General features: G+C 45.5%; 1 protein-coding gene across 1 annotated transcript; it reads right to left on the bottom strand.

Moving 5' to 3' along the window:
• Positions 1 to 28,555: 28,555 nt before the first annotated feature.
• On the bottom strand, positions 28,556 to 117,501 carry LOC139367802 (nerve growth factor-like). Its single transcript, XM_071106140.1, has 2 exons — positions 117,371 to 117,501; positions 28,556 to 29,535 (listed from the first exon to the last, which is right to left on the bottom strand). Exon 2 carries the CDS (start codon positions 29,522 to 29,524, stop codon positions 28,601 to 28,603), a length of 924 nt encoding a protein of 307 aa, XP_070962241.1. The 5' UTR covers positions 29,525 to 29,535; positions 117,371 to 117,501; the 3' UTR covers positions 28,556 to 28,600.
• Between the last annotated feature and the right edge of the window lie 26,678 nt (positions 117,502 to 144,179).

Genomic DNA, 144,179 nt, shown 5'->3' with positions numbered 1-144,179 from the left:
AATCAAAATGTCGGTATAGAGACAAAGTAGAGTTGCAATTCAACGGCTCAGACATGAGACCCTCTACAGACAATCTGTAGACCCTCTACAGACAATCATGGACTATAAAAATAAAACCAGCCACGTCACGGACAACGACGTCTTGCTTCCAGAAAAACTAAACACCTTCTTTGCTTTGAGGATAATACAGTGCCACTGACGTGGCCCGCTATCAAGGACTGTGGGCTCTCCTTCTCTGTGCAATACTTGAGTAAGACATTTAAAGTGGTGCTCTAATGTCTGTTACCGGTGGTGATCTAATGTCTGTTACTAGTGGTGATCTAATGTCTGTTACTAGTGGTGATCTAATGTCTGTTACTAGTGGTGATCTAATGTCTGTTACTAGTGGTGATCTAATATCTGTTACCAGTGGTGATCTAATGTCTGTTACTAGTGGTGATCTAATGTCTGTTACTAGTGGTGATCTAATGTATGTTACTAGTGGTGATCTAATGTCTGTTACTAGTGGTGATCTAATGTCTGTTACTAGTGGTGATCTAATGCCTGTTACTAGTGGTGATCTAATGTCTGTTACTAGTGGTGATCTAATGTCTGTTACTAGTGGTGATCTAATGTCTGTTACTAGTGGTGATCTAATGTCTGTTACTAGTGGTGATCTAATGTCTGTTACTAGTGGTGATCTAATGTCTGTTACTAGTGGTGATCTAATGTCTGTTACTAGTGGTGATCTAATGCCTGTTACTAGTGGTGATCTAATGTCTGTTACTAGTGGTGATCTAATGTCTGTTACTAGTGGTGATCTAATGTCTGTTACTAGTGGTGATCTAATGTCTGTTACTAGTGGTGATCTAATGTCTGTTACTAGTGGTGATCTAATGTCTGTTACTAGTGGTGATCTAATGTCTGTTACTAGTGGTGATCTAATGTCTGTTACTAGTGGTGATCTAATGTCTGTTACTAGTGGTGATCTAATGTCTGTTACTAGTGGTGATCTAATGTCTGGTACCATTGGTGCTCTAAAGCCTATTGTGTGTTTAAAACAATGTGTACATCCACGTGACATTTCTCCTAGTAGATAATTCCCAGTCCTAGTGGGTGGCCTGGGGCCTCAAATGGCACCCTATTTACCCTCTGGTTCCAGTTCAACAGTAGTATAAAGGGAATCGAATACCATTTGGTACGCAGGCTGGCGTCACCTTTGGTGTGAATAATTCACCATCAATCTCATGACTATGGAGAAGAGAGGAGACACACAACGTCCATCTAGCTGTTATTAGAAACTTAACTGTCTGGCCTAAAACACTGAAACCCACACGAGAGAGAGAGAGACAGAGATAATTCAGGCTTGATCCCTTTTTGGCTTCCCATTGGTTCTGGGAACAAAGCCATATGTTTCTGGGAACATTCATTTTACTATGGTTCTCTGAACATTTTTCTGTGGTTTCAGGGAGATTCTGAGAACATTTTACTATGGTTTCAGGGAGGTTCTGAGAACATTTTACTATGGTTTCAGGGAGGTTCTGAGAACATTTTACTGTTGTTTCAGGGAGGTTCTGAGAACATTTTACTATGGTTTCAGGGAGGTTCTGAGAACATTTTACTGTGGTTTCAGGGAGGTTCTGAGAACATTTTACTATGGTTTCAGGGAGGTTCTGAGAACATTTTACTATGGTTTCAGGGAGGTTCTGAGAACATTTTACTATGGTTTCAGGAAGGTTCTGAGAACATTATACTGTGGTTTCAGGGAGGTTCTGAGAACATTTTACTGTGGTTTCAGGGAGGTTCTGAGAACATTTTACTATGGTTTCAGGGAGGTTCTGAGAACATTTTACTATGGTTTCATGGAGGTTCTGAGAACATTTTGCTGTGGTTTCAGGGAGGTTCTGAGAACATTTTACTATGCTTCCCTGAACATTTTACTGTGGTTTCAGGGAGGTTCTGAGAACATTTTACTATGGTTTCAGGGAGGTTCTGAGGACATTTTACTATGGTTTCAGGGAGGTTCTGAGAACATTTTACTGTGGTTTCAGGGAGGTTCTGAGAACATTTTACTATGGTTCCCTGAACATTTTACTATGGTTTCAGGAAGGTTCTGAGAACATTTTACTATGGTTTCAGGGAGGTTCTGAGAACATTTTACTATGGTTTCAGGGAGGTTCTGAGAACATTTTACTATGGTTTCAGGGAGGTTCTGAGAACATTTTACTATGGTTTCAGGGAGGTTCTGAGAACATTTTACTGTGGTTTCAGGGAGGTTCTGAGAACATTTTACTATGGTTTCAGGGAGGTTCTGAGAACATTTTACTGTGGTTTCAGGGAGGTTCTGAGAACATTTTACTATGGTTTCAGGGAGGTTCTGAGAACATTTTACTATGGTTTCAGGGAGGTTCTGAGAACATTTTACTATGGTTTCAGGAAGGTTCTGAGAACATTTTACTGTGGTTTCAGTTAGGTTTTGAGAACATTTTACTGTGGTTTCAGGGAGGTTCTGAGAACATTTTACTGTGGTTTCAGGGAGGTTCTGAGAACATTTTACTATGGTTTCAGGGAGGTTCTGAGAACATTTTGCTGTGGTTTCAGGGAGGTTCTGAGAACATTTTACTATGGCTCCCTGAACATTTTACTGTGGTTTCAGGGAGGTTCTGAGAACATTTTACTATGGTTTCAGGGAGGTTCTGAGAACATTTTACTATGGTTCAGGGAGGTTCTGAGAACATTTTACTGTGGTTTCAGGGAGGTTCTGAGAACATTTTACTATGGTTCCCTGAACATTTTACTATGGTTTCAGGGAGGTTCTGAGAACATTTTACTATGGTTTCAAGGAGGTTCTGAGAACATTTTACTATGGTTTCAGGGAGGTTCTGAGAACATTTTACTATGGTTCCCTGAACATTTTACTATGGTTTCAGGGAGGTTCTGAGAACATTTTACTATGGTTCCCTGAACATTTTACTATGGTTTCAGGGAGGTTCTGAGAACATTTTACTGTGGTTTCAGGGAGGTTCTGAGAACATTTTACTATGGTTCCCTGAACATTTTACTATGGTTTCAGGGAGGTTCTGAGAACATTTTACTATGGTTTCAAGGAGGTTCTGAGAACATTTTACTATGGTTTCAGGGAGGTTCTGAGAACATTTTACTATGGTTCCCTGAACATTTTACTATGGTTTCAGGGAGGTTCTGAGAACATTTTACTATGGTTCCCTGAACATTTTACTATGGTTTCAGGGAGGTTCTGAGAACATTTTACTGTGGTTTCAGGGAGGTTCTGAGAACATTTTACTATGGTTCCCTGAACATTTTACTGTGGTTTAAGGGAGGTTCTGAGAACATTTTACTATGGTTCCCTGAACATTTTACTAAGGTTTCAGGGAGGTTCTGCGAAGCATTTTATTGTGGTTTCAGGGAGGTTCTGGGAACATTTTACTATGGTTCCCTGAACATTTTACAATAGTTTCAGGGAGGTTCTGAGAACATTTTACTATGGTTCCCTGAACATTTTACTGTGGTTTCAGGGAGGTTCTGAGAACATTTTACTATGATTTCAGGGAGGTTCTGAGAACATTTTACTATGGTTCCCTGAACATTTTACTATGGTTTCAGGGAGGTTCTGAGAACATTTTACTATGGTTTCCGGGAGGTTCTGAGAACATTTTACTGTGGTTTCAGGGAGGTTCTGAGAACATTTTACTGTGGTTTCAGGGAGGTTCTGAGAACATTTTACTATGGTTTCAGGGAGGTTCTGAGAACATTTTACTATGGTTTCAGGGAGGTTCTGAGAACATTTTACTGTGGTTTCAGGGAGGTTGTGAGAACATTTTACTGTGGTTTCAGGTAGGTTCTGAGAACATTTTACTATGGTTTCAGGGAGGTTCTGAGAATGTTAAACTATGGTTCCTTGAATGTTTTCCTGTGAGGTTTCATTAATGGAAATTATAGGTTATTTAGAGTTAATTCTGAGACAATGTTTCAATAACACTGCTAGCTTAGTTGAACCGTTTTGAACTCCTAGCAGACAGAACACATGGAACTGAATTTGCTTAGGCATTAATCATGAAAACATGTTTACTTTTTATTGTGGCATAGCATTACTGAGATTTGAACCTGCTCTGGTCTATCCATTTAGTCCACTGCGCCACCAGGATGGAGCTAGCATGACATGTTTAAAAAACAAGTCATTGCTGTTCATTTTAGTGTTCCTGTTGCGCAACATTTCCAAAGGCTATGATATGCAAATTGTGTGAGAAAACAGAGTTTTGATGGCTCCTAAATCCTGTTAGTTTAAGCTATAACATATGTTTTTGCATTGAAGAAGCTAGTACTGATATTCCCACCTCAGACACATATGGTTCCCTGTACTTCGTGTGTTAGCTGGGCAGGTTGTGTATTTTGCATTATTTTGACACCAACCTCCACACTTGTGAAATCTATGTTGAATGTATTGGAATGTTTACAAAAAATGTATATCTGCCTTAATTTCACTGGACCCCAGGAAGAGCGTGGGAAACCATAATTGATAATAATAAATACAAATAAAAAAATACCAATTTATAATTTCTCATGAGACGTCAAATAAAGAACACCAGATATCTGTAGTTACATGTAAACGGAACCATCTAATGGCTAAATGAAGCAGTGAACACATGTAGTACAGCCACCAGAGGGCAGTGGTGTAGTGTGGTTGAGGTTATGTTTGTGGTCGAAGTGGTCTGAAGCCTGATGAGAGACTGGCATAGCCCTAACCTTAACCACTCTGAATTAATACCTAACCTTAACCACTCTGAATTAATACCTAACCTTAAACTTTGAGTTTAACCATGTGACCACGTGGAATTTACCTTGTTCCATTTCCTGTCTATCCTCCCCCTCTTCCCCTTTCTCCAGTTTACAGGAAAATTCCACTCAAAACCGATCTTTTGGTATTTCTTTCATTAATCCCAAAACTTATCATACTGTATTTTTTAAGTTGTATATCTTGAAAAACTCTCATACTCTCCTCCCTCTCTCTCTCTCTCTCTCTCTCTCTCTCTCTCTCTCTCTCTCTCTCTCTCTCTCTGTCTCTCTCTCTCACTCTCTGTCTCTCTCTCTCACTCTCTGTCTCTCTCTCTCTCTCTCTCTCTCTCTCTCTCTCTCTCTCTCTCTCTCTCTCTATCTATACCTACCCCTCATACTCTCCTCTCTTTCTCTCTCACTCTCTCTCTCTCTCTCTCTCGCTCTCTCTCTCTCTCTCTCTCTCTCTCTCTCTCTCTCTCCATACCTACCCCTCATACTCTCCTCTCTTTCTCTCTCACTCTCTCTCTCTGTCTCTCTCTCTCTCTCTCTCTCTCCATACCTACCCCTCATACTCTCCTCTCTCTCTCCATCTCTCTCTCTCTCTCTCTCTCTCTCTCTCTCTCTGTCTCTCTCTCTCACTCTCTGTCTCTCACTCTCTCCCTCTGTCTCTCTCTCTCTCTCTCTCTCTCCATACCTACCCCTCATACTCTCCTCTCTCTCTCTCTTTCATGGTTTGGAGCCCATCCCATTCCCTGAAGTCGACGCAGCCTGCTACGGGAAGTCTTCCTGTGGGCTCAGAAGTAGCCTCAGACCTCTCCGCTGTTCCCACGGAGTACCAGGACCTCCGGGGGCTTTTCAGCAAGGCCCGGGCCGCTTCGCTTCCTCCACATCAACCTTATGACTGTGGGATCGTACTTCTCCCAAGCACCATTCCACCCACAGGACGACTGTATTCACTGTCGGGTCTGGAGACCAAGGCTATGGGGACCTACATCAAGGACTCCCTGGCTGCTGGGTGTATCCGTCCTTCTGCCTCCCCCGCCGGCGCAGGGTTTTTCCAGTGCATCGACTACCGGTGCCTCAATGACATCTCGGTTACGAACCGCTACACGATACCACTCATCGCCTCAACCTTCGAGCCACTCCAGGGGGCCACCATTTTCTCCAAGTTGGACCTGCGGAACACCTACCATCTGGTGTGGATATGGGAAGGGGAGTGGAAGACTGCCATCAACATGGCCAGCGGACACAACAAATATCTGGTTATGCCATTTAGTCTGACCAACGCTCCAGCTGTATTCCAGACGCTGGTTAACGACGTTCTCCGAAACATGTTGAATCGGTTCGTGTTCGTCTACCTCGACGACATCCTTGTTTTCTCCCGCTCACCCCAAGAACACATCCGACGGGTCCTTCAGCGTCTCCTAGAGAACCAGCTTTTTGTGAAAGCTGGAAAAAGTGCGAATTCCATTTCTCCACCATCTCCTTCCTTAGTTACGTCATCGCTGCGGGAAATGTGCAGATGGATCCCGAAAAGGTGAGAGCGGTGGTGGATTGGCCCCAACCTATGTCCAGAATGCAGCTGCAACGCTTCCTGGGATTTTCCCATTTCTATCGCCGCTTTATCCAAGGTTACAGCACCCTGGCTTCCCCCCTTTCTGCGCTCACCTCTCCCAAGGTTCTGTTCATCCCCAGCTGCTGACCGGGCGTTCCTGGACCTCAAGCATCGCTTCACCACAGCTCCCATATTAGTCCATTACGCACACCTGGCACCATTATTTACGCGCATCTGCGCAATATTGGACTCACCTAGACTCCATTACTATGTTAATTGCCCCTCTATATCTGTCTGCTCCTCAGTTTTTTCACCGTGTTGATGTTGTTACGTTTCAAACATTGTCATTGTTTGTCTCTTATCCATTAAATGTTCACTCCCTGTACTTGCTTCTCATCTCCCAGCGTCGGTCCTTACATTGTTCACTCCCTGTACTTGCTTCTCATCTCCCAGCGTCGGTCCTTACATTGTTCACTCCCTGTACTTGCTTCTCATCTCCCAGCGTCGGTCCTTACATTGTTCACTCCCTGTACTTGCTTCTCATCTCCCGTGGTGTATTTCTGTATTGTTTCAGTGATTCACCATAGTGAAGGCGTAGACTCAGGTTTTTTGGGTCTCTATGTTTTTGGTTGGACAGGTTTCTCCATTTATTTCTTAGGTAGTTGCATTCTTCATCAAACCATTTGTCATAGATGTTCTCTTTCTACAGTTTTCTGTTTGAAATGTTTAGATTAGATAGGGAAGCTGAGAGGTCAAATATACTGTTTAGGTTTTCTACTGCCAAAAGGCACCTAAAGGGCAACCAGTTGGTCCATATACTGTACGTGTGGCCACCTCTCTAGTGGGCTGTTCTGCTGGCTTCTCTGTGGGTGTGGCCACCTCTCTAGTGGGCTGTTCTGCTGGCTTCTCTGTGGGTGTGGCCACCTCTCTAGTGGGCTGTTCTGCTGGCTTCTCTGTGGGGGTAGCCACCTCTCTAGTGGGCTGTTCTGCTGGCTTCTCTGTGGGGGTAGCCACCTCTCTAGTGGGCTGTTCTGCTGGCTTCTCTGTGGGTGTGGCCACCTCTCTAGTGGGCTGTTCTGCTGGCTTCTCTGTGGGGGTAGCCACCTCTCTAGTGGGCTGTTCTGCTGGCTTCTCTGTGGGGGTAGCCACCTCTCTAGTGGGCTGTTCTGCTGGCTTCTCTGTGGGGGTAGCCACCTCTCTAGTGGGCTGTTCTGCTGGCTTCTCTGTGGGGGTGGCCACCTCTCTAGTGGGCTGTTCTGCTGGCTTCTCTGTGGGGGTGGCCACCTCTCTAGTGGGCTGTTCTGCTGGCTTCTCTGTGGGGGTGGCCAAATCTCTAGTGGGCTGTTCTGCTGGCTTCTCTGTGGGGGTGGCCACCTCTCTAGTGGGCTGTTCTGCTGGCTTCTCTGCGGGGTAGCCACCTCTCCAGTGGGCTGTTCTGTTGGCTTCTCTGTACGTGTGGCTACCTCTCTAGTGGGCTGTTCTGCTGGCTTCTCTGTGGGGGTGGCCACCTCTCTAGTGGGCTGTTCTGCTGGCTTCTCTGTGGGGGTAGCCACCTCTCTAGTGGGCTGTTCTGCTGGCTTCTCTGTGGGGGTGGCCACCTCTCTAGTGGGCTGTTCTGCTGGCTTCTCTGCGGGGGTAGCCACCTCTCTAGTGGGCTGTTCTGTTGGCCTCTCTGTGTGTGTGGCTACCTCTCTAGTGGGCTGTTCTGCTGGCTTCTCTGTGGGGGTGGCCACCTCTCTAGTGGGCTGTTCTGCTGGCTTCTCTGTGGGGGTGGCCACCTCTCTAGTGGGCTGTTCTGCTGGCTTCTCTGTGGGGGTGGCCACCTCTCTAGTGGGCTGTTCTGCTGGCTTCTCTGCGGGGTAGCCACCTCTCCAGTGGGCTGTTCTGTTGGCTTCTCTGTACGTGTGGCTACCTCTCTAGTGGGCTGTTCTGCTGGCTTCTCTGTGGGGGTGGCCACCTCTCTAGTGGGCTGTTCTGCTGGCTTCTCTGTGGGGGTAGCCACCTCTCTAGTGGGCTGTTCTGCTGGCTTCTCTGTGGGGGTGGCCACCTCTCTAGTGGGCTGTTCTGCTGGCTTCTCTGCGGGGGTAGCCACCTCTCTAGTGGGCTGTTCTGTTGGCCTCTCTGTGTGTGTGGCTACCTCTCTAGTGGGCTGTTCTGCTGGCTTCTCTGTGGGGGTGGCCACCTCTCTAGTGGGCTGTTCTGCTGGCTTCTCTGTGGGGGTGGCCACCTCTCTAGTGGGCTGTTCTGCTGGCTTCTCTGTGGGGGTGGCCACCTCTCTAGTGGGCTGTTCTGCTGGCTTCTCTGTGGGGGTGGCCACCTCTCTAGTGGGCTGTTCTGCTGGCTTCTCTGCGGGGGTAGCCACCCCTCTAGTGGGCTGTTCTGTTGACTTCTCTGTGCGTGTGGCTACCTCTCTAGTGGGCTGACTGCTGGCTTCTCTGCGGGGGTAGCCACCTCTCTAGTGGGCTGTTCTGTTGGCTTCTCTGTGCGTGTGGCTACCTCTCTAGTGGGTTGTTCTCTGTCACACGCCATCCCCCTCAACCTTTCCTCCAGCAGTCTGATCCTCTCCTCTCGTGCTCTGTTCTTCTACTGGTCCTGCTCTTTCTCCTGTTGAAGTTGTCTCACTACATTCGAGTGCAGATATGTCTCTCTCCACCTCCAGCTCTCCCGGTCTAGTTAAGTTGTTGTGCTGGACTGTTGTCTGGGTCTGTGCTGACTGGAGTGTAATCACCTGCTGTTCCAGCTCTACTTGCCTTACCTCCAGCTGGGTGAATGTATCCTTCATTTCAATGAGGGAGTAGTAATCTGTGCTGGGAGGTTGACTTTCCGCTTGGGGTTGCTTGTTTGTGGGGTTATATAATTAAGAGGTTTGGTCTGACCCGCTCGGGGTGGGGGTATCTTTCTCAAGGGAGAGCTTCTCCAGCTGGGCTAATTCTTTGATTAGGTGAAAGTCCATCTGAAACTGTTTGGGGGTTGCCCTGTACCAATACTGTTTGACTTATAGAGATTTATTTTAGCTGACTCATGCTGAGTTTCCACCCCTCGTTAACATCCCCCCCTCTTAACATAGTGGCAGTGCGTTAAAATAGCACTGTGCCATGCCAGGGGATGGTCTGTGTGGAAAAGGAAGTTGCTTATGTTCCCATTTTTTACAACAGTCAGCAGAAAGTGTCTCTTGATTTTCCATAACGAGCTTCATTTTGTACTCTTTTCTTGCCTTATCATTCTTTACATACACAGGGTTCTGTATTTGAATAACCTCTGAACCGAGAAGACGATCAAACTTGACTATCTAGTGGAAGTAAAAGTCGTAACAAGGTTTCCGTAGGTGAACCTGCGTAGGTGAACCTGCGTAGGTGAACCTGCGGAAGGATCATTTATATCATTATCTGAATATGCTCTCTCTAATTCTCTCTTTCTTTCTCTCTCTCGGAGGACCTGAGCCCTAGGACCATGCCCCAGGACTACCTGACATGATGACTCCTTGCTGTCCCCAGTCCACCTGACCGTGCTGTTGCTCCAGTTTCAACTGTTCTGCCTTATTATTATTCGACCATGCTGGTCATTTATGAACATTTGAACATCTTGGCCACCCGGCACAGCCAGAACAATCTCCACCCGGCACAGCCAGAAGAGGACTGGCCACCCCACATAGCCTGGTTCCTCTCTAGGTTTCTTCCTAGGTTTTGGCCTTTCTAGGGAGTTTTTCCTAGCCACCGTGCTTCTACACCTGCATTGCTTGCTGTTTGGGGTTTTAGGCTGGGTTTCTGTACAGCACTTTGAGATATCAGCTGATGTACGAAGGGCTATATAAATACATTTGATTTTGATTTGAACAGCGGGGGGCAGCTTCAATGCCTTCTGCATTTGGTTTGGGGTAGCCGGTTGGATTCTCCTGCCATTGTTGGGCTAAAGGGCTCTGACACCTCTCATCTGACACATTAGTGCTAGTTGAAGTTGTATCTCTTTGTCCTAGCAGGCTTGGTAGCCTGACTTAGCATTCAGTCCTTATAAAGTAAAATATATCATTGTAATGTACTCTTCTTCTTGGGTTTTGAATATAAAATATAGCTTCAGACTAAACATTACTCACTCAGTTCCAGGTTGGATGGTGTTTTCAGTTTGTTTGCCAGAGCATTTGCTCTATAGCTTGGGCCTTCCAGGTAGTTCCGTAATTCCGTCCAAAATCAGGTTGTAGGTTTTGAGTTTTTGGAGTGACTGTTATGTTGTGGAAGGTAGTATCCTGTATATGTACCTGCCAAAAACATCAAAGTTGATCTAACTCTAAATCTATCTTTTATTAAGAACATGCTTAAAAATTCAGGAGCTCATCTGCTCATGACCTCTCTCTCTGTGTCTGTCCTTTCTCTATATATGTACCTACCTACCTCTCTCTCTACCTCTCTATCTGTCTCTGTATCTCTCTCTCTCTCTCTATCTCTCTCTCTCTCTCTCTCTCTCTCTCTCGCTCTCTACCTCTATCGCTACCTCTACCTCTACCTCTCACAATTTCAATTCAATTCAAGGGGCTTTAATGCATGAGAAACATGTTAACATTGCCAAAGCAAGTGAGTTGATAATATACAAAAGTTAAATAAACAATAAAAATGAACAGTAAACATTACACATACAGAAGTTCCCAAAGAATAAAGACATTACAAATGTCATATTATATTATTATAAAAAATCATAAACACAATTTCTGTTGAAATGCGGTGATTAAAAAATGCTGTGATGCTGGGGTAAGGTCCAAAAGATGACCAGGGGATAATAAAGATACAGTGTTGTAACGATGTACAAATGGTTAAAGTACAAAAGGGAAAATAAATAAGCATAAATATGGGTCGTATTTACAATGGTGTTTGTTCTTCACTGGTTGCCCTTTTCTCGTGGCAACAGGTCACAAATCTTGCAGCTGTGATGCACATTGGTATTTCACCCAGTAGATATGGGAGTTTCTCAAAATTGCTTTGTTTTCGAATTCTTTGTAGATCTGTGTAATCTGAAGGAAATATGTGTCTCTAATATGGTCATACATTGGGCAGGAGGTTAGGAAGTGCAGCTCAGTTTCCACCTCATTATGTGGGCAGTGAGCATAAAGCCTGTCTTCTCTTGAGAGCCATGTCTGCCTACGGCGGCCTTTCTCAATAGCAAAGCTATGCTCACTGAGTCTGTACATAATCAAAACTTTCCTGAATTTTGGGTCAGTCAGAGTGGTCAGGTATTCTGCTACTGTGTACTCTCTGTTTAGGGCCAAATAGCATTCTAGTTTCCTCTGTTTTTTGTTAATTCTTTCCAATGTGTCAAGTAATTATCTTTTTGTTTTCTCATGATTTGGTTGGGTCTAATTGTGTTGCTGTCCTGGGGCTCTGTGGGGTCTGTTTGTGTTTGTGAACAGAGCCTCAGGACCAGCTTGCTTAGCATACCCTTAGGTTCATCTCTTTGTAGGTGATGGCTATGTTATGGAAGGTTTGGGAATCGTTTCCTTTTAGGTGGTTGTAGAATTTAATGGCTCTTTTCTGGATTTTGATAATTAGTGGGTTTCGGCCTAATTCTGCTCTGCATGCATTATTTGGTGTTCTACGTTGTACACGGAGAATATTTTTGCAGAATTCTGCATGCAGTCTTAATTTGGTGTTTGTCCCATACTGTGAATTCTTGTTTGGTGAGCGGACCCCAGACCTCACAACCATAAAGGGCAATGGGTTCTATAACTGATTCAAGTATTTTTAGCCAGATCCTAATTGGTATATCGAATTTTATGTTCCTTTTGATGGCATATAATTCCCTTCTTGTCTCTCAGATCGTTCACAGCTTTGTGGAAGTTACCTGTGGTGCTGATGTTTAGGCCGAGGTATGTATCGTTTTTTGTGTGCTCTAGGGCAACAGTGTCTAGATGGAATGTGTATTTGTGGTCCTGGCAACTGGACCTTTTTTGGAACACCATTATTTTGATCTTACTGAGATTTACTGTCAGGGCCCAGGTCTGACAGAATCTGTGCGGAAGATCTAGGTGCTGCTGTAGGCGCTCCTTGGTTGGGGACAGAAGCACCAGAAGATCTAGGTGCTGCTGTATGCTCTCCTTGGTTGGGGACAGAAGCACCAGAAGATCTAAGTGCTGCTGTATGCTCTCCTTGGTTGGGGACAGAAGCACCAGAAGATCTAGGTGCTGCTGTAGGCTCTCCTTGGTTGGGGACAGAAGCACCAGAAGATCTAGGTGCTGCTGTAGGCTCTCCTTGGTTGGGGACAGAAGCACCAGAAGATCTAGGTGCTGCTGTAGACACTGGTTGGTGCTTTGCCTTTATTTTTGTTTGTTTGTCAATTAGGGTGAGCAGGGTGAATATGTGGTCTGTCGTAAGATGATTTAGTAAAACAAATATTTGACATTTATTTATTTGTTATAGAGCCAAAAGGATTGGAGAAGTGGTTTACCCACACATCTCCATTTTGGATAGATATGTCTTCATGTTGTTGTTTGTTTAGTATTTTCCAATTTTCCCAGAAGTGGTTAGTCTTCAATTACATTGAGCTGATTTCTGACGTGCTGTTCCTTCTTTTCCCGTAGTGCATTTCTGTGATTCACCATAGTGATTCACCATAGTGAAGGGGAAGACTCCGGTTTTCTGGGTCTCTATGTTTTTGGTTGGACAGGTTTCTCAATTTCTTTCTTAGATTTTTGCATTCTTCATCAAACCATTTGTCATTATTGTTAATTTTCTTCGGTTTTCTATTTGAGATTTTTAGATTTGATAGGGAAGCTGAGAGGTCAATTTAAGATTTTCTACTGCCAAGTTTACACAAGTTTTCGCAACTAAGCATCCTTCACTCATGCTGCCAAACATACCCTCGTAAAACTGACTATCTTACCGATCCTCGACTTTGGGATGTCATTTACAAAATAGCCTCCAACACTCTACTCAACAAATTGGATGCAGTCTATCACAGTGCCATCCGTTTAGCCACCAAAGCCCCATATACTACCCTCCACTGCGACCTGTATGCTCTCGTTGGCTGGCCCTCGCTTCATACTCGTCGCCAAACCCACTGGCTCCAGGTCATCTACAAGTCTCTGCAAGGTAAAGCCCCGCCTCATCTCAGTTCACTGTTCACCATAGCAGCACCCACCCGTAGCACGCACTCCAGCAGGTATATCTCACTGGTCATCCCCAAAGCCAATTTTTCCTTTGGTCACCTCTCCTTCCAGTTCTCTGCAGCCAATGGACTGGAATGAACTGCAAAAATCATTGAAGCTGGAGGTTCTTACCTCCTTCACTAGCTTTAAGCACCAGCTGTCAGAGCAGCTCACAGATCACTGCACCTGTACATAGCCCATCTGTATGTAGCCCATCCAACTACTTCTCCCCTTACTGTATTGATTTATTTATCTTGCTCCTTTGCACCCCAGTATCTCTACTTGCACATTTATCTTCTGCACATTCTACCATTCCAGTGTTTAATTGCTATATTGTAATTACTTTGTCACCATAGCCTATTTAGTGTCATCTGATGAAGATCATCAAAGGTTAGTGATTTAATTTTATCTCTATTTGTGCTTTTTGTGACTCTGGCTGGAAAATCTTTGGCTGGAAAAATGTGTGTTTTTCTGTGGCTTGGTGGTTACCTAACATAATAGTTTGTGGTTATTTTGCTGTAAAGCATATTTGAAATCAGACACTGTGGTGGGATTAACAACAAGATTACCTTTAAAACGGTATAAGATACATGTATATTTGAGGAATTTTAATTATGAGATTTCTGTTGTTTTGAATTTGGCACCCTGCACTTTCACTGGCTGTTAACGGGATTTCAGCCCTAAGAAGCTACCCTTCATTCTCTCCCTCTCTCTCAATTCAATTTAAGGGTTTTATGGGCATGGGAAACATATGTTAACATTTCGAAAGCAAGTGAAGTAGATAAATAACAAAAGTGAAAATAACACAAAAAATGTACAGTAAACATTACACAGAAGTAAAAAAAAAATAAAAAAAAATAAAATGTCATATCAGTACAAAACATACAAAAAATAAATAAACATAAATATGGAATGTATTTACACATTTTCTCTCTCTCTCTCTCTCTCTCTCTCTCTCTCTCTCTCTCTCTCTCTCTCTCTCTCTCTCTCTCTCCATACCAACCCCTCATACTCTCTCTCTACCTCCTCTCTATCCTCCCCCTTTACTTACCCCCTCCTCCCAAAACTTCTTAACTCCACACTCCCCTTGTGTTCCCACTTTCCCTCTCTCATTCTATTCTCCTCCCAAAGTCACAACTCTTCTCCCTTTATCCTCCCTTATACTCCCAAAGTATCCAGTTTCTTTATCCTCCCTTATACTCCCCAAGTATCCAGTTGATTTTTCCTCCCTTATACTCCCCAAGTATCCAGTTTCTTTTTTCTCCCTTATACTCCCCAAGTATCCAGTTGATTTTTCCTCCCTTATACTCCCCAAGTATCCAGTTTCTTTTTTCTCCCTTATACTCCCCAAGTATCCAGTTTCTTTTTCCTCCCTTATACTCCCCAAGTATCCAGTTTCTTTTTCCTCCCTTATACTCCCCAAGTATCCAGTTTCCTTTTTCCTCCCTTATACTCCCCAAGTATCCAGTTTCCTTTTTCCTCCCTTATACTCCCCAAGTATCCAGTTTCTTTTTCCTCCCTTATACTCCCCAAGTATCCAGTTTCTTTTTCCTCCCTTATACTCCCCAAGTATCCAGTTTCTTTTTCCTCCCTTATACTCCCCAAGTATCCAGTTTCTTTTTCCTCCCTTATACTCCCCAAGTATCCAGTTTATTTTTCCTCCCTTATACTCCCCAAGTATCCAGTTTCTTTTTCCTCCCTTATACTCCCCAAGTATCCAGTTTCTTTTTCCTCCCTTATACTCCCCAAGTATCCAGTTTCTTTATCCTCCCTTATACTCCCCAAGTATCCAGTTTATTTTTCCTCCCTTATACTCCCCAAGTATCCAGTTTCTTTTTCCTCCCTTATACTCCCCAAGTATCCAGTTTCTTTTTCCTCCCTTATACTCCCCAAGTATCCAGTTTCTTTTTCCTCCCTTATACTCCCCAAGTATCCAGTTTCCTTTTTCCTCCCTTATACTCCCCAAGTATCCAGTTTCCTTTTTCCTCCCTTATACTCCCCAAGTATCCAGTTTCCTTTTTCCTCCCTTATACTCCCCAAGTATCCAGTTTCCAGATGTAAGTTGTGACTTCATACCTCCAGTGGTGGTTTGTGCCGCTCAAGATTAGGGTGGACACATTTTTATTAACGAACATGGCCATATTTCTATTAAGTCATATTGGATCACTGTCATTCATATTCCACTCACCCAGCTCAATGTACCATCGATAGATTTAGGAACTACATGATAGGTTTAGATACTACATGATAGGTTTAGATACTACATGATCGATTTAGATACTACATGATAGGTTTAGGTACTACATGATAGGTTTAGATACTACATGATAGGTTTAGATACTACATGATATGTTTAGGTACTACATGATAGGTTTAGATACTACATGATAGGTTTAGATACTGCATGATAGGTTTAGGTACTACATGATAGATTTAGGTACTACATGATAGATTTAGATACTACATGATAGATTTAGGTACTACATGATAGGTTTAGATACTACATGATAGGTTTAGGTACTACATGATAGGTTTAGATACTACATGATAGGTTTAGGTACTACATGATAGGTTTAGATACTACATGATAGGTTTAGATACTACATGATAGATTTAGGTACTACATGATAGGTTTAGATACTACATGATAGGTTTAGGTACTACATGATAGGTTTAGATACTACATGATAGGTTTAGATAAATGATAGGTTTAGATACTACATCATTGGTTTAGATACTAAATGACAGGTTTGGATACTACATGATAGGTTAGATACATGACAGGCTTAGATACTTCATGATAGGTTTAGATACTACATGATAGGTTTAGATACTACATTAAAGGTTAAGATACTGCATGATGGGTTTAGATACATGATAGGTTTAGATACTACATGATAGGTTTAGATACTACATGATAGATTTTGATACTACATGATAGGATTAGATACTACATGATATGTTTAGGTACTACATGATAGGTTTAGGTACTACATGATAGATTTAGGTACTACATGATAGGTTTAGATACTATATGCTAGGTTTAGATACATGATAGTTTTAGATACTACATGCTAGGTTTAGATACACGATAGGTTTAGATAGTACTTGATAGGTTTAGATTCTAAATCCTAGGTTTAGATAAATGATAGGTTTAGATACGACATGATAGGTTTAGATACTACATGATATGTTTAGATACTAAATGCTAGGTTTAGATACGTGATAGGTTTAAAAACTACATGATAGGATTAGATACATGATATGATTTGATACTACATGGTAGGTTTAGAAACTACATGATAGGTTTAGAATCATGATAGGTTTAAATACGAAAAAGTAGGTTTGGATACTACATGATAGGTTTAGATACATGATAGGTTTAGATACGACATGATAGGTTTAGATACTACATGATAGGTTTAGATACTACATGATATGTTTAGATACTAAATGCTAGGTTTAGATACGTGATAGGTTTAAAAACTACATGATAGGATTAGATACATGATATGATTTGATACTACATGGTAGGTTTAGAAACTACATGATAGGTTTAGAATCATGATAGGTTTAGATACGAAAAGGTAGGTTTGGATACTACATGATAGGTTTAGATACATGATAGGTTTAGATACGACATGATAGGTTTAGATACTACATGATAGGTTTAGATACTACATGATAGGTTTAGATACTACATGATAGGTTTAGATACTACATGATAGGTTTAGGTACTACATGATAGATTTAGGTACTACATGATAGGTTTAGATACTACATGATAGATTTAGGTACTAAATGATAGGTTTAGATACTACATGATAGGTTTAGATACTACATGATAGGTTTAGATACTACATGATAGGTTTAGGTACTACATGATAGATTTAGGTACTACATGATAGGTTTAGATACTACATAATAGGTTTAGATGCTACATTAAAGGTTAAGATACTGCATGATGGGTTTAGATACATGATAGGTTTAGATACTACATGATAGATCTAGCTACTACATAATAGCTTTAGATGCTACACTAAAGGTTAAGATACTACATGCTAGGTTTAGATACATGATAGTTTTAGATACTACATGCTAGGTTTAGATACACGATAGGTTTAGAAAGTACTTGATAGGTTTAGATTCTAAATCCTAGGTTTAGATAAATGATAGGTTTAGATACTACATCATTGGTTTAGATACTAAATGAAAGGTTTAGATACTACATGATAGATTTAGATACTACATGATATGTTTAGATACTAAATGATAGGTTTAGATACGTGATAGGTTTAAAAACTACATGATAGGTTAGATTATACATGATATTTTTAGATACATGATAGGTTTAGGTACTACATGATTTGTTTAGATACTAAATGATAGGTTTGGATACTTCATGATGGGATAAGACAATTCATGATAGGTTTAATTACTAAATAATAGGTTTATAAACTACTTAATAGGTTTAGATACTACATGATTGGTTTAGATACATGATATGAATAGATACTAAATGCTAGATTTAGATACATGATAGGTTTAGATACTACATGATAGGTTTAGATACATGATCAGTTTAGATACTACATGATTGGTTTAGCTACATGATAGGTTTAGATACATGATAGGTTTAGATACTACATGATAGGTTTAGATACATGATAGGTTTAGATACGAAAAGATAGGTTTGGATACTACATGATAGGTTTAGATACAGGATAGGTTTAGATATGACATGATAGGTTTAGATACCACATGATAGGTTTAGATACAACATGATAGGTTTAGATACATGACAGGTTTAGATACTACAGGTTAGGTTTAGATACATGATAGGTTTAGATACGAAAAGATAGGTTTGGATACTACATGATAGGTTTAGATACGACATGATAGGTTTAGATACAACATGATAGGTTTAGATACATGATAGGTTTAGATACATGATAGGTTTAGGTACTACATGCTAGGTTTAGATACATGATAGGTTTAGATACTACATGATTGGTTTAGATACATGATAGGTTTAGATACTACATGATAGATCTAGCTACTACATAATAGGTTTAGATGCTACACTAAAGGTTAAGATACTACATGCTAGGTTTAGATAAATTATAGATTTAGATACTACATGCTAGGTTTAGATAAATTATAGATTTAGATACTACATGCTAGGTTTAGATACATGATAGGTTTAGATACTAAATTATATGTTTGGATACTACATGATAGGTTAGATTATACATGATATTTTTAGATACATGATAGGTTTAGGTACTACATGATTTGTTTAGATACTAAATGATAGGTTTGGATACTTCATGATGGGATAAGACAATTCATGATAGGTTTAATTACTAAATAATAGGATTATAAACTACTTAATAGGTTTAGATACTACATGATTGGTTTATATACATGATATGAATAGATACTAAATGCTAGATTTAGATACATGATAGGTTTAGATACTACATGATAGGTTTAGATACATGATCAGTTTAGATACTACATGATAGGTTTAGCTACATGATAGGTTTAGATACATGATAGGTTTAGATACTACATGATAGGTTTAGATACATGATAGGTTTAGATATGAAAATATAGGTTTGGATACTACATGATAGGTTTAGATACATGATAGGTTTAGATACTACATGATAGGTTTAGATACATGATAGGTTTAGATACGAAAAGGTAGGTTTGGATACTACATGACAGGTTTAGAAACATGATAGGTTTAGATACGACATGATATGTTTAGATACTACATGATAGGTTTAGATACATGATCAGTTTAGATACTACATGATAGGTTTAGCTACATGATAGGTTTAGATACATGATAGGTTTAGATACTACATGATAGGTTTAGATACATGATAGGTTTAGATACGAAAAGATAGGTTTGGATCCTACATGATAGGTTTAGATACATTATAGGTTTAGATACATGATAGGTTTAGGTACTACATGCTAGGTTTAGATACATGATAGGTTTAGATACTACATGATAGGTTTAGATACATGATAGGTTTAGATACGAAAAGGTAGGTTTGGATACTACATGATAGGTTTAGATACATGATAGGTTTAGATACGACATGATAGGTTTAGATACTACATGATAGGTTTAGATACTACATGATAGGTTTAGATACTACATGATAGGTTTAGGTACTACATGATAGGTTTAGGTACTACATGATAGATTTAGGTACTACATGATAGGTTTAGATACTACATGATAGATTTAGGTACTACATGATAGGTTTAGATACTACATGATAGGTTTAGGTACTACACGATAGGTTTAGGTACTACATGATAGGTTTAGATACTACATGATAGGTTTAGATACTACATTATAGGTTTAGATACTACATGATAGGTTTAGGTACTACATGATAGGTTTAGGTACTACATGATAGGTTTAGGTACTACATGATAGGTTAAGGTACTACATGATAGGTTTATGTACTACACGATAGGTTTAGGTACTACATGATAGGTTTAGATACTACATGATAGGTTTAGATACTACATGATATGTTTAGGTACTACATGATAGGTTAGATTATACATGATAGATCTAGTTACTACATGATAGGTTTAGATGCTACATTAAAGGTTAAGATACTACATGATAGGTTTGGATACTACATGATAGGTTAGATACACGACAGGCTTAGATACTTCATGATAGGTTTAGGTACTACATGATAGATCTAGCTACTACATAATAGGTTTAGATGCTACACTAAAGGTTAAGATACTGCATGATGGGTTTAGATACATGATAGGTTTAGATACTACATGATAGATCTAGCTACTACATAATAGGTTTAGATGCTACACTAAAGGTTAAGATACTACATGATAGGTTTAGATACATGATAGATTTAGATACTACATGCTAGGTTTAGATACATGATAGTTTTAGATACTACATGCTAGGTTTAGATACAAGATAGGTTTAGATTCTAAATGCTAAGTTTAGATAAATGATAGGTTTAGGTACTACATGATAGGTTTAGATACTACATCATTGGTTTAGATACTAAATGAAAGGTTTAGATACTACATGATAGATTTAGATACTACATGATATGTTTAGATACTAAATGCTAGGTTTAGATATGTGATAGGTTTAAAAACTACATGATAGGATTAGATACATGATATGATTTGATACTACATGGTAGGTTTAGAAACTACATGATAGGTTTAGAATCATGATAGGTTTAGATACCACATGATATTTTTAGATACATGATAGGTTTGGATACTTCATGATAGGTTAGATTATACATGATATTTTAGATACATGGTAGGTGTAGGTACTATATGATAGGTTTAGATGCTACATGATAGGTTTAGGTACTACATGATTTGTTTAGATACTACATGATAGGTTTAGATACATGATATGAAAAGATACTAAATGCTAGATTTAGATACATGATAGGTTTAGATACTACATGATAGGTTTAGATACATGATAGGTTTAGATACGACATGATAGGTTTAGATACAACATGATAGGTTTAGATACATGATAGGTTTAGATACATGATAGGTTTAAGTACTACATGCTAGGTTTAGATACATGATAGGTTTAGATACTACATGATAGGTTTAGATACATGATAAGTTTAGATACGAAAAGATAGATTTGGATACTACATGATAGGTTTAGATACATGATAGGTTTAGATACGACATGATAGGTTTAGATACTACATGATAGGTTTAGATACCACATGATAGGTTTAGATACAATATGATAGGTTTAGATACATGATAGGTTTAGATACATGATAGGATTAGGTACTACATGATAGATTTAGAATATTCACGGTTGGTTTAAATACATGATATGTTTAGAAACAACATGATAGGTTTAGATACATGATAGATTTAGATACTACATGATAGGTTTAGATACTACATGATAGGTTTAGATACATGATAGGATTAGGTACTACATGATAGATTTAGATACTACATGATAGGTTTAGATACTACATGATAGGTTTAGATACATGATAGGATTAGGTACTACATGATAGATTTAGATACTACATGATAGGTTTAGATACAATATGATAGGTTTAGATACATGATAGGATTAGGTACTACATGATAGATTTAGATACCACATGATAGGTTTAGATACAATATGATAGGTTTAGATACATGATAGGATTAGGTACTACATGATAGATTTAGATACCACATGATAGGTTTAGATACAATATGATAGGTTTAGATACATGATAGGATTAGGTACTACATGATAGATTTAGATACTACACGGTTGGTTTAAATACATGATATGTTTAGAAACAACATGATAGGTTTAGATACATGATAGGTTTAGGTACTACATGAAAAATGTACATACTACCTGATAGGTTTAGATACATGATAGATTTATATACATGATAGATTTAGATACATGATAGGTTTAGATACATGATAGGTTTAGATACTACATGATAGGTTTAGATACTACAGGATAGGTTTAGATACATGATAGATTTATATACATGATAGATTTAGATACATGATAGGTTTAGATACATGATAGGTTTAGATACAACATGACAGGTTTAGATACAACATGTTAGGTTTAGATAAATGATATATTTATATACATGATAGGTTTAGAGACGACATGGTAGGTTTAGAAACATGATAGGTTTAGATACTTGATATGTTTAGATACTACATGATAGGTTTAGGTACTAGATGCTAGGTTTAGATCCTACATTATGGTTTAGATACTACATGATAGGTTAGACTATACATGATATGTTTAGATACTACATGATAGGTTTAGGTACTAGATGCTAGGTTTAGATCCTACATGATAGGTTTAGGTACTAGATGCTAGGTTTAGATCCTACATTATAGGTTTAGATACTACGTGATAGGTTAGATTATACATGATATGTTTAGATACTACATTATGGTTTAGATACTACGTGATAGGTTAGATTATACATGATATGTTTAGATACTACATGATAGGTTTAGGTACTAGATGCTAGGTTTAGATCCTACATTATAGGTTTAGATACTACGTGATAGGTTAGATTATACATGATATGTTTAGATACTACATGATAGGTTTAGGTACTAGATGCTAGGTTTAGATACTACATTATAGGTTTAGATCCTACATTATAGGTTTAGGTACTACATGATAGGTTTAGATACTACATGATAGGTTTAGGTACTACATGATATATTTAGGTATTAGATGCTAGGTTTAGATACTACATGATAGGTTTAGATACTACATGATAGGTTAGATTATACATGATAGGTTTAGGTACTACATGATAGGTTTAGATACTACATGATAGGTTTAGGTACTACATGATAGGTTTAGATACTACATGATAGGTTTAGATACAACATGATAGGTTTAGGTACTACATGATAGGTTTAGATACAACATGATAGGTTTAGATACTACATGATATGTTTAGATACTACATGATAGATTTAGGTATTAGATGCTAGGTTTAGATCCTACATTATAGGTTTAGATCCTACATTTTAGGCTTAGATACTACATGATAGGTTAGATTGTACGTGATAGGTTTAGGTACTACATGATAGGTTTAGATACAACATGATAGGTTTAGATACATGATAGGCTTACATACTACATGATAGGCTTAGATACTACACTTAATACTTAAACTTAATACTTAAACTAGTCCTATACCCATCATGAGGTTGTTACAACCTCGACTACAAATTAAATGTTTTTTTACATATATTTTTTAAATTGAACCTTTATTTAACTAGGCAAGTCAGTTTAAGAACAAATTCTGATTTACAATGACGGCCTACACCGGCCAAACACAGACGACGCTGGGCCAATTGTGCGCCGCCGTATGGGACTCCCAGTCATTGCCTGTTGTGATCCAGCCTGGAGAACATTACCAACCAGGTCGATCCTCCCTGATTTGATTTGCCTGTTGTGATCCAGCCTGGAGAACATTACCAACCAGGTCGATCCTCCCTGATTTGATTTGCCTGTTGTGATCCAGCCTGGAGAACATTACCAACCAGGTCGATCCTCCCTGATTTGATTTGCCTATTGTGATCCAGCCTGGAGAACATTACCAACCAGGTCAATCCCTCACTGATTTGATTTGCCTGTTGTGATCCAGCCTGGAGAACATTACCAACCAGGTCGATCCTCCCTGATTTGATTTGCCTGTTGTGATCCAGCCTGGAGAACATTACCAACCAGGTCGATCCTCCCTGATTTGATTTGCCTGTTGTGATCCAGCCTGGAGAACATTACCAACCAGGTCGATCCTCCCTGATTTGATTTGCCTGTTGTGATCCAGCCTGGAGAACATTACCAACCAGGTCGATCCTTCCTGATTTGATTTGCCTGTTGTGATCCAGCCTGGAGAACATTACCAACCAGGTCGATCCTCCCTGATTTGATTTGCCTGTTGTGATCCAGCCTGGAGAACATTACCAACCAGGTCGATCCTCCCTGATTTGATTTGCCTGTTGTGATCCAGCCTGGAGAACATTACCAACCAGGTCGATCCTCCCTGATTTGATTTGCCTGTTGTGATCCAGCCTGGAGAACAATACCAACCAGGTCGATCCTCCCTGATTTCTGTTCTGTTAGCTTACGTTTAAAACCTCTTACATATCTCTACAGATTGGTGTCCCACCCGCAAGACAGTTGAGCTAATGTGAACTAATGTGATTAGCATGAGGTTGTAAGTAACAAGAACATTTCCCAGGACATAGACATATCTAATATTGGCAGAATGTTTAAACTCTTGTTAATCTAACTACACTGTCAAATTTACAGTAGCTATGACAGTGAAATAATACCATGCTATTGTTTGAGGAGAGTGCACAGTTATGAACTTGAAAAATTATTAATTAACCAATTAGGCACATTTGGGCAGTCTTGATACAACCTTTTGAACAGAAATGCAATGGTTCATTGGATCAGTCTAAAATTTTGCGCAAATGCTGCTGCCATCTAGTGGCCGAAATCTAAATTGCACCTGGGCTGGAATAATACATTATGGTCTTTCTCTTGCATTTCAAAGATGATGGTACAAAATTCAAAAGGCACTCGCACATCTGAGCAATCTTATTTGCAGGTGCATGGCAACAGTATCGGCCTCACGGCCATCGTCAGGAGCTCTGGAGAAGGCTGTGAGGCCGAGACGGTAGCTTATTAAAGATTAGTGATACTATCAAGAGCAGTGTGCGGTTTTCCTTTTTCCTACAAAGATAATGGTACAAAAAAAACAGTTTTTTTCCCATGTATTATCTTTTACCAGATCTAATGTGTTAAATTCTCCTACATTAATTTCACATTTCCACAAACTTCAAAGTGTTTATTTTCAGATGGTATCAATAATATACATATCCTTGCTTCAGGTCCTGAGCTACAGGCAGTTAGATTTGGGAATGTAATTTTTGTTGAAAATTGGAAAAAATGGTCTGTAACAGAATCGGCGGAATGAAAATACCCCTGATTAGTACTAGACTCAAAATCTGATCCTTTGATTGGGTGAACAACATATATATATATTCATGCTGCAAAAACTCTGATAGGTTGGAGTTTATGAAGTTGTCACAATTACTGTGTAAGTCAATGGAAGGGGGTGAGAACTAAGAGCCTCCTAGGTTTGTTATTGAAGTCAATGTACCCAGAGGAGGATGGAAGCTAGCTGTCCTCCGGCTACACCATGGTGCTTCCCTACAGAGTGCTGTTGAGACTACTGTAGACCTTCATTACAAAACAGTCTGTTTTAATCAATTATCTGCTGACGTGAATATATTCAGTATTGTTTTATCTAAAAAGGATATATTTTTTAATGTTTCACTATTTAAATTTTTATGAAATTCAATGAGGCTGATGCTCCTCCCCTTCTTCCTCTGTGAAGCCTCGCTGACCATCAGTGACAGCTCTGACATTACGTCATTCCCAACACCATTCCGGAAGGCTCCGTACACCCCCAGTGCTCCAAGGTCTCCAAGGTGACAGGTATACCGGTGTTCTAGGAGCAACTTGGTGATCCCATCTCTCCTGGAAGTTGTGTGTATTATGCCGGGTCAACACGGCCAGGGTGAGATTCCACCTCTCTGACACACACGCATGCACACACATTCACACCACACATGGTATTAATAGAGATCATCCGTATCCCGTAATCCATGTGACAGAAGACAGGAGTCAGGAGACAGGAGGCAGGAGACAGGAGACAGGAGGCAGGAGGCAGGAGGCAGGAGACAGGAGACAGGAGACAGGAGACAGGAGACAGGAGACAGGAGGCAGGAGGCAGGAGGCAGGAGACAGGAGACAGGAGGCAGGAGGCAGGAGACAGGAGGCAGGAGACAGGAGACAGGAGGCAGGAGGCAGGAGGCAGGAGACAGGAGACAGGAGGCAGGAGACAGGAGACAGGAGACAGGAGACAGGAGGCAGGAGACAGGAGACAGGAGACAGGAGGCAGGAGACAGGAGGCAGGAGGCAGGAGGCAGGAGACAGGAGACAGGAGGCAGGAGGCAGGAGACAGGAGACAGGAGACAGGAGGCAGGAGACAGGAGGCAGGAGACAGGAGGCAGGAGACAGGAGACAGGAGGCAGGAGGCAGGAGACAGGAGACAGGAGGCAGGAGACAGGAGACAGGAGGCAGGAGACAGGAGGCAGGAGACAGGAGACAGGAGGCAGGAGGCAGGAGACAGGAGGCAGGAGACAGGAGGCAGGAGACAGGAGGCAGGAGACAGGAGACAGGAGGCAGGAGACAGGAGGCAGGAGACAGGAGACAGGAGGCAGGAGACAGGAGGCAGGAGACAGGAGGCAGGAGACAGGAGACAGGAGGCAGGAGACAGGAGACAGGAGGCAGGAGGCAGGAGACAGGAGGCAGGAGACAGGCATGTACTGAAGTGTTTAATAAATAACAGCATCATCATCAACAGCAACAAAAAGTTGAATTCATGATGTACAGGGCCTTCGGATGGTATTCAGACCCCTTGACTTTTTCCACATGTTGTTACCTTACAGCCTTACACTAAAATGTATTAAATCGTTTTCCCCCTCATCAATCTACACACAATACCCCGTAATGACAAAGAGAAAATCGGTTTTTAGAAATTGTTGCTAATTTATATTAAAAAAATTAAATAAAAATAAATCACATTTAAGTAAGTTTTCAGACCCTTTACTTGTGCTTAGGGTCGTAATCCTGTTGGAAGGTGAACCTTCGCCCCAGTCTGAGGTCCTCAGCGCTCCGGAGCTTCATCTAGGATCTCTCTTTACTTTGCTCTGTTCATCTTTCCCTTGATCCTGACTAGTCTCCCAGTCCCTGCTGCTGAAAAACATCCCCACAGCATGATGATGCCACCACGTTTCACCTTAGGGATGGTGCCAGGTTTCCTCAAGACATGACGCTTGACATTCAGGGCAAAGAGTTGAATCTTGGTTTCATCAGACCAGAGAATCTTGTTTCTTATGGTCTGAGAGTCTTTAGGTGCCTCTTGGCAAACTCTAAGCGGGATGTCATGTGCCTTTTACTGAGTAGTGGCTTCCGTCTGACCACTCTACCATAAAGGCCTGGTTGGTGGAGTGCTGCAGAGATGGGTGTCCTTCTGGAAGGTTCTCCCATCTCCACATGTGGAACTCTAGAGCTCTGTCAGAGTGACCATCGGGTTGTTGGTCACCTCCCTGACCAAGGCCCTTCTCCCCTGATTGCTTAGTTAGGCCAGGCGACCAGCTCTAGGAAGAGTCTTGGTGGTCTCATAACAAAGGGTATGAATACTTATGTAAATAAGGTATTTCTGTTGTGAATTTTAATACATTTGCAAAAAATGTCTACAAACCTGTTTTCACTTTGTCATTATGGGTTGTTGTGTGTAGTTAGATGAGCAATTTATTTTTATTTTATTAATTTTCGAATAAGGCTGTAACGTAAGAAAATGTTGAAAAGTCATGGGGTCTGAATAGTTACCGAAGGCCCTGTATATATACACTTATTTAATATATATTCGACTGTATAAACTATAAATAAGACATGCAGTCCTCATAAGTTAGAAGAACCAGAAATCTGACTGAGGTAGGGTAAGGAGAGGGGAAGGGGCTGGTCGGATACAGGGGAGTGTGTCTGTGTGTGGGAGTGTCTGTGTGTGGGAGTGTGTCTGTGTGTGGGAGTGTGTCTGTGTGTGGGAGTGTGTCTGTTTGTGTGGGAGTGTGTCTGTGTGTGTGGGAGTGTGTCTGTGTGTGGGAGTGTGTCTGTGTGTGGGAGTGTGTCTGTGTGTGGGAGTGTGTCTGTGTGTGTGGGAGTGTGTCTTGTGTGTGGGAGTGTGTCTGTGTGTGGGAGTGTGTCTGTGTGTGTGGGAGTGTGTCTTGTGTGTGGGAGTGTGTCTGTGTGTGGGAGTGTGTCTGTGTGTGTGGGAGTGTGTCTTGTGTGTGGGAGTGTGTCTGTGTGTGGGAGTGTGTCTGTGTGTGTGGGAGTGTGTCTGTGTGTGGGAGTGTGTCTGTGTGTGTGGGAGTGTGTCTGTGTGTGTGGGAGTGTGTCTGTGTGTGGGAGTGTGTCTGTGTGTGGGAGTGTGTCTGTGTGTGGGAGTGTGTCTGTGTGTGTGGGAGTGTGTCTTGTGTGTGGGAGTGTGTCTGTGTGTGGGAGTGTGTCTGTGTGTGTGGGAGTGTGTCTTGTGTGTGGGAGTGTGTCTGTGTGTGGGAGTGTGTCTGTGTGTGGGAGTGTGTCTGTGTGTGTGGGAGTGTGTCTGTGTGTGGGAGTGTGTCTGTGTGTGTGGGAGTGTGTCTGTGTGTGGGAGTGTGTCTGTGTGTGGGAGTGTGTCTGTGTGTGTGGGAGTGTGTCTTGTGTGTGGGAGTGTGTCTGTGTGTGGGAGTGTGTCTGTGTGTGTGGGAGTGTGTCTTGTGTGTGGGAGTGTGTCTGTGTGTGGGAGTGTGTCTGTGTGTGGGAGTGTGTCTGTGTGTGGGAGGGGAGTCTAACACTACAATACATCTGTAGTGGCTGTTTCAAGGTTGTTTACGTGTCTGACTGTGCAATCGGTGTTTGTTTGTGTGTGTGTGTGTATATATGGGTCCATAGTCCTAGGGGTGAGAGGTCAGTGCCTCCAGGACTTGCGGCTGAGGACACACACACACGCTGCGTTGATGCGTATCAGCCTCCACGCCGTCTGCTCCTTGAACTTGGTGAGCGCGCGCACGTACGTGTGTGTGTTGGTGCAGTACGAGTTCCAGTGACGGCTGTCGATGCCGCGGCACCCTGCTTTAGAAATGCCTCCACTGGCCCCTCCCCCAGCCCCAGCTCCGCCCCCCGGGGGTGTGGCCACGCGGCAGGTGGTCTCGTAGAAGAACTGTCTCTTGCGGACGTTGTCTATCTTCACCTCTGGCAGAACCTCCACCTCGTTGCCGGCGATGTCTGTGGCCTTGGTCAGGTTCCCCAACCACACGCTGATGCTGTCGCACACGGAGTACTCCCCCCTGTGCATGGGCTGCCCCCCCGCTCTCCGCCTCACCCTCACTCCCCCACCCATCACCCCTTCCTCCTCATCCCCTGTCTCCCCCCCCAGGGTGTGGTGAGAGGGGGGTACGTCGCTGAAGACGACGCGTGATGAGGTGCGGTACTTCCGCTTGCTGAACAGTTTGGGGTCCACCTCAGGGATGGAGGGGGAAGAGGAGGAGTCTGTCTCAGAATGGCCCAGGGAAGAACTCCTGTCCTGGGGTAGAGAGGCTGGTCTGTGGGCCTGTCTGGTCCGGCTGGGTCTCTGCTGAGTATCCCTGTCTGCTGCTGGCTGCTCCTGCTGAGGTGACACTGACAGTCGGGCCGTCCTCTGTAGTTCTGCTCTGCCATTGGCTGCTGTGTGGTGTTCTGTTCTGCCATTGGCTGCTGTGTGCTGTTCTGCTCTGCCATTGGCTGCTGTGTGGTGTTCTGTACTGTGGTTGGCAGCCACCGGGCCCAGGGCCCCTTCCATGTTCAGTACAGCCTGGATGCCAATGAGCAGGAGCACCAACAGCAACGACCTCATGGGCACACGTCCTGTCAACAACAAACACACGTCATGTCAACAACAACACACGTCATGTCAACAACAACACTCGTCATGTCAACAACAACACACGTCCTGTCAACAACAACACACGTCATGTAAACAACAACACACGTCCTGTCAACAACAACACACGTCCTGTCAACAACAACACACGTCCTGTCAACAACAACACACGTCATGTCAACAACAACACACGTCATGTCAACAACAACACACGTCATGTCAACAAAAACACACGTCATGTCAACAACAACACACGTCATGTCAACAACAACACACGTCATGTCAACAACAACACACGTCATGTCAACAACAACACACGACATGTCAACAACAATACACGTCATGTCAACAACAAAACTCGTCCTGTCAACAACAACACATGTCCTGTCAACAACAACACACGTCATGTCAACAACAACACTCGTCATGTCAACAACAACACACGTCCTGTCAACAACAACACACGTCATGTAAACAACAACACACGTCCTGTCAACAACAACACACGTCCTGTCAACAACAACACACGTCCTGTCAACAACAACACACGTCATGTCAACAACAACACACGTCATGTCAACAACAACACACGTCATGTCAACAACAACACACGTCATGTCAACAACAACACACGTCCTGTCAACAACAACACACGTCATGTCAACAACAACACACGTCATGTCAACAACAACACACGACATGTCAACAACAATACACGTCATGTCAACAACAAAACTCGTCCTGTCAACAACAACACATGTCCTGTCAACAACACACATCCTGTAAACAATAGCAACGCAAGACCTGTCAACAACAACATACCCTGTCAACAACAACACACCCTGTCAACCCCAACACACCCTGTCAACAACAACACACGTCCTGTCAACAACAATACACGTTCTGTAAACAATTACAACACAAGACCTGTCAACAACAACACACAGCCTGTAAACAACAACACACGTCCTGTCAACAACAACACACCCTGTCAACAACAAAGCAACCTGTCAACAACAACACACGTCCTGTCAACAACAATACACATCCTGTCAACAACAACACATGTCCTGTCAACAACACAAATCCTGTCAACAACAACACACATCCTGTAAACAACAACACATGTCCTGTCAACAACACACATCCTGTAAACAATAGCAACGCAAGACCTGTCAACAACAACATACCCTGTCAACAACAACACACCCTGTCAACCCCAACACACCCTGTCAACAACAACACACGTTCTGTCAACAACAATACACGTCCTGTAAACAATAACAACACAAGACCTGTCAACAACAACACTTGGCCTGTAAACAACAACACACGTCCTGTCAACAACAACACACCCTGTCAACAACAAAGCAACCTGTCAACAACAACAAACGTCCTGTCAACAACAATACACGTCCTGTCAACAACAACACATGTCCTGTCAAAAACACACATCCTGTCAACAACAACACATGTCCTGTAAACAACAACAACATGGGTCCTGTCAACAACAAACACATGTCCTGTCAACAACAACACATGTCCTGTCAACAACACACCTCCTGTAAACAATAGCAACACAAAACCTGTCAACAACAACATTCCCTGTCAACAACAACACACCCTGTCAACAACAACACACACTGTCAACAACAACACATGTCCTGTAAACAACAACAACATGGGTCCTGTCAACAACAACACACGTCCTGTCACAATAGCAAAACAAGTCAAGTCCTGTCAACAACAACACTTGTCCTGTCAACAATAACTACACACATCCTGTCAACAACAACACATGTCCTGTCAACAATAACAACACACATCCTGTCAACAACAACACATGTCCTGTCAAAAACAACACATGTCCTGTCAACAACACACATCCTGTAAACAATAGCAACACAAAACTGGTCAACAACAACATTCCCTGTCAACAACAACATACCCTGTCAACAACAACACACCCTGTCAACAACAACACACCCTGTCAACAACAACACACAACCTGTCAACACCAGCACACGTCCTGTCAACAACAACACACGTCCTGTCAACAACAACACACATCCTGTCAACAACAACAACACACATCCTGTCAACAACAACCCACGTCATGTCAACAACAACCCATGTCCTGTCAACAACAACCAAAGTCATGCCAACAACAACACAGGTCCTGTCAACAACAACACGCGCCCTGTCGACAACAAAACGCGCCCTGTCGACAACAAAACATGTCCTGTCAACATCAACACATGTCCTGTCAACAACACACGGCCTGTCAACACCAGCACATATCCTGTCAACAAAAACAACACACCCTGTCAACAACAACACACATCCTGTCAACAACAACACACATCCTGTCAACAATAACAACACACGTCCTGTCAACAACAACCCACGTCATGTCAACAACAACACACATCCTGTCAACAATAACAACACACCTCCTGTCAACAATAACAACACATGTCCTGTCAACAACAACCCATGTCCTGTCAACAACAAAACATGTCCTGTCAACAACAACACACGCCCTGTCAACAATAACAACACACGTCCTGTTAACAACAACACACGTCCTGTCAACATCAACACACCCTGTCAACAACAACACACGTCCTGTCAACAACATGTCTTGTCAACATCAACACACCCTGTCAACAACAACACACATCCTGTCAGCAACAACACATCCTGTCAACAATAACATCACACCCATCTTGTCAACAACAACACACATCCTGTCAACAACAATACATGACCTGTCAACAACAACACACATCCTGTCAACATCAGCACACCCTGTCAACAATTACAACACATGTCCTGTCAGCAACAACACACGACCTGTCAACAACAACACACGTCCTGACAACAACAACACACATCATGTCAACAACAACACACGTTCTGTCAACAACAGCACACATCATGTCAACAACAACACACATCCTGTCAACAATAACAACACACGTCCTGTCAACAACAACCAAAGTCATGCCAACAACAACACAGGTCCTGTCAACAACAACACGTGCCCTGTGAACAATAACAACACACGTCCTGTCGACAACAAAACATGTCCTGTCAACAACTACACATGTCCTGTCAACAACAACACACGTCCTGTCAACAATAACAACACACGTCTTGTTAACAACAACACACGTCCTGTCAACATCAACACACCCTGTCAACAACAACACACGTCCTGTCAACAACATGTCTTGTCAACATCAACGCACCCTGTCAACAACAACACACATCCTGTCAGCAACAACACACATCCTGTCAACAATAACAACACACCCATCTTGTCAACAACAACACACATCCTGTCAACAACAATACATGACCTGTCAACAACAACACACATCCTGTCAACATCAGCACACCCTGTCAACAATTACAACACATGTCCTGTCAGCAACAACACACGACCTGTCAACAACAACACACGTCCTGACAACAACAACACACATCATGTCAACAACAACACACGATCTGTCAACAACAACACACATCATGTCAACAACAAACACACATCCTGTCAACAACAACACACATCCTGTCAACAACAACACACGTCATGTAAACAACAACACACAACCTGTCAACAACAACACACATCCTGTCAACAACAACACACGTCCTGTCAACAACAACACACATCCTGTCAACAACAACACACGTCCTGTCAACAACAACACACATCCTGTCAACAACAACACACATCCTGTCAACAATAACACAAATCCTGTCAACAACAACACACATCCTGTCAACAATAACAACACACGTCCTGTCAACAACAACACACGTCCTGTCAACAATAACAACACACGTCCTGTCAAAAACAACACACGTCCTGTCAACAACAGCACACGTCCTGTCAACAACAACACACGTCCTGTCAACAACAACACAAATCCTGTCAACAACAACACACGCCCTGTCAACAATAACACACGTCCTGTCAACAACAACACACGTCCTGTCAACAACAACACACGTCCTGTCAACAATAACAACACACGTCCTGTCAACAATAACACACGTCCTGTCAACAATAACACACGTCCTGTCAACAATAACACATGTCCTGTCAACAATAACACAAGTCCTGTCAACAATAACACATGTCCTGTCAACAACAACACACATCCTGTCAACAATAACACACATCCTGTCAACAACAACACACATCCTGTCAACAATAACACACGTCCTGTCAACAACAACACACATCATGTCAACAACAACACACGTCCTGTCAACAATAACACACGCCCTGTCAACAATAACACACGTCCTGTCAACAACAACACACGTCCTGTCAACAACAACACACGTCCTGTCAACAATAACAACACATGTCCTGTCAACAATAACACACGTCCTGTCAACAACAACACACATCCTGTCAACAACAACACATGTCCTGTCAACAACAACACACGTCCTGTCAACAGTAACAACACACATCCTGTCAACAACAACACACGTCCTGTCAACAATAACAACAGGCGTCCTGAAACAGTCCCAGATAAATTAACACAGTGAGAAAGACAAACTACTTAGGTAAAAATACTTTAAAGTACTACCTAAGTACTTTAAACCTTTGACACTCAAACCCTTGACAGTCGACACACCAGATGTATGTCTTTGGGCCAATTGTTTTTAAATCATACACTGAAAAGATATAAAGATAATTTAGATGCTATTGGCAACCTGCAGTACCCCGGTCGGCCTTCAATTAGAGTTACTCAATGAGAGGGGGCAGCACTGAGCAAGGAACATCACTTTCTGGAACTGCACACGTTATATCCCCTGAGACGACATCTTAACTTCATTTGGCTTCGATGCGCTCTTGAGTCATCACATATGAATGAATGGTGACACGTGATCAATGGCTTTGTCCATTCATATATACAGTCATTGGATATAACCCACACACGCACGCATGAAAGAAATGTGGGTTGTGGCTGGGCTCAGTCCATACACATACTATTCTCTACAAACTTGACATGTAACCTGCCCACAGCAAGCATGTGATTGGTTAAATTTCTGAGTAAATGTTTGACAGGAATGTGGCCTGGAATAGAAGTAGCTGACTAGGCCCTCCCAGTCTGTCTCTATGACCAGCTGGCTAGGCCCTCCCAGTCTCTCTCCAGAACCAGCTGGCTAGGACCTCCCAGTCTCTCTCCAGACCCAGCTGGCTAGGCCCTCCCAGTCTCTCTCCAGAACCAGCTGGCTAGGACCTCCCAGTCTTTCTCCAGAACCAGCTAGCTAGGCCCTCCCAGTCTGTCTCTACGACCAGCTGGCCTGCCTTCCCAGTCTGTCTCTATGACCAGCTGACTAGGCCCTCCCATTCTGTCTCTATGACCTGCGGACTAGGCCCTCCCAGTCTCTCTCTATGACCAGCTGACTAGGCCCTCCCAGTCTGTCTCTATGACCAGCTGGCTAGGCCCTCACAGTCTCTCTCTATGACCAGCTGGCTAGGCCCTCCCAGTCTGTCTCTATGACCGGCTGACTAGGCCCTCCCAGTCTCTCTCTATGACCAGCTGGCTAGGCCCTCACAGTCTCTCTCTATGACCAGCTGGCTAGGCCCTCCCAGTCTGTCTCTATGACCAGCTGACTAGGCCCTCCCAGTCTGTCTCTATGACCAGCTGGCTAGGCCCTCACAGTCTCTCTCTATGACCAGCTGGCTAGGCCCTCCCAGTCTCTGTCTATGACCAGCTGGCTAGGCCCTCCCAGTCTCTCTCTATGACCAGCTGACTAGGCCCTCCCAGTCTGTCTCTATGACCGGCTGAATAGGCCTTCCCAGTCTCTCTCTATGACCAGCTGGCTAGGTCCTCCCAGTCTCTCTCTATGACCAGCTGACTAGGCCCTCCCAGTCTGTCTCTATGACCTGCGGACTAGGCCCTCCGAGTCTCTCTCTATGACCAGCTGACTAGGCCCTCCCAGTCTGTCTCTATGACCAGCTGGCTAGGCCCTCCCAGTCTCTCTCTATGACCAGCTGGCTAGGCCCTCCCAGTCTGTCTCTATGACCAGCTGGCTAGGCCCTCCCAGTCTGTCTCTATGACCAGCTGGCTAGGCCCTCCCAGTCTGTCTCTATGACCAGCTGGCTAGGCCCTCCCAGTCTGTCTCTATGACCAGCTGGCTAGGCCCTCCCAGTCTCTCTCTATGACCAGCCTGCTAGGCCCTCCCAGTCTGTCTCTATGACCTGCTGACTAGGCCCTCCCAGTCTCTCTCTATGACCAGCTGACTAGGCCCTCCCAGTCTGTCTCTATGACCTGCTGACTAGGCCCTCCCAGTCTGTCTCTATGACCAGCTGGCTAGGCCCTCCCAGTCTCTCTCTATGACCAGCTGGCTAGGCCCTCCCAGTCTCTCTCTATGACCAGCTGGCTACTTCCGGCGCCGACAGAGATGGCCGCCTCGCTTCGCGTTCCTAGGAAACTATGCAGTTTTTTGTTTTTTTACGTGTTATTTCTTACATTAGTACCCCAGGTCATCTTAGGTTTCATTACATACAGTCGAGAAGAACTACTGAATATAAGATCAGCATCAACTCACCATCAGTACGACCAAGAATATGTTTTTCGCGACGCGGATCCTGTGTTCTGCCTTACAAACAGGACAACGGAGTGGATCCTATGCAGCGACCCAAAAAAACGACTCCGAAAGAGAGGGAAACGAGGCGGTCTTCTGGTCAGACTCCGGAGACGGGCACAGCGCACACCACTCCCTAGCATTCTTCTTGCCAATGTCCAGTCTCTTGACAACAAGGTTGATGAAATCCGAGCAAGGGTAGCATTCCAGAGGGACATCAGAGACTGTAACGTTCTTTGCTTCACGGAAACGTGGCTTACTGGAGAGACGCAATCCGAAGCGGTGCAGCCAACAGGTTTCTCCACGCATCGCGCAGACAGGAAAAAACATCTTTCTGGTAAAAAGAGGGGCGGGGGCGTATGCCTTATGACTAACGTGACATGGTGCGATGAAAGAAACATACAGGAACTCAAATCCTTCTGTTCACCTGATTTAGAATTCCTCACAATCAAATGTAGACCGCATTATCTACCAAGAGAATTCTCTTCGATTATAATCACAGCCGTATATATCCCCCCCCAAGCAGACACATCGATGGCTCTGAACGAACTTTATTTAACTCTCTGCAAACTGGAAACAATTTATCCGGAGGCTGCATTCATTGTAGCTGGGGATTTTAACAAGGCTAATCTGAAAACAAGACTCCCCAAATTTTATCAGCATATCGATTGCGCAACCAGGGGAGGAAAGACCTTGGACCATTGTTACTCTAACTTCCGCGACGCATATAAGGCCCTGCCCCGCCCCCCTTTCGGAAAAGCTGACCACGACTCCATTTTGTTGATCCCTGCCTACAGACAGAAACTAAAACAAGAGGCTCCCACGCTGAGGTCTGTCCAACGCTGGTCCGACCAAGCTGACTCCACACTCCAAGACTGCTTCCATCACGTGGACTGGGAGATGTTTCGTATTGCGTCAGATAACAACATTGACGAATACGCTGATTCGGTGTGCGAGTTCATTAGAACGTGCGTTGAAGATGTCGTTCCCATAGCAACGATTAAAACATTCCCTAACCAGAAACCGTGGATTGATGGCAGCATTCGTGTGAAACTGAAAGCGCGAACCACTGCTTTTAATCAGGGCAAGGTGTCTGGTAACATGACCGAATACAAACAGTGCAGCTATTCCCTCCGCAAGGCTATCAAACAAGCTAAGCGCCAGTACAGAGACAAAGTAGAATCTCAATTCAACGGCTCAGACACAAGAGGCATGTGGCAGGGTCTACAGTCAATCACGGACTACAGGAAGAAACCCAGCCCAGTCACGGACCAGGATGTCTTGCTCCCAGGCAGACTAAATAACTTTTTTGCCCGCTTTGAGGACAATACAGTGCCACTGACACGGCCTGCAACGAAAACATGCGGTCTCTCCTTCACTGCAGCCGAGGTGAGTAAGACATTTAAACGTGTTAACCCTCGCAAGGCTGCAGGCCCAGATGGCATCCCCAGCCGCGCCCTCAGAGCATGCGCAGACCAGCTGGCCGGTGTGTTTACGGACATATTCAATCAATCCCTATACCAGTCTGCTGTTCCCACATGCTTCAAGAGGGCCACCATTGTTCCTGTTCCCAAGAAAGCTAAGGTAACTGAGCTAAATGACTACCGCCCCGTAGCACTCACATCCGTCATCATGAAGTGCTTTGAGAGACTAGTCAAGGACCATATCACCTCCACCCTACCTGACACCCTAGACCCACTCCAATTTGCTTACCGCCCAAATAGGTCCACAGACGATGCAATCTCAACCACACTGCACACTGCCCTAACCCATCTGGACAAGAGGAATACCTATGTGAGAATGCTGTTCATCGACTACAGCTCGGCATTCAACACCATAGTACCCTCCAAGCTCGTCATCAAGCTCGAGACCCTGGGTCTCGACCCCGCCCTGTGCAACTGGGTACTGGACTTCCTGACGGGCCGCCCCCAGGTGGTGAGGGTAGGCAACAACATCTCCTCCCCGCTGATCCTCAACACTGGGGCCCCACAAGGTTGCGTTCTGAGCCCTCTCCTGTACTCCCTGTTCACCCACGACTGCGTGGCCACGCACGCCTCCAACTCAATCATCAAGTTTGCGGACGACACAACAGTGGTAGGCTTGATTACCAACAACGATGAGACGGCCTACAGGGAGGAGGTGAGGGCCCTCGGAGTGTGGTGTCAGGAAAACAACCTCACACTCAACGTCAACAAAACTAAGGAGATGATTGTGGACTTCAGGAAACAGCAGAGGGAACACCCCCCTATCCACATCGATGGAACAGTAGTGGAGAGGGTAGCAAGTTTTAAGTTCCTCGGCATACACATCACAGACAAACTGAATTGGTCCACTCACACAGACAGCGTGGTGAAGAAGGCACAGCAGCGCCTCTTCAACCTCAGGAGGCTGAAGAAATTCGGCTTGTCACCAAAAGCACTCACAAACTTCTACAGATGCACAATCGAGAGCATCCTGGCGGGCTGTATCACCGCCTGGTATGGCAACTGCACCGCCCTCAACCGTAAGGCTCTCCAGAGGGTAGTGAGGTCTGCACAACGCATCACCGGGGGCAAACTACCTGCCCTCCAGGACACCTACACCACCCGATGTCACAGGAAGGCCATAAAGATCATCAAGGACATCAACCACCCGAGCCACTGCCTGTTCACCCCGCTATCATCCAGAAGGCGAGGTCAGTACAGGTGCATCAAAGCTGGGACCGAGAGACTGAAAAACAGCTTCTATCTCAAGGCCATCAGACTGTTAAACAGCCACCACTAACACTGAGTGGCTGCTGCCAACACACTGACACTGACTCAACTCCAGCCACTTTAATAATGGGAATTGATGGGAAATGATGTAAATATATCACTAGCCACTTTAAACAATGCTACCTTATATAAATGTTACTTACCCTACATTATTCATCTCATACGCATACGTATATACTGTACTCTATATCATCGACGGTATCCTTATGTAATACATGTATCACTAGCCACTTTATACTATACTATGCCACTTTGTTTACATACTCATCTCATTTGTACATACTGTACCCGATACCATCTACTGTATCTTGCCTATGCTGCTCTGTACCATCACTCATTCATATATCCTTATGTACATATTCTTTATCCCCTTACACTGTGTACAAGACAGTAGTTTTGGAATTGTTAGTTAGATTACTTGTTATTACTGCATTGTCGGAACTAGAAGCACAAGCATTTCGCTACACTCGCATTAACATCTGCTAACCATGTGTATGTGACAAATAAAATTTGATTTGATTTGATTTGGCTAGGCCCTCCCAGTCTCTCTCTATGACCAGCCTGCTAGGCCCTCCCAGTCTGTCTCTATGACCAGCTGACTAGGCCCTCCCAGTCTCTCTCTATGACCAGCCTGCTAGGCCCTCCCAGTCTGTCTCTATGACCTGCTGACTAGGCCCTCCCAGTCTCTCTCTATGACCAGCTGACTAGGCCCTCCCAGTCTGTCTCTATGACCAGCCTGCTAGGCCCTCCCAGTCTCTCTCTATGACCAGCTGACTAGGCCCTCCCAGTCTCTCTCTATGACCTGCTGACTAGGCCCTCCCAGTCTGTCTCTATGACCAGCCTGCTAGGCCCTCCCAGTCTGTCTCTATGACCAGCCTGCTAGGCCCTCCCAGTCTGTCTCTATGACCAGCCTGCTAGGCCCTCCCAGTCTGTCTCTATGACCTGCTGACTAGGCCCTCCCAGTCTGTCTCTATGACCAGCCTGCTAGGCCCTCCCAGTCTGTCTCTATGACCTGCTGACTAGGCCCTCCCAGTCTGTCTCTATGACCTGCTGACTAGGCCCTCCCAGTCTCTCTCTATGACCAGCTGACTAGGCCCTCCCAGTCTCTCTCTATGACCTGCTGACTAGGCCCTCCCAGTCTGTCTCTATGACCAGCTGGTTAGGCCCTAGCCTATCTATCAGATAAACCCATGGTTGACAACTACTGCTGTCGTTCATACCACATTCATGTTATCCACTAGATGGTAGCATTTACCTATTAAGTGGTTTAGGACCGTAACTAGAATGATAAATTATACATAACTATATATCATTGGCTAGCATCCACACAAGAGGAAAGTTGATAATTCTCCAGTAGCCTACACCTGTCAATCAACTGCTCCAAGCACCCTACTGCACTCTGTAGGAACATTAATGTGGTGGTGACCCAGGCCGTTCGCTGGGTCAGGGTGTTTCTGTCATCAGCGCAACAATGTTATCATCGCTGTCTGTCATCAGGGAAACAATGTTATCATCGCTGTCTGTCATCAGGGAAACAATGTTATCATCGCTGTCTGTCATCAGGGAAACAATGTTATCATCGCTGTCTCTCATCAGAGAAACAATGTTATCATCGCTGTCTGTCATCAGGGAAACAATGTTATCATCGCTGTCTGTCATCAGGGAAACAATGTTATCATCGCTGTCTCTCATCAGAGAAACAATGTTATCATCGCTGTCTGTCATCAACGCAACAATGTTATCATCGCTGTCTGTCATCAGGGAAACAATGTTATCATCGCTGTCTGTCATCAGGGAAACAATGTTATCATTGCTGTCTGTCATCAGGGAAACAATGTTATCATCGCTGTCTCTCATCAGAGAAACAATGTTATCATCGCTGTCTGTCATCAACGCAACAATGTTATCATCGCTGTCTGTCATCAGGGAAACAATGTTATCATCGCTGTCTGTCATCAGGGAAACAATGTTATCATCGCTGTCTGTCATCAGGGAAACAATGTTATCATCGCTGTCTGTCATCAGGGAAACAATGTCATCATCGCTGTCTGTCATCAGGGAAACAATGTTATCATCGCTGTCTGTCATCAGCGCACCAATGTTATCATCACTGTCTGTCATCAGGGAAACAATGTTATCATCGCTGTCTGTCATCAGGGAAACAATGTTATCATCGTTGTCTGTCATCAGAGAAACAATGTTATCATCGCTGTCTGTCATCAGGGAAACAATGTCATCATCGCTGTCTGTCATCAGGGAAACAATGTTATCATCGCTGTCTGTCATCAGCGCACCAATGTTATCATCACTGTCTGTCATCAGGGAAACAATGTTATCATCGCTGTCTGTCATCAGGGAAACAATGTTATCATCGCTGTCTGTCATCAGGGAAACAATGTTATCATCGCTGTCTGTCATCAGGGAAACAATGTTATCATCGCTGTCTGTCATCAGGGAAACAATGTTATCATCGCTGTCTGTCATCAGGGAAACAATGTTATCATCGCCGTCTGTCGTCAGGGAAACAATGTTATCATCACTGTCTGTCATCAGGGAAATGTTCCTTTCTTCTTCTGCTACACAACTCAAGCGCCTCAGTCTGGGGCCAGAGCAGTGTGTCTGAGAGCTGTGTGGTGTCAGAGCTGTGTCTGGTGTCAGATGGGTGTCTGGGTTCAGAGATGTGTCTGGGGTCAGAGCTGTGAGTGGTGTCAGATCTGTGTCTGGGGTCAGAGCTGTGTCTGGGGTCAGAGCTGTGTCTGGGGTCAGAGCTGTGTCTGGGGTCAGAGCTGTGTCTGATGACAGAGCTATGTCTGGGGTCAGAGCTGTGTCTGGGGTCAGAGCTGTGTCTGGGATCAGAGCTGTGTCTGGGGTCATAGCTGTGTCTGGGGTCAGAGCTGTGTGTGGTGTCAGAGTTGTGTGTCTCAGAGCTGTGTCTGGGGTCAGAGCTGTGTCTGGTGTCAGAGATGTGTCTGGTGTCAGAGATGTGTCTGGTGTCAGAGCTGTGTCTGGGGTCAGAGCTGTGTCTGGGGTCAGAGCTGTGTCTGATGACAGAGCTATGTCTGGGGTCAGAGATGTGTCTGGTGTCAGAGCTGTGTCTGGTGTCAGAGCTGTGTCTGGTGTCAGAGCTGTGTCTGGGATCAGAGCTGTGTCTGGGGTCAGAGCTGTGTCTGGGGTCAGAGCTGTGTGTGGTGTCAGAGCTGTGTGTGGTGTCAGATATGTGTCTGGGGTCAGAGCTGTGTCTGGTGTCAGAGATGTATCTGAGGTCAGAGCTGTGTCTGGTGTCAGAGCTGTGTGTCTCAGTGCTGTGTCTGGTGTCAGAGCTGTGTGTCTCAGAGCTGTGTCTGGGGTCAGAGCTGTGTGTGGTGTCAGAGATGTGTGTGGTGTCAGAGCTGTGTCTGGTGACAGGGCTGTGTGTGTGTCAGAGCTGTGTGGTGTCAGAGCTGTGTGTGTGTCAGAGCTGTGTGGTGTCAGAGCTGTGTGTGTTCCAGAGCTGCGTTTGTGTCAGAGATGTGTGTGGTGTCAGACCTGTGTGTGTGTCAGAGCTGTGTCTGGTGTCAGAGCTGTGTCTGGTGTCAGAGTTGTGTCTGGGCTAAGAGCTGTGTCTGGGGTCAGAGCTGTGTCTGGTGTCAGAGTTGTGTCTGGTGTCAGAGTTGTGTCTGGTGTCAGAGCTGTGTCTGGTGTCAGAGCTGTGTCTTGTGTCAGAGCTGTGTGGTGTCAGAGCTGTGTGGTGTTAGAGATGTGTCTGGTGTCAGAGCTGTGTCTGGTGTCAGAGCTGTGTCTGGTGTCAGAGCTGTGTCTGGGGTCAGAGATGTGTCTGGGGTCAGAGATGTGTCTGGTGTCAGAGATGTGTCTGGTGTCAGAGCTGTGTCTGGTGTCAGCCTCTCTAACCCAGCCCTACCTGTCAGACAGCCTCTCTAACCCAGCCCTACCTGTCAGACAGCCTCTCTAACCCAGCCCTACCTGTCAGACAGCCTCTCTAACCCAGCCCTACCTGTCAGACAGCCTCTCTAACCCAGCCCTACCTGTCAGACAGCCTCTCTACCCCAGCTCTACCTGTCAGACACCTTATCAGCCCTCACACCCTCTCACACCATTTCACACTCTCTTACACCCTCTCACACACTTTCACACACTCTCACACACTCTCAAACCATCTCACACACTCTCACAAACTCTCACACACTCTCACACACTCTCACATCCTCTCACACCCTCTCACAAACTCTCACACCCTCTCACACCCTCTCACACTCTCTCACACCCTCTCACACACTCTCACACACTCTCACACTCTCACAAACTCTCACACCCTCTCACACCCTCTCACACCCTCTCACGCACTCTCACACACTCTCACACCCTCTCACAGTTCTCACACACTCTCACACATTCTCACACCCTCTCACACACTCTCACACCCTCTTACACACTCTCACACCCTCTCACACCCTCTCACACCCTCTCACACACTCTCACACACTCTCACACCCTCTCACACACTCTCACACCCTCTCACACCCTCTCACAGTTCTCACACACTCTCAGACCCTCTCACACACTCTCACACCCTCTTACGAACTCTCACACCCTCTCACACCCTCTCACACACTCTCACACACTCTCACACCCTCTCACACACTCTCACACCCTCTCACACCCTCTCACAGTTCTCACACACTCTCAGACCCTCTCAGACCCTCTCACATCCTCTCACACCCTCTCACGCACTCTCACACCCTCTCACACCCTCTCACACCCTCTCACACACCCTCAATGGACGCATCCACAAATACAGGCACGTGTATGGTCTACACATTTGTACTTTTATGTCTATACATTTCTGACATAGGGAGAACAGCAAATAGTGAGAACACCTAGCCTGTTAATACATACAGGGAGTATAAAATAACATGGCTCTATACAGGAAGTAGAAAATAACATGGCTCTATACAGGAAGTAGAAAATAACATGGCTCTATACAGGAAGTAGAAAATAACATGGCTCTATACAGGAAGTAGAAAATAACATGGCTCTATACAGGAAGTAGAAAATAACATGGCTCTATACAGGAAGTAGAAAATAACATGGCTATATACAGGAAGTAGAAAATAACATTGCTATATACAGGAAGTAGAAAATAACATGGCTCTATACAGGAAGTAGAAAATAACATGGCTCTATACAGGGAGTAGAAAATAACATGGCTATATACAGGAAGTAGAAAATAACATGGCTCTATACAGTGGAGGTCTCCCTGAACAGGCTGTGGTGTGGAGGTCTCCATGAACTGGCTGTAGTGTGGAGGTCTCCCTGAACAGGTCTACCTGACCTGGCTGTAGTGTGGAGGTCTCCCTGAACTGGCTGTAGTGTGGAGGTCTCCCTGAACAGGTCTCCCTGAACTGGCTGTAGTGTGGAGGTCTCCCTGAACAGGTCTCCCTGAACTGGCTGTAGTGTGGAGGTCTACCTGAACTGGCTGTAGTGTAGAGGTCTACCTGAACAGGTCTCCCTGAACTGGCTGTAGTGTGGAGGTCTCCCTGAACTGGCAGTAGTGTGGAGGTCTCCCTGAACTGGCTGTAGTGTGGAGGTCTCCCTGAACTGGTCTCCCTGAACTGGCTGTAGTGTGGAGGTCTCCCTGAACAGGTCTCCCTGAACTGGCTGTAGTGTGGAGCTATCCCTGAACTGGCTGTAGTGTAGAGGTCTACCTGAACAGGTCTCCCTGAACTGGCTGTAGTGTAGTGTGGAGGTCTCCCTGAACAGGTCTACCTTAACAGGTCTACCTGAACTGGCTGTAGTGTGGAGGTCTACCTGAACTGGCTGTAGTGTAGTGTGGAGGTCTCCCTGAACAGGTCTACCTGAACAGGTCTCCCTGAACTGGCTGTAGTGTGGAGGTCTCCCTGAACTGGCTGTAGTGTGGAGGTCTCCCTGAACAGGTCTCATTGAACTGGCTGTAGTGTGGAGGTCTCCCTGAACAGGTCTCCCTGAACTGGCTGTAGTGTGGAGGTCTCCCTGAACAGGTCTCATTGAACGAACATCACATACACGTACAGCTCCAGAGGCCATGGCCCAGAGAACATGTTTTAAGGCACCTGGCTGGGCTGCTATAGGTTTTTAGGTTTCCGCTGTGCAGGGAGGAGGTATGTTTAGGTTAATCTGAAGTTGGGTTTATTTCTGCTTTACTTTCTAACGTTCTGAAGTTATTTTGTTGAGAACATCAATCCAATCAAGCAGCGCACAGAGAATATTGTTATGACATACTTTGGTCAGGTACATTAGGGATAACACTATGCTCTCTCTCTCTCTCTCTCTTTCTCCCTCCCTCCATCTCTCTCTCTCTCTCTCTCTCTCTCTCCCTCCCTCCCTCCATCTCCCTCCCTCTCTCTCTCTCTCTCTATCTCTCTCTCTCTCTCTCTCTCTCTCTCCCCTCTCTCTCTTTCTTTCTCTCTCGATCACTCTCTCCCCCATCCCTCTCTCCCTCCCTCCCCTTTTTCCCCTCTCTCTCTGTCTCTCTCTCTCCCCCTCTTTCTCTTTCTTTCTCTCTCGATCACTCTCTCCCTCCATCCCTCTCTCCCCTTTTCCACTCCCCCCCCTTTTCCTCTCCCTCCCACTCTCTCTCTCACACATCTGTCCTTGACTGAGCTCTTTGGATCCTAATGATAGAAAGCTTTAGAACACAGAGTGGATTGTGGTTTAGTCATCTCCTCTGGTCCCATTGTGACCAGGGTGCTGATCTGAAACACACACACACACACACACACACACACACACACACACACACACACACACACACACACACACACACTCAGACACAGACACAGACACAGACACAGACAGTCATCCCCAAAGCCAACACCTGCTTTGGCCGCCTTTCCTTCCAGTTCTCTGCTGCCAATGCCTGGAACGAATTGCAAATATCACTGAAGTTGGAAACTCATATCTCCCTCACTAACTTTAAGCTTCAGCTGTCAGAGCAGATTACTGCAGTTGTACACAGCCCATATGTAAATAGCCCATCCAACTACCTACTTCATCCCCATATCATCCTTTAAGCTGTTTTTCTGCTCTTTTGCACACCAGTATTTCTACTTGCACATCCTCATTTGCACATTCTATCACTCCAGTGTTAATTGTAATTTCTTCGCCACTATGGCCTGTTTAGATCCTTACCTCCTGTCAGATTTCGAAGGCGTGAACACCACCCACCGCTTCCAAGTATATTACTCGCCAATGCCCAGTCTCTAGACAACAAGGTAGACGAAATTAGGGCAAGTTTTGCTTTCCAGAGAGACAACAGGGATTGTTACATACTCTGTTTCACGGAAACTAGGCTCTCTCGGGATATGTTGTCTGAGTCGGTACAGCCACCGGGTTTCTTCATGCGTCGCGCCGACAGAAATAAACATCTCTCTGGGAAGAAGAAGGGCGGGGGTGTGTGCTTCATGATTAGCGAGTCATGTCGTAATTGTAATAACAGACAGGAACTCAAGTCCTTTTTTTCACCTGACCTAGAATTCTTCACAATCAAATGCCGACATATTATCTCCCAAGAAAATTATTGTCAGTTATTGTCACAGCCGTGTAAAACCCCCCTCAAACAGATACCACGACGGCCCTCAAGGAACTTCACTGGACTCTATGCAAACTGGAAATCATATATCCTGAGGCTGCACTTATTTAGCTTGGTATTTTAACAAAGGAAATTTGACAACAAGGCTACCTAAAGTCTATCAGCATATTGATTGTAGCGCTCGCGCTGGAAAAACACTGGATCACTGCTACTCTAACTTCCTCGATGCATACAAGGCCCTCCCCTGCCCTCCATTTGGCAAATCTGACCACGACTCCATTTTGCTCCTCCCATCCTATAGGCAGAAACTCAAACAGGATGTACAATAACTATTCAACGCTGGTCTGCCTAATCGGAATCCATGATTCAAGATTATTTGATCACGCGGACTGGGACATGTTCCGGGTAGCCTCAGATAATAATATTGATTTATACGATGATTCGGTGATTGAGTTTATAAGGAAGTACATAGAAGATTTTGTACCCAATGTGACTATTAAAACCTACCCTAACCAGAAACTGTATATAGATGGCGGCATTCCCACAAAACTCCCAATCACGCCTGGTTGTGATAGAGCCTGGCTTTGAACAAGGGTGTGTGTAGTGACGCCTCTAGCATTGAGATGCCTTAGACCGCTGTACCACTTGGGAACCTAGTCAAGGACCATATCACCTCCACCTTACCTGCCACCCTAGACCCACTTCCACTTGCATACCACCCCAACAGGTCCACAGACGATGCAATTGCCATCACACTGCACACTGCCCTATCACATCTGGACAGGAGGAATACCTATGTAAGAATGCTGTTCATTGACTACAGCTCAGCATTCAACACCATAGTACCCTCCAAGCTCATCCTTTAAGCTGGAGGCCCTGGGTCTCAAACCCGCCCTGTGCCATTGAGTCCTGGACTTTTTGACTGGCCACCCCCAGGTGGTGAAGGTAGAAAACTACATTTCTCTTCACTGTTCCTTAACACTGGGGCCCCACAAGGGTGTGTGATCAGCCCCCTCCTGTACTCTCTGTTCACCCATGACTGCGTCGCCATGCATTACCTCCAACTCAATCATCAAGTTTGCAGACGACACAACACTAGTAGGCCTGATTAACAACAATGATGAGACAGCCTACAGGGAGGAGGTGAGGGCACTCAGAGTGTGGCGTCAGGAAAACAGCAGAGGGAGCACCCCCCTATCCACATCAACAGGACAGCAGTGGAAAAGGTGGGAAGTTCTTCGGCATACACATCACAGACAAACTGAATGGATCCACCCACACAGACAGTGTGGTGAAGAAAGCGCAATAGCGCCTCTTCAACCTCAGGAAGGTGAAGAAATTTGGCCTGTCACCTAAAACCCTCACAAACTTTTACAGATGCACAATCGAGAGCATCCTATCGGGCTGTATCACAGCCTGGTAAGGCAACTGCTCCGCCCTCAACTACAGGGCTCTCCAGAGGGTGGTGAGGTCTGCACAACGCATCACCGGGAGCAAACTACCTGCCCTCCAGGACACCTACACCACCCGATGTCACAGGAATGCCATAAAGATAATCAAGGACAACAACCACCCAAGCCACTGCCTGTTCACTCCGCTATCATCTGAAGGCGAGATCAGTACAGGTGCATCAAAGCTGGGACCGAGAGACTGAAAAACAGCTTCTATCTCAAGGCCATCAGACTGTTAAACAGCCATCACTAACACAGAGCGGCTGCTGCCAACATTGACTAAAATCATTGGCACTTCATCCCATATGTATATACTGTGTTTTATACCATCTATAGCATCTTGCCAAGGCCACTCTGTTATTGTTCATATTTATATGTATATATTCTTATTCCATCCCTTAGATTTGTGTGTATCAGGTAGTTGTTGTGGAACTGTCAGATTACTTGTTAGATATTACTGCACTATTGGAACTAGAAGCACAAGCATTTTGCTACACCATACATTTAGCAATAACATCTGCTAACCATGTGTATGTAACCAATAACATCTGCTAACCATGTGTATGTAACCAATAACATCTGCTAACCATGTGACCAATAACATCTACTAACCATGTGTATGTAACCAATAACATCTGCTAACCATGTGTATGTAACCAATAACATCTGCTAACCATGTGTATGTAACCAATAACATCTGCTAACCATGTGTATGCGACCAATAACATCTGCTAACCATGTGTATGCGACCAATAACATCTGCTAACCATGTGTATGCAACCAATAACATCTGCTAACCATGTGTATGCGACCAATAACATCTGCTAACCATGTGTATGCGACCAATAACATCTGCTAAACATGTGTATGTGACCAGTAACATCTGCTAACCATGTGTATGTGACCAATAACATCTGCTAACCATGTGTATGTGACCAATAACATCTGCTAACCATGTGTATGTGACCAATAACATCTGTTAACCATGTGTATGCGACCAATAACATCTACTAACCATGTGTATGCGACCAATATATTTAAAAAATATATATTTGATTTATTACACAGTACAACACGGTATTGCATGGTACAACACGTTATTACACAGTACAACACTGTAAAACACTGTTCAACACTGTTCAACACAGTACAACACTGTAAAACACTGTTCAACACGGTTCAATACAGTACAACACTGTAAAACACTGTTCAACACGGTTCAACACAGTACAACACTGTTCAACACAGTTCAACACTGTTCAACACGGTTCAACATCATTCAACACAGTTCAACACTGTTCAACACGGTTCAACATCATTCAACACAGTTCAACACAGTTCAACACTGTTCAACACGGTTCAACACCATTCAACACGGTTCAACACAGTTCAACACGGTTCAACATCATTCAACACAGTTCAACACAGTTCAACACTGTTCAACACGGTTCAACACCATTCAACACGGTTCAACACAGTTCAACACGGTTCAACACGGTTCAACACGGTTCAACACAGTTCAACACGGTTCAACACCATTCAACACGGTTCAACACCGTTCAACACCATTCAACACGGTTCAACACGGTTCAACACTATTCAACACGGTTCAACACCATTCAACACCATTCAACACCATTCAACACGGTTCAACACCGTTCAACACCGTTCAACACGGTTCAACACCATTCAACACGGTTCAACACCGTTCAACACGGTTCAACACCATTCAACACCATTCAACACCATTCAACACCGTTCAACACGGTTCAACACCATTCAACACGATTCAACACGGTTCAACACCGTTCAACACTGTTCAACACGGTTCAACACCATTCAACACCATTCAACACGGTTCAACACGGTTCAACACCATTCAACACGGTTCAACACCGTTCAACACCGTTCAACACGGTTCAACACCATTCAACACCATTCAACACGGTTCAACACGGTTCAACACCATTCAACACGGTTCAACACGGTTCAACACGGTTCAACACGGTTCAACACCATTCAACACGGTTCAACACGGTTCAACACTGTTCAACACGGTTCAACACCATTCAACACGGGTCAACACCGTTCAACACCGTTCAACACGGTTCAACACGGTTCAACACCATTCAACACGGTTCAACACGGTTCAACACGGTTCAACACGGTTCAACACGGATCAACACGATTCAACACGGTTCAACACGATTCAACACGGTTCAACACCATTCAACACGGTTCAACACTGTTCAACACGGTTCAACACCATTCAACACGGTTCAACACGGTTAAACACCATTCAACACAGTTCAACACGGTTCAACACGGTTCAACACGGTTCAACACCATTCAACACTGTTCAACACGGTTCAACACCATTCAACACGGGTCAACACCGTTCAACACGGTTCAACACGGTTCAACACGGTTCAACACGGTTCAACACGATTCAACACGGTTCAACACGATTCAACACGGTTCAACACCATTCAACACGATTCAACACCATTCAACACGGTTCAACACGGTTCAACATGGTTCAACACGGTTCAACACCATTCAACACCATTCAACACGGTTCACCACGGTTCAACACGGTTCAACACCGTTCAACACCGTTCAACACCGTTCAACACCGTTCAACATCGTTCAACGCGGTTCAACACGGTTCAACACCATTCAACACGGTTCAACACGGTTCAACACCATTCAACACCATTCAACACCATTCAACACAGTTCAACACGGTTCAACACGGTTCAACACCATTCAACACCATTCAACACGGTTCAACACGGTTCAACACCATTCAACACGGTTCAACATGGTTCAACACCATTCAACACCATTCAACACGGTTCAACACGGTTCAACACGGTCAACACCATTCAACACGGTTCAACACGGTTCAACACCATTCAACACGGTTCAACACCATTCAACACCATTCAACACCGTTCAACACAGTTCAACACGGTTCAACACGGTTCAACACCATTCTACACCATTCAACACGGTTCAACACGGTTCAACACGGTTCAACACCATTCAACACGGTTCAACATGGTTCAACACCATTCAACACCATTCAACACGGTTCAACACGGTTCAACACCATTCAACACGGTTCAACATGGTTCAACACCATTCAACACCATTCAACACGGTTCAACACGGTTCAACACGGTTCAACACCATTCAACACGGTTCAACACGGTTCAACACAGTATTAATAGGGAGCAAACAGTTGCTGGTTCTGAAAGTATTTGACATTAGTCAACCAGCTGACCTGGACATCACTTGGAACGACACCTGTCAACAACATTACAGGACCTCAGCTTGTGACCATTCAGTTCTTAGAAAACATGTGGAACACATGGTGTAGGGTTGCAAAATGATGGTAACTTTTTCTAAAATTCCCATGTTTTTTCAGAATTCCCATATTGGAAGATCCCCAGCATCAGGACATCTGGAGTCCTCCAACCAGCAGTTACAACCCTGCTGTTTACAAAGCCTGAACTATTGAATATGTGTCTAGAAAATTGTATAATTTAGAGTACTGTTCTTCTGTCAGTATTTTATCAGTCTGGTCCCTATTAGTCAGTAGTACAGGTCTCTGTTAAGAGATGTGGTTCAACACACTCCCACAGACAGATGGCAGACACATACACACACAGACAGAGAGCGCAACGACAGGATGGAGGGATTATGAAGGAGTGTGAAAGACTGATGGAGAGAGAGAGAGAGAGAGAGAGAGAGAAACATCAACACCACAGGTAACTTTCACAGTGACCAGGCAAGAAGGGCCTTCTATGCCATCAAAAGGAACATCAAATTCGACATGACAATTAGGATCTGGCTAAAAATACTTGAATCAGTTACAGAACTTTATGGCTGTGAGGTCTGGGGTCCGCTCACCAAACAAGAATTCACAAAAATGGGACAAACACCAAATTGAGACTCTGCATGCAGAATTCTGCAAAAATATCTTCAGTGTACAACATAAAATACCAAATAATGTATGCAGAGCAGAATTAGGCCGATACCCACAAATTATCAACCACCTAAAAGGAAGTGATTCCCAAACCTTCCATAACAAAGCCATCACCTACAGAGAGATTAACCTGAGATTAAGAGTCCACTATGCAAGCTGAATAGCTGACCACTGTGACTGACCCAAAATTAAGGAAAGCTTTGACTATGTACAGACTCAGTGAGCATAGCCTTGCTATTGAGAAATGTCACCATAGGCAGACCTGGCTCTCAAGAGAAGACAGGCTATGTTCACACTGCCAACAAAATGAGGTGGAAACTGAGCTGCACTTCCTAACCTCCTGTCCAACACATGACCATATTAGAGATACATATTTCCCTCAGACTACACAGATCTACAAAGAATTCGAAAACAAACCCAATTTTGATTATCTCCCATATCTACTGGGTAAAATACCAGTGTGCATCACAGCTGCAAGATGTGTGACACCATTGTAAATACAACCTATATTAATGTTTATTTAGTTTCCCTTTTGTATTTTAACTACTTGCACATCGTTACAACACCGTGTATATATACACATCATATGACATTTGTAATGTCTTTATTCTTTGGGAACTTCTGTGAGTGTAATGTTTACTGTTCATTTGTATTGTTTATTTAGCTTTGTATATTATCTACCTCACTTGCTTTGACAACGTTAACACGTTTCCCATGCCAATAAAGCCCTTTGAATTGAATTGAATTGAATTGAGAGAGCGAGAGAGGTGGGGGGGGAGAGGGGGGAGAGAGAGAGAGACAGAGAGGGAGAGGGGGCTAGGGGGAGAGGGAGAGAGGGGGAAAACCCAAAGTAAACACATTCTCTCTCTCTTTCATCAGCGGCGTGGTTCCTCTCTTCCTTTCATCCTGTCGGATAATGAAGGAAAGTCTCTATTTCTCTCTCCTCTCAGTCGACGCTTGTCCTTGGTGATGAATATGAATTGAATTACTACAGCGTCTGTAAAGGATTTAGTCCTCCCTAACACACATGGCAAGTACAATAGTAAGATATTCCACAGAGAACAAACCTTTAAAATTGGCACATTTACGATTAAATTCTGAACTGTATGTGGAGTTGAGAGGATTGAATTCTGAAATGTAGGTTGAATTGAGAGGGTTGAATTGTAAACTGTATGTTGAGCTGAGAGGGTTGAATACTGAACTGTAGGTTGAGTTGAGAGGGTTCCAACTGCCTTGCCTGTTCCACCACGCACTCCCATGCACGTTCCACTGTGTCTAGTCTGTTCCCATCATCACAACAGCCATGTTAAACCCATTGAGCAGCACCTGCTGTCCATCAGCAACACTTCAAACACTAACAGACACAGAGCTAGAGAGAGAGCGAGAGAGCGAGAGAGAGGGAGAGAGCGGAGGGGGATAGAGAGGTGGGGCAGAGAGAGAGAGAGAGAGAGAGAGAGAGAGAGAGAGAGCGGAGGGGGATAGAGAGGGGGGGGGGGGTGGGGGGAGCACAGGGGGATAGAGAGGTGGGGCAGAGAGAGAGAGAGAGAGAGAGAGAGAGAGAGCGGAGGGGGATAGAGATGGGGGGCAGAGAGAGAGAGCGGAGGGAGCGAGAGAGAGAGAGAGCGGAGGGGGATAGAGAGGAGGGGCAGAGAGAGAGAGAGAGAGAGAGAGAGAGAGAGAGAGAGAGAGAGAGAGAGAGAGAGAGAGAGAGCGGAGGGGGATAGAGAGGTGGGGCAGAGAGAGAGAGAGAGAGAGAGAGAGAGAGAGAGAGAGAGAGAGAGAGCGGAGGGCGATAGAGAGGGGGGGCAGAGAGAGAGAGAGAGCAGAGGGGGATAGAGAGGTGGGGCAGAGAGAGATAGAGGGGGATAGAGAGGGGGGGGGGCAGAGAGATAGGCGGGGAGGGGGGAGAGAGAAAGGGGGAGAGACGGGGAAGAGAAACAGACAGAGAGAGAGAAGGGGAGATGAGGAGAGCAAAAGAGAGTGAACCAGTGTACCACATAGAGACAACCCTCTGATCCAGCAGCTCTCTACATTTCTGATGACAAATGATGCACCACAGAACATCTCAACTGACCAGAGTCTTCTATAAGACAAAAACTGTTTTCAATTTAAACATTAAATATACAATGTAGACTTCCTTTCCAGGGGATGTACTTGTACATTAAGCTGCCCCACTCTACAGAAACAGGAGATGGGCTCCTGCCCTATGGGCCGTTCTGGTTCACTCTACAGAAACAGGAGATGGGCTCCTGCCCTATGGGCCGTTCTGGTTCACTCTACAGAAACAGGAGATGGGCTCCTGCCCTACGGGCCGTTCTGGTTCACTCTACAGAAACAGGAGATGGGCTCCTGCCCTATGGGCCGTTCTGGTTCACTCTACAGAAACAGGAGATGGGCTCCTGCCCTATGGGCCGTTCTGGTTCACTCTACAGAAACAGGAGATGGGCTCCTGCCCTACGGGCCGTTCTGGTTCACTCTACAGAAACAGGAGATGGGCTCCTGCCCTATGGGCCGTTCTGGTTCACTCTACAGAAACAGGAGATGGACTCCTGCCCTACGGGCCGTTCTGGTTCACTCTACAGAAACAGGAGATGGGCTCCTGCCCTATGGGCCGTTCTGGTTCACTCTACAGAAACAGGAGATGGGCTCCTGCCCTACGGGCCGTTCTGGTTCACTCTACAGAAACAGGAGATGGGCTCCTGCCCTACGGGCCGTTCTGGTTCACTCTACAGAAACAGGAGATGGGCTCCTGCCCTATGGGCCGTTCTGGTTCACTCTACAGAAACAGGAGATGGGCTCCTGCCCTATGGGCCGTTCTGGCTATAATCTCCCGTGGGCAGACTCTGCCGGGACTGAATGGGATACGTGGGATACCGAGCTGCAGTAGTTCCGTTTTTTTAGTTTTAGCTGAGAGTTTCCTTTTGTGAGGGTGGAGATTTCAAACTTTCAATTTGTAACACGAATAGACCCAAAAGTGAATCAGCTGACCAAGTTTGAGATTTTAGTTCTGGGTTAACCGATATTATTCTGCCAAATAAGGCTAGTTATACAGTCTAAGTAATGAATATATTAACATTCTAGATTAAAATAATTAATTGTGTTGAATTTGATCACGTAAGAATAATGTAAATGCCAAGACTGTGATTTGGCTAGGGGCATCAGTAGACTGTCTCTGGGGAGGACTGGCTGGCTTGGCTAGGGGCATCAGTAGACTGTCTCTGGGGAGGACTGACTGACTGTGATTTGGCTAGGGGCATCAGTAGACTGTCTCTGGGGAGGACTGACTGACTGTGATTTGGCTAGGGGCATCAGTAGACTGTCTCTGGGGAGGACTGGCTGGCTTGGCTAGGGGCATCAGTAGACTGTCTCTGGGGAGGACTGACTGACTGTGATTTGGCTAGGGGCATCAGTAGACTGTCTCTGGGGAGGACTGACTGGCTTGGCTAGGGGCATCAGTAGACTGTCTCTGGGGAGGACTGACTGACTGTGATTTGGCTAGGGGCATCAGTAGACTGTCTCTGGGGAGGACTGACTGGCTTGGCTAGGGGCATCAGTAGACTGTCTCTGGGGAGGACTGACTGGCTTGGCTAGGGGCATCAGTAGATGACTAGTGAGAGTTTGGTGTCTCAGTGTGGTGGTGCTGATCTAGGATCAGGTTTGCCTTCTAAATCATAATGAATAAAATGAGGATCCTAGATCAGCACTCCTACCCTGAGAGGCTTTGTGAATACAGGCCCTGGTGTTCACTGACTAATGCAAATCTGAGTAGAGGAGTGAATATAGTAGGGATCATCAACTTGATTCAACCAAGTTCCGATTTTTTGTTTGAATGGATGGTTAAGGACCGGAACAAGATTACAAATAATTTGTAGACTGCAAATTGACCGCAAGAAACCCAAACAAATTCAATATTTGACTAAAACATAATCATTTCAAACCTTATGCTTGTATACAATCACATCTCTCTATAATGCGTAGGAATACAGATTTCCCAAAAATAAAATCACTTGTAACTGATTTCCTGGTGTTTTACAGTCTTTTATGTACTACAATGAAAATTCTAAATTATTAATATTTTTGCTCAGAAAACTTAGAGGGCTAAATAAAATCCCACTTGGCCTGCGGGGCCGCCTGTTGGGGAACCCTGGTCTAGAGTCTGGATATCAGCTTCATCTGAATGGAACAGACAGGTCCATAAACAGACAGGCTTGTCCTGGGAATCCCATAATTCCACAGGAGTGTTCAGGGAAAACCATGGGAACAGAACAGGGATCTGGAGGAGTTAGGGAGGGGCTCAGTAACTCATGTCTCAGTAACTCATCTCATTTACCCCCCCCCCCTCTCTCTTTGTCGTCTGTATACCTGCCTAATGCTGTGATCCAATTCACTCTCTCTCTCTCTCTCTCTCTCTCTCTCTCTCTCTCTCTCTCTCTCTCTCTCTCTCTCTGAATTTGCTTTATTGGCATGACGTAACAATGTACATATTGCCAAAGCTTATTTTGGATATTTACAATATGAAAAATCAAAAATCAAAATGAGAATCAAAATTGTCAACGGGACAACAGTAACAACAATAACCAGTGGTCAAAATAACCAAGCATTCAACAATAACAATAAGCATACAGTAGAGGACATGTGCAGGTTGATTGGTCTGTCAGAAACTGTCCCTCAACTTATGGCAGGCAGCAATGTAGTGCGCTGCCAACCCACAGCTATCTGCGTCCTCCCCCAACAGGACGGGTAGCCTATCCTCATCAGAGAGGTCTTTGAAACCTTGAATAAGGGTTTCAAATTTGGGAAAATGACACCCTCTAATTGTTTTATATTTTTTACATTTTGTCAGGAAATGCAGCTCCGTCTCAGGTTCTGCTGTGGTGCTGTGGTTGCACAGCCTTTCCTCTACAGGGAGCCAGGTTCTGCTGTTGTGCAGTGGTTGTACAGCCTTTCCTCTACAGGGAGCCAGGTTCTGCTGTTGTTCAGTGGTTGCACAGCCTTTCCTCTACAGGGAGCCAGGTTCTGCTGTGGTGCAGTGGTTGCACAGCCTTTCCTCTACAGGGAGCCAGGTCTTCCTGTGTCTACCCTTCTCAATGGCAAGGCTGTGCTCACTGAGCCTGTACTTTGTCATGGTTTTTCTAAGGTTTTGATCAGTAACCATGGTCAAATATTTAGCCATTGTGTTGTGTTTCCCAATAAGCATTATAGTTTTGTTTTGACTGTGTTGTAATTTGGTTTATCCTGATTGATTGGATGTTCTGGTCCTGAGGCTTCAGTGTGTTAGTAGAACAGGTTAGTGAACTCAGCCCCAGGAACAGCTGGATGAGGGGACTCTTTTCTTTGCTCAGCTCTTGGCATTGCAGGGCTTGGTAATGATATGAGAGGGGGTCACTGTATTTTAGATGTTTCCAAAACTTAATTGCTCTTTTTTGAGTTTTTATTATTAGTGGATATTGGCCTAATTCTGCCCTGCATGCATTGTTTGTAGTTTTCCTCTGGACATGTAGGAGAATCTTACAGAACTCTGCATGCAGGGTTTCAATGGGGTCTTTGTCCCATTTGATGAAATCCTGTTTTGCAAGTGGACCCCACACCTCACTGCCATAAAGTGCAATTGGTTCAATGACATATTTAATTAGTTTTAGCCAACTTTTAATAGGTATTTCAATTTGAATTTGCTTTGTAATGGCGTAGAATGCCCTGCATGCTTTCTCTCTCAGTTCATTCACTGCCTCATGAAGGTGTCCAATTGAGCTTATTTTTAATCCTAAGTAATTGTAGTGTGTACAGTACTCTATATATTTTGTACCAATTGAGAACTTTGGTCTAATTCCCTGAGATCTGGATCTTCTCTGGAAAATCATTATTTTAGTCTTTTTGGGGTTTACTGCCAGGGCCCAGGTCTGGCAGTACTGCTCTAGCAGGTCCAGGCTCTGCTGTAGGCCATGTGCTGTGGGTGACAAGAGGCATAGGTAATCTGCGAAGAGTAGGCGTTTAACTTCTGATTTGTGGAGACTAACACCAGGGGCTGAGGGTTTTTCTAGAATAGCGGCCAATTCATTAATGTAAATATTGAAGAGTGCAGGGCACAAATTGCAACCCTGGCAAAGGCCCCGCCCCTGGTTAAAGAATTATGTTATTTTCTCACCAATTTTAATGCTGCACATATTGCCAGAATACATTGATTTAATTATGTCATATGTTTTACCCCCTACACCACTTTCAATAACTTTGTAGAGCAGTCCTGTATGCCAAATAAAATCAAATGCTTTTTGGAAGTCTATAAAGCAAGCGTACATTTTGGTATTATTTTGGTGGACATGTTTATCTATCAGGGTGTGCAGGGTGTAAATATGATCAGTTGTGCGATGTTTTGGTATGAATCCAATTAGGCTTTTACTCAAGACATTGTGCTTATTAAGGAAGTTTAGAACTCTTACATTGATAATACTACAGAAAACCTTCCCCAGGTTACTGTTCACACAAATGCCTCTGGAATTGTTTGGGTCATATTTGTCTCTGTTCTTAAAGATTGGGGTTATGAGTCTTTGATTCCAGATGTCAGGGAAATAACCTACACTCAGGATCAAATTAAACAGTTTTAATATAGCCAATTGAAAAGTTTCACTAGTGAATTTGAGCATCTCATTTATGAGGGCCTGAAGTTTCTTATAGAGCTCCTAGTCAGTAACTGGGGAGTCCAGTGGATTTTGGTTGTCCTTTATAGCTTTTTCTAATCAATTCAACTTCTCATGAATTTTATGTTGTTCTGCGTTTGTGTCAATTTTTAACGGTGTTGTAGAGTGTTTTAAAATGGGTTGTCCATATGTCACCATTTTGTATCGCTAATTCCTCTTGTTTAGATTTCTTTCGTTTTTTCCAATTTTGCCAGAAGTTGTGTGTGTTTATGGACTCCTCAATTAGTGTCAGCTGCTTGCTGTTGTACTGTGCTCATTTTGGCTCTGAGTGTTACGTTTATAGAGTTTTAAAGTCTCACAGTAATGAAGATGTAATTCACCATTATTTGGGTCTCTGTGCTTTTGGCTGGATAGTGTTCTAAGTTTTTTCCTCATCATTTTACAATCTGCATCAAACCAGTTGTCATCTGTGGTCTTTTTTGTTTCGTTTTTTTAAACAATTTCAATTGTGCTTCTTTGCCGTTTGCCTGAATATACAGTTGATGTTTTGTACTGCCAGATTGATGCCTTCTTTACTGTGAGTGAATGTGATATCCAGAAAGTTATCTAAGAGTGTTTGGATATTTGGGTTACAGGTTGATTTCTGGTATTCTTCTGTGCTGTTTGGGGCCCATCTGTTTGATGTTGTACAGCTGACTGGGCTGTGAATGTCTGATGTTGTACAGCTTACTGGGCTGTGAATGTCTGATGTGGTACAGCTTACTGGGCTGTGAATGTGTGGTTGTTTCCATGTCTGTTCTTTTGAGGAACAACATAATTTGGCTGTGATCAGATAGAGGTGTTAGTGGCTTGACAGTGAATGAGCTGAGAGAGAAAGGGTCAATGTCTGTAATCATATAGTCTACTGTACTGTGGCCAAGAGGTGAGCAGTAGGTGAATCTCCCCAAAGAGAGTCCCCACGTAACCTACCATTGACAAAGTACAGACCCAGGCTTCTACAGAGCTGCAACAGATCCCTTCCGTTTTGGTTGACGGTGCTGTCACTGTTGTTTCTATGGGGGAGATTAAGGCAGTTAGAGACACTATGGCCTGTAATAAATCTGTCCCCTCGTGTGCTCGTTAGATCAGGTAGTATTCCTGTGCGTGCATTTGTGGCCCCACAGATGAGCACATTTCTCTCTCTCTCTCTCTCTCTCTCTCTCTCTCTCTCTCTCTCTCTCTCTCTCTCTCTCTCTCTCTCTCTCGCTCTTCTCTCTCAAATCAATTCAATTCAAGGTGCTTTATTGGCATGGGAAACATGTGTTAACATCTCTCCCTTTCTCTCTGCTTTTGCTCCCCATGTCTACACGCATTGTTGCGGTCATATTCTCTACTGAAGTATGCACCTCCATCAGTCCCAGGCTGTTGCAGGAGTTTGACATAAGGTTCCCTTTTCTTCCTGAGACGTAAAGATAGCTTCCTTGTGTGTGTATTCTTGGCCAATCAAGAGTGAGTGTGCTGGTTTACCCATTGAGTGTGTGTGCTGTGTGTATGTGTGTTTAGCACATTGAGTGTGTGAGAGTTGTGTGCTAAGTTGTGGTATAAAGTACTTAAGTAAAAATACTTTTAAGTACTACTTGTTTTTTTTATAAAGAATTGGGGTGTGTGGACCCCTTCAGACCCCCTAGGAATACACACCTGGCCCCCCCAGACACCCAAGATCCCCTGGGACTACACACCAGACCCCCCCGACCCCCTGGGATTACATACCAGACCCCCAATATCCCTTGTGACTACATAACAGACCTCTGATCTCTCTTTTGAAGAACATATCAAGACCATTTCAAGGACAGCTTTTTTCCATCTACGTAACATTGCAAAAATCAGAAACTTTCTGTCCAAAAATGATGCAGAAAAATTAATCCATGCTTTTGTCACTTCCAGGTTAGACTACTGCAATGCTCTACTTTCCGGCTACCCGGATAAAGCACTAAATAAACTTCAGTTAGTGCTAAATACGGCTGCTAGAATCCTGACTAGAACCAAAAAATTTGATCATATTACTCCAGTGCTAGCCTCTCTACACTGGCTTCCTGTCAAAGCAAGGGCTGATTTCAAGGTTTTACTGCTAACCTACAAAGCATTACATGGGCTTGCTCCTACCTATCTCTCTGATTTGGTCCTGCCGTACATACCTACACGTACGCTACGGTCACAAGACGCAGGCCTCCTAATTGTCCCTAGAATTTTTAAGCAAACAGCTGGAGGCAGGGCTTTCACCTATAGAGCTCCATTTTTATGGAACGGTCTGCCTACCCATGTCAGAGACGCAAACTCGGTCTCAACCTTTAAGTCTCTACTGAAGACTCATCTCTTCAGTGGGTCATATGATTGAGTGTAGTCTGGCCCAGGAGTGGGAGGGTGAACGGAAAGGCTCTGGAGCAACGAACCGCCCTTGCTGTCTCTGCCTGGCCGGTTCCCCTCTTTCCACTGGGATTCTCTGCCTCTAACCCTATTACAAGGGCTGAGTCACTGGCTTTACTGGGGCTCTCTCATGCCGTCCCTGGAGGGGGTGCGTCACCTGAGTGGGTTGAGTCACTGATGTGGTCATCCTGTCTGGGTTGGCGCCCCCCCCCCCCCCTTGGGTTGTGCCGTGGCGGAGGTCTTTGTGGGCTATACTCAGCCTTGTCTCAGGATGGTAAGTTGGTGGTTGAAGATATCCCTCTAGTGTTGTGGGGGCTGTGCTTTGGCAAAGTGGGTGGGGTTATATCCTTCCTGTTTGGCCCTGTCCGGGGGTGTCCTCGGATGGGGCCACAGTGTCTCCTGACCCCTCCTGTCTCAGCCTCCAGTATTTATGCTGCAGTAGTTTATGTGTCGGGGGGCTAGGGTCAGTTTGTTATATCTGGAGTACTTCTCCTGTCCTATTCGGTGTCCTGTGTGAATCTAAGTGTGCGTTCTCTAATTCTCTCCTTCTCTCTTTCTCTCTCTCGGAGGACCTGAGCCCTAGGACCATGCCCCAGGACTACCTGACATGATGACTCCTTGCTGTCCCCAGTCCACCTGGCTGTGCTGCTGCTCCAGTTTCAACTGTTCTGCCTTATTATTATTCGACCATGCTGGTCATTTATGAACATTTGAACATCTTGGCCATGTTCTGTTATAATCTCCACCCGGCACAGCCAGAAGAGGACTGGCCATCCCACATATGCTCTCTCTAATTCTCTCTTTCTTTCTCTCTCTCGGAGGACCTGAGCCATAGGACCATGCCCCAGGAATACCTGACATGATGACTCCTTGCTGTCCCCAGTCCACCTGACTGTGCTGCTGCTCCAGTTTCAACTATTCTGCCTTATTATTATTCGACCATGCTGGTCATTTATGAACATTTGAACATCTTGGCCATGTTCTGTTATAATCTCCACCCGGCACAGCCAGAAGAGGACTGGCCACCCCACATAGCCTGGTTCCTCTCTAGGTTTCTTCCTAGGTTTTGGCCTTTCTAGGGAGTTTTTCCTAGCCACCGTGCTTCTACACCTGCATTGCTTGCTGTTTGGGGTTTTAGGCTGGGTTTCTGTACAGCATTTTGAGATATCAGCTGATGTACGAAGGGCTATATAAATAAATTTGATTTGATAACAGACCCCCCCAGACGCCCTGGGACTACACACCAGACTCCCCAGACCCCCTGGGACTACATACCAGACCCCCCCAGACCCCTGGGACTACACACCAGACCCCCCAGACCCCCTGGGACTACATACCAGACCCCCCCAGACCCCCTGGGGCTGCACACCAGACCCCCCAGACCCCCTGGGACTACACACCATACCCCCTGGGACTACACACCAGACTCCCCCAGATCCCCTGGGACTACACACCTGACTCCCCCAGACACCCAAGACCTCCTGGGACTACACACCTGACTCCCCCAGACCCCCTGGTACTACACACCTGGCCCCCCCAGACAACCAAGACCTCCTGGGAATACACACCAGACCCCCCCCCCCCCCCCCCAGACCTCCTGGGACTACACACCAGATCCCCCCCAGGACTACACCAGACCCCCCCCAGACCCCCTGGGACTTCACACCATACCCCCCTGGGACTACACACCTGACCCCTAAGACCCCCTGGGACTACACACCATACCCACTTGGACTACACACCAGACTCCCCCAGACCCCCTGGGACTACACACCTGACTCCCCCAGACACCCAAGACCTTCTGGGACTACACACCTGACTCCCCCAGAACCCCTGGTACTACAGACTTGGCCCCCCCCAGACAACCAGGACCTCCTGGGAATACACACCAGACCCCATCCCCCAGACCTCCTTGGACTACACACCAGACCCCCCGCAGAACTCCTGGGACTACACACCTGGCCCCCCAGACCCACTGGGACTACACACCAGACTCCCCCAGACACCCAAGACCCCCTGGGACTACACACCTGACTCCCCCAGACCCCCTGGGACTACACACCTGGCCCCCCAGACAACCAAGACCTCCTTGGAATACACACCAGACCCCCCCAGACCTCCTGGGACTACACACCAGACCCCCCCAGACCTCCGTGGACTACACACCTGGCCCTCAGACCTCCTGGGACTACACACCTGGCCCCCCAGACCCACTGGGACTACACACCAGACGCTCCCAGATCCCTTCAGACCCCCTGGGACTACAAACCAGACCCCCCAAGACCCACTGGGACTACACACCAGAACCCCTGGGACTACATACCAGACCCCCAAGACCCCTTGTGACTACATAACAGACCCCCCCAGATGCCCTGGGACTACACACCAGACCCCAGACCCCCTGGGACTACAAACCAGACCCCCCAAGACCCACTGGGACTACACACCAGAACCCCTGGGACTACATACCAGACCCCCAAAACCCCTTGTGACTAAATCAAATCAAATCAAATCAAATCAAATTTATTATTATATAATCAAAATTATTTGTCACATACACATGGTTAGCAGATGTTAATGCGAGTGTAGCGAAATGCTTGTGCTTCTAGTTCCGACAATGCAGTAATAACAAGTAATCTAACTAACAATTCCAAAACTACTGTCTTGTACACAGTGTAAGGGGATAAAGAATATGTACATAAGGATAAATGAATGAGTGATGGTACAGAGCAGCATAGGCAAGATACAGTAGATGGTATCGAGTACAGTATGTACAAATGAGATGAGTACATAACAGACCCCCCCAGACGCCCTGGGACTACACACCAGACCCCCCAGACCCCCTGGGACTACATACCAGACCCCCCCAGACCCCCTGGGGCTGCACACCAGACCCCCCAGACCCCTGGGACTACACACCATACCCCCTGGGACTACACACCAGACTCCCCCAGATCCCCTGGGACTACACACCTGACTCCCCCAGACACCCAAGACCTCCTGGGACTACACACCTGACTCCCCCAGACCCCCTGGTACTACACACCTGGCCCCCCCAGACAACCAAGACCTCCTGGGAATACACACCAGACCCCCCCCCCCCCCAGACCTCCTGGGACTACACACCAGACCCCCCCCAGAACTCCTGGGACTATACACCTGGCCCCCCAGACCTCCTGGGACTACACACCTGGCCCCCCAGACCCACTGGGACTACACACCAGACCCCCCTAGATCCATTCAGACCCCCCAGACCCCAGACCCCCTGGGACTACAAACCAGACTCCCCCAGACCCCCTGGGACTACAAACCAGAACCCCTGGGACTACATAGGACACCCCCAAGACCCCTGTGACTACATAACAGACCCCCCAAGACCCCCTGGGACTACACACCAGACCCCCCAGACCCCCTGGGACTACACCAGACCCCCCCCAGACCCCCTGGGACTTCACACCATACCCCCTGGGACTACACACCTGACCCCCTAAGACCCCCTGGGACTACACACCATACCCACTGGGACTACACACCAGACTCCCCCAGACCCCCTGGGACTACACACCTGACTCCCCCAGACAACCAAGACCTTCTGGGACTACACACCTGACTCCCCCAGACCCCCTGGTACTACAGACTTGGCCCCCCCCAGACAACCAGGACCTCCTGGGAATACACACCAGACCCCCCCCCCCCCCCCAGACCTCCTGGGACTACACACCAGACCCCCCGCAGAACTCCTGGGACTACACACCTGGCCCCTCAGACCCACTGGGACTACACACCAGACCCCCCGCAGAACTCCTGGGACTACACACCTGGCCCCCCAGACGCCCTGGGACTACAAACCAGACTCCCCCAGACCCCCTGGGACAACAAACCAGAACCCCTGGGACTACATAGGACACCCCCAAGACCCCCTGTGACTACATAACAGACCCCCCCAGACCCCCTGGGACTACACACCAGACCCCCCAGACCCCCTGGGACTAAACCAGACCCCCCCAGACCCCCTGGGACTTCACACCAGACCCCCCAGACCCCCTGGGACTACATACCAGACGCCCCCAGACCCCCTGGGACTACATAGCAGACCCCCAAGACCCCCTGTGACTACATAACAGACCCCCCCAGTCCACCTGTGACTACACACCAGACCCCCCCAGACCCCCTGGGACTACAAACCAGACCCCCCCAGACCCCCTGGGGCTACACATAAGACCCTCCCAGACCCCCTGGGACTACACACCATACCCCCTGGGACTACACACCTGACCCCCCCAGACCCCCTGGGACAACACACCTGACTCACCCAGACCCCCTGGTACTACACACCAGACCCCCCAGACCTCCTGGGACTACACACCTGACTCCCCCAGACCTCCTGGGACTACATGCCAGACCCCCCTAGACCCCCTGGGACTACATACCAGACCCCCCAGACCCATTGGGACTACATACCAGACCCCCCAGACCCCCTGGGACTACATACCAGACCACCCCAGATCCTCCCAGACCCCCTGGGACTACACACCAGACCCCCCAGACCCCCTGGGACTACACACCAGGCCCCGGGGACTACATACCAGACCCCCCCCAGACCCCCCCATACCCCATGGGACTACATACCAGACCATCCAGACCCCCTGGGACTACATACCAGACCCCCCAGACCCCCTGGGACTACATACCAGACCCCCCCAGACCCCCTGGGACTACACACCAGACCCCCCAGACCCCCTGGGACTACATACCAGACCCCCCGGACCCCTTGGGACTACACACCAGACCCCCCAGACCCCTGGGACTACATACCAGACCCCCCCAGACCCCCTGGGACTACATACCAGACCCCCCCAGACCCCCTGGGACTACGTACCAGACCCCCCCAAACCCCCTGGGACTACATACCAGACCCCCCCAGACCCCCTGGGACTACACACCAGACCCCCCCAGACCCCCTGGGACTACATACCTGACACCCCCAGACCCCCTGGGACTACACACAAGACCCCCCCAGACCCCCTGGGACTACACACCAGACCCCCCCCAGACAAGCAGAAGAAGAAGTGATTCATGTGCTCTCTACATCCGGGCCATGCTGCTGCTGTGTAAACAGTGTAGAGAATCAACCTAGCAGCAAACAGACTTCTGAATGAGAAGACCAGAGAACTCATTATATCAGCAACACATTCAGTACATTCTTCCCTGATTGCTCCTCTGATGGCTAGTTCAGACCTGTAGTACTTATGAAACCATCTAGCCAGTCACCGGCAGCTGCCAATAGTTTGGTTTCCAAGCATTACCTGAATAGTTATAGATCTCGATGCACAGTTTTTCAAGTGCCTGACTCTGACACATTTGGTAAGTCATTGTTTTGTCTTAACGTTGTGGAGACCATTGGTATTGGGGAGGCAGGGTAGCCTGGTGGTTAGAGCATTGGACTAGTAACCGGAAGGTTGCAAGTTCAAACCCCCGAGTTGACAAGGTCAAGGTGTTGTTCTGCCCCTGAAAAGACAGTTAACCCACTGTTCCTAGGCCATCATTGAAAATAAGAATATGTTCTTAACTGACTTGCCTAGTTAAATAAAGATGTAAAAAAAATAAATTGACACTGTCCCCATGACGATGACATTCCTGGAATAGTCTGGCTCCAGAAGTAAGGTGACATCACACCCTCACGGGAACTCTTTGGCAACAACCCCACTTCATTCTGCATGGAGGGTTTGGTGCAGTGCGTATGAACCCTCTTTGGTGCTCTACAAACCTGTGTTTTAGTAAAAGAAAATACAACCTCTCCCCTACCTCTCTAATGTCATTATCCATCCTTACCCACCATAACACCAACCCAAACCCACCATTACCCTACCCCACCATAACACTACCCCACCATAACACTACCCCACCATAACACCAACCCAAACCCACCATAACCCTACCCCACCATAACACTACCCCACCATAACACTACCCTTAACACACCATAACACTACCCCACCATAACACTACCCCACCATAACACTACCCCACCATAACACCAACCCAAACCCACCATAACCCTACCCCACCATAACACTACCCCACCATAAAACTAACCCACCATAACACTACCCCACCATAACACTAACCCACCATAAAACTAACCCACCATAACACTACCCCACCATAACACTACCCCACCATAACACTAACCCACCATAACACTACCCCACCATCACACTACCCCACCATAACACTAACCCACCATAACACTAACCCACCATAACACTACCCCACCATAACACTACCCCACCATAACACTAACCCACCATAACACTAACCCACAATAACACTACCCCACCATAACACTAACCCTAACCCACCATAACACTAACCCACCATAATACTAACCCGGGACTACACACCAGACCCCCCAGACCCCCTGGGACTACATACCACCATAAAACTAACCCACCATAACTCTGACCCTAACCCACCATAACACTAACCCTAACCCACCATAACCCTAACCCACCATAACACTACCCCACCATAACACTAACCCTAACCCACCATAACCCTACCTCACCATAACACTAACTCACCATAACACTACCCCACCATAACACTAACACTAACCCACCATAACACTAACCCACCATAACAAGCACCCACTATAACACTAACCCACCATAACACTAACCCTACCCCACCATAACACTAACCCACCATAACACTAACCCACCATAACACTAACCCACCATAACACTAACCCACCATAACACTAACCCACCATAACACGAACCCACCATAACACTAACCCACCATAACACCAACCCTACCCCACCATAACCCTACCCCACCATAACCCTACCCCACCATAACACTACCCCACCATAACACTAACCCACCATAACACTAACCCACCATAACACTACCCCACCATAACACTAACCCACCATAACACTAACCCACCATAACACTACCCCACCATAACCCTACCCCACCATAACCCTACCCCACCATAACACCAACCCAAACCCACCATAACCCTACCCCACCATAACACCAACCCAAACCCACCATAACCCTACCCCACCATAACACTACCCCACCATAACACTACCCCACCATAACACTACCCCACCATAACACTAACCCACCATAACACTAACCCACCATAACACTAACCCACCATAACACTACCGCACCATAACACTAACCCACCATAACACTAACACTAACCCACCATAACACTAACCCACCATAACACTAACCCACCATACCAATAACCCACCATAACACTACCCAAAATAACACTAACCCACCATAACACTAACCCACCATAACACTACCCCACCATAACACTAACCCACCATAACACTAACCCACCATAACACTACCCCACCATAACACTACCACACCATAACACTAACCCACCATAACACTAACCCACCATAACACTACCCCACCATAACACTACCCCACCATAACACTAACCCACAATAACACTACCCCACCATAACACTAACCCTAACCCACCATAACCCACCATAACACTAACCCACCATAACACTAACCCGGGACTACACACCAGACCCCCCAGACCCCCTGGGACTACATACCACCATAAAACTAACCCACCATAACACTACCCCACCATAACAATAACCCACCATAACACTACCCCTAACCCACCATAACACTAACCATACCTCACCATAACACTAACCCACCATAACACTACCCCTAACCCACCATAACACTAACCATACCCCACCATAACACTAACCCACCATAACACTACCCCACCATAACACTACCCCACCATAACACTAACCCACCATAACAATAACCCACCATAACACTACCCCTAACCCACCATAACACTAACCATACCTCACCATAACACTAACCCACCATAACACTACCCCACCATAACACTGACACTAACCCACCATAACACTACCCCACCATAACAAGCACCCACTATAACACTAACCCACCATAACACTAACCCTACCCCACCATAACACTAACCCACCATAACACTAACCCACCATAACACTAACCCACCATAACACTAACCCACCATAACACTAACCCACCATAACACTAACCCACCATAACACGAACCCACCATAACACTAACCCACCATAACACCAACCCTACCCCACCATAACACGAACCCACCATAACACTAACCCACCATAACACCAACCCTACCCCACCACAACACTAAGCCACCATAACACTAATCCTAACCCACCATAACACTACCCCACCATAACACTAACCCACCATAACACTACCCACCATAACACTAACCCACCATAACACTAACCCACCATAACGCTACCCCACCATAACACTAACCCACCATAACACTACCCCACCATAACACTACCCCACCATAACACTAACCCACCATAACACTAACCCACCATAACACTAACCCACCATAACACTAACCCACCATAACACTACCCCACCATAACACGAACCCACCATAACACTAACCCACAATAACACTAACCCACCATAACACTAACCCACCATAACACTACCCCACCATAACACTACCCCACCATAACACTACCCCACCATAACACTAACCCACCATAACACTACCCCACCATAACACTAACCCACCATAACACTACCCCACCATAACACTACCCCACCATAACACTACCCCACCATAACACTACCCCACCATAACACTAACCCACCATAACACTACCCCACAATAACACTAACCCACCATAACACTAACCCACCATTACACTAACCCACCATAACACTAACCCACCATAACACTAACCCACCATAACACCAACCCACCATAACACTAACCCTAACCCACCATAACACTAACCCACCATAACACTAACCCACCATAACACTAACCCACCATAACACTAACCCACCATAACATGAACCCACCACAACACTAACCCACCATAACACTAACCCTAACCCACCATAACACTAACCCTAACCCACCATAACACTACCCCACCATAACACTAACCCACCATAACACTAACACACCATAACACTAACCCACCATAACACTAACCCACCATAACACTAACCCACCATAACACGAACCCACCATAACACTAACCCACCATAACACCAACCCTACCCCACCATAACACGAACCCACCATAACACTAACCCACCATAACACCAACCCTACCCCACCACAACACTAACCCACCATAACACTAATCCTAACCCACCATAACACTACCCCACCATAACACTAAACCACCATAACACTACCCACCATAACACTAACCCACCATAACACTAACCCACCATAACACTAACCCACCATAACACTACCCCACCATAACACTAACCCACCATAACACTACCCCACCATAACACTAACCCACCATAACACTACCCCACCATAACACGAACCCACCATAACACTAACCCATCATAACACTAACCCACCATAACACTAACCCACCATAACACTACCCCACCATAACAGTAACCCACCATAACACTACCCCACCATAACACTACCCCACAATAACACTAACCCACCATAACACTAACCCAACATTACACTACCCCACAATAACACTAACCCACCATAACACTACCCCACCATAACACTACCCCACCATAACACTAACCCACCATAACACTAACCCACCATAACACTAACCTACCATAACCCTACCCCACCATAACACTAACCCTAACCCACCATAACACTAACCCACCATAACACTACCCCACCATAACACTACCCCACCATAACACGAACCATACCCCACCATAACACTAACCCACCATAACACTAACCAACCATAACACTAACCCACCATAACACGAACCCACCACAACACTAACCCACCATAACACTAACCCTAACCCACCATAACACTACCCCACAATAACACTACCCCACCATAACACTAACCCACCATAACACTGCCGCACCATAACACTAACCCACCATAACACTAACCCACCATAACACTAACCCACCATAACACTACCCCACCATAACACTAACCCACCATAACACTACCCCACCATAACACTAACCCACCATAACACTAACCCACCATAACACTACCCCACCATAACACTAACCCACCATAACACTAACCCACCATAACACTACCCCACCATAACACTAACCCACCATAACACTAACCCTAACCCACCATAACACTAACCCACCATAACACTACCCCACCATAACACTAACCCACCATAACACTACCCCACCATCACACCAACCCACCATAACACTACCCCACCATAACACTAGCCCACCATAACACTAACCCTAACCCACCATAACACTAACCCACCATAAAACTACCCCACCATAACACTACCCCACCATAACACTAACCCACCATAAAACTACCCCACCATAAAACTACCCCACCATAACCCTACCCCAACATAACACTAACCCACCATAACGCTAACCCTAACCCACCATAACACTAACCCACTATAACACTACCCCACCAAAACACTAACCCACCATAACACTACCCCAGCATCACACTAACCTACCATAACCCTTCCCCACCATAACGCTACCCCAACCATAACACAAACCCACCATAACACTTCCCCACCAACACACTAACCTACCATAACCCTACCCCACCATAACACTAACCCACCATAACACTAACCCACCATAACACTAACCAACCATAACACTAACCCACCAAAACAATACCCCACCATAACACTAACCCACCATAACACTAACCCACCATAATACTAACACACCATAATGCTACCCCACCAGAACACTAACACTAACCCACCATAACACTACCCCACCATAACACTAACCCTACCCCACAATAACACTACCCCACCATAACACTAACCCACCATAACACTAAACCACCATAACACTACCCCACCATAACACTAACCCACCATAACACTAACACTAACCCACCATAACACTAACCCACCATAACACTACCCAACCATAACACTACCCCACCATAACACTAACCCACCATAACACTATCCCTAACCCACCATAACACTAACCCACCATAACACTAACCCACCATAAAACTAACCCACTAAAACACTAACCCTAACCCACCATAACACTAACCCACCATAACACTAACCCACCATAACACTAACACACCATAACACTACCCCACCATAACGCTACGCCAACCATAACACTAACCCACCATAACACTAACCCACCATAACACAAACCAACCATAACACTAACCCACCAAAACACTACCCCACCATAACACTAACCCTAACCCACCATAACACTAACCCTAACCCACCATAATACTAACCCACCATAACACTACCCCATCATAACACTAACCCTAACCCACCATAACACTAACCCACCATAACACTAACCCACCATAACACTACCCCACCATAACACTAACCCTACCCCACCATAACACTAATCCACCATAACACTAACCCACCATAACTCTGACCCTAACCCACCATAACACTAACCCACCATAACATTAACCCACCATAACACTAACCCACCATAACACTAACCATAATCCACCCACAGAATATTTTGGGAACCAAAAGTTGCCCGTGCGGTAGGCCAAAATTAAATCACAACCTTAACCTTAGCCTAACCCACTGGTCATGAACCCTAACCCACTGGTCATGAACCCTAACCCACTCGTCATGAACCCTAACCCACTGGTCATGAACCCTAAGCAACTGGTCATGAACCCTAACCCACTGGTTATGAACTCTAACCCACTGGTTATGATCCCTAACCCACTGGTCGAGAACCCTTGAACCCTAACCCACTGGTTATGAACCCTAACCCACTTGTTAAGAACCCTAATCCACTGGTTATGAACTCTAACCCACTAGTTATGAACCCTAACCCACTGGTTATGAACCCTAACCCACTGGTTATGAACCCTAACCCACTGGTCATGAACCCTAACCCACTGGTCACTAACACTAACCCACTGGTGATGAACCCTAACCCACTGGTGATGAACCCTAACCCACTGGCCATAAACCCTAACCCACTGGTTATGAACCCTAACCCACTGGTTATGAACCCTAAGCAACTGGTCATGAACCCTAACCCACTGGTTATGAACCCTAACCCACTGGTCATGAACCCTAACCCACTGGTCATAAACCCTAACCCAGTGGTCATGAACCCTAACCCAGTGGTTATGAACCCTAACCCACTGGTCATGGACCCTAACCCACTGGTCATGAACCCTAACCCACTGGTCATGAACCCTAACCCACTGGTCATGAACCCTAACCCACTGGTTATGAACCCTAACCCACTGGTCATGAACCCTAACCCAGTGGTCATGAACCCTAACCCACTGGTCATGAACCCTAACCCAGTGGTCATGAACCCTAACCCAGTGGTTATGAACCCTAACCCTGTGGTTATGAACCCTAACCCAGTGGTCATGAACCCTAACCCAGTGGTCATGAACCCTAACCCAGTGGTCATGAACCCTAACCCAGTGGTTATGAACCCTAACCCAGTGGTCATGAACCCTAACCCAGTGGTCATGAACCCTAACCCAGTGGTCATGAACCCTAACCCAGTGGTCATGAACCCTAACCCAGTGGTTATGAACCCTAACCCAGTGGTCATGAACTCTAACCCAGTGGTTATGAACCCTAACCCACTGGTCATGAACTCTAACCCACTGGTCATGAACCCTAACCCAGTGGTCATGAACCCTAACCCAGTGGTTATGAACCCTAACCCAGTGGTCATGAACTCTAACCCACTGGTCATGAACTCTAACCCACTGGTCATGAACCCTAACCCACTGGTCATGAACCCTAACCCACTGGTCATGAACCCTAACCCAGTGGTCATGAACCCTAACCCAGTGGTTATGAACCCTAACCCAGTGGTCATGAACCCTAACCCAGTGGTTATGAACCCTAACCCACTGGTCATGAACCCTAACCCACTGGTCATGAACCCTAACCCAGTGGTTATGAACCCTAACCCAGTGGTTATGAACCCTAACCCAGTGGTCATGAACCCTAACCCAGTGGTCATGAACCCTAACCCAGTGGTCATGAACCCTAACCCAGTGGTTATGAACCCTAACCCAGTGGTCATGAACTCTAACCCACTGGTCATGAACTCTAACCCACTGGTCATGAACCCTAACCCACTGGTCATGAACCCTAACCCAGTGGTTATGAACCCTAACCCACTGGTCATGAACCCTAACCCACTGGTCATGAACCCTGACCCACTTGTCATGAACCCTAACCCACTGGTTATGATCCCTAACCCACTGGTCGAGAACCCTTGAACCCTAACCCACTGGTTATGAACCCTAACCCACTTGTTAAGAACCCTAATCCACTGGTTATGAACTCTAACCCAGTGGTCATGAACCCTAACCCAGTGGTCATGAACCCTAACTCAGTGGTTATGAACCCTAACCCAGTGGTCATGAACTCTAACCCACTGGTCATGAACCCTAACCCACTGGTCATGAACCCTAACCCACTGGTCATGAACCCTAACCCACTGGTCATGAACCCTAACCCAGTGGTTATGAACCCTAACCCAGTGGTCATGAACTCTAACCCACTGGTCATGAACCCTAACCCACTGGTCATGAACCCTAACCCACTGGTCATGAACCCTAACCCAGTGGTCATGAACCCTAACCCAGTGGTTATGAACCCTAACCCAGTGGTTATGAACCCTAACCCACTGGTCATGAACCCTAACCCACTGGTCATGAACCCTAACCCAGTGGTTATGAACCCTAACCCACTGGTCATGAACCCTAACCCAGTGGTTATGAACCCTAACCCAGTGGTCATGAACCCTAACCCAGTGGTTATGAACCCTAACCCAGTGGTCATGAACCCTAACCCAGTGGTCATGAACCCTAACCCACTGGGCATGAACCCTAACCCACTGGTCATGAACCCTAACCCAGTTTGTAACTGTAAGCACAAAGCAGCATATATGGTTCCGATTTACTTCGACTGCGCGTCCATACCACATTACACATCTATAAGCATTTCATGAACATGCTATAACAGGTCCGAACTGCCTTATTCACGATTAATTAAGTAAAAATCTGCCGTTCTGCCCTTGAACAAGGCAGTTAACTCCCAACATCAAGTGTTCCCCGGGCGCCGATGACGTGGCGTCGATTAAGGAAGCCTCTCGCACCTCTCTGATTCAGAGGGGTTGGGTTAAATGTGGAAGAGACGTTTCGGTTCAAAGCATTCAGTTGTGCAACTGACTAGGCATTCCCATTTTCCTTTCCTTTCCTTACACACATGTCGATATGCACAATAGGTTGACTGGGGAGGTGATCAACCATAGGCAAAGTCCTGCAATAAGGGTGGGTATTCTGTGGGTGTCCCTGAAATATAAGTCTGGTATAATATAATATAAGTTGTAAAAATGTAAGTTTAACACATCAACAGTGTGATTTTTTGGGGGTAAAATTAACTAATTATTGTCTTTTTTTAAATGTATTTAACAAAATCCAACCTTGTTTAGGATTGCCTTGTCCAAATATGGAATGATTCCACTATTTGTAGCCATTTGCATCACTTTTAATTAGAGACCGCAAAATTAATCTATTGTGGTTGATAATCCTTATTGTGGCTAGCTTCACATATGGAAAAAACACGCTTCTTCTCTATCTTAATTTGTCACGTTTTAAAAGGTTCGTAATGTGCAGAAGTCTAGTGAAATACTAAATGTTTAATAAGTCTACGACGATTTTGTAATGTTATTTGACCCATAGGGCGGCGCACAATTGGTCTCAGTGTCGTCCGGGTTTGGCCGCTGTAGGCCGTCATTGTAAATGAGGATTTGTTCTTAACTGACTTGCCTAGTTAAATAACGGTTACAGTTGGTAAAGTGTGTTGAACTTGGGCTTGCTAGCCTGCTAACTAGTGAGCTAGTGTCACGAACCGGCTCAAAGCCCGTAACAAAAGGGAGACAACGTGGAGATAAGGAGTAACAAAATATATATTTATTAAATAAGTAACTAAGTGTAATCTACAATGGTGTGTGTAATCAGTAATCAGTAGTGTAAGTGAGTGTTTTGCATGCATGAATGTGATAATGCAGGGTGTTGAAAGGTGCCAAAGCAAACAACCAAAAAACCACCAAGAAACACAACAAAATCTTTAAAGGTGTCTGCATGGAGAGAGTCTCCTCCATGAATGGGGAAGTGGTGTATTTATCCTGGGAGACACCGGGCCCAGGTGTTTCCCATGTAGCTGATGACCCTCCCAACTCCGCCCACCAGCATCCTAATAAGGAAACAACAAAGATACGGCAGACAGAGTGGGAGGGTCGTCACAGCTAGCAACTACATTAGTGAGTAAAGGCAGAATGCTAGCTAGCTTTAACAGCCCATGTTACTAGTTTGTACTCACTGAAATAGGTATTACTAGTCTGAAATGGGGAAATGCATTTACATGGTTTGAATATTAATATTTTGCTAAAATCAATAGCTACTAGCTAATAGGATTATTCAGCCTCAGCACTTGTTTTCTGTGCTAGCAACCTCAGGAAAATTTAAATAAAATGTTAATATTTTAATTCTGTTTTCTGTCTTTTTTTTTTGACGTTTAAGTGAAGAATGTTTATAAAAGCTTTGTAGTTAAATACTTTATGAAAATTAAAAATGACAGTACATTAACTGCATAGAATTTATACATAGACCCTTCCTGTGTGTGTTACAGATCAGTATGACTAACGTTGTGAGGAGGGCTGTTAATGAGTTACAGCGACTTATGATATGACAACTAAATGATTTGATCTGTAAACTTTACAGTTTATAATTTGCAAAACATGGTTTGGCCTATTGGCATATTCACTAACACTGGTACGACAGAAGCACACCTTAGAACAGCCATAATGACGGCACTACGCTGCCATAGTAATGATGCGTCTACTAAGGTGTGTGGTAACTAGAGCGTTTATGGTAACGGAGAGATGGAATCCGTGTGGTAACTAGAGCGTTTATGGTAACGGAGAGATGGAATCCGTGTGGTAACTAGAGAGTTTATGGTAACGGAGAGATGGAATCCGTGTGGTAAATAGAGCGTTTATGGTAACGGAGAGATGGAATCCGTGTGGTAACTAGAGAGTTTATGGTAACGGAGAGATGGAATCCGTGTGGTAACTAGAGAGTTTATGGTAACGGAGAGATGGAATCCGTGTGGTAACTAGAGCGTTTATGGTAACGGAGAGATGGAATCCGTGTGGTAACTAGAGCATTTATGGTAACGGAGAGATGGAATCCGTGTGTTAACTAGAGAGTTTATGATAACGGAGAGATGGAATCCGTGTGGTAACTAGAGCGTTTATGGTAACGGAGAGATGGAATCCGTGTGGTAACTAGAGCGTTTATGGTAACGGAGAGATGGAATCCGTGTGGTAACTAGAGAGTTTATGGTAACGGAGAGATGGAATCCGTGTGGTAACTAGAGCATTTATGGTAACGGAGAGATGGAATCCGTGTGGTAACTAGAGAGTTTATGGTAACGGAGAGATGGAATCCGTGTGGAAGCTAGAGAGTTTATGGTAACGGAGAGATGGAATCCGTGTGGAAGCTAGAGAGTTTATGGTAACGGAGAGATGGAATCCGTGTGGTAACTAGAGCATTTATGGTAACGGAGAGATGGAATCCGTGTGGAAGCTAGAGAGTTTATGGCAACGGAGAGATGGAATCCGTGTGGTAACTAGAGAGTTTATGGTAATGGAGAGATGGAATCCGTGTGGTAACTAGAGAGTTTATGGTAACGGAGAGATGGAATCCGTGTGGTAACTAGAGCGTTTATGGTAACGGAGAGATGGAATCCGTGTGGAAGCTAGAGAGTTTATGGTAACGGAGAGATGGAATCCGTGTGGAAGCTAGAGAGTTTATGGTAACGGAGAGATGGAATCCGTGTGGTAACTAGAGCATTTATGGTAACGGAGAGATGGAATCCGTGTGGAAGCTAGAGAGTTTATGGCAACGGAGAGATGGAATCCGTGTGGTAACTAGAGAGTTTATGGTAACGGAGAGATGGAATCCGTGTGGTAACTAGAGAGTTTATGGTAACGGAGAGATGGAATCCGTGTGGTAACTAGAGCGTTTATGGTAACGGAGAGATGGAATCCGTGTGGTAACTAGAGAGTTTATGGTAACGGAGAGATGGAATCCGTGTGGTAACTAGAGCGTTTATGGTAACGGAGAGATGGAATCCGTGTGGTAACTAGAGAGTTTATGGTAACGGAGAGATGGAATCCGTGTGGTAACTAGAGAGTTTATGGTAACGGAGAGATGGAATCCGTGTGGTAACTAGAGCATTTATGGTAACGGAGAGATGGAATCCGTGTGGTAACTAGAGAGTTTATGGTAACGGAGAGATGGAATCCGTGTGGAAGCTAGAGCGTTTATGGTAACGGAGAGATGGAATCCGTGTGGTAACTAGAGCGTTTATGGTAACGGAGAGATGGAATCCGTGTGGTAACTAGAGAGTTTATGGTAACGGAGAGATGGAATTAGAGTGGTAACTAGAGAGTTTATGGTAACGGAGAGATGGAATTAGAGTGGTAACTAGAGCGTTTATGGTAATGGAGAGATGGAATCCGTGTGGTAACTAGAGCGTTTATGGTAACGGAGAGATGGAATCCGTGTGGTAACTAGAGAGTTTATGGTAACAGGGAGATGGAATTAGAGCGGTAACTAGAGCGTCTATGGTAATGGTGAGATGGAATCAGTGTGGAAGCTAGAGAGTTCCCAAACCACCAGAAGTCAGCTAGGAGCAGCACTTAGAGAACCATAGACTACTGGAGACCATAACTTTACAAAGAGAAAGATCAGCAGCCAGCGGCAACAAACCAGCTGGGAGGATCACTTAAAGATCCAGAGTCAGAGACCCAGGCTGTCTCAATAACACCCCCTTCCCTATAATGTTTACTCATTTCAACCAGGGCCCATAGGGGCGACTTTATAGGCCAGGGTATTGGGTACCATCTCTCAGCCAAAGACTTACAGACTCATTTACATTCCAGAGAAAGCTAAGTAGTTTGTTGTTTTGTATTCCACACGTTGTTCATGACAATGCTAGTTGATATGCCGGCGTCTTCACAAAGTGGGCAGTACCTCTTATACTGTTCCACGTATCTGTAGAAAGGGAAAGTGGGGAAACCTAGTCAATTGTGTAACTGTAATGCATTCATCTGAAATGTGTCTTCCACATTTAACCCAACCCCTATGAATCAGAGAGCTGCCTTAACCCACAGCCACGTCACTAAGCAGAATGTTGTGTTTCTGCCAAGAGAGAGAGTTGGTATCAATGCCAAGAGAGAGAATTGGCATCCATGTTCAAAGTATTGCACTATTAACCCTATGGGCCTGGTCCAAAGTAGTGCACTATTAACCCTACGGGCCTGGTCCAAAGTAGTGCACTATTAACCCTATGGGCCTGGTCCAAAGTAGTGTACTATTAACCCTATGGGCCTGGTCCAAAGTAGTGCACTATTAACCCTACGGGCCTGGTCCAAAGTAGTGCACTATTAACCCTATGGGCCTGGTCCAAAGTAGTGCACTATTAACCCTATGAGCCTGGTCCAAAGTAGTGCACTATTAACCCTATGGGCCTGGTCCAAAGTAGTGCACTATTAACCCTATGAGCCTGGTCCAAAGTAGTGCACTATTAACCCTATGGGCCTGGTCCAAAGTAGTGTACTATTAACCCTATGAGCCTGGTCCAAAGTAGTGACATTTGGAACACGTAGCCTGAGGTTATAATATCTCTGTAAAGCATCATAGCCCAGACTTGAGGTTATAACAGCTATGTAAAGCATCATAGCCCAGACTTGAGGTTATAACAGCTATGTAAAGCATCATAGCCCAGACCTGAGGTTATAACAGCTATGTAAAGCATCATAGCTCAGACCTGAGGTTATAACAGCTATGTAAAGCATCATAGCCCAGACCTGAGGTTATAATATCTATGTAAAGCATCATAGCCCAGACCTGAGGTTATAACAGCTATGTAAAGCATCATAGCCCAGACCTGAGGTTATAACAGCTATGTAAAGCATCATAGCCCAGACCTGAGGTTATAACAGCTATGTAAAGCATCATAGCCCAGACCTGAGGTTATAACAGCTATGTAAAGCATCATAGCCCAGACCTGAGGTTATAACAGCTATGTAAAGCATCATAGCCCAGACCTGAGGTTATAACAACTATGTAAAGCATCATAGCTCAGACCTGAGGTTATTACAGCTATGTAAAGCATCACAGCCCAGACCTGAGGTTATAACAGCTATGTAAAGCATCATAGCCCAGACCTGAGGTTATAACAGCTATGTAAAGCATCATAGCCCAGACCTGAGGTTATAACAACTATGTAAAGCATCATAGCCCAGACTTGAGGTTATAACAGCTATGTAAAGCATCACAGCCCAGATCTGAGGTTTCTGCCAATCTGCCACTTTCAGCTTCTCGGAAAGAATTAGTCCTCTGTAAACAACTGAGCAAGCTAAGATAATACTGATGAAATGGGAGCGTCTTCTGTGTAAAACCTCAGAAGTATCTGCTGACAGCAGGGATTCATTAAGCCCATTCAGAGAAGATTAGACTCCAAGTATGTCTCATTGAACACATCCAGGTAGTACCTTCTCATTTCATCTCGTTTCTCCTAGTACCTGCTGAAAACTAGCCTCTTGTCCAGGGGGTGTACTCTCACTACAGAAACAGGAAGTAGACCAGTGTCCTGTCCAGGGGTGTACTGTATATCAAGCTGCCTCACTACAGAAACAGGAGAGGAACAGGTTCTGGCTCGGACAATGTTTACTTACTACTGAAATCGACCCTGGTACAGATCAACTGCCTTAGCGCCCTGAGCTTGAGCCAAAACCAGCTGAAGCCAAGAAGCATTAGTATTATAATAGAATACCCATTAGCTGCTGCCAAGGCAGCCTTTACTCTTCATAGGGTCCATGTAGGAACAAAACAACACATCCCAACAACACTATGGTCTACATCATTAACAAAACAACACATCCCAACAAGACAGTGTGCACTCTACACATGAAAACTGTTCCACCATTACAAATGTACAATAATACAACAATAAAATATTACACTATTACAATGTGTGTGTGTGTGTCTACATTCTACCGTTAGGTGTTGTTTTACCATATTATACAATGAGATTTTACCGCTAGCTTGAGTTACCTTATGTGGAAGAGAGTTCCATGAAGTCATGGCACTATCTACTTTAGTACTGTGCATTTCACAGACTTAGGGACTGTGAAGAGATGCCTGGTGGCATGTCTTGTGGGGTATGAATGGGTGGACTGTGAAGAGACCCCTGGTGGCATGTCTTGTGGGGTATGTATGGGTGGACTGTGAAGAGACCCCTGGTGGCATGTCTTGTGGGGTATGTATGGGTGGACTGTGAAGAGACCCCTGGTGGCATGTCTTGTGGGGTATGTATGGGTGGACTGTGAAGAGACCCCTGGTGGCATGTCTTGTGGGGTATGTATGGGTGGACTGTGAAGAGACCCCTGGTGGCATGTCTTGTGGCGTATGTATGGGTGGATTGCTCTTGCTCTTGCTTCCTCCACTCCCGCTCTATCTCTCTCCTCCTCTTGCTTCCTCCACTCCCGCTCTATCTCTCTCCTCCTCTTGCTTCCTCCACTCCCGCTCTATCTCTCTCCTCCTCTTGCTTCCTCCACTCCCGCTCTATCTTTCTCCTCCTCTTGCTTCCTCCACTCCCGCTCTATCTTTCTCCTCCTCTTGCTTCCTCCACTCCATCTCTCTCCTCCTCTTGCTTCCTCCACTCCCGCTCTATCTCTCTCCTACTCTTGCTTCCTCCACTCCCGCTCTATCTCTCTCCTCCTCTTGCATCCTCCACTCCATCTCTCTCCTCCTCTTGCTTCCTCTGCTCCCGCTCTATCTCTCTCCTCCTCTTGCGTCCTCCACTCCATCTCTCTCCTCCTCTTGCTTCCTCCACTCCCGCTCTATCTCTCTCCTCCAATCGCTTCCTAAACTCCCGCTCTATCTCTCTCCTCCTCTTGCTTCCTCCACTCCCGCTCTATCTCTCTCCTCCTCTTGCTTCCTCCACTCCCGCTCTATCTCTCTCCTCCTCTTGCGTCCTCCACTCCATCTCTCTCCTCCTCTTGCTTCCTCTGCTCCCGCTCTATCTCTCTCCTCCTCTTGCTTCCTCCACTCCCGCTCTATCTCTCTCCTCCTATCGCTTCCTCCACTCCATCTCTATCTCTCTCCTGCTCTTGGGTCCTCCAGTCCATCTCTATCTCTCTCCTCCTCTTGCGTCCTCCACTCCCGCTCCATCTCTCTCCTCCTCTTGCTTCCTCTGCTCCCGCTCTATCTCTCTCCTCCTCTTGCTTCCTCTGCTCCCGCTCTATCTCTCTCCTCCTCTTGCTTCCTCTGCTCCCGCTCTATCTCTCTCCTCCTCTTGCTTCCTCCACTCCCGCTCTATCTCTCTCCTCCTCTTGCGTCCTCCACTCCATCTCTCTCCTCCTCTTGCTTCCTCTGCTCCCGCTCTATCTCTCTCCTCCTCTTGCGTCCTCCACCTCATCTCTCTCCTCCTCTTGCTTCCTCCACTCCTGCTCTATCTCTCTCCTCCTATCGCTTCCTCCACTCCCGCTCTATCTCTCTCCTCCTCTTGCATCCTCCACTCCCGCTCTATCTCTCTCCTCCTCTTGCTTGCTCCACTCCCACTATATCTCTCTCATCCTCTTGCTTCCTCCGCTCCCGCTCTATCTCTCTCCTCCTCTTGCTTCCTCTGCTCCCGCTCTATCTCTCTCCTCCTCTTGCTTCCTCTGCTCCCGCTCTATCTCTCTCCTCCTCTTGCTTCCTCTGCTCCCGCTCTATCTCTCTCCTCCTCTTGCTTCCTCCACTCCCGCTCTATCTCTCTCCTCCTCTTGCGTCCTCCACTCCATCTCTCTCCTCCTCTTGCTTCCTCTGCTCCCGCTCTATCTCTCTCCTCCTCTTGCGTCCTCCACCTCATCTCTCTCCTCCTCTTGCTTCCTCCACTCCTGCTCTATCTCTCTCCTCCTATCGCTTCCTCCACTCCCGCTCTATCTCTCTCCTCCTCTTGCATCCTCCACTCCCGCTCTATCTCTCTCCTCCTCTTGCTTGATCCACTCCCACTATATCTCTCTCATCCTCTTGCTTCCTCTGCTCCCGCTCTACCTCTCTCCTTCTCTTGCGTCCTCCACTCCCGCTCTATCTCTCCGATCCTCTTCCTCCCTCCGCTCCTGTTCTCTCCTCCTCTTCCTTCCTCCGCTCCCTCTCTACCTCTCTCCTCCTCTTGCCGCCTCCCCTCCATCTCTCTCCTCCTCTTGCTTCCTCCGCTCCCGCTCTATCTTTCTCCTCCTCTTGCGTCCTCCACTCCCGCTCTCTCTCTCCTCCTCTTCCTTCCTCCGCTCCCATTCTCTCCTCCTCTTCCTTCCTTCCTCTGCTCCCTCTCTACCTCTCTCCTCCTCTTGCCGCCTCCCCTCCATCTCTCTCCTCCTCTTGCTTCCTCCGCTCCCTTTCTACCTCTCTCCTCCTCTTGCCGCCTCCCCTCCATCTCTCTCCTCCTCTTGCTTCCTCCGCTCCCGCTCTACCTCTCTCCTCCTCTTGCCGCCTCCCCTCCATCTCCCTCCTCCTCTTGCTTCCTCCGCTCCCGCTCTACCTGTCTCCTCCGTGTGGTGCCCTAGAATGTTAATAGCTTGTGAATGTTGATGTTATGATGGTGTTAATGTCCCTCACGGATCTCTCTTTCTAACCCAACCAAAATCCAAGCCCTATACTCAAGCTCCCAGCAATACACCCCAGCCCCAGCCATACACCCCAGCCCCAGCCATACACCTCAGCCCCAGCCATACACCTCAGCCACAGCCTTATAACCCAGCCCTAGCCTTACAACCCAGCCCCAGCAATACAGCCCAGCTATAAACCCCCAGCCCTGGTCTTACACCCCAGCCCCAGCAATAAACCCCCAGCCCCAGCCATACACCCCAGCCCCAGCCATACAACCCAGCCCCAGCCATACACCCCAGCCCCAGCCATACACCCCAGCCCCAGCCATACAACCCAGCCCCAGCCATACAACCCAGCCCCAGCCATATAACCCAGCCCCAGCCATACCACCCATCCCAGCCATACACCCCAGCCCCAGCCATACAACCCAGCCCCAGCCATACAACCCAGCCCCAGCCATACACCTCAGCCCCAGCCATACACCCCAGCCCCAGCCATACACCTCAGCCCCAGCCTTACAACCCAGCCCCAGACATACAGCCCAGCCCCAGCCATACACCCCAGCCCCAGCCATACACCTCAGCCCCAGCCTTATAACCCAGCCCAGCCTTACAACCCAGCCCAAGCCATACACCCCAGCCCCAGCCATACAACCCAGCCCCAGCCATACAACCCAGCCCCAGCCATACACCTCACCCCCAGCCATACACCCCAGCCCCAGCCATACACCTCAGCCCCAGCCTTACAACCCAGCCCCAGGCATACAGCCCAGCCCCAGCCATACACCTCAGCCCCAGCCATACACCCCAGCCCCAGCCATACACCTCAGCCCCAGCCTTACAAACCAGCCCCAGCCATACACCCCTGCCCCAGCCTTATAACCCAGCCCAGCCTTACAACCCAGCCCCAGCCATACAGCCCAGCCATAAATCCCCAGCCCTGGTCTTACACCCCAGCCCCAGCAATAAACCCCCAGCCCCGGCCATACACCCCAGCCCCAGCCATACACCCCAGCCCCAGCCATACACCCCAGCCCCAGCCTTACAACCCAGCCCCAGCCATACAGCCCAGCCATAAACTCCCAGCCCTGGTCTTACAACCCAGCCCCAGCCATACAACCCAGCCCCAGCCATACAACCCAGCCCCAGGCATACAATCCAGCCCCAGCCTTACAACCCAGCCCCAGCCATACAACCAAGCCCCAGGCATACAACCCAGCCCCAGCCATACAACCCAGCCCCAGCCATACACCCCAGCATTACAACCCAGCCCCAGCCATACAACCCAGCCCCAGCCATAAACCCCCAGCCCCAGCCATACACTCCAGCCATACAGCCCAGCCATAAATCCCCAGCCCTGGTCTTACACCCCAGCCCCAGCAATAAACTCCCAGCCCTGGTCTTACAACCCAGCCCCAGCCATACAACCCAGCCCCAGCCATACAACCCAGCCCCAGGCATACAATCCAGCCCCAGCCTTACAACCCAGCCCCAGCCATACAACCAAGCCCCAGGCATACAACCCAGCCCCAGCCATACAACCCAGCCCCAGCCATACACCCCAGCATTACAACCCAGCCCCAGCCATACAACCCAGCCCCAGCCATAAACCCCCAGCCCCAGCCATACACTCCAGCCATACAACCCAGCCCCAGCCATACAACCCAGCCCCAGCAATACACCCCAGCCCCAGCCATACACCTCAGCCCCAGCCATACACCCCAGCCCCAGCCTTACAACCCAGCCCCAGCCATACAGCCCAGCCATAAACCCCCAGGCCTGGTCTTACACCCCAGCCCCAGCAATAAACCCCCAGCCCCAGCCATAAACCCCCAGCCCCAGCCATACAACCCAGCCCCAGCCATACAACCCAGCCCCAGCCATAAACCCCCAGCCACAGCCATACACCCCAGCCTTACAACCCAGCCCTGGTCTTACACCCCAGCCCCAGCAATACACCCCAGCCCCAGCCATACAACCCAGCCATACAACCCAGCCATACAACCCAGCCATAAACCCCCAGCCCAAGGCATACAACCCAGCCATAAACCCCCAGCCCCAGGCATAAAGCCCAGCCATAAACCCCCAGCCCCGGTCTTACACCCCAGCCCCAGGCATACAGCCCAGCCCCAGCCATAAACCCCCAGCCCCAGGCATACAGCCCAGCCATACAACCCAGCCTCAGGCATACAGCCCAGCCTTAGACCCCCAGCCCTGGTCTTACAACCCAGCCTCAGGCATACAGCCCAGCCCTAGCCATACCACCCAGCCCTGGTCTTACACCCCAGCCCCACCCATAAACCCCCAGTCCTGGTCTTACACCCCAGCCCCAGCAATACAACCCAGCCCCAGCCTTACACCCCAGCCCCAGGCATACAGCCCAGCCATAAACCCCCAGCCCCGGTCTTACACCCCAGCCCCAGCAATACACCCAGCCCCAGCCATACAACCCAGCCATACAACCCAGGCATACAACCCAGCCATAAACCCCCAGCCCCAGGCATAAAGCCCAGCCATAAACCCCCAGCCCCGGTCTTACACCCCAGCCCCAGGCATACAGCCCAGCCCCTGCCATAAACCCCCAGCCCCAGGCATACAGCCCAGCCCAGCCATAAACCCCCAGCCACAGTCATACAGCCCAGCCCCAGGCATACACCCCAGCCCCAGCCACACGTGGGAGGGCCGTCCTTGAACATGGGACGTTTTACAGCCTCATTTTTATGTCTTTGTCATTCAGACTGACAAGCAGTTAGACTTCTGACTTGGTGCTGGCTCAGGCCACTGTGGGAGAGAGGAGAGAGGGAAGGAGAGAGGAGTTCTGGCTATAACTCCACTCAACTGGTGGAAAACTGCAGTCTGGAGTCACTTTCTGAGAAGAGGGACAGAGAAAGGAATGGAGAGAGGGAGGGTGAGGGAGGGTGGAGAGAGGAGATGGAGAGAGGCGATGGAGAGAGGAAGGGTAAGAGGGATGAGGAGAGGAGATGAGAGACGAGATAAGAGAGGAAGGGTAAGAGGGATGGAGAGAGAGGAGGAAAGAGGAGATGGGGAGAGGAAGGGTAAGATGGATGGAGAGAGGTGGAGAGGAGATAGAGAGAGGGTTGGAGAGAGGAGATGGAGAGAGGGGTGGAGAGAGGAGATCGAGAGAGGAGATTGAGAGAGGAAAGGTAAGAGGGATGGAGAGAGAGGTGGAAAGAGGGATAGTGTTCTGGATCAGTTCTTCCTGGTGAGGTAGAAGCATGTATCCATTGGCTAACCAATTGGCCTCGGCTGTCATTGGTTAACCTGGGTCAGGTGATTGGCCTTAAAGCTTCAGTGTGACAGCAGCACAGCTGTGCTAAAACCAATATGAATCACACCTTTGTATTATTGCATTATTAGATACTGCATTTATTCCAATGAGTCACATGCATTCCAATCCCTTTCTGCTTCTTCACATGGATGAATAGGAATGAATGCATCTGATGTGTCTGCTGTTTAAATGTATCACACCATGGTTGAACAGAAAGACAGACAGGCTCCCTTACTATGACACATACCTGTGGCACGTTGCTCTGATGTAACTCTGACGAAAAGCACATCCTGAGATGAGCCAGCGTTCCTGCACAGTACCGTTTTGTAGTGTTAAATCAACACTTAAGAGAGTCCATTTTAACACTATCTCAGAGTACATACGGTCCAATTCTGCAGGGTAAAAAAAATGCTCTGATCATAGTGTTATTTTCAGAGTTAACACGGCAGTGCAAAACAACATTAACATTGCATTACACTTGCCAGGGTTACTCAAATGTAACACCATGGGGTAATTAACACAGTGTTATTTACATTCAACACTAGTGTTGATCTAGAGTTTACTCCTATTAGTGTTAAACAAAAACACGGTCATTTTGGGTGTAGTTTTAACACTGTCTGGTGGCTTGAGAGTGGCAACAGAGGGGGTGCTGTTTTCTAGGGTCTCCTGACTGCTATTTTGTGTGTTTTTTTCTCTCTAACTTCCAGCCACCCCCTCTCTACCTTCAGCCTCTCTAACTTTCAGCCACCCCTCTCTCCCTTCAGCCTCTCTAACTTTCAGCCACCCCCTCTCTCCCTTCAGCCTCTCTAACTTTCAGCCACCCCTCTCTACCTTCAGCCTCTCTAACTTTCAGCCACCCCTCTCTACCTTCAGCCTCTCTAACTTTCAGCCACCCCTCTCTACCTTCAGCCTCTCTAACTTTCAATCCACCCCTCTCTCCCTTCAGCCTCTCTAACTTCCAGCCACCCCCTCTCTACCTTCAGCCTCTCTAACTTTCAGCCACCCCTCTCTCCCTTCAGCCTCTCTAACTTTCAGCCACCCCCTCTCTCCCTTCAGCCTCTCTAACTTCCAGCCACCCCCTCTCTACCATCAGCCTCTCTAACTTTCAGCCACCCCTCTCTCCCTTCAGCCTCTCTAACTTTCAGCCACCCCCTCTCTACCATCAGCCTCTCTAACTTTCAGCCACCCCTCTCTCCCTTCAGCCTCTCTAACTTTCAGCCACCCCCTCTCTCCCTTCAGCCTCTCTGACTTTCAGCCACCCCTCTCTCCCTTCAGCCTCTCTAACTTTCAGCCACCCCCTCTCTCCCTTCAGCCTCTCTAACTTCCAGCCACCCCCTCTCTACCATCAGCCTCTCTAACTTTCAGCCACCCCTCTCTCCCTTCAGCCTCTCTAACTTTCAGCCACCCCCTCTCTACCATCAGCCTCTCTAACTTTCAGCCACCCCTCTCTCCCTTCAGCCTCTCTAACTTTCAGCCACCCCCTCTCTCCCTTCAGCCTCTCTAACTTCCAGCCACCCCCGCTCTCCCTTCAGCCTCTCTAACTTCCAGCCACTGTTTAATGTGACTGAAAAGTGCTTCTGGACATCAAAACAGCGGTTACTAATCTCGTTTTGGATGAGGACTTTTATTTCAATTAATCAGAGGTGAAGGATACAACGCTGATCCCAGACCAGGCCCAAATCCCAGTCATTCAGGGGAGGTGGAGGCACCACTATAGGGGCCAGAATTCTGTGACACCTAACGAGGATGCAATGGCGAGTGGATAAATCACCGTCTGTTCTATTGGTAAATGTACAACCACTGGAGAATAAACTGGATGAGTTTAGTTCAAGACTGTCCTATCAACGTGATCTGTCACTAATCTACAACCCTGTGGCTGAACAAGGGGCCCCTCAGGGGTGCGTGCTTAGCCCCCTCCTGTACTCCCTGTTCACCCACAACTGGGTGGCCGCACATGACTTAAACACCATCATTAAGATTGCAGACAACACAGCAGTGTTGGGCCTGATCACCAACGACGATGAGACAGCCTGCATAGAGGAGATAAGAGATAGCAACATCTCCCTCAACGTCAGCAAGACAAAGGAGATGATCATGGACTACAGGAAAGGGAAGGCCAAGTACGTCCTCATTCACATCGACGGGGCTGTAATGGAGACGGTCGAGAGCTTTAAATTCTTCTGTGTCCACAACACTAAGGACCTATCTTGGCCCAAACACAACAACAAAGTTGTGAAGAAGGTATGACAACACCTCTTCCCCCTCAGGAGGCTGAACAGGCATTGGGCCCTCATATCCTCTAAAGGATTTACAGCTGCACCATGGAGAGCATCTTGACTGGCTGCATCACTGCTTCTTATGGAAACAGCACTGCCTCTGACCGCAAGGCACTACAGAGGGTCCGATATACCTGTAAACCAGGACCTCAATATCAGGCCGTGTCAGAGGAATGCCCTAAGAATTGTCAAAGACTCGGGCCATCCAAGTCACAGTCTGTTCTCTCTGCAGCTGTACTGGAGCACCAAAAAGTTCCTGAACAGTTTCTACCCCGAAGCAATAAGACTGCTTAGAATTCTAAATAAATCACTGACAGAGTCACCAGCCAAGCACCCCCACACAATCAAACCACCTCCTCCATGCTTCACGGTGGGAACCACACATGAGGAGATCATTCGTTCACCTACTCTGTGTCTCACAAAGACACGGTGGATGGAACTCAAAATCTCACATTTGGATTCATCAGACCAAATGACAGATTTCCACAGGTCTAATGTCCATTGCTCATGTTTCTTGGCCCAAGCATGTCTCTTCTTATTATTGGTGTCCTTTAGCAGTGGTTTCTTTCCAGTAATTTGACCATGAAGGCCTGATTCACACAGTCTCCTCTGAACAGTTGATGTTGAGATGTCTGTTACTTGAACTCTGTGAAGCATTTATTTTGGCTGCAATCTGAGGTGCAGTTAACTCTGATGAACTTATCCTAGGCAGCAGAGGTAACTCTGGGTCTTCCATTCCTGTGCTGATCCTCATGAGGACAGGCATTGGTTTATTTGTGGCCTTGCTGTTTTATATTATAGACAAACTATACAATCAGAAAACTGTTGGTGTCGCGATCGTCGTAAGAAGCGGACCCAAGCGCAGCTTGGTGTGAATGCATGATTTAATGAAAGACGGAAAAAACATGAAATACACTAAAACTAACTGACTAGCTGACTAGCTGACTAGCTGACAGTGACCGCTATAGAAACAGAGTACTGACATGCAACATCACATAGACAATAACCCACAAAATACCCAAAGTAGGTGGCTGCCTAAATATGGTTCTCAATCAGAGACAACGATAAACAGCAGCCTCTAATTGAGATCCAATCTAGGCAACCATAGACATACATAAACACCTAGATGTTAAACAACCCCATAAACCTACAAAACCCCTAGACAGTACAAAACACATACATCACTCATGTCACACCCTGACCTAACCAAAATAATAAAGAAAACAAAGAATACTCAGGTCAGGGCGTGACAGTTGGTCTAATAGCATCTTACATACAGGCTCCATTTAACTTGGACTCCATATTTACCCATAAACCCAAACCATCATTTTTGTACATAAAAAAAACAACAACATTTTAGTCAATTAGCAGAAGCTCTTATCCAGAGTGACTTACAGGCACAATTAGGGATCGACCACTAGGCTACCTGTCAACTACTACAGGTCAAGCCAAAAGTATCCACTGGGTGCTAAAGTAGCAATGCTATGTTCATAGTTTCCATAGAAACCATTAATGATAGTTTCCATATAATTCATCACACAATAACAAACCCAACCGTTTCTATACATTTCTATAACTTTCATAAATCAACAAAATGTGACTCTCATCTGGGCTGTTTGACGACAGAACGATACAGATTTCATCCAAAAGCGTGTTTTTTTGGTAGAAGTGTTTTCTTCAACATGTGAAATTTCATGTTGCCTTGATAACAAACTCTGATGTAATCTGATTTTTTTTTATATAAATAAAGTAAAATCAGAAAGCTGTTTAGCCAAGGAGAAAATACAAAAATCTTGCCCAGTTTAGTTCAACATATTATCTCTAGATTTTGAAAATGTTACCATGCGTACAAACGGGAAAACAGTCACAGACCAACGAAGAAGAGAGGCGTGCCTGCAGCAGTAACACTCTGTAACATGTTGTAGTTGTCCGCTCTGCAGTGTTTACATGTACATCAACACCATGGAAGACTACAGTCATAGTGGAGCTCAGAAATAAAACATGTATTATTTTGAAAACGTCTTGAATTATCATAGTAACCTTTTTACAGAATGTTAGATTTTCACATTTGGAGATTTCTTACATGTAAAACTGCAAATGTCATTTTTCACTTGAATGTTTTTCAATTTTGAACTTGCTATTCCACATGTGAAAGTGACATTTTCACATGTAAAACATTTCTCATTTTATTGGAAGGTTGTATGTGTGTGTGTTTGTGTGTCAGGAATCTCCATGTCACTCTCACTGATCTGTCTCACACACCCTGAGCATGAGACAACACGCTCACTATCAGCCCACTCTCTCACACAGTTGAGTCGCTGATTCAGGTTCGGATTAAGCCTTGGAGTGATGTGTGTGTGTGTGTGTGTGTGTGTGTGTGTGTGTGTGTGTGTGTGTGTGTGTGTGTGTGTGTGTGTGTGTGTGTGTGTGTGTGTGTGTGTGTGTGTGTGTGGCTATGTTTGTTTTTGAGGAGAAATAATGTGTGTGTGCCCTGCTACAAAAAAAAACACATGGCAAATTTGCATTTTCACAATTGAAATGGCTGTTTTCACATGTTGACCTTGTATTGTATTTAGAGTTCACATGCACCACTTTTTCACATGTGTGGAGAATAACATGTTGTTCTTCACCTCACATGTGAATTGAAGTTTCACACGTTGAAAACTTTCACATTTGAGAATCTGATCTGCAGGTTTATATAAAAAAAAAACGTTCACATGTTAACAGACAGATTTTTAGGGGAGTTTGTATCATGCTAATTTGATTTCTGCGAGGGCGTGGACATCAGATCTAGAACCATGTTTTTGTTTTTGCTTGTTTACATCTACTTTGTTTACAGACATTGGAGTAAATGTTGCATTTTCCTAAATGTGAATTAGATTTTCACTTTCACATGTGGAATTGCCAGTTCACATGTGAAAAACATTCATGTTAAAATCACATTTGCCTTTTCACATGTAAAACAACTCCACGTGACAATCTCACTTTCACGTGTCAACTTTTCCCATTTGAACGTTTTTCACAGGAAACTGGATATAATTTTTTGACGTGATTGTTTTTCAGAATATCACATTTGCAGTTTCACATAAAAAATAAATAAACATTTACTCCAATGTTTGTAAACCATGTAAATGTAAACAAATACTGCAATAGCCTAAAAATAATAATTTTGCACGCCCAATTCTTCAGTTTTTGATTTGTTAAAAAAGTTTGAAATATCCAATAAATGTCGTTCCACTTCATGATTGTGTCCCACTTGTTGTTGATTCTTCACAAAAAAATACAGTTTTATATCTTTATGTTTGAGGCCTGAAATGTGGCAAAAGGTCGCAAAGTTCAAGGGGGCCGAATACTTTCGCAAGGCACTGTACATTTCCTGGTTGCTAATATTCAAATTTTCAAATTTTAATTCTAATTAAATCCTCATTTCAGTTTGTGACAAAACAAGCAAGTATAGTGTATAGTGTAGGGCAGTGGTTCCCAAACTTGTTATAGTCCCGTACCCCTTCAAATATTCAACCTCCAGCTGTACCCCCTCTAGCACCAGAGTCAGCTGTACCCCCTCTAGCACCAGGATCAGGGCACTCTCAAATGCTTTTTGTTGTTGTTGCCGTCATTGTAAGCCTGCCACACACACACACAATACGATAAATTTATTAAACATAAGAATGAGTTGAGTTTGTCACAACCCGGCTCATGGGAAGTGAGAAAGAGCTCTTAAAGGACCACGGCACAAATAATGATCATCAATAATTTATCTTTTTATTTAAACCATCTTTACATATAAATCCTTATTTGTTCTTCGAAAATTCTAAATAACTCACCACAGGTTAATGAGAAGGGTGTGCTTGAAAAGATGCATATAACTCTGCAATGTTGGATGGTATTGGAACGAGTCTCTGACTTAAATCATTTTCCACACACAGTCTGGGCCTGTATTTCGTTTTCATGCTGGTGAGGGCCGAGAATCCACTCGCACATTGGTACGCAAAGGGCATCGGTGTCTTAACAGCGCGATTTGCCAAGGCAGGATACTCTGAGCGCAGACCAATCCAGAAATCTGGCAGTGGCTTCTGATTAAATTCAATTTAATTTAATTTACTGCTTAATAATAATTTAATTTACTGCTTGTTGCAATTTCGATGAGGCTCTCTTATTCAGATATCGGTAAGTGGACTGGAGGCAGGGCATGAAAGGGATAACGAATCCAGTTGTTTGTGTCATCCATTTAGGGAAAGTACCTGTGTAATGGCACACCCAGCTCACTCATAGCGAAGCACCTAATACATTTCACATTGCTTCGCTATATCACATTTCACATTGTCCGTAAGCTTGAGTTGATTTGCACACAAAAAAATCATACAATGATGGAAAGACCTGTGTGTTGTCCTTGTTAATGAAGACAGAGAAGAGCTCCAACTTTTTAATCATAGCCTTTGTCCCCCACATTGAATGTAGTTGCGGAGAGTCCCTGTAATCCGAGAATCCGAAAAAACATCACCCAGATAGGCCAGTCGTGTGAGAAACTAGTCATCATGCAAGCAGTCAGACAAGTGAAAATTATGGTCAGTAAAGAAAGCTTTCAATTCCTTTCTCCTTGATAACCAGTGCACTTCTGTATGTTGTCAAAGTGTTATGTGGTCGCTGCCCATATCATTGCATAGTGCAGAAAATGCACAAAAGTTCAGGGGCCTTGCTTTAACAAAGTTAACCATTTTCACTGTAGTATCCAACACATCTTTCAAGCTGTCAGGCATTCCCTTGGCAGCAAGAGCCTCTCAGTGGATGCTGCAGTGTACCCAAGAGCTTCTCGGTGGATGCTGCAGTGTACCCAAGAGACTCTCGGTGGATACTGCAGTGTACCCAAGAGCCTCTAGGTTGATACTGCAGTGTACCCAAGAGCCTGGCGTGGGGAGCAACTGCTTGCACGCGCGTTACCACTCCACAATGTCTCCATGATCATGGCTTTTGCGCCATCAGTACAGATACCAACACATCTTGACCACCAAAGTCCATTTGATGTCAAAAAGCTGTCCAGTACTTTAAAAATATCCTCTCCTGTTGTCCTGGTTTCCAGTGGTTTGCAGAAGAGGATTTCTTCCTTAATTGACCCCCCCATAAACATAACGGACATATACCAGGAGCTGTGCCAGACCAGCCACGTCTGTTGACTCATCCATCTGTAATGCATAGAATTCACTGGCTTGTATGCAAAGCAGTAATTGTTTCAAAACATCTCCTGCCATGTCACTGACGCGACGTGAAACAGTGTTGCTTGATAAAGTCATTGTCTGTATAGTTTTTTTGTGTAGAGTGCAGAGAATCTAGTGTAGAGAATCGAATCTAATCTTAACCAAAAACGTACTATTATCAGCTGTTTGAAGCTGCTGTACAAAACCGAAAGTAAAAGATACAACAATTAAATTCAAGAACAGGAGGCATAGAAATAGCACACATAGACCAGATCAACCACTTCTTAGACTGGCTTTCAATGAGAATGACAGATCTACTGTGTCTTAGACTGGCTTTCAATGAGAAGGACAGATCAACCACTTCTTAGACTGGCTTTCAATGAGAAGGACAGATCTACTGTGTCTTAGACTGACTTTCGATGCAACATTTCTGAAGTCGAGAACAACATTTTTAGTATTGCACATAAAAAATATGGATATTGAAAGCGAAACATAAACCCAAAAGTATTGATAGAACATTACCCCAAAAGTATTGATAGAACATTAACCCAAAAGTATTGATAGAACATGAACCCAAAAGTATTGATAGAACATTAACCCAAAAGTATTGATAGAACATGAACCCAAAAGTATTGATAGAACATTAACCCAAAAGTATTGATAGAACATAAACCCAGAAGTATTGATAGAACATTAACCCAAAAGTATTGATAGAACATTAACCCAAAAGTATTGATAGAACATTAACCCAAAAGTATTGATAGAACATTAACCCAAAAGTATTGATAGAACATTAACCCAAAAGTATTGATAGAACATGAACCCAAAAGTATTGATAGAACATTAACCCAAAAGTATTGATAGAACATAAACCCAGAAGTATTGATAGAACATTAACCCAAAAGTATTGATAGAACATTAACCCAAAAGTATTGATAGAACATTAACCCAAAAGTATTGATAGAACATTAACCCAAAAGTATTGATAGAACATTAACCCAAAAGTATTGATAGAACATTAGCCCAAAAGTATTGATAGAACATTACCCCAAAAGTATTGATAGAACATTAACCCAAAAGTATTGAAAGAACATGAACCCAAAAGTATTGATAGAACATTAACCCAAAAGTATTGATAGAACATAAACCCAGAAGTATTGATAGAACATTAACCCAAAAGTATTGATAGAACATTAACCCAAAAGTATTGATAGAACATGAACCCAAAAGTATTGATAGAACATTAACCCAAAAGTATTGATAGAACATTAACCCAAAAGTATTGATAGAACATGAACCCAAAAGTATTGATAGAACATTAACCCAAAAGTATTGATAGAACATAAACCCAGAAGTATTGATAGAACATTAACCCAAAAGTATTGATAGAACATTAACCCAAAAGTATTGATAGAACATTAACCCAAAAGTATTGATAGAACATTAACCCAAAAGTATTGATAGAACATTAACCCAAAAGTATTGATAGAACATTAACCCAAAAGTATTGATAGAACATGAACCCAAAAGTATTGATAGAACATTAACCCAAAAGTATTGATAGAACATGAACCCAAAAGTATTGATAGAACATTAACCCAAAAGTATTGATCAAAAAAACATTGTAAGGAAATAAAAAATGCGAGAGCAAATAAATTATAAATGGTTTTCAGTGAAATATATTTTTTAAATTATAAAGCAATTATTAAGCAAAATGCCTCTCTCTTTCTTGCAATTGCCCCAGTCTTTGTTTGTGGCCTTTGCTTTCGAATACCTTTTTTCCAGTTGCATGTTTTGGCACATTTGTTCCAGTAATATAGCACCCTGCAGCTGGTTTACCTGTGAAGCTTAGCAGGGTGGAATCTAAGGTCCCTGGTTCGTCCCTGGATGTGGTGAAATGTACATGTTCGAAAACCACTTGTGTCTCATTTGAAAATGCCACATTTTATTTGTTCGTGTTTTATTGTTGTAAGCGGTTTGTCTGTGCGTCTATGTGTGTCCCCCCCCAGTGCATTGTGGTTGGTATTCTATCATTATCGGGTTTCCTCTGTGTGTGTCTGAGGTAGGAGCGTCATGTTGAGGCAAGCCACACAACCTGTAAACCGAGATGGGAGGTAGCACAAAGTGAGAGTTAAAATCAAATCAGAATCTATTTGTATTTGTCACATTCGCCGAATACCATGGGTGTAGACTTAACTGTGAAATGCTTGCTTATGAGCCCTTCCCAAAGATGCAGAGTTAAAAAATTATCATATTAAGAAAAATAGGAACAGGAAGAATAAAATACACAAGAATGCAGCTACACATACAGTGCCTCCTGAAAGTATTCAGACCCCTTGACTTTTTACACATGTTGTTACGTTACAGGCGTATTCTAAAAATCCTCAGCAATCTACACACAATACCACATAATGACAAAGCCAAAAAAGTTTTGGGGAAATTTTGGCAAATGTATTAAAAATGAAAAACACCTTATTTACATAAGTTCTCAGACCTTTTGCTATGAGACTCTAAATTGAGCTCAGGTGCATCCTGTTACCATTGATCATCCTTGAGATGTTTATAGAACTTGGAGTCCACCTGTGGTAAATTCAATTGATTGGACATGATTTGGAAAGGCACACACCTGTCTATATAAGGTCCCACAGTTGACAGTGCATGTCAGAGCAAAAACCAAGACATGAGGTCGAAGGAATTTACCATATTTTTTAAAAACTTTAGTCAGTTAAGAACAATTCTTATTTTCAATGATGGCCTAGGAACAGTGGGTTAACTGCCTTGTTCAGGGGAAGAACGACATACTTTTACCATGACTTTTACCATGTCAGATCGGGGATTCGATCTTGCAAACTTTCGGTTAATAGTCCAACACTCTAACCATTAGGCGAGACAGGATTGTGTCAAGGCATAGATCTGGGGAAGGGTGTTTAAACATTTCTGCAGCATTGAAGGTCCCCAAGAACACAGTGACCTCCATCATTCTTAAATGGAAGAAGTTTAGAACCACCAAGACTCTTCCTAGAGCTGGCCAAACTGAGCAATCAGGGGAGAAGGGTCTTGGTCAGGGAGGTGACCAAGAACCCAATGGTCACGCTGCCACAGCTCTCGAGTTCCTATGTAGGGATGGGAGAACTTTCCAGAAGGACAACCATCTCTGCAGCACTTCACAAAACAGGCCTTGATAGTAGACGACTCAGGATTCCCTGAGTGCACTTATTTCTCATTTGCCTGAACGAGAGCCAGTCAGCCTGAGAAGGCGTGTGCCGAGCCTTTGGAATGCCTTTGGAATTCTTTAGGGGGAGTAACAGGTTGAACCTGTTTTTAATTCTAATTTTCTTTATAGGGGAGTGTTTGTTAACAATACCATTGAAAATATACAAAAAGAAGGTCCAAGCGTCTTCGACAGAGGGGTTCAATCTGATTCTATACCATTTTGCTCATTAAGGAAGGCTTGCTCATTAAGGAAGGCTTGCTCATGAAGGAAGGCTTGCTCATGAAGGAAGGCTTGCTCATTAAGGAAGGCTTGCTCATTAAGGAAGGCTTGCTCATTAAGGAAGGCTTGCTCATTAAGAAAGGCTTGCTCATGAAGGAAGGCTTGCTCATTAAGGAAGGCTTGCTCATTAAGGAAGGCTTGCTCATTAAGGAAGGCTTGCTCATTAAGGAAGGCTTGCTCGTTGAAGTTTTTAGCGTCTATGACAAATCAGGACAGGTCGTTTCACTGAGCAGCTTTACGAAAACAGGCTGTAAAACTGTGATCACTAAGGTCATTACAGAAAACACCAGACTGAAAACTATCAGGATTATTTGTAAACGTAACATCAAGGAGATAAACCTTTTCTGTGTGTTTGGAGTCATACCGTGTGGGATTGGTAATAATCTGAGAAATATTTAGGGAGTCCCATTGCTTTAGGTCTTGGTCAGGTGGTTTAAGCATGTCCCAGTTTAGGTCACCTAGCAGGACAAATTCAGACTTAGTGTAAGGGGCCAGGAGAGAGGGTATGATAATAGGACAATGGAGGATGATAACACCCAGCAACAGTCAACAAAGAGCTATTTGAAAGTTTAATGCTTAAAACCAGCAAATCCGAATGTTTGGGGACAGACTTGGTGGAGACAACCGAGCACTGAAGGTAAAGATTGCCACTCCTCCACCTTTGGAACATCTGTCTTGCCAAAAAACGGTTATAACCAGGAAGGTTAACATCAGTATTCAAAACACTCTTCCTTAACTACGTCTCAGTAACGACCAACACATCTGGATTGGAGCTGTGAACCCACACTTTCAATTGATACATTTTAGGTAATAAGCTTCTAGTGTTGACGTGCAGAAAACCCTGGCTTTTACGAGAGCAGAAATCAGTGAAACAGATATCAGAGCACAATTCAGAATTGGGGCTAGTAGATGGGCCAGGGTGTACATGCACATTTTCAGATATCATCAACAGTAATACAATCAAGGCACGGCAGAGGACAGGGAGAGCTCTGCAGTGCTGATTTATGACACTGAATGTGCATTAGATGGCCCCTTGACATTTCCACATTTGGTCTAAAATGGATTAAATAAATATTTTCCTCAATCAGACATACCCCATCATGACAAAGTGAAAACTAGCTTTTAGAAATGATTAGCTTCTTGGGTATGACGCTACAAGAGACGTGTTAGTGAAAGTGAGGTAGAATGGTTTCAAGTCTCTGCCTCTGGGTGAGAGGCTTCTTGTTTTTTTATGTAGGGATGAAGATGATTACGGATAAGAACTCTTGGTAGATAAAAGGGTCTGCAGCTTACCATGAGGTATTCTATATCAGGTAGACAAAAGCTGGAGATTTCCTTCACACTGGAAGCAGTGCACCAGTTGTTGTTTATGAAGCGACACACCCCTCCTCCTTTGGACTCCTTTGGACTTGCCAGTGGCCTCCCATGTCCAGTTGTACCCCTGATTCCTATGTGCATAGAGTCATTCAACCACATCTCTGCAAGGCATATAATATTGCAGCTTTTCCAGTTTCTGTGAAGAAAGACTCTCAAACTAAAATCATCCATCTTATTCTCCAGTGACTGGACATTTGCCAATAGAACAGAGGGGAGTGCCTGTCGATATTCTCTTTGTCTCAATCTCACCAGGATGCCTAAATGTCTCACAAAGCTTTTTGGAACAAAGGAATGTGGTCCGGTTCGAACAAAGGAATAGCTGTGTAAGAGTTGAAGTCGGATTTTAAGTAGCTGTAGTGAATAATGAGTGTTTTCACTGCAGTAGACCAGTAGCTGTGGCAGTAGTGTGTAGTACATGTTTCATGTTGTTACTCTACATTGGTGTAAAATAACTCCAGTGTTGATGTTAATAACCAGTGTTAATTTAACCCAAAACCACACCCATAATTATCATATTTCACTCGAATGGGAATGCACTCTGGTAAATATGCAAATAAGGAGGAGATGACAAGTCAACTAGAGTTGTAATAACCTTGTAATGTAGTGTTGTCTGTTGACCCATCAAGTCAACTAGAGTTGTGATAAACTTATTAAAGTGGAACTGATAGCGTTTTAACTACTTTGCAGATATGAAACAAACAGACAATCATAATATCAGTCAGAAATATCAAATTCCCAGTTTATGCTACAAATCCAATTTTATAAGAGGTTTTAAAAATACTGTAGATTTTATTTTACTGAAAATTCCATTACATACAGGAGGGATGCACTTTTTCAGTTTCAGTGACTCAATATTTAGAAAACAAAATAGACAACTGTTCCCAAGGCTGAGATCAATACAATCAAACTTCTTTATTTATTTCACCTTTATTTAACCAGGTAGGCCAGATCACCTTTATTTAACCAGGTAGGCCAGATCACCTTTATTTAACCAGGTAGACCAGATCACCTTTATTTAACCAGGTAGGCCAGATCACCTTTATTTAACCAGGTAGACCAGATCACCTTTATTTAACCAGGTAGGCCAGATCACCTTTATTTAACCAGGTAGGCCAGATCACCTTTATTTAACCAGGTAGGCCAGATCACCTTTATTTAACCAGGTAGACCAGATCACCTTTATTTAACCAGGTAGACCAGATCACCTTTATTTAACCAGGTAGACCAGATCACCTTTATTTAACCAGGTAGGCCAGATCACCTTTATTTAACCAGGTAGGCCAGATCACCTTTATTTAACCAGGTAGACCAGATCACCTTTATTTAACCAGGTAGACCAGATCACCTTTATTTAACCAGGTAGACCAGATCACCTTTATTTAACCAGGTAGGCCAGATCACCTTTATTTAACCAGGTAGGCCAGATCACCTTTATTTAACCAGGTAGACCAGATCACCTTTATTTAACCAGGTAGGCCAGATCACCTTTATTTAACCAGGTAGACCAGATCACTTTTATTTAACCAGGTAGGCCAGATCACCTTTATTTAACCAGGTAGGCCAGATCACCTTTATTTAACCAGGTAGACCAGATCAGCCTTATTTAACCAGGTAGACCAGATCAGCCTTATTTAACCAGGTAGACCAGATCACCTTTGTTTAACCAGGTAGACCAGATCAGCCTTATTTAACCAGGTAGACCAGATCACCTTTGTTTAACCAGGTAGACCAGGGTAGCCTAGTGGTTAGCGTGTTGGACTAGTAACTAGTACCCGGAAGGTTGCAAGTTCAAACCCCCGAGCTGACAAGGTACAAATCTGTCGTTCTGCCCCTGAACAGGCAGTTAACCCACTGTTCCTAGGCCGTCATTGAAAATAAGAATTTGTTCTTAACTGACTTGCCTAGTTAAATAAAGGTAAAATAAATCACCTTCATTTTACCAGGTAGACCAGATCAGCTTTATTTAACCAGGTAGACCAGATCACCTTTATTTAACCAGGTAGGCCAGATCACCTTTATTTAACCAGGAAGGCCAACTTCAGTGGTTTTTGCAGTTCGTTCCAGTCAGCAGAGAACTGGAAGGAAAGGCGGCAAAAGGAGGTTGGCTTTGGGGATGACCAGTGAGATATACCTGCTGGAGCGCGTGCTACAGGTGGGTGTTGTTATCGTGACCAGTGAACTGAGATAAGTTGGAGCTTTACCTAGCAAAGACTTATAGTTGACCTGGAGCCAGTGGGTCTGGCGACGAATATGTAGCAAGGACCAGCCAATGGGAGCATACAGGTCGCAATGGCGGGTAGTATAAGGGGCTTTGGTGACAAACCGGATGGCACTGTGTAACATGGCTATAATTAATCTCTGGGAAAACATGTTGATGACAGCGGAGAGTGACTCCCGCTCTCTCCCGCTCTTTTCTCTGTTTGTGTGAATGTGTGTCTGTGTGTGTGTGTCTGTGTGTGTGTGTGTATACAGTACATGTTCATGGCGGTAACATTCCTGTCCTGTCAGAAGCGTGTGAGGAATTCCCTGGTTGGAGGTGGGGCAGGCATTAGGTCCGTGTTTAGCACGCACGCACGCACACCCCACCCTACTAACATGGTCATGAATTCAGACACACACCGTGAAGTGTTGGATCTCTGATGGTTGTGTAATGAGAGAGAGAGAGAGAGAGAGAGAGAGAGAGAGAGAGAGAGAGAGAGAGAGAGAGACAGAGACAGAGAGAGAGAGAGAGAGAGAGAGAGAGAGAGAGAGAGAGAGAGAGAATTACTTTGGACTTTTTGTCTTTCTTTAATGATACCTCCTCATTTTATTAAAAACCCCCCACCCTCCTTTACAAAACAAATATGCTGTGCTGCCCTCTACCCTACGATACAAAACAACATCACACATTAAAATAACCAAAACCTCCCCACTTCTACCACTGGACAACCCATCTTCCCCTGCTGTACAGCCTCCCCGACCATATCTTCTTAAACATCTCCGCACTTTTTTTCCCACAGAACTCAAATTCCACCCCAAGGTGCGCAGAGACCATCCCATTAAATAATAGTCTGTTATCCCCTCTACCTTCGACCCTGTTCCTCCTTCTTAGCCAAATAGACAACTTTGCCTGACCAAGCAAAAACTTCAACATTTGGCTTTTTCCTTATTCGAATACCTGTACCCCATTATTAACATCCCAGCATTAAGCTCCACCCCCAACCTCTCACATAGACATTTCAACAGAGACATTACTTATTCGAATACCTGTACCCCATTATTAACATCCCAGCATTAAGCTCCACCCCCATCCTCTCACATAGACATTTCAACAGAGACATTACTTATTCGAATACCTGTACCCCATTATTAACATCCCAGCATTAAGCTCCACCCCCAACCTCTCACATAGACATTTCAACAGAGACATTAATGGCATTAACCAGCAGCATTTCACCTTGCATCGCACTGCTGGCTTGCTTCTGAAGCAAAGCAGGGTTGGTCAATGGACCAGATGCTTCTGGAAGTGGTGTTTGAGGGCTAGTAGGAGGCACTCTTTCCTCTAGTCTAAAATATCCCAATGCCCCAGGGTAGTGATTGGGAACAATGCCCTGTGTGACACCCCTCCCACTCTGTTTGCTGAATTCTTTCTTTTTGCTCGTTTTCCTTAATAGGATGTCGGTGGGCGGAGCCGGGAGGGTCGTCAGCGAAATGGGACACACCTGGGCTCGGGTGTGTCCCGGGATAAATACACCTTTTTCCCATTCATTGAGGAGACTCTCCATGCAGACACACTGTTGGATTTTGGTTGTGTCCGTTTTGTTTGTTTGCTTTGGCACCTTTCAACACCCCTCATTATCGCATATATGCACACAACCACTCACACTACTGACTACTGACTACACACCTCATTATCACATCTATGCACACAACCACTCACACTACTGACCACTGACTACACACACCATTATCACATCTATGCACACAACCACTCACACTACTGACTACTGACTACACACCTCATTATCACATCTATGCACACAACCACTCACACTACTGACCACTGACTACACACACCATTATCACATCTATGCACACAACCACTCACACTACTGACTACTGACTACACACCTCATTATCACATCTATGCACACAACCACTCACACTACTGACCACTGACTACACACACCATTATCACATCTATGCACACAACCACTCACACTACTGACTACTGACCACACACCTCATTATCACATCTATGCACACAACCACTCACACTACTGACCACTGACTACACACACCATTGTTTATTGTATTTACTTTACTTCAGTTAATAAATACATTTTTGCTATTCCTAATCTCCACATTGTCTCCCTTTTTGTTACGGACTTCGAGACGGTTCATGACACCTGTGTAGGGTGCTGTCTTTCGGCTAGGATGTTAAACGGATGTCCTGACTCTCTGTGGTCACTAAAGATCCCATGGCACTTATCGTAATAATAGGGCTGTTAACCCTGGTGCCCTGACCCTCATACCATCATTGTCACCTAATCATCCCCAGCTTCCAATTGGCTCATTCATTTTTTTTTATATTATATACTTTTTTTACTTTATTTAACTAGGCAAGTCAGTTAAGAACAAATTCTTATTGACAATTACGGCCTAGGATCAGTGGGTTAACTGCCTTGTTCAGGGGCAGAATGATAGATTTTGACCTTGTCAGCTCGGGTATTCAATCTTGCAATCTTTTGGTTACTAGTCCAACGCTCTAACCACTAGGCTACCTGCCACCTCTACACTCTAACCACTAGGCTACCTGCCACCTCTACACTCTAACCACTAGGCTACCTGCCACCTCTACATTCTAACCACTAGACTACCTGCCACCTCTACACTCTAACCACTAGGCTACCTGCCACCCCCACACTCTAACCACTAGGCTACCTGCCATCTCTACACTCTAACCACTATACTACCTGCCACCTCTACACTCTAACCACTAGGCTACCTGCCACCCCCACACTCTAACCACTAGGCTACCTTCCACCTCTACACTCTAACCACTAGGCTACTTGCCACCTCTACACTCTAACCACTAGGCTACCTGCCACCTCTACACTCTAAACACTAGACTACCTGCCACCTCTACACTCTAACCACTAGGCTACCTGCCACCTCTACACTCTAACCACTAGGCTACCTGCCACCTCTACACTCTAACCACTAGGCTACCCTGCCGCCCCTTCATCCCCTCTCCACTGTAACTATTCCCGGTCGTTGCTGTAAATGAGAACGTGTTCTCAGTCAACTTACCTGGTAAAATAAGGGTAAAAAAATGATGCACAGTTGACAGAAAGGACACCCTTGTCTGACTCCTGGGTTGACCCAACAAGCTGTTAGTGGCTCCATGTAGATCCCTCCACCTGACCTTTTTGGTACTGGGAGCTAGCTTCTAATGTTCCTCACCTTAATGCAGAGGTTGTAGAGGGCTTTACATCCCACCCGCTCAACCCCCCCCCCCCCGCTCAGAGTGTTAAAGTCCAGCAAGTCCTCCAGACCCCCTTTTCAGTCTCTGTTGAGGACAGCCAGTTTATGCCACAGGGAAGATGCCACCAGGTTGTTGATTATCAGCACCCTCCCATTTATATGACACAGGAGCCACCTCCACCTGGCCAGTCTTGACACCACTGCCTGTGACAGCCCCTCCCAGTTCTTCCTGACCCACCTCTCCGAGCCCAGGTACAACCCCAAAATGTTAAGCCCCCCAAAACCCCACTGGAACCCCCTAGAGGCAAAGAGGGGAGGGGCTATCCCTCCATGCCCCACATAACAGAGCTCTGCTCTTGGCCCAGTTCACCTTCACTCATACACTTTCAGACCATTCTCTAGTGCCTGCATATCCTGCCCATCCCTGACCATCACAGAAACGTCCTCTGCAGATGCCTATACTGCTGTGTCTGTCAAGACACCCATACCTGTCCAGCACACTCCCTACAGTCTCCTGCGTAGCAGGTCCAAAAACATCTCAATGGCTTGTGTATTTAACTGCCCCGATAGAGGGCATCCTTGTCTAGTGCCCCACATGACGTCCCAGCATACAACATCTTTACAAAAGTCAAAAACCCCAAACACAGACATCACATTAAACAAATACTCACGGTCCACTCTATCAAAAGCTTCCAAAGTCCACATTAGAAACTCTCGACAAGTCCAACATGTCCCTGATTATGAACAAGTTGTCCGTGATTGAGCGTCTCGGTACACAATATGTCTGGTCCTTGTGTACTATAGAGTCCAGATGGGACTTCAGTCTGTTAGTGAGGACCTTGGCAAATATCTTGTAATCTGCACAAAGCAATGCAATAGGCCTCCAGTTCTTAAGTTCACACAAGTCCCCATTTTTGGGCTGCCCGACGTCTACTCTCCTATCTCGACTCATACAACACTCAAAAGAATCTGACCACTTGCGTATTGAGCGAGTCACTGGTACTTTCTCCTTTAGTTTTTGTAAGCAACAATCAAGAGGATAGAGTTAAGGTCAGACTTGCCAAATTGAGGGAGAAGGGAGACCTTCCTTCGCGTCTCTCTGTGTGGAGTAATGGTGGTCAAGAGTTTTTTTCCCCTCTGGTTGCACATTTAACATGCTGGTAGAAATGAGGTAAAACTGAAATAAGTTTACTTGCATTAAAGCTATGAAAGCTATGAAAAATATAGATGAACATTTTTCAAAAGGTAAATATTGTTCTTCAGGACCTCCACCAGCCGAAAAGTAGTAGTAGTAGTAGTAATATTAACACTATACCACTATACCATCTGCCTGCAGCCGGACAATTTTCTCAAGGCTTCTGGAAAGAAATGCAGTCTGCTTAACCGGTGTCTCTCTTCAGAAAGTTTCAACCGGTTCTCTCCATTATGCACCGAGTCTTCTCTGGTCTCTCCTCCACCCTTTACAGGGTCTGAGACGCCGAGTCGTAGTCAGAGGCCGAGTCTTCTCTGGTCTCTCCTCCACCCTTTACAGGGTCTGAGACGCCGAGTCGTAGTCAGAGGCCGAGTCTTCTCTGGTCTCTCCTCCACCCTTTACAGGGTCTGAGACGCCGAGTCGTAGTCAGAGGCCGAGTCTTCTCTGGTCTCTCCTCCACCCTTTACAGGGTGTGAGACGCCGAGTCGTAGTCAGAGGCCGAGTCTTCTCTGGTCTCTCCTCCACCCTTTACAGGGTGTGAGACGCCGAGTCGTAGTCAGAGGCCGAGTCTTCTCTGGTCTCTCCTCCACCCTTTACAGGGTCTGAGACGCCGAGTCGTAGTCAGAGGCCGAGTCTTCTCTGGTCTCTCCTCCACCCTTTACAGGGTCTGAGACGCCGAGTCGTAGTCAGAGGCCGAGTCTTCTCTGGTCTCTCCTCCACCCTTTACAGGGTGTGAGACGCCGAGTCGTAGTCAGAGGCCGAGTCTTCTCTGGTCTCTCCTCCACCCTTTACAGGGTGTGAGACGCCGAGTCGTAGTCAGAGGCCGAGTCTTCTCTGGTCTCTCCTCCACCCTTTACAGGGTCTGAGACGCCGAGTCGTAGTCAGAGGCCGAGTCTTCTCTGGTCTCTCCTCCACCCTTTACAGGGTCTGAGACGCCGAGTCGTAGTCAGAGGCCGAGTCTTCTCTGGTCTCTCCTCCACCCTTTGCAGGGTCTGAGACGCCGAGTCGTAGTCAGAGGCCGAGCCTTCTCTGGTCTCTCCTCCACCCTTTACAGGGTCTGAGACGCCGAGTCGAAGTCAGAGGCCGAGTCTTCTCTGGTCTCTCCTCCACCCTTTACAGGGTGTGAGACGCCGAGTCGTAGTCAGAGGCCGAGTCTTCTCTGGTCTCTCCTCCACCCTTTACAGGGTGTGAGACGCCGAGTCGTAGTCAGAGACCGAGTCTTCTCTGGTCTCTCCTCCACCCTTTACAGGGTGTGAGACGCCGAGTCGTAGTCAGAGGCCGAGTCTTCTCTGGTCTCTCCTCCACCCTTTACAGGGTGTGAGACGCCGAGTCGTAGTCAGAGGCCGAGTCTTCTCTGGTCTCTCCTCCACCCTTTACAGGGTGTGAGACGCCGAGTCGTAGTCAGAGGCCGAGTCTTCTCTTGTCTCTCCTCCACCCTTTACAGGGTCTGAGACGCCGAGTCGTAGTCAGAGGCCGAGTCTTCTCTGGTCTCTCCTCCACCCTTTACAGGGTGTGAGACGCCGAGTCGTAGTCAGAGGCCGAGTCTTCTCTGGTCTCTCCTCCACCCTTTACAGGGTCTGAGACGCCGAGTCGTAGTCAGAGGCCGAGTCTTCTCTGGTCTCTCCTCCACCCTTTACAGGGTGTGAGACGCCGAGTCGTAGTCAGAGACCGAGTCTTCTCTGGTCTCTCCTCCACCCTTTACAGGGTGTGAGACGCCGAGTCGTAGTCAGAGGCCGAGTCTTCTCTGGTCTCTCCTCCACCCTTTACAGGGTGTGAGACGCCGAGTCGTAGTCAGAGGCCGAGTCTTCTCTGGTCTCTCCTCCACCCTTTACAGGGTCTGAGACGCCGAGTCGAAGTCAGAGGCCGAGTCTTCTCTTGTCTCTCCTCCACCCTTTACAGGGTCTGAGACGCCGAGTCGTAGTCAGAGGCCGAGTCTTCTCTGGTCTCTCCTCCACCCTTTACAGGGTGTGAGACGCCGAGTCGTAGTCAGAGGCCGAGTCTTCTCTGGTCTCTCCTCCACCCTTTACAGGGTCTGAGACGCCGAGTCGTAGTCAGAGGCCGAGTCTTCTCTGGTCTCTCCTCCACCCTTTAAAGGGTGTGAGACGCCGAGTCGTAGTCAGAGGCCGAGTCTTCTCTGGTCTCTCCTCCACCCTTTACAGGGTGTGAGACGCCGAGTCGTAGTCAGAGGCCGAGTCTTCTCTGGTCTCTCCTCCACCCTTTACAGGGTCTGAGACGCCGAGTCGTAGTCAGAGGCCGAGTCTTCTCTGGTCTCTCCTCCACCCTTTACAGGGTCTGAGACGCCGAGTCGAAGTCAGAGGCCGAGTCTTCTCTGGTCTCTCCTCCACCCTTTACAGGGTCTGAGATGCCGAGTCCTAGTCAGAGGCCGAGTCTTCTCTGGTCTCTCCTCCACCCTTTACAGGGTCTGAGCCACCGAAGCCTCCCACCGTTAGCTCGGTTAGGGGGAGTGATGAGCTCTACAGCAGAGTCTCACAACTCAATCGCTGGTTGAAAACTGTTTCCTACCCTCCCAAAAGATAGAATGTGTAGATAGTTGTACCTTTTTTTGGGACTCACCCACAAAAAGGACCAAGCCTGGCCTGCTGAGGAGTGACGGACTCCATCCTAGCTGGAGGGGTGCTCTCATCTTATCTATGAACATAGGCAGGACTCTAACTCCTCTAGCTCCACAATGAGATAGGGTGCAGGCCAGGCAGCAGGCTGTTAGCCAGCCTGCCAGCTTAGTGGAGTCTGCCACTAGCACAGTCAGTGTAGTCAGCTCAGCTATCCCCATTGAGACTGTGTCTGTGCCTCAATCTAGGTTGGGCAAAACTAAACATGGAGGTGTTCGCCTTAGCAATCTCACTGGAATAAAGACCTCCTCCATTCCTGTCATTATTGAAAGAGATTGTGATATCTCACATCTCAAAATAGGGCTACTTAATGTTAGAGCCCTCACTTCCAATGCAGTCATAGTCAATGAACTAATCACTGATCATAATCTTGATGTGATTGGCCTGACTGAAACATTGCTTAAGCCTAATGCATTTACTGTTTTAATTGAGGCATCTCCTGCTGGTTACACTAGTGACCATATCCTGTGCCTCCCGCAAAGGTGGAGGTGTTGCTAACATTTACGACAGCAAATTTTTATTTACCCCACAAAAATGACGACTGCGTTTTTGTATTTTGAGCTTCAAGTCATGAAATCTATTCAGCCTACTCAATCCTTTTTTTATAGCTACTGTTTACAGGCCTCCTGGGCCATATACAGCATTCCTCACTCAGTTCCCTGAATTCCTATCGAACCTTGTAGTCATGGCAGATAATATTATAATTTTTGGTGACTTCAATATTCACATGAAAAAATCCACAGACCCAAAAGGCGACTAAGTGTTTTTTTTTTCCAAACATGTCTTTTGACCTACTCATTGCCACAGTCACACCCTGGATATAGTTTTGTCCCGTGGAATAAATATTGTGGATCTAAATATTTTTCCTCATAATCCTGGACTATCGGACCACCATCTTATTATGTTTGCAATCACAAAAATGTATCTACTCAGACCCCAACCAATGATTATCAAAAGCCGTGCTATATATTATTGGAAAACCTACAGATTCCTAGATGCCCTTCCAGACTTCCAGGCCTACCCAAGGACGTCAGAGTACAAACATCAGTTAACCACCTAACTGAGGAACTCAATTTAATATTGTGTAATACCCTAGATGCAGTCGCACCCCCAAAAACAAAAAATATTTGTCACAAGAAATAAGCTCCGTGGTATACAGAAAATACCCAAGCCCTGAAGTAAACTTAGAGAAAATTGTAATGGAGATGGAGCTACACCAAACTGGAAGACTTCCGACTAGCTTGGACTGACAGTACCGTGCCGTATTAAAGAGCCCTCACTGCTGCTCGTTCATCCTATTTTTCCAACCTAATTGAGGAGAATGAGAACAATTCTACATTTATTTTTGATACTTTCACAAAGCTAACAAAAAAGCAGCATTCCCCAAGAGAGGATGGCTTTTACCTCAGCAGTGATGAATTCATAAACTTCGCCAAAAAAATCATGATCATTAAAAATGAAATTACGGATTTCTCTTTGAACCTGAATGTTTCTCCAAAGCTCAGTTGTACTGAGTCTGCACAGAACTGCCAGGACCTAGGATCAATGGAGACACTCTAGATTTGTAATCCTCTATCTATTGACACATTTATGAAAATAGTCATGGCCTCTAAACCTTCCAACTGGAACCTATTCCAATTAAACTACAGAAAGAGCTACTTCCTGTAATTGGCCCTCCTATGATGAACACAATAAACGTTTTTCTATCCTCCGGTTGTGTACCAAATGCACTAAAAGTGGCAGTAATATATTGAATCTTCCATTTCTCTCAATTTGTTATTTTTAAAAGCTCACTGCCTTCCTGAAGACAAATAATGTATACGAAACACTTCAGACTGGTTTTAGACCCCATCATAGCATTGAAACTGCACTCGTGAAGGTGGTAAATTACCTTTAAATGGTGTCAGACCAAGACTCTGCATCTGTCCTCGTGCTCCAAGACCTTAGTGCTGCTTTTGACACCATCGATCACCACATTCTTTTGGAGAGATTGGAAACCCTAATTGGTGACAAGGGACAAGTTCTGGCCTGGTTTAGATATTCTCTGTCAGAGAGATATCAGTTTGTCTCTGTGGATGGTTTGTCCTCTGACACATCAATTGTAAGTGTCGGTGTTCCTCAAGGTTCCGTTTTAGGACTACTATATATTGTACTTCTTGGTGATGTCATTAGTAACACAATGTTAACTTTCACTGCTATGCGGACGATACACAGCTGTACATTTCGACGAAACATGGTGAAGCCCCAAAATTGCCATCCCTGGAAGCCTGTGTTTCAGACATAAGGAAGTGGATGGTGGCAAATGTTTAACTTTTAAACTCGGATAAAAAAGAGAGGCTGGTTCCCAAGTCCCAAGAAATAAAGGGATCTGCTGTTGGATCTGAACATGTATATTGATGGTTATAGAGTTGTCTCAAATAAAACTGAAGGACCTTGGCGTTACTCTGGACCCTGATCACTGAACATGAACATATCAAGAATATTTCAAGGACAGCTTTTTTGCCATCTTCGTAACATTGCAAAAATCTGAAACTTTCTGTAAAAAAAATGCAGAAAAGCTAATCCATGCTTTTGTCACTTCTAGATTAGACTACGGCAATGCTCTACTCTCCGGCTACCCGGATAAAGCACTAAGTACACTTCAGTTAGTGTTAAACACGGCTGCTAGAATCTTGACTAGAACCACAAAAAAGTATACTTTTACTCCAGTGCTAGCCTCTCTACATTATCTTCCTGTTAAGGCTAAGGTTAGGGCTGATTTCAAGGTTTTACTGCTAACTAACATAGCATTACATGGGTTTGCTGTTGAATCTCTCTCCTATTTTGTCCTGCCGTACATAGCTACACATACGCAATGGTCACAATTTGCAGGCCTCCTTATTGTCCCTAGAATATCTAAGCAAACAGCTGGAGGCAGGGATTTGTCTTATATTGCTAATTTTTTATGGAATGGTCTGGTTATCCATGTGAGAGACGCAGACTTTGTCTCAACCTTTACTGAAGGCTAATCTCTATGATTGAGTGTATCCCAGGGGTGTGAAGGTGAACGGAAAGGCACTGGAATGACGAAACGCCCTTGCTGTGTCTGCATGGCCGGCTCCCCTCTCTCCACTGGGATGATCTGCCTCTGACCCTGTTACGGGGGCTGAGTCACTGGCTTACTAGTGCTTTTTTTCAGTGGCAGGGACTGGGAGACTAGTCAGGATTGAGGGAAAGATAAATGGAAAAAAGTACAGAGATATCCTTAATGAAAACCTTCTCCAGAGTGCTCAGGACCTCAGTCTGGGGCGAAGGTTCACCTTCCAATAGGACAACGACCCTAAGCACACAGCCAAGACAATTTAGGAGTGGTTTCGGGACAAGTCTCTGAGTGTCCTTGAGTGGCCCAGCCAGAGCCTGGACTTGAACCCGATTGAACATCTCTGGACAGACCTGAAAATAGCTGTTCAGCAACATTCTCCGTCCAAGCTGACAGAGCTCGACAGGATCTGCAGAGAAGAATGGGAGAAACTCCCCAAATACAGGTGTGGCAAGCTTGTAGCATCATATGCAAGAAGACTCCAGGCTGTAATCGCTGCCAAAGGTGCTTCAACAAAGCACTGAGTAAAAGGTCTGAATACTTATGTAAATGTGATACTTCAAAAAAATATATATATAAATTAGCAAACATTTCTAAAAACCTGTTTTTGCTTTGTCATTATGGGGTATTGTGTGTAGATTGATGAAGGGAAAAAATGATTCAATCCATTTTAGAATAAGGCTTCAAAATGTGGAAAAAGTCAAGGTCTGAAAACTTTCCGGATTGCACTGTAAATTCAAGTCCAAAGTCTCCAATCTAAATCACTTCAAACCCAAGAGCTCAGCCCAGAAATGAGCCTTCTCAGTCAGCTGGTGTTGGACCTCACCAACCAAGCTAACACCAGGACTGATTCAAAATAAAGAATTCAAATAAACAAAATCATGAACCAATCAAATGACTCATATTTACAACATTGGAAAAACTAAACAAAACTCAAAGCCGACTAAATGGCTATCTGGCCCTAAACAGAGAATACAAATACGAACATAAAACAGACATAAAAATACATGGTTACTGCATAGTAATCAGTAACTTACTTGTTATTATTGGATGAATTCCTGAGCCGACGAGGTGAAAAATCTATCAATATGCCCTTGAGCAAGGCACTTAATCATAATTGCTCCTCTAAATGGCTTTGGATAAGAGTGTCCAAATGACTAAAAAGTAAGTGTAATTATAATAATAATAATAATTATTTCGATTTTTAATATTTTTTATACTATTATTATTATTATTATTTTAATTATAATTGTAATAATAATTCTTATTATAATACAATTATTAGTATTATTTTTATTATAATTATTATTATAATTACTATTCTTATTCTTCTTATTATTATAATAATTATAGTTATAATTATTTTTTTATTTATTATTATTATTATTTTTTAATTATCATTATTATTGTTATTAATTTATTTTTATTTTTTAAATTATTGTTATTATTATTATTTAAAAAAAATATCATTATTATTTTTTTATATATATATATTTTTTAAATTATTATTATTATTTGTATTATTATTATTTTTATTATTATTATTTGTATTATTTTTATTATTATTATTATTATTATTATAATTATTATTATTATTATTATTATTATTACTCCAAATCGTAGTGGTATGGGTATTAGGGCTGAATGGTGGTATGGGTAGTGGTATGGGTAGTAGGGCTGATGGTGGTATGGGTAGTGGTATGGGTAGTGGTATGGGTAGTGGTATGGGTAGTAGGGCTGATGGTGGTATGGGTAGTGGTATGGGTAGTGGTATGGGTAGTAGGGCTGATGGTGGTATGGGTAGTGGTATGGGTAGTGGTATGGGTAGTAGGGCTGATGGTGGTATGGATAGTGGTATGAGTAGTAGGGCTGATGGTGGTATGGGTAGTGTTATGGGTAGTAGGGCTGATGGTGGTATGGGTAGTATTAATGGGTAGTAGGGCTGATGGTGGTATGGGTAGTGGTATGGGTAGTAGGGCTGATGGTGATATGGGTAGTGGTATGGATAGTAGGGCTGATGGTGATATGGGTAGTGGTATGGGTAGTGGTATGGGTAGTAGGGCTGATGGTGGTATGGGTAGTGGTATGGGTAGTAGGGCTGATGGTGGTATGTGTAGTGGTATGGGTAGTAGGGTTGATGGTGGTATGGGTAGTGGTATGGGTAGTAGGGCTGATGGTGGTATGGGTAGTGGTATGGGTAGTAGGGCTGATGGTGGTATGGGTAGTAGTATGGGTAGTAGGGCTGGTGGTGGTATGGGTAGTGGTATGGGTAGTGGTATGGGTAGTAGGGCTGATGGTGGTATGGGTAGTGGTATGGGTAGTAGGGCTGATGGTGGTATGGGTAGTAGGGCTGATGGTGGTATGGGTAGTGTTATGGGTAGTAGGGTTGATGGTGGTATGGGTAGTGGTATGGGTAGTAGGGCTGATGGTGGTATGGGTAGTGGTATGGGTAGTAGGGCTGATGGTGGTATGGGTAGTGGTATGGGTAGTAGGGCTGATGGTGGTATGGGTAGTGGTATGGGTAGTAGGGCTGATGGTGGTATAGGTAGTGGTATGGGTAGTAGGGCTGATGGTGGTATGGGTAGTGGTATGGGTAGTAGGGCTGATGGTGGTATGGGTAGTAGGGCTGATGGTGGTATGGGTAGTGGTATGGGTAGTAGGGCTGATGGTGGTATGGGTAGTGGTATGGGTAGTAGGGCTGATGGTGATATGGGTAGTGGTATGGGTAGTAGGGCTGATGGTGATATGTGTAGTGGTATGGGTAGTAGGGCTGATGGTGATATGGGTAGTGGTATGGGTAGTAGGGCTGATGGTGGTATGGGTAGTGGTATGGGTAGTAGGGCTGATGGTGGTATGGGTAGTGGTATGGGTAGTAGGGCTGATGGTGGTATGGGTAGTGGTATGGGTAGTAGGGCTGATGGTGGTATGGGTAGTGGTATGGGTAGTAGGGCTGATGGTGGTATGGGTAGTAGGGCTGATGGTGGTATGGGTAGTGGTATGGGTAGTAGGGCTGATGGTGGTATGGGTAGTGGTATGGGTAGTAGGGCTGATGGTGGTATGGGTAGTAGGGCTGATGGTGGTATGGGTAGTGTTATGGGTAGTAGGGTTGATGGTGGTATGGGTAGTGGTATGGGTAGTAGGGCTGATGGTGGTATGGGTAGTGGTATGGGTAGTAGGGCTGATGGTGGTATGGGTAGTGGTATGGGTAGTAGGGCTGATGGTGGTATGGGTAGTGGTATGGGTAGTAGGGCTGATGGTGGTATAGGTAGTGGTATGGGTAGTAGGGCTGATGGTGGTATGGGTAGTGGTATGGGTAGTAGGGCTGATGGTGGTATGGGTAGTAGGGCTGATGGTGGTATGGGTAGTGGTATGGGTAGTAGGGCTGATGGTGGTATGGGTAGTGGTATGGGTAGTAGGGCTGATGGTGGTATGTGTAGTGGTATGGGTAGTAGGGCTGATGGTGGTATGGGTAGTGGTATGGGTAGTAGGGCTGATGGTGATATGGGTAGTGGTATGGGTAGTAGGGCTGATGGTGATATGTGTAGTGGTATGGGTAGTAGGGCTGATGGTGATATGGGTAGTGGTATGGGTAGTAGGGCTGATGGTGGTATGGGTAGTGGTATGGGTAGTAGGGCTGATGGTGGTATGGGTAGTGGTATGGGTAGTAGGGCTGATGGTGGTATGGGTAGTGGTATGGGTAGTAGGGCTGATGGTGGTATGGGTAGTGGTATGGGTAGTAGGGCTGATGGTGGTATGGGTAGTAGGGCTGATGGTGGTATGGGTAGTGGTATGGGTAGTAGGGCTGATGGTGGTATGGGTAGTGGTATGGGTAGTAGGGCTGATGGTGGTATGGGTAGTGGTATGGGTAGTAGGGCTGATGGTGGTATGCGTAGTGGTATGGGTAGTAGGGCTGATGGTGGTATGTGTAGTGGTATGGGTAGTAGGGCTGATGGTGGTATGGGTAGTAGGGCTGATGGTGGTATGGGTAGTTGTATGGGTAGTGGTATGGGTAGTGGTATGGGTAGTAGGGTTGATGGTGGTATGGGTAGTGGTATGGGTAGTAGGGCTGATGATGGTATGGGTAGTGGTATGGGTAGTAGGGCTGATGGTGGTATGGGTAGTGGTATGGGTAGTGTTTGGGTAGTAGTTTAATGATAGCGGTGGTAGAAGTAGTAGTAATGATGATGACAGTTGTAGTACTGACATAATGGTGATGATGACCGTTTCTTAGTTATAGTTTTAGTAGCTAGTAGATATATATATATATATATATATATATATATATATATATATATATATATATATATATATATATATATATATTACAGGTATAAATGCTGCTAGTGGTAGCATTTATTATCGTAGTCATAATAGTAGCATGTTCATTTTCCTTGTTTAGGCTTTTATTGTCCCCATAATTTATTACATTTATCTATTTATACTATTGACTGTTACCATTCTATTGTTGTTATTTAAATTGCATAGTTATTTTTGTATAATTATTATCATGTATTCTTTTATTACGATGTATATTTTATAAATTGTTATTTTGGCAATATTGACACAATGATTTTCATGCCAATAAAGCAGCTTGAATTTGAGTTTAAGAGAGGAGAGACAAAGGAGTGAGAGAAAGAGAGAGTTTGCGTAACCTGAGGTTGCTTGGGTTTTCTCAACACTGAACTTGCTCCCATTGAAGTTGGAACTCCCCTCCACTCCCCCCTACCCTCTCTCCTTTCCCTATTCTATCCCCCTCTCTCTTCTCCCTCCCACCACCCTACCTCTGTCCCTCCCTCCATCCCCTCTCCTCCCTTCCCACTCTCCCACCTCCCTCCCTCCCTCCCTACCTCCATCCATCTCCTCTCCTACCTTCCCCCTCTCCCACCTCTTTCTAACAGGTAACAGACTGACTGTTTAACTAACACAGGGTCACAGCATAGAGAACAGGATCACTACAACTATATACATTTACATCGGCACAACCATTCACCTGAAAACCCTGTCTGTCACAGTTCCAACTATATTCATTTACATCTGCACAACCATTCACCTGAAAACCCTGTCTGTCATAGTTCCAACTATATACATTAACATCTGCACAACCATTCACCTGAAAACCCTGTCTGTCATAGTTCCAACTATATACATTTACATCTGCACAACCATTCACCTGAAAACCCTGTCTGTCACAGTTCCAACTATATACATTTACATCTGCACAACCATTCACCTGAAAACCCTGTCTGTCACAGTTCCAAGTCATGTTCTGTTGAACCTCTGTTCTAAAGATAGAAACACAGTATTTTACTCTCCTGTACTTTAGACAGTGATTAGTTACCTCTGGTTGGCAGTGCTGTGGGACCTCCTATTTAGCTTCTGTTTGCTACAAATGAAACTCGAAGGATCAAATTTCACTTAATGACAGGTATGGGCAAAACAGACATGATATTACACACACACACACACACGCACACACACACACACACACACACACACACACACACACACACACACACACACACACACACATACACACACACACACACGCACACACACGCACACACACGCACACACACAGAGACACACAGAGACACACAGAGACACCGTGAACAGCACAGGAAAACTTTGCGTGTGCTCTTACCTCCGTCTATGCTCTCCCTTGGTCCCTCTCTCCCTCGCTCCCTCTCTCCTCCTTCAGTGAACCAAAGAGTGATATATTCAACTTCTCACTGTCCTCTCCGTCAGAATTATCCCAAACTCCCAATCCGACGTCCTCTTTTTAAAGCCTCCCACTCTCTTTGGGAAAAATTGTTCTGAAAGTTACAGAGGAGTCCCATAGATACTCCCACCCTCCCGTTAGGCTGCCCATAGGTCCTAGTGCCTACCTCTCCTCTTTCCCTGCCCGCCTGGAGAGCTCCACTGTGCCTCAATGTTGGAGCTATTCAATGGGCCTGGAAAGCTCCACTGTGCCTCAATGTTGGAGCTATTCAATGGCCCTGGAGGGCTCCACTGTGCCTTAATGGTAGAGCAATTCAATGGCCCTTGAGGGCTCCACTGTGCCTCAATGTTTGAGCTATTCAATGGGTCTGGAGGGCTCCACTGTGCCTCAATGGTAGAGCTATTCAATGGCCTTGGAGAGCTCCACTGTGCCTCAATGGTAGAGCTATTCAATGGACCTGGAGGGCCCCACTGTGCCTCAATGGTAGAGCTATTCTACCATTGTTGCAATTTACTGCAGAGATAGCCTGCAGAGTTCTGTCATACTATCCAGGTCTGTGCCCAAACAATTCAATCTTCTACTTTTAAAAATACACCTTTCCAGAAACAAGTCTCTCACTGTTGCCACTTGTCATAGACCCCCTTCAGCCCCTTGCTGTGCCCTGGACACCATATGTGAACTGATTGCCCCCTATTTATCTTCAGAGCTCGTGCTGTTGGGTGGCCTAAACTGGGATGTGCTTAACACCCCGGCCATCCTACAATCTAAGCTAGATGCTCTCAATCTCACACAAATTATTAAGGAACCTACCAGGTACTACCCTAAATCCGTAACCATGGGCACCCTGTTAGATATAATCCTGACAAACTTGCCCTCTAAATACACCTCAGCGTTCTCAGCGATCACTGCCTCATCGCCTGCGTGCGTGATGGGTCCACGGTCAAACGATCATTCCTCATCACTGTCAAACGCTCCCTAAAACACTTCAGCGTGTAGGCCTTTCTAATAGACCTGGCCCGGGTATCCTGGAAGGATGTTGATCTCATTACGTCTTTATAAGATGCCTGGTTGCTCTTTAAAAGTGCTTTCCTCGCCATCTTAAATAAACATGCCCAATTCAAAAAAATGTAGAACTAAGAACAGATATAGCCCTTGGTTCACCCCAGACTTGACTGCCCTTGACCATCACAAAAACATCCTGTAGTGTGCTACCTGTCCCATTATTTGACCATGCTGGTCATTTATGAACATTTGAACATCTTGTCCATGTTCTGTTATAATCTCCACCCGGCACAGCCAGAAGAGGACTGGCCACCCCTCATAGCCTGGTTCCTCTCTAGGTTCCATCCTAGGTTCTGGCCTTTCTAGGGAGTTTTTCCTAGCCAACGTGCTTCAACACCTGCATTGCTTGCTGTTTAGGGTTTTAGGCTGGGTTTCTGTACAGCACTTTGAGATATCAGCTGATGTACGAAGGGCTATATAAATACATTTGATTTGATTTGATTTTGGCGTTCTGCTTTAGCATCGAATAGCCCCCGCGATATGAATATTATTTATTATTTATATATTTTTTTCAGGGAAGTCAGGAACCGATATACTCAGTCAGTTAGGAAAGCTAAGGCTACGTTTTTCAAACAGACATTTGCATCCTGTAGCACTAATTCCTAATTGTTGCAACCCCTATTACTAGCCTGTTCAACCTCTCTGTTGTATCATCTGAGATCCCCAACGATTGGAAAGCTGCCACGGTCATACCCTTCTGCAAAGGGGGAGACACTCTAGACCCAAACTGTTATAGACCGATATCCATCCTGCCCTGCCTTTCTAAAATCTTCAAAAGCCAAGTTCCATCAACCATTTCGAATCCCATCGTACCATCTCCACTATTCAATCTGGTTTCCGAGCTGGTCATGGGTGCACCTCAGCCACACTCAAGTTCCTAAACAATATCATAACCGCCATCAATAAAAGACAGTACTGTGCAGCCGTCTTCATCAACCTGGCCAAGGCTTTCGACTCACATTCTTATCGGCAGACTCAATAGCCTTGGTTTCTGAAATGATTGCCTCACCTGGTTCACCAACTACTTCTCAGATAGAGTTCGGTATGTCAAATCGGAGAGCCTGTTGTCCGGACCTCTGGCAGTCTCTATGGGGGTGCCACAGGGTTCAAATCTTGGGCCGACTCTTTTCTCTGTATATATCAATGATGTCGCTCTCGCTGCTGGTGATTTTCTGATCCACCTTTACGCAGATGACACCATTCTGTATACTTCTGGCCCTTCTTTGGACACTGTGTTACCAAACCTCCAAACAAGCTTCAATACCATACAACACTGCTTCCATGGCCTCCAACTGCTTTTAAATGCAAGTAAAACTAAATGCATGCTCTTCAACCGATCACTGCCCGCACCTGTCCGCCCGTCTAGCATCACTACTCTTGACGGTTCTGACTTATGTGGACAACTACAAATACCTAGGTGTCTGGTTAGACTGTAAACTCTCCTTCCAGACTCACATCAAACATCTCCATTTCAAAATTAAATCTAGAATTGGCTTCCTATTTCACAACAAAGCCTCCTTCACTCATGCTTTCAAACATACCCTCGTAAAACTGACTATCCTACCGATCCTTGATTTCGGCGATGTCATTTACAAAATAGCCTCCAACACTCTACTCAACAAACTGGATACAGTCTATCACAGTGCCAACCGTTTTTTTCACCACAGCCCCATATACTACCCACCAGTGCAACCTGTATGCTCTCATTGGCTGGCCCTCGCTACATATTCGTCTCCAAACCCACTGGCTCCAGGTCATCTACAACACTTTGCTAGGTAAAGCCCTGCTTTATCTCAGCTCACTGGTCACCATTGCAACACCCACCTGTAGCACGCGCTCCAGCAGGTATATTTCACTGGTAATCCCCGAAGCCAACACTTACTTTGCCTGCCTTTCCTTCCAGTTCTCTGCTACCAATGACTGGAACAAATTGAAAAAAATCACTGAAGCTGAAGTCTTATATCTCCCTCTCTAATTTTAAGCATCAGCTCTTTATCTTTTGCACGCTAGTATCTCTACTTGCACATTCATCATCTGCACATCTATCACTCCAGTGTTAATTGCTAAATTATAATTATTTTGCCTCTATGGCCTATTTAGTGCCTTACCTCCCTACTCTTCTACATTTGCACACACTGTACATTGATTTTTCTATTGTGATATTGACTGTACGTTTGTTTATGTGTAACTCTGTGTTGTTGTTTGTGTCGAACTGCTATGCTTTATCTTGGCCAGGTCACAGTTGTAAATGAGAACTTGTCCTCAACTGGCCTATCTAGTTCAATAAAGGTGATCTGGCCTACCTAGTTCAATAAAGGTGATCTGGCCTACCTAGTTCAATAAAGGTGAAATAAAAAAAAGATTCAATGGACCTGGAGAGCTCCACTGTACCTCGATGGTAGACTTCTGGGATGTTGTCAGTTTCCTTATGGGATGCTTTACAATATACTGAGTAGTCCAATATCAGGATATCCCAGATCTAGATATCCCAGGTCTAGATTTCCCAGGCCTAGATTTCCCAGGTGTAGATTTCCCAGGTCTAGATTTCCCAGGTCTAGATATACCAGGTCTAGATATACCAGGTCTAGATTTCCCAGGTCTAGATATACCAGGTCTAGATTTCCCAGGTCTAGATTTCCCAGGTCTAGATATACCAGGTCTAGATTTACCAGGTCTATATATCCCAGGTCTATATATCCCAGGTCTAGATATCCCAGATCTAGATTTCCCAGGTCTAGATTTCCCAGGTCTAGATTTCCCAGGTCTAGATTTCCCAGGTCTATATTTCCCAAGTCTTTATTTCCCAGGTCTATATTTCCCAGGTCTATATTTCCCAGGCCTAGATATATCAGGTCACAATTTCCCAGGTCTAGATATCCCAGGTCTAGATTTCCCAGGTCTAGATTTACCAGGTCTATATATCCCAGGTCTAGATATCCCAGGTCTAGATATACCAGGTCTAGATTTCCCAGGTCTAGATTTCCCAGGTCTAGATTTCCCAGGTCTAGATTTCCCAGGTCTAGATTTCCCAGGTCTATATTTCCCAAGTCTTTATTTCCCAGGTCTATATTTCCCAGGTCTATATTTCCCAGGCCTAGATATATCAGGTCACAATTTCCCAGGTCTAGATATCCCAGGTCTAGATTTCCCAGGTCTAGATTTACCAGGTCTATATATCCCAGGTAGAGATATCCCAGATCTAGATTTCCCAGGTCTAGATTTCCCAGGTCTAGACTTCCCAAGTCTAGATTTCCCAAGTCTAGATTTCCCAGGTCTATATTTCCCAGGCCTAGATATACCAGGTCTATATTTCCCAGGTCTAGATTTCCCAGGTCGAGATATACCAGGTCTAGATTTACCAGGTCTAGATTTCCCAGGTCTAGATTTCCCAGTTCTAGATTTCCCAGGTCTATATTTCCCAAGTCTTTTTTTCCCAGGTCTATATTTCCCAGGTCTATATTTCTCAGGCCTAGATATATCAGGTCACAATTTCCCAGGTCTAGATATCCCAGGTCTAGATTTCCCAGGTCTAGATTTACCAGGTCTATATATCCCAGGTCTAGATATCCCAGATCTAGATTTCCCAGGTCTAGATTTCCCAGGTCTAGACTTCCCAAGTCTAGATTTCCCAAGTCTAGATTTCCCAGGTCTATATTTCCCAGGCCTAGATATACCAGGTCTAGATTTCCCAGGTCTATATTTCCCAGGTCTATATTTCCCAAGTCTTTATTTCCCAGGTCTATATTTCCCAGGCCTAGATATACCAGGTCTAGATTTACCAGGTCTAGATATACCAGGTCTAAATTTCCCAAGTCTATATTTCCCAGGCCTAGATATACCAGGTCTAGACTTACAAGGTCTATATATACCAGGTCTAGATTTCCCAGGTCTAGATTTACCAGGTCTAGATTTACCAGGTCTAGATTTCCCAGGTCTAGATTTCCCAGCTCTATATTTCCCAGCTCTATATTTCCCAGGCCTAGATATACCAGGTCTAGATTAACCAGGTCTAGATATACCAGGTCTAAATTTCCCAGGTCTAGATTTCCCAGGCCTAGATATACCAGGTCTAGATTTACCAGGTCTAGATTTACCAGGTCTAGATTTACCAGGTCTAGATATACCAGGTCTAGATATACCAGGTCTAGATTTCCCAGGTCTAGATATACCAGGTCTAGATTTCCCAGGTCTATATATACCAGGTCTAGATATACCAGGTCTACATTTCACAGGTCTACATTTCCCAGGTCTAGATATACCAGGTCTTTTTTTCCCAGGTCTAGATATACCAGGTCTAGATTTCCCAGGTCTATATATACCAGGTCTAGATATACCAGGTCTACATTTCCCAGGTCTACATTTCCCAGGTCTAGATATACCAGGTCTAGATTTCCCAGGTCTAGATTTCCCAGGTCTAGATTTCCCAGGTCTAGATATACCAGGTCTAGATATACCAGGTCTAGATTTCCCAGGTCTAGATATCACAGATCTAGATTTCACAGATCTAGATAACTTGAGTTTCACATTTACTGAAGTAAACATCTATAAAGCAATAAGGAAGCCCGAATACAAGAATCTGATCTGGAGCTTCACATTTTCTGAAGTAATTTAGCAAAACAGGAAATAGTGGAGTATACTACAGTATGCACATGACCAAGACAGGAAATGGTGGAATATACTACAGTATGCACATGACCAAGACAGGAAATAGTGGAGTATACTACAGTATGCACATGACCAAGACAGGAAATAGTGGAGTATACTACAGTTTGCACATGACCAAGACAGGAAATAGTGGAGTATACTACAGTATGCACATGACCAAAACAGGAAATAGTGGAGTTACTACAGTATGCACATGACCAAAACAGGAAATAGTGGAGTATACTACAGTATGCACATGACCAAGACAGGAAATAGTGGAGTATACTACAGTATGCACATGACCAAGACAGGAAATAGTGGAGTATACTACAGTATGCACATGACCAAAACAGGAAATAGTGGAGTTACTACAGTATGCACATGACCAAAACAGGAAATAGTGGAGTATACTACAGTATGCACATGACCAAGGGCGCTACATCCTTAAACGGGACATCAGTAGTTAACAGAAGCAGAACGTAACACATACAATATTACTGGAGTTGCAACACAGTTCATCAGTTACATGGTTATCCTCTTCACAAATCACTCTATAAAACGTTGTCTCGATTATCCTGTCACATTTAACAGTATACAACAGCATGGCAGTTCCTCCACATTTCTTCTTTAGCTGCTTGATAAAGTGTTTCCCCATAGTGTTATGAACATACCAGTGTACGGAGCAGAGCTGAGCCAGATCATACTAACTACAGATAGACCTGTTCTGTGAGTGAAACACTGCTCCTGCACAAAACATTATAACAGTAGAAGAATCTGGTGTTAGGTTCAGAGGAGGGGGGTTAGGGGGGGGGGGGGGCTGTGCTGTGATATCGGTGTCTGTAGGGCTGAAGGGTGAACACAGGGTGTGGCTGGTGTCTCTGTGTGGAGTGAGGGGATATTATCGTCTCTCTCTCCCAGTCAGCAGCAATTAGCAGCAGTCATCAGTCACAGTCTGCAGTCAGCAGCAGTCAGCAGCAGTCAGCAGCAGTCAGCAGTCACAGTCTGTAGGCAGCAGCAGTCAGCAGCAGTCAGCAGCAGTCAGCAGCCATTAGCAGTCAGCAGCAGTTAGCAGTCAGCAGCAGTCAACAGCAGTTAACAGTCAGCGACAGTCAACAGCAGTTAGCAGTCAGCAGCAGTCAACAGCAGTTAGCAGTCAGCAGCAGTTAGCAGTCAGCAGCAGTAAACAGCAGTTAGCAGTCAGCAGCAGTCAACAGCAGTTAGCAGTCAGCAGCAGTCAACAGCAGTTAGCAGTCAGCAGCAGTTAGCAGTCAGCAGCAGTTAGCAGTCAGCAGCAGTCAACAGCAGTTAGCAGTCAGCAGCAGTCAACAGCAGTTAGCAGTCAGCAGCAGTAAGCAACAGTTAGCAGTCAGCAGCAGTTAGCAAGTCAGCAGCAGTTAGCAACAGTCAGAGTCAGATAAAACTGACCAGAAGTCCCCACAAGAATAGTAAAGGAACAAAAATGTGACCAACTGGGGACATTTTCTAGTCCCCACAAGGTCAAATGCTATTTCTATGGTTATAATTAGTGATAGAATGATGTTAAGGGTTAGGGTTAGTTCTAGGGTTAGGTTAAGGTTAGGAGCTAGGGTTAGGAGCTAGGGTTAGGAGCTAGGGTTAGAAGCTAGGGTTAGGAGCTAGGGTTAGGAGCTAGGTTTAGGAGCTAGGGTTAGGAGCTAGGGTTAGTTCTATGGTTAGGAACTAGTGTTAGGAGCTAGGGTTAGGAGCTAGGATTAGGTTAAGGTTAGGAGCTAGGGTTAGGAGCTAGGGTTAGTTCTAGGGTTAGGAGCAAGGGTTAGGAGCTAGGGTTAGTTCTAGGGTTAGGAGCTAGGGTTAGGAGCTAGGGTTAGGAGCTAGGGTTAGGAGCTAGGGTTAGGAGCTAGGGTTAGTTCTAGGGTTAGGAGCTAGAGTTAGGAGCTAGGGTTAGTTCTAGGGTTAGGAGCTAGGGTTAGTTCTAGGGTTAGGAGCTAGGGTTAGGAGCTAGGGTTAGTTCTAGGGTTAGGAGCTAGGGTTAGGATCTAGGGTTAGGATCTAGGGTTAGTTCTAGGGTTAGGAGGTAGGGTTAGGAGCTAGGGTTAGTTCTAGGGTTAGGAGCTAGGGTTAGTTCTAGGGTTAGGAGCTAGGGTTAGGAGCTAGGGTTAGGAGCTAGGGTTAGTTCTAGGGTTAGGGGCTAGGGTTGGGAGCTAGGGTTAGGAGCTAGGGTTAGTTCTATGGTTAGGAGCTAGTGTTAGGAGCTAGGGTTAGGAGCTAGGGTTAGGAGCTAGGATTAGGTTAAGGTTAGGAGCTAGGGTTAGGAGCTAATGTTAGTTCTAGGGTTAGGAGCTAGGGTTAGATCTAGGGTTAGGAGCTAAGGTAGGAGCTAGGATTAGGTTAAGGTTAGGAGCTAGGGTTAGGAGCTAATGTTAGTTCAGGGTTGGGAGCTAGGGTTAGGAGCTAAGGTCAAATGCTATTTCTATGGTTATAATTAGTGATAGAATGATGTTAAGGGTTAGGGTTAGTTCTAGGGTTAGGTTAAGGTTAGGAGCTAGGGTTAGGAGCTAGGGTTAGGAGCAAGGATTAGGTTAAGGTTAGGAGCTAGGGTTAGGAGCTAGGGTTAGTTCTAGGGTTAGGAGCAAGGGTTAGGTGCTAGGGTTAGTTCTAGGGTTAGGAGCTAGGGTTAGGAGCTAGGGTTAGGAGCTAGGGTTAGGAGCTAGGGTTAGTTCTAGGGTTAGGAGCTAGAGTTAGGAGCTAGGGTTAGTTCTAGGGTTAGGAGCTAGGGTTAGTTCTAGGGTTAGTTCTAGGGTTAGGAGCTAGGGTTAGTTCTAGGGTTAGGAGCTAGGGTTAGTTCTAGGGTAAGATTCTAGGGTTAGTTCTAGAGTTAGGAGCTAGGGTTAGTTCTAGGGTTAGGAGCTAGGGTTAGGAGCTAGGGTTAGGAGCTAGGGTTAGGAGCTAGGGTTAGTTCTAGGGTTAGAGGCTAGGGTTGGGAGCTAGGGTTAGGAGCTAGGGTTAGGAGCTAGGATTAGGTTAAGGTTAGGAGCTAGGGTTAGGAGCTAGGGTTAGGAGCTAAGGTTAGGAGCTAGGGTTAGTTCTAGGGTTAGGAGCTAGGGTTAGTTCTAGGGTTAGGAGCTAGGGTTAGGAGCTAGGGTTAGTTCTAGGGTTAGGAGCTAGGGTTAGGAGCTAGGGTTAGGAGCTAGGGTTAGTTCTAGGGTTTGGAGCTAGGGTTAGGAGCTAGGGTTAGTTCAAAGGTTAGAAGCTAGGGTTAGGAGCTAGGGTTAGTTCTAGGGTTAGGAGCTAGGGTTAGGAGCTAGGGTTAGAAGCTAGGGTTAGTTCTAGGGTTAGGAGCTAGGGTTAGTTCTAGGGTTAGGAGCTAGGGTTAGATCTAGGGTTAGGAGCTAGGGTTAGTTCTAGGGTTAGGAGCTAGGGTTAGGAGCTAGGGTTAGGAGCTAGGGTTAGTTCTAGGGTTAGGAGCTAGGGTTAGGAGCTAGGGTTAGATCTAGGGTTAGGAGCTAAGGTAGGAGCTAGGATTAAGTTAAGGTTAGGAGCTAGGGTTAGGAGCTAATGTTAGTTCAGGGTTGGGAGCTAGGGTTAGGAGCTAGGGTTAGTTCTAGGGTTAGATCTAGGGTTAGGAGCTAAGGTAGGAGCTAGGATTAGGTTAAGGTTAGGAGCTAGGGTTAGGAGCTAGGGTTAGTTCTAGGGTAAGGAGCTAGGGTTAGATCCAGGGTTATGAGCTAAGGTAGGTCCTAGGGTTAGGAGCTAGGGTTAGGAGCTAGGGTTAGTTCTAGGGTTAGTAGCTAGAGTTAGGAGCTAGGGTTAGTTCTAGGGTTAGGAGCTAGGGTTAGTTCTAGGGTTAGTTCTAGGGTTAGGAGCTAGGGTTAGTTCTAGGGTTAGGAGCTAGGGTTAGTTCTAGGGTTAGGATCTAGGGTTAGTTCTAGAGTTAGGAGCTAGGGTTAGTTCTAGGGTTAGAGGCTAGGGTTGGGAGCTAGGGTTAGGAGCTAGGGTTAGGAGCTAGGATTAGGTTAAGGTTAGGAGCTAGGGTTAGGAGCTAGGGTTAGGAGCTAAGGTTAGGAGCTAGGGTTAGTTCTAGGGTTAGGAGCTAGGGTTAGTTCTAGGGTTAGGAGCTAGGGTTAGTTCTAGGGTTAGGAGCTAGGGTTAGTTCTAGGGTTAGGAGCTAGGGTTAGTTCTAGGGTTAGGAGCTAGGGTTAGGAGCTAGGGTTAGGTTAGGGTTAGTTCTAGGGTTAGGAGCTAGGGTTAGTTCTAGGGTTAGGAGCTAGGGTTAGGAGCTAGGGTTAGTTCTAGGGTTAGGAGCTAGGGTTAGGAGCTAGGGTTAGGAGCTAGGGTTAGTTCTAGGGTTTGGAGCTAGGGTTAGGAGCTAGGGTTAGTTCAAAGGTTAGAAGCTAGGGTTAGGAGCTAGGGTTAGTTCTAGGGTTAGGAGCTAGGGTTAGGAGCTAGGGTTAGGAGCTAGGGTTAGTTCTAGGGTTAGGAGCTAGGGTTAGTTCTAGGGTTAGGAGCTAGGGTTAGTTCTAGGGTTAGGAGCTAGGGTTAGTTCTAGGGTTAGGACCTAGGGTTAGGAGCTAGGGTTAGGAGCTAGGGTTAGTTCTAGGGTTAGGAGCTAGGGTTAGGAGCTAGGGTTAGATCTAGGGTTAGGAGCTAAGGTAGGAGCTAGGATTAAGTTAAGGTTAGGAGCTAGGGTTAGGAGCTAATGTTAGTTCAGGGTTGGGAGCTAGGGTTAGGAGCTAGGGTTAGTTCTAGGGTTAGGAGCTAGGGTTAGATCTAGGGTTAGGAGCTAAGGTAGGAGCTAGGATTAGGTTAAGGTTAGGAGCTAGGGTTAGGAGCTAGGGTTAGTTCTAGGGTAAAGAGCTAGGGTTAGATCCAGGGTTATGAGTTAAGGTAGGAGCTAGGATTAGGTTAAGGTTAGGAGCTAGGGTTAGGAGCTAATGTTAGTTCTAGGGTTAGGAGCTAGGGTTAGATCTAGGGTTAGGAGCTAAGGTAGGAGCTAGGATTAGGTTAAGGTTAGGAGCTAGGGTTAGGAGCTAATGTTAGTTCAGGGTTGGGAGCTAGGGTTAGGAGCTAGGGTTAGTTCTAGGTTTAGGAGCTAGGGTTAGATCTAGGGTTAGGAGCTAGGGTTAGATCTAGGGTTAGGAGCTAAGGTAGGAGCTAGGATTAGGTTAAGGTTAGGAGCTAGGGTTAGGAGCTAATGTTAGTTCAGGGTTGGGAGCTAGGGTTAGTTCTAGGGTTAGGAGCTAGGGTTAGGAGCTAGGGTTAGGAGCTAGGGTTAGGAGCTAGGATTAGGTTAAGGTTAAAATCAAATCAAATCAAATCAAATTTTATTTGTCACATACACATGGTTAGCAGATGTTAATGCGAGTGTAGCGAAATGCTTGTGCTTCTAGTTCCGACAATGCAGTAATAACAAGTAATCTAACTAACAATTCCAAAACTACTGTCTTGTACACAGTGTAAGGGGATAAAGAATATGTACATAAGGATATATGAATGAGTGATGGTACAGAGCAGCATAGGCAAGATACAGTAGATGGTATCGGGTACAGTATGTACAAATGAGATGAGTATGTAAACAAAGTGGCATAGTATAAAGTGGCTAGTGATACATGTATTACATAAGGATACCGTCGATGATATAGAGTACAGTATATACGTATGCGTATGAGATGAATAATGTAGGGTAAGTAACATTTATATAAGGTAGCATTGTTTAAAGTGGCTAGTGATATATTTACATCATTTCCCATCAATTCCCATTATTAAAGTGGCTGGAGTTGAGTCAGTGTCAGTGTGTTGGCAGCAGCCACTCAGTGTTAGTGGTGGCTGTTTAACAGTCTGATGGCCTTGAGATAGAAGCTGTTTTTCAGTCTCTCGGTCCCAGCTTTGATGCACCTGTACTGACCTCGCCTTCTGGATGATAGCGGGGTGAACAGGCAGTGGCTCGGGTGGTTGATGTCCTTGATGATCTTTATGGCCTTCCTGTGACATCGGGTGGTGTAGGTGTCCTGGAGGGCAGGTAGTTTGCCCCCGGTGATGCGTTGTGCAGACCTCACTACCCTCTGGAGAGCCTTACGGTTGAGGGCGGTGCAGTTGCCATACCAGGCGGTGATACAGCCCGCCAGGATGCTCTCGATTGTGCATCTGTAGAAGTTTGTGAGTGCTTTTGGTGACAAGCCGAATTTCTTCAGCCTCCTGAGGTTGAAGAGGCGCTGCTGCGCCTTCTTCACGATGCTGTCTGTGTGAGTGGACCAATTCAGTTTGTCTGTGATGTGTATGCCGAGGAACTTAAAACTTGCTACCCTCTCCACTACTGTTCCATCGATGTGGATAGGGGGGTGTTCCCTCTGCTGTTTCCTGAAGTCCACAATCATCTCCTTAGTTTTGTTGACGTTGAGTGTGAGGTTGTTTTCCTGACACCACACTCCGAGGGCCCTCACCTCCTCCCTGTAGGCCGTCTCATCGTTGTTGGTAATCAAGCCTACCACTGTTGTGTCGTCCGCAAACTTGATGATTGAGTTGGAGGCGTGCGTGGCCACGCAGTCGTGGGTGAACAGGGAGTACAGGAGAGGGCTCAGAACGCAACCTTGTGGGGCCCCAGTGTTGAGGATCAGCGGGGAGGAGATGTTGTTGCCTACCCTCACCACCTGGGGGCGGCCCGTCAGGAAGTCCAGTACCCAGTTGCACAGGGCGGGGTCGAGACCCAGGGTCTCGAGCTTGATGACGAGCTTGGAGGGTACTATGGTGTTGAATGCCGAGCTGTAGTCGATGAACAGCATTCTCACATAGGTATTCCTCTTGTCCAGATGGGTTAGGGCAGTGTGCAGTGTGGTTGAGATTGCATCGTCTGTGGACCTATTTGGGCGGTAAGCAAATTGGAGTGGGTCTAGGGTGTCAGGTAGGGTGGAGGTGATATGGTCCTTGACTAGTCTCTCAAAGCACTTCATGATGACGGATGTGAGTGCTACGGGGCGGTAGTCATTTAGCTCAGTTACCTTAGCTTTCTTGGGAACAGGAACAATGGTGGCCCTCTTGAAGCATGTGGGAACAGCAGACTGGTATAGGGATTGATTGAATATGTCCGTAAACACACCGGCCAGCTGGTCTGCGCATGCTCTGAGGGCGCGGCTGGGGATGCCATCTGGGCCTGCAGCCTTGCGAGGGTTAACACGTTTAAATGTCTTACTCACCTCGGCTGCAGTGAAGGAGAGACCGCATGTTTTCGTTGCAGGCCGTGTCAGTGGCACTGTATTGTCCTCAAAGCGGGCAAAAAAGTTATTTAGTCTGCCTGGGAGCAAGACATCCTGGTCCGTGACTGGGCTGGGTTTCTTCCTGTAGTCCGTGATTGACTGTAGACCCTGCCACATGCCTCTTGTGTCTGAGCCGTTGAATTGAGATTCTACTTTGTCTCTGTACTGGCGCTTAGCTTGTTTGATAGCCTTGCGGAGGGAATAGCTGCACTGTTTGTATTCGGTCATGTTACCAGACACCTTGCCCTGATTAAAAGCAGTGGTTCGCGCTTTCAGTTCCACACGAATGCTGCCATCAATCCACGGTTTCTGGTTAGGGAATGTTTTAATCGTTGCTATGGGAACGACATCTTCAACGCACGTTCTAATGAACTCGCACACCGAATCAGCGTATTCGTCAATGTTGTTATCTGACGCAATACGAAACATCTCCCAGTCCACGTGATGGAAGCAGTCTTGGAGTGTGGAGTCAGCTTGGTCGGACCAGCGTTGGACAGACCTCAGCGTGGGAGCCTCTTGTTTTAGTTTCTGTCTGTAGGCAGGGATCAACAAAATGGAGTCGTGGTCAGCTTTTCCGAAAGGGGGGCGGGGCAGGGCCTTATATGCGTCGCGGAAGTTAGAGTAACAATGGTCCAAGGTCTTTCCTCCCCTGGTTGCGCAATCGATATGCTGATAAAATTTGGGGAGTCTTGTTTTCAGATTAGCCTTGTTAAAATCCCCAGCTACAATGAATGCAGCCTCCGGATAAATTGTTTCCAGTTTGCAGAGAGTTAAATAAAGTTCGTTCAGAGCCATCGATGTGTCTGCTTGGGGGGGGATATATACGGCTGTGATTATAATCGAAGAGAATTCTCTTGGTAGATAATGCGGTCTACATTTGATTGTGAGGAATTCTAAATCAGGTGAACAGAAGGATTTGAGTTCCTGTATGTTTCTTTCATCGCACCATGTCACGTTAGTCATAAGGCATACGCCCCCGCCCCTCTTTTTACCAGAAAGATGTTTTTTCCTGTCTGCGCGATGCGTGGAGAAACCTGTTGGCTGCACCGCTTCGGATTGCGTCTCTCCAGTAAGCCACGTTTCCGTGAAGCAAAGAACGTTACAGTCTCTGATGTCCCTCTGGAATGCTACCCTTGCTCGGATTTCATCAACCTTGTTGTCAAGAGACTGGACATTGGCAAGAAGAATGCTAGGGAGTGGTGTGCGCTGTGCCCGTCTCCGGAGTCTGACCAGTAGACCGCCTCGTTTCCCTCTCTTTCGGAGTCGTTTTTTTGGGTCGCTGGTTAGGAGCTAGGGTTAGGAGCTAGGGTTAGGAGCTAAGGTTAGGAGCTAGGGTTAGTTCTAGGGTTAGGAGCTAGGGTTAGTTCTAGGGTTAGGAGCTAGGGTTAGTTCTAGGGTTAGGAGCTAGGGTTAGTTCTAGGGTTAGGAGCTAGGGTTAGTTCTAGGGTTAGGAGCTAGGGTTAGGAGCTAGGGTTAGGTTAGGGTTAGTTCTAGGGTTAGGAGCTAGGGTTAGTTCTAGGGTTAGGAGCTAGGGTTAGGAGCTAGGGTTAGTTCTAGGGTTAGGAGCTAGGGTTAGGAGCTAGGGTTAGGAGCTAGGGTTAGTTCTAGGGTTTGGAGCTAGGGTTAGGAGCTAGGGTTAGTTCAAAGGTTAGAAGCTAGGGTTAGGAGCTAGGGTTAGTTCTAGGGTTAGGAGCTAGGGTTAGGAGCTAGGGTTAGGAGCTAGGGTTAGTTCTAGGGTTAGGAGCTAGGGTTAGTTCTAGGGTTAGGAGCTAGGGTTAGTTCTAGGGTTAGGAGCTAGGGTTAGTTCTAGGGTTAGGACCTAGGGTTAGGAGCTAGGGTTAGGAGCTAGGGTTAGTTCTAGGGTTAGGAGCTAGGGTTAGGAGCTAGGGTTAGATCTAGGGTTAGGAGCTAAGGTAGGAGCTAGGATTAAGTTAAGGTTAGGAGCTAGGGTTAGGAGCTAATGTTAGTTCAGGGTTGGGAGCTAGGGTTAGGAGCTAGGGTTAGTTCTAGGGTTAGGAGCTAGGGTTAGATCTAGGGTTAGGAGCTAAGGTAGGAGCTAGGATTAGGTTAAGGTTAGGAGCTAGGGTTAGGAGCTAGGGTTAGTTCTAGGGTAAGGAGCTAGGGTTAGATCCAGGGTTATGAGCTAAGGTAGGAGCTAGGATTAGGTTAAGGTTAGGAGCTAGGGTTAGGAGCTAATGTTAGTTCTAGGGTTAGGAGCTAGGGTTAGATCTAGGGTTAGGAGCTAAGGTAGGAGCTAGGATTAGGTTAAGGTTAGGAGCTAGGGTTAGGAGCTAATGTTAGTTCAGGGTTGGGAGCTAGGGTTAGGAGCTAGGGTTAGTTCTAGGTTTAGGAGCTAGGGTTAGATCTAGGGTTAGGAGCTAGGGTTAGATCTAGGGTTAGGAGCTAAGGTAGGAGCTAGGATTAGGTTAAGGTTAGGAGCTAGGGTTAGGAGCTAATGTTAGTTCAGGGTTGGGAGCTAGGGTTAGTTCTAGGGTTAGGAGCTAGGGTTAGGAGCTAGGGTTAGGAGCTAGGTTTAAGAACTAGGGTTAGGAGCTAGGGTTAGGAACTAGGGTTAGGGTTAAGGTTTTGGTTAGGGTTTTGGATTAAGGTTAGGGTAATGGTCAGAGTATCGGTTAGGGTTAGGTTTAGAGGTTAAGGAAAATGGGATTTTGAATGGGATTGAATTGTGTGTCCCCACAATGTTAGCTGTACAAGACTGTGTGTGTTTGTGAGTGTGTGTGTGTGTGTGTGTGTGTGTGTGTGTGTGTGTGTGTGTGTGTGTGTGTATGATGCTGTAAATACGTCTGTGTGTGTGTGTGTGTGTGTGTGTGTGTGTGTGTGTGTGTGTGTGTGTGTGTGTGTGTGTGTTTAAGATGCTGTATTGACGTGTGTGTGTTTGATCAAGAGTCAAACACAATCATATTTCACTGACCGTGGTGTATACATGGCCTTGGGCTGTGTGTGTTATGACTTCAGGTTTGTTTGTGTGTGTGTGTGTGTGTGTGTGTGTGTGTGTGTGTGTGTGTGTGTGTGTGTGATGCTGTAAATACGTCTGTGTGTGTGTGTGTGTGTGTGTGTGTGTGTGTGTGTGTGTGTGTGTGTGTGTGTGTGTGTGTGATGCTGTATTGACGTGTGTGTTTGAAGGATGTGGGAAAGAGTTCTTGAGTCAAACCAACTCATATTTCCCTGAACATGTTATTACTGATATTTACAGAGCATTTCCAAAGAATTCAGACCCCTTCACCTTTTCCATGTTTCGTTACGTTACGTTGCAGCCTTCTAAAATGGATTCAATAAAGAATGTCCAATTAAAGCCTAATGTTAGCTAGCTAACTAGCTAACTAGCTAACATTGGACATATTTGGTTAACCTTTTAACTAGCTATGCCAATCGGTTTGTAGTGCTAGTACTCTATGGATGGGGTTATGTTTTATTGTTTAGCTAGCTAGCTACATGTCTAAACAATAGTTCCCAAGTTAACAACCCATCAAGTTAGCCAGGTGTGTCTGACGGTGAATACGGCTAACTATTGTATAATAATGCAAACATATTTGTATCTGGAATTTGTCTTTCAGCATCAGTAGAACACACCTGACTCTCCTACACCAGTCATACACGGAGAATGGTCTAATGTCTCCCATCAGAAAGACCTGTAGAACACACCTGTCTCTCCTCATACAAGGAGAATGGTCTAATGTCTCCCATCAGAAAGACCCGTAGAACACACCTGTCTCTCCTCATACAAGGAGAATGGTCTAATGCCTCCCATCAGAAAGAGAGCTGGTCCAAGCAAGCACAGGTTACACCTGAAGCAAGAGGACTTGCAGCGAGTGGTGAACTTCATCAACAACCATGCAGAGGATAATGTAATAGTGTTACCAGGACGCCACCCAGGACACAAACACTTTGGTGGAAAGCTGCTGACATCTCGTAACAAAAGCAGCCGTGTGACGTCTCTACAAGGAATCGATGACAACACTTGGTATGTAAAGCATAAACACATTTTCATTATTTAAGTGATCTCCAACATGATTGACACTACATTTATTGATCTCACATTATTTCTGTATTTTCTAGAGGTACGTGTAGTCAGGCTGTCTTCCTTCAGGAGTCTGTGGAGAAAATGGCTGCCTCACATCTCCAGCACTAAGCCCAGGACAGACCTGTGCTGGCAGCGCCAGAGGAACCACTATCAGGTCTTCAGATCTGCCAATCTGCCAGAAGCTGTTAAGTCAGCCAAGCTGAAGAACCAAGAGCAGCATCTCCTGCTGGTTCAGAGCGGTCTGTCTACCAGAAGCTGTGAAGTCAGCCAAGCTGAAGAACCAAGAGCAGCATCTCCTGCTGGTTCAGAGTGAGTGGTCTGTCTACCAGAAGCTGTGAAGTCAGCCAAGCTGAAGAACCAAGAGCAGCATCTCCTGCTGGTTCAGAGTGAGTGGTCTGTTTACCAGAAGCTGTGAAGTCAGCCAAGCTGAAGAACCAAGAGCAGCATCTCCTGCTTGTTCAGAGTGAGCGGTCTGTCTACCAGAAGATGTTTGCTGACTGCAAGACCACCAGTCAAGACCTGCAGTTGTCTTTGGGGCCCTACTGAACCAGCAAGCAAAGACATCAGGATTAATTACAGCTTTGATTTTGATCAACAAGTAAACAACATTTCCTCCTTTATACTGAAGACAACAACCTCTCCCTCAATATGAGCAAGACAAAGGAGCTGATCGTGGACTACACGAAAAGACAGGCCGAACAGGCCCCCATTAATGTCCTACTTTATACTGATCAGTAGCAAGATGGTTCCGAAGAGGATGGATGACGGCATACATGCTCCCAACCAATTGTGCTATTTTGTTAGTATTTTACGTTGTTTGTAACTTATTTTGTACATAATGTTGCTAAATTCTGGACGTCAGTAGTGTGATTACTCACCACAAACTGGAAGAAGCCTTTTCAACAACATTTCCTTCAGAAAGGCCAGAGTGTCCCTATGTAGCCAGGTCCCATCTACTATCCTTCTGACCCTATGTAGCCAGGTCCCATCTACTATCCTTCTGACCCTATGTAGCCAGGTCCATCTACTATCCTTCTGACCCAGGTCCCATCTACTATCCTTCTGACCCTATGTAGCCAGGTCCCATCTACTATCCTTCTGACCCTATGTAGCCAGGTCCCATCTACTATCCTTCTGACCCTATGTAGCCAGGTCCATCTACTATCCTTCTGACCCTATGTAGCCAGGTCCCATCTACTATCCTTCTGACCCTATGTAGCCAGGCCACATCTACTCTCCTTCTGAACCTATGTAGCCAGGTCCATCTACTATCCTCCTGACCCTCTGACCCAGGTCCATCTACTATCCTTCTGACCCTATGTAGCCAGGTCCATCTACTATCCTTCTGAACCTATGTAGCCAGGTCCATCTACTATCCTTCTGACCCAGGTCCCATCTACTATCCTTCTGACCCAGGTCCCAGCTACTATCCTTCTGACAATATGTAGCCAGGTCCCATCTACTATCCTTCTGACCCAGGTCCCATCTACTATCCTTCTGACCCTATGTAGCCAGGTCCATCTACTATACCTTCTGACCCAGGTCCCATCTACTATCCTTCTGACCCAGGTCCCATCCTCTATCCTTCTGACCCTATGTAGCCAGGTCCATCTACTATCCTTCTGACCCTATGTAGCCAGGTCCCATCTACTATCCTTCTGACCCTATGTAGCCAGGTCCCATCTACTTTTTAACTCCTCGCAACTGCGTTGGAAAAAACAAGAACAAGTTTATTTTCTGGTATTGTTGCTGGCAGACCATGCACTAGCTCCACCACAGTCTGGACCTTCACTTCCTCATCACAGGCCACACCAAGTTTGTCCCTGACTGGCACATCAATTTAGACGAGTTGGTCTGGGTAATGTAGTGTTTCTGGGTAATGTAGTGTTTCTGGGTAATGTAGTGTTTCTGGGTAATGTAGTGTTTCTGGGTCACGTAGTGTTTCTGGGTCACGTAGTGTTTCTGGGTAAGAGTCATCTAATAACTCTAAAATATTTATATCTGGGCACTTTCTGTCTACCTGAATTTTTCCTTATTGTAGGCTACTACTTTTAGTCTTAATCTTTACTACACGAATCACTGTTTATCACATGACCTCACATGTGAATCCTTAATGAGATGGGTGGGGCAGGCTTAAGAGGGTGTGAACAATGCTGAATGGGTGAAGACAAAGGACAGCTCTCCAGTAGGTACCAAAACATTCAAAGGCCATTTTCTCAAAAGTGAGTTTACAAGTTTATCAACTTTCAAAGCATTATTACTTTCCCGTTCTTCCTCAAATGCAGTGTATGATAAACCATTTTGTAGCTCCAATGTAAAAAACACAACTTCACATTTTGCTACATAAGCCTGATTTGAGCTGATCGGTCATATTTATTCAGGCGTTTACTCAATACTTTGTTGAAGCCCCTTTGGCAACAATGACAGCTTTGATTCTTCTTGGGTATGACGCTACAAGCTTGGCACACCTGTATTTAGGCAGTTTCTCGTATTCACCTCTGCAGATCCTCCCAAGCTCTGTCAGATTGGATGAGAGCTATTTTAAGGTCCCTCCAGAGATGTTTGATAGATTTCAAGTTCGGGCTCTGTCTGGGCCACTCAAGGACATTCAGACACTTTTCCCGAAGGCACTCCTGCATTGTCTTGGCTGTGTGCTTAGGGTTGTTGTCCTGTTGGAAGGTGAACCTTCGCCCCAGTCTGAGGTCCTGTGTGCTCTGGAGCAGGTTTTCATCAAAGATCTCTCTGTACTTTGATCCGTTCATCTTTCCCTCGATCCTGACAAGTCTCCGTTGCCGTTGAAAAGGATCCCACAGCATGATGCTGCCACCATCATGCATCACCGTAGGGATGGTGCAAGGTTTCCTCCAGACATGACACTTGGCATTCAGGTCAAATAGTTCAATCTTGGTTTCATCAGACCAGAGAATATTGTCTTTTGGTGCCTTTTGGCAAATTCCAAGTGGGCTGTCATGTGCCTTTTACTGAGGAGTGGCTTCTGTCTGGCTACTCTACCATAAAGGCCTAATTGGTGGAGTGCTGCAGAGATGCTTGTCCTTCTGGAAGGTTCTCCCATCTCTACAGAGGAACTCTGTACATCTCTCAGAGTGACCATCGGGTTCTTGGACATCTCCCTGACAAAGGTTCTTCTCCCCCGATTGCTCAGTTTGGCCGGGCGGCCAGCTCTAGATAGAGTCTTGGTGGTTCCAAACTTCCTCCATTTAAGAATGATGAAGGCCAATGTGTTCTTGGGGACCTTCAATGCTGCAGACATTTTTTGGTACCCTCTCCCAGATCTGTGCCTCGACACAATCCTGTCTTGGAGCTCAGAGTACAATTCCTTCGACCTCATGGTTTGGTTTTTGCTCTGACATGCACTTTCAACTGTGGAACCTTAGATAGACAGGTGTGTGCCTTTCCAAACCATGTCCAATCAATTGAATGTACCACAGCTGGACTCCATTCAGTTGTAGAAACATCTCAAGAATGATCAATGGAAACAGGATGCATCTGAGCTCAATTTTGAGTCTCATAGCAAAGAGCCTGACTACTTATTTATTTGTAATACATTTTCACTTTGTCATTATGGGTTATTGTGTGTAGATTGATGAGGAAAATATTTTACTTGATCTATTTTAGAATAAGGCTGCAACGTAACAAATGTTGAAAAAGTCAAGAGGTCTGAAGTTCAGAATTAGCGAACACACACCCATCAAATGGACCAAGCAAAGTCACCAGGCACAGGTGCATGTGTCACACCCTGGTCAAAGTATTTTGTGTTTATCTTCATTTATTTGGTCAGGCCAGGGTGTGGCATGGGCAACAGGTACAGGGAGATATACTGTCGAGATATACCGTTGAGATATACCATTGAGATATACTGTCGGGATATACTGTCAAGATATACCGTTGAGATATACTGTCGAGATATACCGTCGAGATATACCGTTGAGATATACTGTCGAGATATACTGTTGAGATATACTGTCGGATATACCATTGAGATATACTGTCGGGATATACTGTCGGGATATACCGTTGAGATACAGTATCTCAATGGTATATCCCAACAGTATATCCCGACAGTATATCATTTGGATGATCCAGAAGAACAAGTACAGGTCTGTGAGAGCCGGAATTCTTACTGGTTGGTTGGTGATCAAATACGTATGTCATGTAATAAAATGCAAATTAATTACTTAAAAATCATACAATGTGATTTTCTGGATTTTTGTTTTAGATTCTGTCTCTCACAGTTGAAGTGTAACTATGATAAAAATTATATATCTACATGCTTTGTAAGTAGGGAAAACCTGCAAAATTGGCAGTGTATCAAATACTTGTTCTCCCCACTGTACATATGACATGATTAATGTAGGGTATGTAAACATTATATTAAGTAGCATTGTTTAAAGTGGCTAGTGATATATTTTACATCAATTTCCATCAATTCCCATTATTAAAGTGGCTGGAGTTGAGTCAGTGTGTTCGCAGCAGCCACTCAATGTTAGTGGTGGCTGTTTAAAACCACTTACAGATAGGGGGCAGTATTTTCACTTTGGATGAATTGCATGCCCATAGTGAACTGCATCAAAATCTGTCCTAAATTGCTAATATATGCATATTCTAATTAATATTGGATAGAAAACACTGAAGTTTCTAAAACCGTTTGAATTATGTCTGTGAGTATAACAGAACTCACAGGGCAGGCAATCTTCCAAACAAGTTTTGAAATCCTGAAAGTTGGGGCAACTTTGACGTCATCGCCCCCTCCCTTCCCAACAAGTTATGGATCTGGAAACTTCCTACGTCTTCCACTAGATGTCCTCATTCAGTAGAAAGTGTAATGGAGCATTTGCTGTGAACTTTGACCTAATGGGAAGGAATGTAGTCGGTGTCGCAAGATAATTTTGTTGTGGCGCATTTGTCTTTGAGTGCTATGGCTGTTCCAATCAGCCCCAGATGAAAACAAATGTTATTGGATATATATGATTATAACATCCTGAAGATTGGTTCTGCACTTAGTTTGACCAGTTTCTTCAACCTGTAATATGTCTTTTGGAAGTTTTGATGCAAAGTTATCCTGGACCAGAAGTCATTTTTTGGGCATGTGAGCTGAAAGTGATAGCAAATGCTGCTACATGGACACTAGAATTGAACATTATGAAACAAAACTATTTAATGTTGAACTAGGACTCCTTGCACTACATTCTGATGAAAGATCATCAAAGGTAAGGGAATATTTATGTTGTAATTTTGTATTTCTGTTGACTCCAACATGGAGGAGAAATATTGTTACGTCTTAGCGCCGTCTCAGATTATTGCAATGTTAGGCTTTTTCTGTAACGTTAAAAAAAATGTGACACAGCGGTTGCATTAAGAACCAGTGTATCTTTAATTATATCTTTAATTATATGTAGAACATGTATCTTTAGTCAAAGTTTATGATGAGTATTTCTGTTATCTGGCGTAGCTTTCTATAATTCCTCTGGATATTTTGGAGGATTTTCTGAACATGGCGTCAATGTAAACCGAGATTTATGGATATAAAAATGCAAATTATCGAACAAAACATAAATGTATTGTGTAACATGTCATATGACTGTCATCTGATGAAGATTTTCAAGAAGTTAGTGATTTATTTTTTTTTAATCTTGCTTTTGTGATTTTATCTTTTGCTGGAAAAAATGGCTACGTTTTTTCTTTGGTTTGGTGGTGGTCTAACATAAATATATGTTGTGTTTTCGCCGTAAATCATTTTGAAAATCTGACACGCTTTGTAGATGAACAAGGTGTTTATCTTTCATTTGAGGTATTGGACTTGTTAATGTGTGGAGGTTAAATATTTCTAAAGAATATTTTTGCATTCTCTGTGCCACCTTTTCAGCGGAACAGGGGGTGGGGTTCCCTGGGGGGAACCCATCGCCTCAACAGGTTTTAACAGTCTGATGGCCTTGAGATAAAAGCTGTTTTTCAGTCTCTCGGTCCCTGCTTTGATGCACCTGTACTGACCTCGCCTTCTGGATGATAGCGGGGTGAACAGGCAGTGGCTCGGGTGGTTGTTGTCCTTGATCATCTTTATGGCCTTCCTGTGACATCGGGTGGTGTAGGTGTCTTGGAGGGCAGGTATTTTTCCCCCATTGATGCATGGTGCAGACCTCACTACCCTCTGGAGAGCCTTACGGTTGTGGGTGGAGCAGTTGCCGTACCAGGCGGTGATACAGCCCGACAGGATGCTCTCGATTGTGCATCTGTAGAAGTTTGTGAGTGCTTTTGGTGACAAGCCGAATTTCTTCAGCCTCCTGAGGTTGAAGAGCCGCTGTTGCGCCTTCTTCACGGTGCTGTCTGTGTGGGTGGACCAATTCAGTTTGTCTGTGATGTGTACGCCGAGGAACTTAAAACGTACTACCCTCTCCACTACTGTCCCATCGATGTGGATAGGGGGGTGCTCCCTCTGCTGTTTCCTGAAGTCCACAATCATCTCCTTAGTTTTGTTGACGTTGAGTGTGAGGTTATTTTCCTGACACCACACTCTGAGGGTCCTCACCTCCTCCCTGTAGGCCGTCTCGTCGTTGATGGTAATCAAGTCTACCACTGTAGTGTCGTCCGCAAACTTAATCATTGAGTTGGAGTCGTGCATGGCCACGCAGTCATGGGTAAACAGGGAGTACAGGAGAGGGCTCAGAACGCACCCTTGTGGGGCCCCAGTGTTGAGGATCAGCGGGGTGGAGATGTTGTTACCTACCCTCACCACCTGGGGACGGCCCGTCAGGAAGTCCTGTACCCAGTTGCGCAGGGCCGGGTCGAGACCCAGGGTCTCGAGCTTGATGACGAGTTTGGAGGGTACTATGGTGTTAAATGCTGAGCTGTAGTCGATGAACAGCATTCTCACATAGGTATTCCTCTTGTCCAGATGGGTTAGGGCAGTGTGCAGTGTGGTTGAGATTGCATTGTCTGTGGACGGTAAGCAAATTGGAATGGGTCTAGGGTGTCAGTTAGGGTGGAGGTGATATGGTCCTTGACTAGTCTCTCAAAGCACTTCATGATGACGGAAGTGAGTGCTACGGGGCGGTAGTCGTTTAGCTCAGTTACCTTAGCTTTCTTGTGAACAGGGACAATGGTGGCCCTCTTGAAGCATGCGGGAACAGCAGACTGGGATAAGGATTGATTGAATTTGTCCGTAAACACACCAGCCAGCTGATCTGCGCATGCTCTGAGGACACGGCTGAGGATGCCGTCTGGACCTGCAGCCTTGCAAGGGTTAACACGTTTAAATGTTTTACTCACGTCTGCTGCAGTAAAGGAGAGTCCGCAGGTTTTAGTTGCGGGCCGTGTCAGTGGCACTGTATTGTCCTCAAAGAGGGCAAAAAAGTTATTTAGTCTGCCTGGGAGCTTGACATCCTGGTCCGTGACAGGGCTGGTTTTCTTTTTGTAATCCGTGATTGACTGTAGACCCTGCCACATACCTCTTGTGTCTGAGCCGTTGAATTGCGACTCTACTTTGTCTCTATACTGACGCTTCGCTTGTTTGATTGCCTTGCGGAGGGAATAGCTACACTGTTTGTGTTCGGTCATGTTTCCGGTCACCTTGCCCTGGTTAAAAGCAGTGGTTCGCGCTTTCAGTTTCACATGAATGCTGCCATCAATACACGGTTTCTGGTTTGGGAACGTTTTAATCATTGCTATGGGAACGACATCTTCAATGCATTTTCGAATGAACTCGCTCACCGAATCAGCGTATTCGTCAATGTTGTTGTTGGACGCAGTGCGGAACATATCCCAGTCCACGTGATGGAAGCAGTCTTGGAGCGTGGAATCAGATTGGTCGGACCAGCGTTGAACAGACCTGAGCGTGGGAACTTTTTGTTTTAGCTTCTGTCTGTAGGCAGGGAGCAACAAAATGGAGTCGTGGTCAGCTTTTCCGAGAGGAGGGCGGGGGAGGGCATTATATGCGTTGCGAAAGTTAGAATAGCAATGATCCAAGGTTTTACCAGCCCTGGTTGCGCAATCGATATGCTGATACAATTTAGGGAGACTTCTTTTCAGATTAGCCTTGATAAAATCCCCAGCTACAATGAATGCAGCCTCAGGATATGTGGACTCAGCTCTCCTGGACTTTGCTCTCCTGGACTCTGCTCTCCTGGACTCTGCTCCCCTGGACTCAGCTCTCCTGGACTCAGCTCTCCTGGACTCAGCTCCCCAGGACTCAGCTCCCCAGGACTCAGCTCTCCTGGACTCTGCTCCCCTGGACTCAGCTCTCCTGGACTCAGCTCCCCTGGACTCTGCTCCCCTGGACTCTGCTCCCCTGGACTCAGCTCTCCTGGACTCAGCTCTCCTGGACTCAGCTCTCCCGGACTCAGCTCCCCTGGACTCAGCTCTCCTGGACTCTGCTCTCCTGGACTCTGCTCCCCATGACTCAGCTCTCCTGGACTCAGCTCTCCTGGACTCAGCTCTCCAGGACTCTGCTCCCCTGGACTCAGCTCTCCTGGACTCAGCTCTCCTGGACTCAGCTCCCCTGGACTCAGCTCTCCTGGACTCAGCTATCCTGGACTCAGCTCTCCTGGACTCTGCTCCCCTGGACTCTGCTCCCCTGGACTCAGCTCTCCTGGACTCTGCTCCCCTGGACTCAGCTCTCCTGGACTCAGCTCCCATGGACTCAGCTCTCCTGGACTCAGCTCTCCTGGACTCAGCTCTCCTGGACTCTGCTCTAGTCCTAATCATTATTATATCGAACCAGTAGCCAATAGCTAAATGCCAGTCACAGGAATAGCAATATAGTAATATAGCAATCACTTATAGTTTGGTCAGGGGAACAGTGAAGACAGAGAGATGTGTTAATTAGAAATGAGGGCAATTCATATATTAAGCTATCACTCGTAGACCTATGCTGCTAGAATTGTTAACATTTTACCACGTCTCTGGTGAACCCATCTCTGGTGAAGCCATCTCTGGTGAGCACATCTCTGGTGAGCACATCTCTGGTGAGCACATCGGAGAAATGTAATATTGTTTAGAAAGAGATAGCTGAGCTAACAGAGGCTACATTCTTAGAGTCATTGTAAAGCCTACCTTTGCTGAAAAAGACAAAGGATTAGCTAGATTTGAAAACTTCCAACATGTTATCAGATACATCAAACACAATACAGATTGAATTGATTGAAACAGTCAATGATATAAGGACAGACGAAAGGGCTTCATTTAAAAGTAAAAGTACACCTAAATGAAGTGGGCCTAAACCCTCAACCTCACATCCCATCTCCCCAACTCCACCCAGCCAACATGTCTCCTCCCCCAACCTCCCATCCCCCCAACCCCACCCAGCCAACATGTCTCCTCCCCCAACCTCCCATCCCCCCAACTCCACCCAGCCAACATGTCTCCTCCCCCAACCTCCCATCCCCCCAACTCCACCCAGTCAACATGTCTCCTCCCCCAACCTCCCATCCCCCCCAACCCCACCCGGCCAACATGTTTCCTCCCCCAACCTCCCATCCCCCCAACCCCACCCAGCCAACATGTCTCCACCCCAACCTCCCATCCCCCCCAACCCCACCCAGCCAACATGTCTCCTCCCCCAACCTCCCATCCCCCAACCCCACCCAGCCAACATGTATCCATCCCCAACCTCCCAGCCCCCCAAGCCAACCCAGCCACCATGTCTCCTCCCCCAACCTCCTATCCCCCCAACCCCACCCAGCCAACATGTCTCCACCCCCAACCTCCCATCCCCCAACTCCACCCAGCCAACATGTCTCCTCCC

The sequence above is a fragment of the Oncorhynchus clarkii genome, chromosome 16 (assembly GCF_045791955.1).
Source record: "Oncorhynchus clarkii lewisi isolate Uvic-CL-2024 chromosome 16, UVic_Ocla_1.0, whole genome shotgun sequence".
Classification (NCBI taxonomy): Eukaryota; Metazoa; Chordata; class Actinopteri; order Salmoniformes; family Salmonidae; genus Oncorhynchus; species Oncorhynchus clarkii.
Note: the sequence above shows the minus strand (reverse complement) of the source record. Positions and strands in the feature narration are given on the sequence as shown.

Excerpts from the sequence above, each read along its gene's own strand:
- LOC139367802 (XM_071106140.1), bottom strand. The coding sequence starts at position 29,524 with ATGAGGTCGTTGCTGTTGGTGCTCCTGCTCATTGGCATCCAGGCTGTA.